The sequence below is a fragment of the Tachypleus tridentatus genome, chromosome 13, assembly GCF_004210375.1.
Source record: "Tachypleus tridentatus isolate NWPU-2018 chromosome 13, ASM421037v1, whole genome shotgun sequence".
Lineage (NCBI taxonomy): Eukaryota > Metazoa > Arthropoda > Merostomata > Xiphosura > Limulidae > Tachypleus > Tachypleus tridentatus.
Genome location: NC_134837.1, coordinates 260233720 through 260355615, shown reverse-complemented (window position 1 = coordinate 260355615; position 121896 = coordinate 260233720). Strand labels below are relative to the sequence as shown.

Genomic DNA, 121896 nt, shown 5'->3' with positions numbered 1-121896 from the left:
TTCTATTTGCTTGAAAATAAAGCTGTTTATTTAGATTCACGACTAGTTCAGTAATTAGGATATTCCTTTGGTTTTGCGCTAGGTGTGATGAAATTCGTATCTCAGAATTAACCATACTTTCTGGAAATGGAATACACTGTAGTTAACGATATTTTTCAGTTTAAAGTTCATTTCCTTGAAGAAACTGTCATCGTAAAAACTGGGTTTGAAATAAAATGTTTTCTTAAGTTTAAAGCTATTTACTTTTGGAATGGGTTGGCATCTAGATAAAACTGTTCCTATTAAAGTTAACGTGTGTTTTCCTATAGGAAAGCCACATCAGGTTACCTGGTAAGTCCACCGAGGGGAATCGAGTCCCCTGATTTTAACTTTGTAAATCCGCAAACTTACCGTTGTACATTAGAGTTAATAAGACGAATTCGAATTTGTGCATTACCACAAAATGAAATTCACACTAAGTAATGGACACGTTGCAAGATTGACAGTTAGTTCCTTAGCGTGAATGGTAGGTTATAGGGTGGTTACGAATATTTAGCCTTCTTTCCGATCAGTGTTTTAAAATTAGGAACATCAGATGATTCTCATATTAGCGCTGCTGTAAATACAAACATCACTCTTAAATTACCGTGTGTATCACGCTTAGGTTTATTCCGAAAATTCTGAAAATTTTGTTAAATACAAACATGGTTACTAGATGGCGCTTTAAAATACCTTTGCCGATAATAGTTTGACCTAATTTCAAGTTGAAATTATTTGTCGTTATTTCCATGAGCGAAAGAGAACTTGAAAGTGTTTTGGGGTATGTCAGATATTTGTTTTATTCGAATTCTTTAACACAGAACACTGATACCAAAAATTTATTATAGACCTAACGATAAAAGTTAGTTTCATGTATTTAGAACAACTAGTAGTAACTATTAACTACACAAGCAAATACCTCATGAAAATCTAACGTGTCACTCTCGGTATCAACGGGTGAGAATGTGGTTTTGAAAATGACATATTTATTTATTATAAGTGTATTTTTAGTAAACTGTCGGATAATATCAACCTATAAGTATTGTTGTGCTAAATGTTATATAATTATTTATAATAATGGCTTATTTTTTGTTGTGTTATGAAGTAATGTGACTGACAATAAATTTTCACTAGAACAGCTGTGATTGATGATGTATATGACTGAAGAAAACTACTCTGAAGATGTGACACCGATTTCGGTGGTATTTTCAAATGACAACGTAGTAGAGCATGTCAGCTACGAAAATTATTTGTATGAAAATGGTAAGTTTGTAAGGATTTCTCTTGTCAGTATCATTTTGGTTGTTATAGTTTTACCAGAATGTCGGTTTTCATTTAACAATGTTACCCTGGGGTCTGACCTAGTTGGAAAAACGTTATGTCGTAAATGTGAAAACTTTAATAAACTGCAAATGCCATTTGAGTACAAATGGGACGAAGTTTCGCCTTATCTTTAGAGGCTTTCGTTATATTAAGTATAGAAACCGACATTTCTTTCCCTTTTCATTCAATAGGAAGTTGCAGTCCTTTACAAGTTATGAAACTCACAATATCTACGCAAAGGTTCCACTAAAACGACAGTTTGTTACTGATAGTGATAAATGATGGTATACTTTGTGTATTTGAGTTGCTTTATGTAGGTGGAGTAAAGCGTTTTGTTTTTGGGGTATGTTCTGGAAGTCTTCTTTGTGAAAATTGCATACTTTAATAAAAGTTCACTAGGTGATAAGTGCTAGTAAATATAGTTTGAATTCTCCTTAAACTTTTACCAGTTAGTTTTGAAGAAGTGAATTGTTAATTTGGATTTTTTTTTTTAAGACCAAGTGACCACATTTTACTTTGGCAGCATATTATGTTAATGAATAAATATATTAAATTAAAGAATATAAAACATTGTATGGAGGTAAAATTAACTACTACTACTAGTTGATGAAGTAAACCTTTCTGGAAAAGTACAATATTAGAAACAAAAGTTAATTGGAAAATATGTCTGCATTTCTTAAAATAGCAGAATGCCTTGTCCTTTAATTATTGATAGCATGGATGACTTAATGAGATTCGTGCTGTTTCAGTTTAGTATCTAGTGAAATGATAGACACTGGAGTGGGTTTTGAGGAATTTCAAATCTTCTGTTGCAGTCTCACCAGTACAGATACTTGGTGCCTGCAGGTTCATTTTTCAAATAAGTCCAGACACAATTATTTTTCACTGCCAGTTATTTTGTCTGTAATATTAAATCAAAAGTGTTTTATTTCTTCAGATGAAGAACTATTTCAGTAGCTCTTATATCCAGTTGATGAATATTTACAAATATTAAACATAATGTTTGGAACAAGAGTTATCAATGTGTGTTTTTAAACTATATGTCAGATTTTGCATGTACTGGCAAACACATTATTTGAGTTATTTTATTTTACATTATTATTTGAAAATATATTTGTAACAAAGTCTTAACTATAATTTTGCTTTTTCTGTAAAAGCCAGTTTCTTACAAAAAGCTTACCATGTCAGTATGTTCAATTTTTATTAATTTCAAAGCACATTTTCTTCAGAATCAGAATGTTTACAGCTAGCATCATCTGCCAAGGATTTGTTTTTAATAAATGATGGTGATTAACTGTTATTAAAATGATAAAAAATGTAAAATACTTCCAGCCTGTTTTCATATTATGTTTCTATTAAATTATTTTTCTGATTACTGATGGTTAGGTTAATGATATCAAAAATTTGTTTCCATTTAAGATCAAACCTCTGTTAATTTTTTTATCAAAAGTTTACCATCAATCAGTATAAACTTTTATTTCAGTTTTCATTTTGTAATACATAAGTAAATCGAAGTCTACTCTACCAGTCAGTATGGTACTGACTGGTACCAAAAAACACAGTGTGTTTGGTATGAAAATGAAAGGAACAAGATATTGAAACAAACTTTAATTTTCGATGGTTGAGGAAAAGATTGAAATTTATTTCTATACAATACTTGCTAGAAGAAAAGTTATCTTGATTTGAACAAATGCCACAACAATGTCATGTGATAACGAAAGTTAAATAAATAAAATATGTTTCTGAAATAAAAAGGAAGAAGAAAAATATTAAAGTTTTGGTTTTGACAAAAAGAAAAGGAAGAAAACTTTGTGAAACCTTTTCAGATGTTTGATTACTAACTCCTTAGATTTTGATGTTATAGAAGGGACAGTGAGAGGGCCGGTGGATGTTGTGAATTTCCTGAAACATAATTATTATATTGATTCAAGGAATTTTACGGATAGAAACACTTAATTACATGAATATGAAAGATAGCATTTTATATTTCATCATTAAAAGTTAAGAAACTGGAAATGTGAATTTTTATAAAATCTTTGTAATAATGACATTAAATTATAATAATTTTTTCTTAAACTAAAAATGAGCTAGGAAGATACAAATGCTGTTCTCTCCTTACCAATAAAAGTGTTAATACCCATATCAGCTGCTCTGGGATGCAAAATTTTTGTAATGAACTGGGTTTATTTTAAATTAGTCTTCAGAGGATTTAAAATCTTTTTGAATTTGGTTAAAGTTATTAGATTTTAACATTCACAGAAGACAAAAATGGAATCATGTTTTAAATAATTTATTGTCTGAATGAAACAATGCAGGACGTGTAAATGTTTAGAATACATATATATATATATATATATATATAATATAAAGAATGCTAATAAACAACTTCAAAGCTTGTTTATTTGAATTAGCATCACTTCACATAGACTCTACTTAACTAAAGGGCTATCAAGGTACTTGTGTACATGTGTAGTGTGTAAAAGTAGTTAGTAGGTCTTTGTGGTTTTGTCTCAGGAAATATTTTGTGTATGAGATAATCATGTGTTTATTGGAGTAAAGTATAAGGTAATCCTACAAAAACAAATATTTCAAATTTCAATGGTGAATAAGGTATAAGAAAAACATGAACATTTACAAGTGTGTACTGAAGTTAACAAACACTGAGATCTATATACATGTACATGTGTAAGGGTAAATGTCTTTAAACTAAAAACACAGGACAAGAGCTGTAAAGATACAGAATTATCCACATCTATCAAGGAATGCTCTGCTTCGGTTATTTCTTTCTTGTTCTAACTGCATTTCTAACTAGGGCTTAGAAGCAAGAAATATTGATCAAAATCCAAACATGTTTGCCATCAGTTCACTTCTTGTGCTTAAATTCAGTTTTGTTTGTTTTTATCAGAACTTCTCTGTGGTTCTTGACAAACTTTATGGACTGAATTAGTTTATATACTGTTTTTTAAAAGTTATTATTATATATGACCAGAATATGATAATATTCTTGACTCTGCCCATGTATATGTTCAAACCTCCATTGTTTCCTACTTTCCAGTTCATTTGAATTATGCATCTTTTATACTTGTTTGTTAGCAGGTTTTTCCAGTAGATCAGCTTCCAATAAAATTAAAAAAAAATCATGATAATAAGATAACAGAACTTTTCCTCTTTTGTAAAATATCTTATAAGGGTATAGAAGTGAATACTAATTAAGTGATAAAACAGATAAGAAATGACCTCACATGATGCAACTCTCTATCAGTTGTTGTTGTTTATTTCTTGATGATTCATACATTATTACCAGAACCCTAGGTAAATAACAGTTTAAATTATTATTATTTATTTTTCTTTGTTTTTCAGTAGACTAAAATGGTATATTATTTTTAATCATAACCTTTTGAAAGAAAGTCCCATTTGGAGTCGTATGGTAGTGGCCCAGCATGGGCAGGTGATTAAGACACTTGACTCGTAATCCACGGGTCACAGGCTTGAATCCCTGTCATACCAAACATGCTCACCCTTTCAGCCATGGGAGCATTATAATGTGACGGTCAATCCCACTATTTGTTGGTAAAAGAGTAGCCCAAGAGTTGGCAGCAGGTGGTGATGACTAGCTGCCTTCCCTCTAGTCTTACACTGCTACATTAGGGATGGCTAGCGCAGATACAAACAAACAAAACTACATAATGGGTTATCAAAGCTGTGACGACCACAGGCATGGTATCAGGTTTTATGCGTTACAAACCATCAGGATTCAAAAAGGGGTGCAACATACAAAACAGTTTACAGAAAATTCCAACTGATTCTTTTACTAAATGAAATCTGTTTAAAATATATGCAAAATACGACGACTGAACAACGTTTTTATATTGAATCTACAGAGAAATGGCGAGTTAAAGACTAGAGAGAAGGCAGCTAGTCATCACCACCAACCGCTAATTCTTGGGCCACTCTTTAATTAACGAATAATGGGATTGACTGTGAAATTGTAACGCCCCCGCGGCTGAAAGGGCGAGCATGTTTGGTGTGACGGGGATTCGAACCCGCGACCCCTCGGATTACGAGGCGAGTGCCTTAACCACCTGGCCATGCCGGGCTAATGTAGCTTTGCTGCTTCACAACCAACTTTTAATATGTGACCAAGGTTACAGAAGGCCACAATAGTTTCTCATATTTCCCGGGCGTCCTCCTGTATTTAAACAAACACTTTTTCTCCTGTACACGCATTGTTTATCATAAACATTAATTTAATAGGTAATTATGATTATTTACATCCAGGTACTTTACTGCCTATTTTGCCCTGTTATATATTTTTTAATCTAGACCTTTCATGATTTTCGATAATTAAAAGAGTATACAGTATTTTAACCACACTATGCCCACCACATTCAGAGCTTATCAGGGCGACAAGGGTACAACAAACACAGTAGTGGTTGGAATACCATTTATGGAAGTATAATTCTTAATAACAAAAAAAAAAAGGGTAAAAGAGCACTAAATAGGAAAGCTATGTAGAGCTGACTACTGAACTTGTAAAATAGGAACCAATAAGGCAGAGATGGAAGTGGATACTTCACTTGATTGGCTAATGATCACATAGCAGACTGAGCCGTCTCGACTTTACATGGAAAATAAAATCCCTGTAATTCTGGCTCCCCCGCTTTTTGTATCCACAGTTTGAATAGAATCTAAGCTTTTATCATAATACCTTTCCTGTTGCTAATTTTAGGATCATATTTTTTGACTGTTTTACAGTTTGAAATTCTGGTTCTGTTTGTTTTGCCAGCGAGAAAACCAGTAATGTAGGGACTTTATTCTTCATGTAAAGTCTGCCATGTGATAATTAGCCGAATCAAGTGACATGTCCACTTACATCCATATTTTGTTTGTTCAAGTTCAGTAGCCAGCCTTACATAGCTTTTTTATTTATCGGTAATTGTTTTCCTTATACTTGCTTACTCCTTTTACTGGGTTTACTAGGCTATGGGATGTATTCTAAAGCTTTAAACGTTTTAATTAGAATAATTAAGTAATGAAATCGATAGTTAATGATTTTGAAAACCGTTGTTGTACCAAATGATGATAAAATTATAGTAACTGCTAAAACTAGGTAGGGTCTGCTGAAGAAAGATAATGGCGAACAAAAACAAATATAGGTTTAGGCTCTGGATAGCAGAAAAGCAGCAAATGTACGGGAGATAGAGCGTCTATCAGATAGTTTTTCATTTGTAGCTTTCTGTGTGGAAGAAAATTCGGATGTTTGTATTGCTTTAACAACAACAACAAAAATAGTATCCGTGCCATTCCTACATAGAGAGTACTAGTGCACTCCTTGGATAAACCGTTTGATACAATAAAATGTTTAGTGTGTACTTCTTTTACAAGCTGGTAACCACGATCAGAATATACGAGTATTTCTTCTCGCATTAGTCCATCTAAACAGTTATTAAAAGGTAGGCCTAGCTGTTAATATAAGTTATTTAAATTTCTACATTCGTGACTTCGTGTACAGCGATAAGTAGTTAATTTATTAATACAATACAGTTTTTGTTACATTTACTGCACTTTTAAATCGGGCGTCTGTTTCGTTTTTTACATGGAAGATACAATCAAACAAACGATAGACTTCTACTAGTGGAGATGGTGTGTCAGAGACCAAGAATCGCGCCACTAGAATGCGTTTTTTACTCATACTGGGTTTCGCAGTTATTCTGAACGATGAGTAAATTTAATTCAAGTGAAAAGTTAAATAAAAATAAATAATATTGTACTTTCTATTCTCACTATAATACATATTTGTAAATAATTAATATGGCATACTGAGTAGCTTATGACGTTGATAGAAATTACACTTGACCAGATTTATCTGTAACAGTTCTTTGTGCAATTTAAATAATATAAATAGTGTCTTATTGTATCTCACCCGACCAAATAAGATTCAGCGAAAGGCCTTATCGGCACTGGTTAACGTATTGGCATACGTTTTTCTTAAAATTATGACTTTAGTCAGTGTTTATGAAAAATGGCCTTTTCTTAATCTTTTATGATAGGTTTGGCTTTTCTGGCGCTTTTGAATTATGTCATTTACGTTAAAAACAATAAAAAGTAAACAAATAAGACATAGGTTATTAAAAAGAAGAGATGAATTATCAGCTGGACCTGACTTCAGTGACTAAAATGTTTATATAGTTAGATGTATTTTTTATTTTTGTAAAGGGCTGGTCAATGAAAAGCAGTGTAGACAAAATTACATTTAAGGACGTTGTATTTCAACACATACTAATTTATATCTTGAAAGCTTATAATCTAAACATTTAGTTTTTAATGTTAGATTTTTATGAGGACTATCGGCCCTCGATTTGAAAATTATCGATTTCACAAGGCCCCACTATCCTGGGCTATTTCTTACGTTCGTGATTCCAAGAGGAATGTGTAAAATGAGGTAATAATGTGTCATATTCTGATATTAGGGCAAAATTTTAGAGTATATGTTGTATCTTTTGGGTAAACTAGTTCACAAGTTTAAATCTTATCAAATTACGTAAGGATATACAACATAGAAAAATTGTTTCTGTATCTTTCGTGATTAGTGTAAGCTCGAGTTAGAAGGAGGTCGTGAGACAATACACCCATGCGTTAACTGTAACTAAAATAATTATTGAAAAAACTTGCATGTCTGCCTTCAGTCACTGATTGCTCGTAGGTGGTAGTAGTGTAATGGAATAATAACAACTTTATGAATGATAAAATTACAGTAGTTAAACAGAGATTTCAGTTTTCTTTTGTTGTTGTGGTTATTATGAAATGCTCAGGGTTTTGTTTTCTAATTTTATTCAACACGTAGTGTTAAAATCAATGTCATACACGTCTACTCATGTTCCGCAGTACAGACGTTTTCGTCTCACACACGGAACAGGAAGTGAGAACATTGTTGGTTGTGTAGTAAACAACAGTGTCATACGTGCCCCTGTGAAATAAATAGTACGTGTAAGCACGAAGTTCTAACCTACGCGTGGTACAAAGCATCCATTCACTCATAATTAGTACAACGCCGTCAGATGGCAAAGTGCGAAATAATGTGAACCTTTACAATTTAGGAGCCACTCGCGCTCATTCAGTTAAACCAAACAAAAACTGAAAAAGTTATAAATGATCCATTGAAACAAGTTTAATGTTATCTATTAAAATTAACAAAAACTTATGAATAATTGTGTAAACTTTAGATGAAAAACAACGATGAAAAGCTGTAGGTTACTGTAGATAAAATTAAATACATATTAACTTACAAGGGGTTACAAAGCTCTTGTAACGAACTGGCCGAAAGCTATGTTATTACTCCATTAGTCAAGACAGGTCGATAACATCTGGTACGTTCTTGTAAGATAGAGAGGTGCGTACGTCATGTTACAAGCCCTACTGCCTGAACAACTAACAGTAAAGGCGGTCTCGGGTTAAAATAATCTCAAAGTTAACGGGTGGTTAAAAATTACCGTAACATTGCACTTTATGAAACTTTAACTTGTACTAATAATATTTTAAGACATTGTATTCTCCACAAAAGGGATGTTTTATCACAATAAGTGTCAGTTTCTCCAACATAGCTAAAAGAAAACAGCTCTAAAGTCGCCACTAAAATATTCATTCTTTAATACCAATTTGTTGGAGACATTACTTTGTAACTCGTACATATTACAGCTTTCAAGACTGTCATGATGTACACGACCGTTTAGTGTATATTATTAATATATTTTGTGAGTGCATATTTTATTATTGTTTACATTTGTTCATAAAAAGAGAGTTAGAATAAATTATTTTAAAGTAGATGTTACAACAGATTTAGTTATGAAGTCGATAAGAGTCGTACGTTGTGTTAATAACTCACTGATGTCGAGATTATAGAACCTCGGTGAAATTTATTGATCTAGAGGATATATAGCGAGCAGACGATTTAGTGGTAAACAGAGAAATAGTGAAATATGAGCGGGAAACACCAAACTGGCTGACAAAACAGATGATATAAAAGAGACGTTCGGACAGGGAAGGCTCGACGATTAATGTAAGCCGAACGGTTACTTTATATTAGAGTGAGACTAGCAGTGTTGGAAGAGATAATAATAATAGTTTGTTTCATCAGAGAGTTTTAGAGTAATTGCACCTGCATGTGTGGACTTTGACAAAAAGTAGACGTTTATTTAAAGTAGGCCTAAATACGAAAAAGGAGCAGACGATATCAGAAGTGTAGGATGCAATCATGGTAACTCGACGAAATGTAAGCGAACTATGCTTGGATAGGTTGACGAAAGTAATAGAGAAAAATAGTTCGACTTGTCAACTGAAATTCTAAAGCAGTTCAATAGAATTATGTGGGCTTTTGACAAGAAGAATCCCTGATGACGAAAAACCCACTTGTCGAGAAAATTATATATTTAAAAACGGCTGGTATGGGTAAAGAAAGCACCATGTAGAGGAGCGAACAACGTAGACATTCCCAGCAACAAATCAGCAACCCTCATATAATTCGCCACCATGAAGACAAACTTCATGTTCAACAACCACAACTATATACAAACAAAAGGCCTAAGCATGGGCAACCCATTGTCACCAGTTCTAGTCAATATTTTTATGACACAAGTTGAAACAAGCAATTAACACAGCATTACATCCACCACTATATTGGTACAGATATGTAGATGACACGATTGCGGGTTTCACATATACAGAACACACACTTAATTTTTTCAATCACCTTAACGCTATACATCCCAACATTAACTTCACATATGAACAGAAGAAAGCAATCAAGTATCATTTCTTAACCTCAAAATTACAAGAACCGATAAATAATTTAAAACAGGAATCCACTGAAAAATAACCCATATTGGACTATACATTCCTTGGGACTCAGCACATGAAACAAAACAAAAACTCAACATACTAAGAAACCAAATAAACACAGCCATAAAACTATGGTCACCAGATAAAATTAACGATGAATTAGACAAAATAAAACAATACTTCATCAACATCAACAAGTTTCCTTCACAAACCGTAGAAAACATTATACGCACACACCTAGACAAAAAGCAAAATGAATTGAGAAAAGTAAATATATCTCACGAATTAAATAATCACAAAACCATATACTGCTGCATATCATATATTCCTGACATCAGCAGACAAATAACCAACATTTGGCAAAAACTAATAACAAAATATGATACTACAGTTAATACCAAATTTATTCAAAAACCAGGCACAAAACTGAGGTCTGTACTATGTAAAAACTACACTGACAAACACCACACCAACATTATTTATAAAATACAATGTGATAACTGCCACGACTTCTATATTGGAGAAACCAGTAGAAAAATGGAAACCAGATTCAAAGAACATAAAGTCACCTTCACACGTTTTCGAACACTGCACACACGTTTTCGAACACTGCAAGTCAAATAAACACAACATAACCATAGAAAACACTCAAATACTAAATAAAGAAACAAACATAAACAAACGCAAAATTAAAGAAGCCTTACTTATAAAACTTAAACCCAAAATAAACCAACACAAAGGAACGTCTTTATACCTATATTAATATAATAAAATAAATAAAATTATATATTCAAACATCTAACACCGCCCTCTACATTCCGACACTCAGTTATACAACTCCCTTCAAACATATGGTCAGTTACCTCTTTTTTTCTTTATGAACCTGACGATGACCGAAAAAGATCTAAACATTGTTCGCTCCTCTACATAGTGCTTTCTCTATCCATACCATCCGTTTTTTACATATATAAGAAGACTTTATATAGTGTTTATGATATGTTTATAATCTATAGTGTAAATAATTTGTTGTACTTGCATTTAACTAGCTCTAAATATAGTGTTTATACGCTTATAGTAATCTTTACAGTAAAGAATTAGTTGTATATACAGTTAACTAGCTCTGAATATATGTTCATATTTTATTTTGAAAACAAATGAAGTGAGTGTCGTTCGTTTATTTTTTTCGAATTTACCACCTACAAATCACAGACACCTACTGTAGAAGAATCTTCAGCCCAATAACACAAAGCATAAATTTTAACTTGCTACGTATAATATAAAAAAAAAGTTTCCTAACGAAAACTAACCCAAATGGAAGCCACTTTTTTTTTTTTTTTTTTTTTTTTTTTTTTATACAAGGAATGAGAGAAATAGCAGTTTTGGTCGGATATCCGCCTCTTGATAAGTTTAGATCCGGTAAAATTCATGATAAACATCAGCCACAGATGTTACCCGTGATGGGTAAACCACAGACAAACAGTTGTGTAGGTATGTGTTTAACAACGAACAATATAAGATTCAAAAACAGCATTGTTGGAAAGCACTTAATAAGGGGGGTCTGATAAATATATAGATCAACAGTGTGTGTTGTCTTGGTCTTTGTACAATAAGTGTTGATTTTATACAATACACACTAAGTAAGGACAAACACTGGCCATCTGAACATCTTAGTTTATATGGTGTGTTGTTATAATGAAGTCTTAAAGTGAAAACAACAGTGACAAAGAAGAATAACGTTAGTATTATGAGCCTCGTTTTAAGCTTTGTATAATTTAAAGTTGAGGTTTTCATTTTGTTGAAATTAACTTATTATTGGATTTCTCATTGCTCGAGGTCACCGTAAAATGGTGGACAACGATTTGTAATTACATGATATTTATGATACATACTTATCGTTTAGTTAATAATCAATTCCCATCTAGGTTTATATGGAATTATGAAACCAGGTTACAGGTAACTAACTAAACATATCTGTTATGTATCTTTTGTCGTGGGACGAACTTTGAATTTAGGGTTCAAAAAAGTTTTTGTGATGTCCATTAGACTTTGAAGCAGTTAGCTTACTCGTTTTTCTGAGGCTTGTTATTATGGGTGTGTGAATATGGTTATTTGAAAGATAGTGAATTCGTGATGCGCTTAAAAACACCGTTATTAGTAGTCACGTGGTACGAGTCTCGTAAAGAACTCGTCATATGATACGCATGATGAAAGTTGGTGTTAGTAGGGAATTATGTGATATTACGCCACAGTGTTGTACCTTGAATGTGCAAAAAGGGTGTGGACTGTCTGGTGCGAATGAGTTGGATAAGTAAGTGTTAACTTGTTTAGCACACTTGTGCATATTGGAGTGATAGGATCGCATTTATTAGAGTCGATCGTACCGGCTGAGATAAGACAAACATAACAGTGTTGGTTTTTAGGTTATTAAACTGTATTAATAACAAATGATATGGCTCGAACAGAGTACGTAAATGGAGTGTATATTTTACCAACTTTATGCGAGATCAGAATTAACGTAAGCATTAAACTTTAAGATTTAACTTCACTCGGAAGTTAAATTCAGAAGAACAGGCCAACCAGCAAGCGGGAATGTTCCTTACTATATCAATAATAAAACAAAAACTGAGGTCATGGCTTCCGTACAACATATTGTAGTGAAAGTGCAGAATGTTCTTTGTTGTAGTCATAATAAAATAAAAACTGGGGTCACGGCTTTCTTGGAACACACTGTTGTGAAAACACAGCACGCTCCTTGTCATAGTAATAATAAAAATTCGGGACATGGCTTCTTTAGAACACGTTGTTGTGAAATTGCAGCACGTTCTTTGTTATAATAATAATAAAACAAAAACTGGGGTCACGGCTTCCTTGGAATACACTGTTGTGAAAGTGTAGCATGCTCTTTATCATAGTAATAATAAAAATTGGGGGCATGGCTCTTTTAGAACACATTGTTGTAAAAGCACAGCATGCTCCTTATCATAGTAATAATAAAATTTCTGAGCATGGCTTCTTTAGAACACATTGTTGTGAAAGTGCAGCATGCTCCTTATCATAGTAATAATAAAATTTCTGAGCATGGCTTCTTTAGAACACATTGTTGTGAAAGTGCAGCATGCTCCTTATCATAGTAATAATAAAATTTCTGAGCATGGCTTCTTTAGAACACATTGTTGTGAAAGTGCAGCATGCTCCTTATCATAGTAATAATAAAATTTCTGAGCATGGCTTCTTTAGAACACATTGTTGTGAAAGTGCAGCATGCTCCTTATCATAGTAGTAATAAAATTTCTGAGCATGGCTTCTTTAGAACACATTGTTGTGAAAGTGCAGCATTTTCTTTGTTATAGTAATAATAAAACAAAAACTGAGGTCATGGCTTTCTTGGAACACACTGTTGTGAAAGTGCAGCATGCTCCTTATCCTAGTAACAATAAAAATTGGGGGCATGGCTTCTTTAGAACACGCTGTTGTGAAAGTGCAGCATGTTCTTTGTTATTGTAATAATAAAAACTGGGGGCATGGCTTCTTTAGAACACGTTGTTGTGAAAGTGCAGCATGTTCTTTGTTATAGTAATAATAAACCAAAAACTGAGGGTATGGCTTCCCCTCGGTGTGAATTTCTGTACGTGGTGAAGGGACCTCCCAGTGAAGGTTCTGTTCCTTTAATTTACCTCCTTTGGAATCTAAACATCCACCCACGCGTTTGCCGTGTGTTGCGACCCGTGAAGGGGAGAAGAGGATCCTAACACACCACTTTGGCCTTGAATTCCTGCAGATAGGCGGCCTTGTGGTTGTCTCCTTGGGTTAGGGTCAACCAAGTACCAGTGTTGGATGTTCTCAACAGGTATTGTGGACATTATATCTGATGCTGTGTTTGGGCTTAGTGCTCACGAAACCCTGACGTTGCTGCAGTGTCCTTGTTTGACATTCTAGTGCATCCTCTCGTAGGGTGGGTGGGTGGGTTAAGTGGACACCAAAATATTCATTTTTTATTGTGGATTCTCCAAATAAAACTTAAATAAAATAGTAAAAAACAGTCCATAGGTAAACGACCACGTCTTGAAGATTCTGAGCAGTAATCTTACACATATATATCTATAACACCTGTTGTACGTCATTTTCTTATCCTGTAATCTCTTTCAGGCAAACCTTTAGGGCAAATGTCTCTTTTTTCATTCAGAAGGGAGTAGAGGGACTTGCTGGCCCTCCATAGTCAGTAAAGAAGCTTTGATCTGATGACATATTACATATTGATGGAAACATCCACATCTCAACACAGTGAACTCTTCTTGCATTCAAAGGCATTTGAGGATATACCTGATGAGGTTACACCTCATGGTACTTTGAATTCATCACGAGTAGTTATTGTTGAGAAGGGTTTGAAGTACATCCCCGAGTCAGAGATTCTTGCTAATTTCTCCACTCAAGTAGTTTCTGCAATGAGGCGTATCTCCACTCGCAAAGATGAAATTACGATGCCGACCAGTATTGTCATTCTGGCATTTACATCACTACGCTCATTTGCCACCATGAAGGCAGGTTATCTTAATTGGAAGGTACAGACATACATTCCAAACCCTTTCTAATGTTTCCAGTGTCAGCAGTTCGGTCACTCAAAGACGTAATGTTGTGGTTCCTTGACGTGTGCTCGTCGTGGTGGCAAGGACCATGATGCCTATGAGTGTGAAACGGACCCCCATTGCGTTAATTGCAATGGCTCTCGCCCGTCTTACTTTCATTCTTACAGAAAAGGAGATGCAGCATTTGAAAACGATTCATAACATTACTTATCCTGAGGATCGAAAGTTGCTGTCAACCACTTCATCCCAGACGTATGCTGTTGAACATCGTTCTACTGCTACAGTAGGAGTGCAGATGGATCTCTCTGTGCCTCCAAAAGAATTTTTCTCCAAACAAATGAAAAGTATTTTGACCTCCATGGTTAAAAACGTTGATGAATCAACTTCAACACTCATCTCTGTCCCTTACATACATTTCAACAAATCCCAAGATTCACTTCTTTTAGTTCTGGGTACGGGCATTTCCTCAGATCCATCTTTTTCTTCCGCCCCAAGTTGCAAAACGATCGTTCGTTCACGTCCTCAGTCACAAAAATCCTCTTTCAACAGCAAAGACCTGCTCAATCAACCCGGGACAGGATCCAAGGAGGTCGATAGACCTCCCTCGAATAAATACAATAAAGAAAAAAGACGTGGTCGTAAACAGAAGGGTTCTGCACCCAGTTTGCTTACACGTAAATAAAAATGGCCACTTTGATACAATGAAACTGTCGAGGTTTACATTATAATCTGGATGACATCAAAACACTGATTGCTTCCTACCATCCTGTATGTCTTTTCTTACAGGAAACATTTCTGAAACCTGCCAATACAATCACCTTTCGGCAGTTTTCTTTGTTCAGAAATGACAGGCTGTGTGATGGACGAGTGCATGGAGGGGTGGCACTGTTGGTTGATCAGCATTTGCCCACCCTGTCTTTGCCACTCGACACACACTTGGAGGCCATAGCCGCCTGTGTTTCCTTGGGTCATACCATCACAATTTGTTCTGTCTACCTGTTGCAGTGAGAGACCTATGATCAATCAGACCTTGATGCTCTCGTTGAACAAATGCTGTCTCCCTTTCTAATCCTTGGGGACTTTAATGGACATAATCCCCTCTGGGGAAGTGCTATCATTGATAGGAGGGGTCGCTCTGTAGAGCGTATGCTCTCTGATCACAACCTTTCTCTTTTTAGCACTGCTTCTTCTACTTATTTTCATGCATATAGTCAGTTGTTTACTACTATTGATCTCTCAGTTTGCTCCCCTTAACTATTCTCCCATTTTTCATGGAGGGTTGACAGTAATCCACGAAACAGTGATCATTTTTCTGTAATTTTGAGAGAAACTGGCCGTGGTTAATGCCACCCGACCCGCTTGCTTCAGTGGAAGCTGGATCATGCAAACTGGCCCTCCTTCTCTGCTTTCAAAGAACTTGATCCTGCCATTTTCTGTAAGCCATCAATAGACGACTGTGTGGCAGCAGTAATTAACTGTATAATACAAGCAGCTGCTCAATGTATCCCTAAAACCTCGATACGTTTTCCACGATATCTTCTTTTGTGATGGAATTCTATCTGCCACATAGCACGGAAGGTTCAAAACGGGCCTAGGATACTTTCTGTAGACATTCCACACTCTCAAACTGTATTGCTTTCCAGCATGCCCATGCACATGCTCAGTGGGTAAGATGTCAAAACCAGAAGGAATCTTGGATTAAGTTCACAACCAGCATATCTTCTTTTACCAGTTCAAAAGTCATATGTGACAAGATTCGAAAGGTCAGTGGGCAAAATATTTCTGTTCCCCTCTCAATCTTGCTCTCTGATGGCCAGGAAGTACCTGATACCTAGAGCATCACTGATACTGTAGGTGAAAGCTTTTGCTAGGTATCTAGCACTTCTGCTTCTTCCTCCACCTTCTTAGCCATCAAGACTCGGGAAGAGTGATTGCCTCTTTCCTTTTGAGCTGATTGTCTCTATGACTATAATCGTCCCTTTACACTGATGGAACTCAAACTGGTCCCTCATCAGTCTGGCAGTTCATTGGTTGGACCTTTGATGCACACGATGAAATGCTACGCCATCTATTTCCTGCTTTTCTTGCTATTCTTCTGATTGTTTTTAACTGGATCTGGCAGGAGAATGTTTTTCCTGATTCCTGGTGCCTGGCTTTGTTGTACCTTTCTTTAAGCATGGGAAGGATCCCAAAATTCCTTAAAACTACCGTTCAGTTGCTTTGATAAGCTGCTCTGTCAGACCTTAGAGAGGATGGTTAATGCTCGTCTTGTAAGGTTCCACAAATCAAACAACCTCCTCTCGCCCACCCACTGTGGGCTCCAATGACAGCACTTCACCATGGACCACCTGATTAAACTTGAAACGCCAATCAGAGAAGCTTTGCTCAAACGACAACATCTTTTATCAATATTATTTGACATTGAAAAGGCTTATGACACAACATGGAGGTATGGCATTTTGCGAGACCTCCATATATATGGCTTATGTAGCCATTTGTCCATTTTTATTAAAGTTTTTAATGGACAGGAAATTGCAAGTTCATGTGGGTCCAACACTTTCCCGTTCTTTTCTACAGGAACTTGCTGTCCCGTTTTGAGTGTCACACGTTTTAGGATAAAGATTAATGCCATCACTGAACAACTCCCTCTTGCTTTTGCAAATTGGGTATATGTTGACGACTTTCACATCTCGTGTCAGTCGTCGAACATGAGGTATATTGAGCGGCAGCTACAAACTGCTCTCAGTTGTTTACTAAAGTAGAACACAGCAAACGGTTTTAACTTCTCTCTCTCTAAAACTGTTTGTGTGCACTTTTGCCCTGATCCTGAACTCCATATCAGTGAAGTTGTGTTACCTGTTATCCTTGAGACAAAGTGTTTGGGGCTTATCATTGACCATAAGCTGACCTGTATACCACAGAACAAGCAGCTGCAGGTCAAATGTACAAAGCACTGAACATCCTCCGTGTCCTGTCTTCCACCACTTGGGGAGCTGATCGATGTTCTGTGCTAAAGATATATCGTGCTCTTATTTGATCGAAACTAGACAGTAGATCACTGGTCTATGGCTCTGCCAGACTGTCAGCCTTAAAGATGCTGGACCCTATTCATCATCAAGGACTTTGACTCTGTACTGGGGCTTTCCACACTTTCCCAGTTCAGAGCTTATACGTAGTCTCATAAACCTTCTTTGCATCTCTGCTGTTTGCAACTGTCTTTACTATATGCTTCGAAACTTCGTTCCTTACCAAAGCACCCCACATGGGGTTGTGTTTTCCTTCCTCAGTGGGCCACACTTTTTCAGAACAGATGATCTGCCATTGCTCCTTTTGGCCTTCATATCCAGGTGCAGTTGGATGTACTGGGTCTGTCCTTGGATAACAACGCAGTATTTACTGATCAGTCCATCTCACCATGGTTTCTTACAGTCCCCAAATGTGACCTATCTTTAAATCATCTGATAAAAGCAGACACTCTGGATTGGAAATACTGTCTGTTATTTGCTGAACATCTTTTGAACCATCCGTCCATTCCTATTTATACAGATATTTCGAAATCAGATGACTGTGTGGGCTCTGCCATGGTTTGTTGTGGTTCGGTGGTTGTGTGCAGAATCTCTTCTACAGCTCCTGTGCTCACTGCTGAACTGTACACCATTTTTCTGTTCTTGGATCACGTAGAAGCTAAGCAGTACTCAAACTGCACTATTTATACTGACTCACATAGTTCTCTAGTGGCTCTGGAATTGCTTGACGTTAGTTCACACCCTGTTTTCGCCGATATTCAAAACCAACTGGCCCATTTCTCTTTAACATTTACTTCTATTCAGTTTTTCTGGATGCTGGACCACGTTGGTATTCGCGGGAACGAGATCGCCGACACCGCAGCTAAATCTATCTGCTCTGACATTATTACTGCTGTGCCTGTTCCATACATGGTCCTGTATTGAAGGCTTGGCTCCGTACCAGCTGGCAGTCGACGTAGAGTGAGCAACGTGAAAACAAGCTTTTCCAAATAAAACCTTCTATTGGACTTTGGCCGTCTTGCTTCCGTAAGGATCGGAAAGAAGTTGTTCTAACTAGACTACACATTGTTCACAATTTTTTGACTCATCGTTTTCTTTTATCTGGAACTGATGCACCAGTGTGTAGTCTTTGTAACGCTCAGATCACAATAAGCCACATTTTACTGTCTTGTCCACGTTACGACTCTCAACGACGGCACCATTTTGAACATGTTATGTCCCAATGTTTATGCATAACGTTAGACAGCGTTATTGGTGATGGTGACACTGTCCACCTTGGTAATGTTTTTAGTTTTTAAAGGCTATCAATGTTTTTAATGCCATTGAAGTTTTTTAATTTATACATTACACCTTTTTTAATGTGATTTTCTTTTAAGAATCAAAGTTCATCTAGTTCGATTTGAAATTAGAAACTGGCTCTAATTAAATACTGGAAACCAAGACTGGAAAGGCCAACTTCAGGTGACTAACGGTGGTTTTTATACTTACCTGTTAGTCTTCCTGTTGTGTTATGATAGTTACATTATGCTACAGAAAATCATTTACAACTTCTATTACTGTAGTTTTCTCTTAACGTTGTAGACTAGATGTAAACATTGGTTTTATGTTGTTTATGTTTTTAAACTTTGTTTTGTTTTATCTTAATTTCCTTTTATGAATTTTACTAAATTTACTTTAATATTAACTTTTAACTGGATGTTTGGGGCAGATAGCCTGGCTGCTTTGTGCCATAAAACACCAAATCAACCAATCATCCAACCGAGATGGCTTCTTTAGAACACATTGTTCTGAAAGTGTAGAATGTTCCTTGTTATAATAATAATGGAACAAAAACTGGGGGCACGTCTTCCTTATAACACATTGTTGCGAATGTTCCATATCGTATTAATAATAAAAGCTGGGGGTATAGTTTTTTTTTACAACACACTGACAAATTGAACATGTATTTTTTCAATTGAAGGATTTTCAGTTCGATTATATACATTAATGTTAAGCCCACTATACACTAAGCATATTTCCAAAACCTTGTTGTAGAAATATTTTATTGGTAACAGATTATGTTGTTATGTTCGTAGATTTTTAGTATTTTTTTATTTTAAGCACGATTCCAAAACTGGTCACACGGATCTGAACTTTTTACCTCTGACCAATCAGACAAGAACACCAGATCATGTGACCAAAGCATAGCTCTTGTCACATAATAGGTACTACAAATAGTGAGAAATTTTTTAGAATCATTTATAAGAATGTGCTAGAAATGTCTGAAACTTTTTATAACTTTATTTCTGATAAGTGTAATATATGTTGTAAAGAATATTCTTATTACATCGCAGATGTCGTAGTTACTACGTAATAACGCGACATCTGGTGGAAACAGTTAGTTTAACAACAATTGTAGGATTGAACAAACTTCCAATTAACTTTTAATTTTCAAGCACTTTCATTAGTGGAAACGGCTCGGCATTGTCAGGTGGTTACAGCACTTGACATCGCAATCTGAGGGTCGCGGCTGCGAATTCCAGTACCACCAAACATGCTTACTCTTTCAGCTGTGGGGGCGTTATAAGCCACAATCAATCCCATTATTCGTTAGTAAAAGAGTATCCTGTGAGTTGGCGGTGGGTGGTGATGATTAATTGCCTTTCTTTTAGTCTTACACTGCTAAATTAGGGACAGCTAGCGCAATCAGCCCTCGAGTAGCTTTGCGTGACATTCAAAAGAAACCAACCCATTAAAGAAAAAGTTATTTGCAGAGATAGTAAATTGGCAGGCATTATTATTTGGTTGCATTCGTGATATATAAATCCCACACGAGTACTTAAGGGTTAAGTTTAAAATACACACAGCATTTTGTAAACTAAACATAAAGGTTCTGGCGCGTGGTGCTGTTTTCACGTTAATCGATGTTTGCAGTAGGTTTTTAGATGAACGTGTGATTCTCCAACGTCCTTATTTGGTTTATTTATATATATTTTGTTATACACAAAATTAAACATTTAAGACAATTAGCTAATGCAATTAGTTGTTGCTTCACGTGCAAGCTGTATTATCGCGGGGCAAAATTCCTAACAGTCATTTCAAAACAATATTCTAATAGAGAAATTGTCAAACGGAGTATATATTACATTTTGAAAATAACAATGACAGCATTTGGAACAATAACGGGCTTCAAAACCACACTCCAAGTTAATAGTGGGTAATGTCTTCATCTGCAAATTGAACGTTATCGTAACTAAAGAGAACCCTCCAACCTGAAGACATTTGAATGAAGCCAGGCATATCTCTTGGTTTTGTTATTTTTTTTAAATTGATTAAGACTTATAAACTTTCGAACAAACTTCAAAATCAACTTGGTAGCAGATGTCTGTGGGAAGAGGGGGGTCTGCCACAATGTGACACTGAGATTGTTCTCACTGTTCTTCTCAGAACTTGTTTGGAAGGAAATCGCAGTGTCAAATAATAATAATAATGATTACCATCAGGATGAACACGTTTGACGGTGGAGGAGGCAGTTCCAAAGACAAACAGGACCTGATGCACACGTTGTTTTTATAAAGTAGAAATGACCACGTTATTTCAAGCTTGGGTTACAAGCTTAACTTACTTCACGTAGAGAAGGCGAGAAAGAAAAAAAATAAATTATTGATTACTTAAAGAAATAAGCCACCCTATTGGCACGGCGGTATGTCTGCGGACTCACTTTGTTGTTATTCTACCTGCTAAAAACCGGGTTTTAATACGCGTGGTGGACAGAACACAGATAGCCCATTGTGTCGTTTTGTCCTTAGTTTGAAAACAAGCAAACAAACAGAGAAATAAAGGGCAATACAAATTAAATATTTGTATATCCTCCAGTAAACTATAATTTTATTTTCAATTAGTCCACAAATTATTTGCCATATAAAAACAATTCTGTGGTAAATCCACTACATAAGAATACCATCGTGTCTTCACCGATAAGGAATCTTCCACAAGCATGTTATGATGTATCACTACGCCTGGCTAGTTGACAGAACTTACTAAACAGGTTTTTTTTTTTTTTTTGTGTATGTTTATCGTTTGTTGAACTAATTTCGATCGTTTGTTGATTTTGATTTGTTCTACCATTTGCTAATTTATAAATTTAACTTTTTAAATCTTCACATGACCTACTTTCTCGGGTAGCTTCACACAAAGCGTACATAGGTTTGTAGAAAACCTCTTAACTTTGGCCCCAATTTCAACAGCTGACGTTAATTATGCAAACAGAATGATTTAGAGTTCGTTGCTGTTCGAGGTGTAAACAGGTTTAAGACATACTGGGTTTTTAACAAGTATAATTCTTACTTTGGTGATAGAGTCAATTAATGTGTAGGGTTGACGTTAGCATAAATAATCAGATAAATAATCACTAGTGAAATAATTTTTTGTTATTTTTAAATTGAAAAGAAGGAACTTAGGTTTCTCTGCGTGTGGTTTTAAAGTGGTATCCACTGAACTTACGAGCCACATAAAACAGATATTAGAAACTAAACATTGTACAGAAATAAATCTGTTATCCCATAAGCAATGTTTGATGGTGTACAGCAGATTTAATTTAATTCTAGAAAATCCTCGTACGTTTAGGGACGTTAAGGGACGTTTTTCTAAACTTTAGACGAGTTAATTATCTGTTGGACTTTGTTATAGGGTCTTTAATACGATACGACTCGCATACTCGCGTACGTTTGCATACGAAGTGCAAACGCAAACACATCCAATATTGAAGTTAACCCTGGTTTATTATGAACTCCACACAGAACGACATACCTTTTATTTTCAATGTGGCATGTCCTGGCGGTCCAGGAGCTCGACTTGCAGGTTCGAATTCCTGTTGCTGAACACGCTCGTCCTTTGAGCTGTGGCGATATTGTAATGTTATTCTCAATTCTTTCCTTTATTGGTAAAATAAATGGTGGTGGTGACTAGCTGCCTTCCCTCTATCACAACTAAGTTAAGGACGACTAGTGCAGATAAGTCTCGTGTAGCTTTGCTCGAAACTTTAATAGGGAAAACCAATTTGCTAATCGGTATATTAAACCGAGTATTCTGAAAAGGAGGAAAAAAACATAGATACCCAAAATGATTCAGTGTATGGATTCCAGCAGTTTATCATGTAAGGGCAGTAAATATGAGAATATGTAGACATTAAGTAAATGTAGTATATACCTAAACAGTGCATATCATATTGTTTAATATGAAACCATATCTTAGGCGATGGCACCTCAGCTCAGATTTAATAATTAATTAAATTCTTTTAATTCTTTTAAAAGATATTACAGCACATTTAGCTTTATCGATTTTTAATTTATTTTTAAAAATTAAATCGGGAGGTTGGCACAGTGCAGATGGACCATTGTGCAGCTTTGTGCTTAACAACAAACCAACAATCAGTTGTTCGGGAGCGCGTTATAAGTTAACAATCAATTTCGTTAATCGGTTTAAAGCCAGAAAAAACAAACATTTGGAGCGGTGGCAACTGATTTGTGTGGATGTTTATGCTTGAACCCTGTAAGTCTTAAAACTGGCCATTTAACTTACATACCATAAGGTAGAGTTTAATTTAAGTATTCCAAGGTTATCTATCAAATAATTATTTTTTTATTCAACTAAGTATAGAAAAAAAATGTATGTTAAACCATAATCATAGAAAAATCAGTACCTTGCATTGACTTAATATCATTATAAAAGATTAGACCACTCGGTTCGAGTGAAATACTATTAATTAAGCCAGGAATTTGTTTAGAAAATGAAGTGTTCAAAAGATAACACGTTTATTTTCAGGGAAGATAAACAAACATGTAAGCAATTTAAATTAATTTTAGTTATAATTAAATAGGTTGCTTACAAGTTCACTTTCCTTGGATAACTTGTATAACTTTGTGAATATAACTGAATAACTAAGTTTTAAGCAAAAGGAATTCAAATATGGCACCAGATAGAAGTTTGCATTTTGAGCTGGAGGTCAAATGGTCCAAGGTTTGAATTGCATACCAAGTTGTGCTTTCTATCGAATAGATGCTAGTCAGTTGTTCTGAAGCAGGGTTTATATGATAGCTTTATAGTTCTTGTTTCGTGTATATTGTTTTCACATTTAAAATTATTTTACCAGTTGTCAGTTTGTGTGACAAAATACAGTAAATCACGTTTCATATAGTGGACAAGTTTATATCGTTAATACCGTTTCTAACATGAAAAGGTTTTCTGGAGTGGTCCTTGAACCAAGAACCGCTGGCTTACAGGTCTTCCAACTGGATGCCTTCTTTCTGGTCAATAGTTCAACAGTAGAAATGTCTGTCTATCCAAGGGAACGCTGGCCTGCGTAGCTCATGTGCACATAGTGAGCTGCTCAGATTGAAAATTCCAGTTCTGTGATTGTATATTCTGTGGGATTACTTTTCTTCAATTTCCACGGAACGAAAATAAGCCCGTATGGTTGTTTGAATTTGGTTCTAGAAAATAATCAAACAGAGAATAACTATAGATTCCGAAACAAGAAAAACAAATCATCAAATTTATTTAGTTTTCAATATACCACTTCCGTGTGGACAGTGTGTGATATTGTTTATTAGGCTTAGGTACACATTAACTCTGGTATTACACTGAAGCTCTCCCTGCAAAAAACTTGTATGTTAAAGCTGCAATAAGAACAACAACCGTATAGTAATGCAAGCAACAAGAAAAACTACCGTATAGTCATGCAATTCTATAATTATTACCGTATTAATCAGATAATAGTGTTTGTGTTTCCTTTGTTTTGTCTCAATTATCTGTTACCCATTCTTTGTTACACGTCTTTCCATTCTTTTGTCTGTTATCCATTTTCCATCTTTTTATCTGACTAATAGACTGTCTGTTACCCATATTTTCATCCTTTTATCTGACTAATTGTCTGTTACCAATTCTCTGTTAACCAACTTACCATCCTTTTGCATGACTATTGGTCTGTATGTTAACCATCTTTTCATTTCCTTAGTCTGACTAATGGTCTGTTACCCATTTCTCAATTCTTTCATCTGACTAACTTTTCAGCGTCTTTTCATTCACTCGCCTCAATAACAGTCTGTCTGTTACCCATCTTTTCATTCTTTAGTCTGACTGACAGTCTGTATATTACTCATCTTTCTATTTTTTGTTGTCAAACTAACAGTCTCTGTTACCCATCTGACCATTCTTTTATCTTACTAACAGCTTGTCTGTTACCCATTCTTTGTTACCCATCTTTCTAGCTGACAAACAAACTGTACCTTACCCATTTTCCGTTAACCATTTTTCCATTCTTTTGTCTCACTAACAGTTTGTCTCTTCACCATTTTTTCGATACCTGAAAAACAAAAGAATTAAAAGAAATTGTTGCATTAAAGTTTTATTCAGTGTAACCACAGGTATTTAAAAAATTTTTAAAGACAAGAAGGGCCCTCTTGGTCTATTTCGGCTATTCTAGCCTTTAAGCCAAACAAAAATTATTAAATAAAAAAAATTGTCAGCCCTTATTCATACATCTATCAAGTTTGTTTTTTTTAATTACTCAAATTTACTGCCTCCATGACATCAGCAGGCAACTCATTCAATATGCCAACCACCCTATTTAAAAGATAAAACTGTCTTAGGTAAAGACAGTTACTACCTTGCCTAAATCTAGATTTGTGGCTCCTAGTTCTATAATTCACGCTGTTAACTATGAAAAATGTTAATGCAACAATGTTATCAATTTCTTCAACAATCGTAAAAAATTCAATCAGATATCTTTTTTTTTTTAAGAGAAAACAATGAGGATTTTAACCTCTCCTCATATGACAACCCCTCCATCCCAAAAACCATTTGGGTAACTCTCCTCTGAATCCTTTCTAACAATTCAATGTCTTTCTCGAAGTGAGGAGCCAAAGACTGAACACGATACTCCAAATATATACAATGAAATTATAACATCTTTAGACTTGTATTTAATATTCCTTAAAATTGATACAACCTAAAATTCTATTTTTCCTATCACTGGCAACTTAGATGGCTCAAGTGACTGATCAACCATAACAACAAGATCCTTTTCTTTTGATGATGCTGTTAAAGTTATTCCCTTCCATATTATACTTATAATTTAAATTATAACCCACATACATTGTATTGCATTTATCATAATTAAAGCTTATCTATCATTTATTTGGCTAACTTACTAAATTATTTAAATCCTTCTATAAATCAGCAGCATTCTCTTCGCAGACAGCAACATCAAAGACCTTAATACCATCAGCAGTCCAAGTAATTTATTGACCATTTCTTTATCTATGTCACTGTTGTAAATCAAAACGAGCAGATGTTCCAGCATTGAACCCTAAGATACACCACTTGTGACATTAATTCAGTTTGACTGAACTCCATTTATAACAACCCACTTCATTCTTCCATTCTTCTCTTCAATTAGTTAACTTATCTCCCACACATGTAAAGATAATTGTTTGACAAACCTTTTGTGTAGCACTTTTACAGTGACTTAATGCAAATCCGTCGTCACCAGTGGCGACTAATGGTTGTGGATAGATGAAACCACAAGTTGAAACAAAGTTAATCGACTAGGCCTACTAAACCTCAGATACATAGGGTTGTACTGGGATAAGTGTAGCAGCTAAACAAGTCCAGTGTCACATGAAGATGGTGAGATGATAAATTTAACGTAGGATTGATGCATATAAGAAAATATTTGTATAACATGTTGAAGTCGACTCGAGTACTTGAAAACCCGAATATTAGTCGAATTTTGAATTATCCGACCCGAATTCCCTTTTACTTGTCGTGTATTAGTTGTTAGTTTTAGAATCCATAAAATCCCGGGTTTGATTCCCCGCGGTGGAGGGAAAGGAAGCAGCTCAAAGTGGCTTTACGCTGGAACAAATACTGAATTATAGAACCATGATTTCATCCTTTTGTGTTCTAATAGAGGATATATAAGTGTAGAGATCTGAGGAGACAAAACATAAATGTGCTCCGCTAATACCAGTAAATGTGACAAATTTAATGCAAGTTTCATGTGTTCCTGGATCACCATTACGACACCTAACAACGTGTCAAAGTAGTCGGAAACGAGTGTGAGATGAAAAAGATTAAACTTTGCGCTAAAAATAATATAAACATGTATTTTATAAAAGGTTTACGATTATAGTCAGGAAGATTCAGAAAAGCGAAACACGCATTGAAAATGAGAAAATAGAGTTTTACGAATAGGGGAAGCTAAATTCGAAAATTGTTCCAGATTCAGTTTGATAACAGCAGTTTCTCACCCTGTTTCTTTAAACTCTCCAGTCGTGTGAATGAATTTATATTGGGTCAATATGTTTTCCTGTCCCAACCAACCTTGGTTTTCCTGCTCGAGGGGCGGGCGACCTTGCTCTTTCGTCGACATTTTTTTTTTATTAATATATTTCTGATGTTCCGTGTTACCAGTTGTTGGGGTAGCATGTGTTTAGAATATGTGTAGAATTTCTCGCAATCTATCCGTCCATTTATCAACGCTACCAGCACATATTTTGTCTTCTCTGTCGTAAATCACGTCAACATACTATGAACAGTTGTGTATGAAAAACAGCTAGTTGACAATATTTTGACTTTAGGTCGTGAAAATATAAACTCGCATGAGACTCAAATTCAACCATTTTTAAACTCTAATTTAATTCTGTTTATCAAATTGTTTTTATACCATACACCACCTGTGGACTCGCATACTGCACCATGTTTAGTTATCTTTTGTTTCGGTTGTTTTTATACCATCCACCACCTGTGGACTCGCATACTGCATCATGTTTAGTTATCTTTTGTTTCGGTTGTTTTTATACCATCCACCACCTGTGTGACTCGCATACTGCATCATGTTTAGTTATATTTTTTTCGATTGTTTTCATACCATCCACTACTTATGTGACTCGCATACTGCACCATGTTTAGTTATCTTTTGTTTTGGTTGTTTTTATACCATTTACTACTCATGTGACTCGCATACTGCACCATGTTTAGTTATCTTTTGTTTTGGTTGTTTTTATACCATTTACTACTCATGTGACTCGCACACTGCACCATGTTTAGTTATCTTTTGTTTCGGTTGTTTTTATACCATCCACCACCTGTGTGACTCGCATACTGCATCATGTTTAGTTATATTTTGTTTCGGTTGTTTTTATACCATCCACTACTCATGTGACTCGCTTAGTGCACCATGTTTAGTTATCTTTTGTTTCGGCCTTCAGGGGTTAGTGTGGGGAGCCCCTATGTTATATATAGAATGGGACGCAACACCAGTAATTGTGAAGATAAACCCCAATGTTTTGTTTGTTTCACTCGTATATGGTTAGAGATCCTGTAGCCAAAAAGAAAATAAGACAATCGTTCCAGAAGCAGTTGGTGTATACTTCTAGGGTTGAGAATTTTGGAGGGAATATATTTGTTGTGAAGGGTGAAATAACATCTTCTAATTTACGTAAGTGAGCGATCATGGAAAGCTTTGAGAGATTTACGTGTGATTTTTATAGAAAAATCCGGTTATGGGACAGTGATAAAATGAATGAAAATACCTTGAAGACTGCAGATTGAGACAAGGACTCTTGCGCTAATATCACATTGTTTTATTCTCCAAGGAACAAAGTATATTCACCTTGACAGTTCAAAAACATGGTTTCTGCCGTACTCTGACAAAATTGCAATAGCTTTTGTGTTTGTCCCACTATTGGAATGGTGCAGGTATACATATGTTTCTGTGTAACCTTATCTTTCTTACGTTTCGTTCTGGCAGGGGAGTCTAGGGTAACGAACTCATTTCGGTATAGTTGGTGATACTACACTGAATGTGGAACATCATGCCTACAGTGTATCTGATCATTACTTTGCGGCATGATACTGGAAAACTTTTCTATTCGTTCGAGACATCTGTTTAAAAAAAAAAAGCTGGCACGGAAGAATGGTTACACAAGATGACAGAACAGATAGAACGTTAACAACAAGCAAAACTAGAGGGTGTTGGCACATAACGAGGGTGGGACTGACCTTCAAGAGTTTCTAATTAGCAAAATACCCTAGTCACCCTTTATTAAAACTTGCTAGCGACCTCTATTCGGTCCTTCGTAAGGAGCGAATTCAGGTCAGCTGTTCTTTGTCGTACCCCTTTGAGCACAGAGTTCAAATAGTGCTGTAAACAGAAAAATGGTTATAAGAAAGATTTATATGTGAAAGTATTCCTTCCAGAATTTGTGAAAGTTTCTTTAAAATATTGATTGTCATTATTATATTTTAGTATTTGACTAATGAGATCAAATAACCATATTTTCATCCAATGGGCCCTGGCATGGCCAAGTGGTTAGGGCTTTCGACACATAATCTGAGGGTCGCGGGTTCGAATTCCTGTCATACCAAATATGCTCGCCCTTTCAGCCATGGGGCTTTATAATCTGACGGTAATCCACTATTCGTTGGTGAAAGGTTAGCCCAAGATGTGGCGGTGGGTGGTGATGACTTGCTACCTTCTCTCTAGTCTTACACTGCTAAGTTAGGGACGGTTAGTGCAGGTAGCTCTCGTGTACCTTTGTGTGAAATAAAAACAAAGTGTTAACAATGTTTCCAACTTCTCACTGACCAACAAACAGTCTATCTGCTCCCTATACTTCGTTATGCACGTGTTTCCATTCTGAAAAGCATCTGTCTGCTTTACCCATAAGTTGATAATGTATTTAACTAATTGCTTGTTCCCTACATTTATTTTCCTTTTTGTGATTAACAACGTGTTTGTACCACACATCCCTATATCTTTACGTGGTCAATTAGTTGTATGTGTCCAAGTTTTTTGCTACCCTACCCCTTGTTTTCCTCATTTTATCTGATTAAATATCTGTCTTTCTCCAAGTTTTGTAATACTTACATTTCCATACTTTTATTGGACTAATCAGAGTGATTTTTACTATTTTTCTCTTATTCACGTTTACACCCTTTATGGGGAGAGGAATTTACCCACCATTCTGTATGGTCATCATCTTATCGAACCAATATTTTCAGTTTTAGTGACCCATTATTTCTTTAATCCTTTCAATTACCTCGTTATAGCTTTGGACATTTTAGTATTGCTCATGTCTAACATGGATCTCACAAACCCGCAAAATGAGAGACATTTTGGTGGTGGGGGATTTCGTAGTGCTTTCAGGGGAACGAATATATAGGTATGTGTGAGAGTTTTTGTTTTGTTTGTTTTGAATTTCGCGCAAAGCTACTCGAGGGCTATCTGCGCTAGCCATCCTTAATTTTGCAGTGTAAGACGAGATGGAAGGCAACTAGTCTTCACCACTCACCGCCACCTCTTGGGCTACTCTTTTACCAACGATATTACTTTTTCGAATGGTGTGTCTAAAAAAATGTTGTACATAAAGGTTTGAAAAATAACAGTCATGATGTTAAAGTAAACTTCAATGTGGTTAACATTAGAGGCTACGAACTTGTGTGTTTTTTAAAGAGTTGTCTAAAAGACTATTCTAACTTGAAATCAGGCTAGTGTGTAAACCTAACAATTCAGTGGTGAAAGTTTCAACAGAAACAGGTTAAAATGACTAAGAATTAAAGCAGCTGTTTATAATTCGATGTTAATATGGTCGAATTAATTAGAAAACAGACTGTGCTACGTACTGTGAATTTGTCCTTTTTCTAAAGGACCGATACTGTGAGTTTGTTATGAGATAAAGATATAAGGTGGAAAGGTTTAGTTTATTGTAAGGTTGAGTTAAGGATAAAAGATGGAAAGGTTCAGTTTATTGTAAGGTTGAGGTAAGGATATAAGGTGGAAAGGTTCAATTTATTGTAATGTTGAGGTAAGGATATAAGGTGGAAAGGTTCAGTTTATTGTAAGGTTGAGGTAAGGATATAAGGTGGAAAGGTTCAGTTTATTGTAAGGTTGAGGTAAGGATATATAAATATATATGGAAAAAGAGTGTTATGGGATGGATAGGTTTTTAAAAGGCGAGACTGGGGAAGGAATTCCATTTCACCATTTTCACCCCATCCTGTTCTCTGCCTTAAAATGATCAATGATCATTTTTTATTATTCATAAGACGCACAACTTTAGATACAATTTTTCTGGAGTCGCAGATATTTTGAAGTTAGTTAACACTTATTCAAACAAAATTTTTTTGTAATTTTAAAAATATGTTCTAATATATAAAAGTAATATGGTAAAGTTGTATAGCTTATAAATTATCAAAACGTTCGATCACTGTGTGTGCAGAATAACTAAAGTGTATGTGACGATAAATTATGTTACAATGATCGGTCATAACGTATACCATTCCACGTTCTGAATTTAATAAGGCAATAATTGGGAGATCAGCCTGCTTTCTAATTCGTAACTTGATATGCGATAAGACGTAGATGTAATCATCTCTCTCCATTATATCGCAGAGCACAGATAAACCATTATACGGGTTTAAGCTTAACCACAAACTCTTTGGTAACAAACACAGGGGTCTTCACCATCGATTCTTGCACGTGGACAGAACTGTCAAAAGAGAAGAACTGCTGACTAGAAATACAAATTTGAAAGGTCTGAAGATTGTCTTAAGGTTCTAAATGAAAGGTCTGAAGATTGTCTTAAGGTTCTAAATGAAAGGTCTGAAGAATGTCTTAAGGTTCTAAATGAAAGGTCTGAAGAATGTCTTAAGGTTCTAAATGAAAGGTCTGAAGGATGTCTTAAGGTTCTAAATGAAAGGTCTGAAGATTGTCTTAAGGTTCTAAATGAAAGGTCTGAAGATTGTCTTAAGGTTCTAAATGAAAGGTCTGAAGAATGTCTTAAGGTTCTAAATGAAAGGTCTGAAGAATGTCTTAAGGTTCTAAATGAAAGGTCTGAAGGATGTCTTAAGGTTCTAAATGAAAGGTCTGAAGATTGTCTTAAGGTTCTAAATGAAAGGTCTGAAGATTGTCTTGAGGTTCTAAATGAAAGGTCTGAAGAATGTCTTAAGGTTCTAAATGAAAGGTCTGAAGAATGTCTTAAGGTTCTAAATGCCAAAGCTGGTGGAGTATTAGAAACCAACGAGTCTAAAAAGTGGGATAAAAGCTACTCCAGACTGTAGGTGTTGCCTTCTGCACTCCTCGTAATTTATCCATTAAGATGTCAAATCACATGTGTGTGACTGCAGTATTAGTTATCAGTTTTATTTTTTCACAATGCCACAAGTCACTACGCAGAAGTTCTTTCGTTGGAATTAAAATCAGTGGCAATGGTTTTTGGTAAAAAAAGAAGGTAAAATTTAAGATTCGTAATGTAGATGTTAAAAAAATTCGAAACGCAATAAGGAAATATGATTTTTATCAGGAATGTTAGGCCTAAGGATTGAATTGTTCACTCAAGGTATTGTAGGAAGTAGTGGAAAACGCGCCCTCTTTGCCTACTGTTTCTGTGTTATCTGGTGCAAGTGATTAAGGCCCGATGGTAAAGGTTTTAGGTCCTTTGTGAGAACTTAGAACCTTGAAAATCGTAAAGTGGGCTGGACCTTCTAAACTCTTTTGGTAAACATATCGTAGTGTTTATTTGTTCTAGAAATTTTTTTCGAAGCTATTATTATCTTCGCATAGCCATCCATAAATTTAAATTGATAGATGGCCTGATGGCAGCTAATTAATAGCGCTCATCGCCAACTCTTAAGCCACTCACATCTGAAACAAATGATAAGATTTGAACGTCATTTATGGGACATTTACGGCCACAAGGCACGAAGTGCATTTATGGGACAACGGGCTACAAACTATAAACCCACAGTCTGAGTCAATTGAATATTGGGTTGCGAACCACAAATCGTTGAATTTGTTTTTGTTTTTAATTTTGCGCAAAGCAACTGGAGGCCTGTCTGCGCTTGCTGTCCTTAATTTAGCAGTATAAGACTAGAGGGAAGGCAGCAAGTCATCACCACCCACCGCCAACTCATGGGATACCCTTTTACTAACGAATAATGGGATTGGTTGTGACATTATAACGCCCCCACAGATTGCAATGTCGAACGCCCTAACCACCTGGCAATGCCGAACTCTAAATTGTTGATTGTTTGTTTTTTGAATTAAGCACAAAGCTACACAATGGATTAGCTGTGCTTCACTCACCATTGGCATCGAAACCCAGTTTCGAGCAGCGTGAGTCCGCAGACATACTGCCTCTCGGATTCACAGCTCGAGCACCATAGCTACTGGATCCTCTCTTTATACTGAAATGTGCTTTTATGAAAACGTAGTTTTTGTTTTTATTTGTGTGAAACTTAAACTCTCCCTATTTATTAATTAGATGCACTGGTGGGTTAGCAATAAGTTAACGAACTCACAATTTTAGACCTGACATAGACAGGTTATTAGTGCACTAGATTTGCAAGTACCGAATCTTGGGTTCTAATCCCGTTAGTCGAACATGTTTGTCCTTTCAGTCGCGATGGCGTTATAATGTGACGATTAAGCTAATTAATCGTTGTTAAAAAAAAATAGCCCGAAAGTTGACAGTGGGTAGTGTCGACCTGTAGTTTATCACTTCAAAAGTAGGGACGGCTAGTCTACCTAACCCTCTAATAGATTTGCGTGAAATTCAAATGAAAAAATAATCAAGTATGATAAAGTCTGGGGCTCGATTCATCGTGGTGGGTATAACGGGGATAGCCCATTTTGCAGCTTTGCACTAAAACGCCCAAAGCAACAACAAAAAAAGTTTTTAATCACAGTCTCGTGGCTCTGCATAGTCAGGTGGTTAAGACATTTGACTCGTAATCTGAGGGTCGTGGGCTCGAATCTCTGTCACACCAAACATGTTCGCTCTTTCAGCCATGGAGACGTTATAATGTTCGGTCAAGCTCACTGTTCGTTGGTAAAAGGGTGGGTGGTGATGACTAGCTGCCTTCTCTCTAGCTTTACACTACTAAATTAGGGACTGCTAGCGGAGATAGCCCTCGTGTAGCTTTACGCAAAATTCAAAAACCAAACAAACAAAGACTCGTAACTTTTATAAGAAAAAACAATTTGTGAGTTCTGACCTTTTCCCCTGTAAGTGGCCATTTTGATTACTAAAAACAACAAACTGAAATAAGGTCTTAAGTATCTTAACTTGAAGGGATTTTTTCATATTTCTTACTTGTTTATAATGTGACGGTCAATCCCACTATTCGTTAGTAAAAGAATATTCCATGAGTTGGCGGTGGGTGGTGATGACTTGCTGCCTTCCCTCTAGTCTTATACTGATAGCCCTCGTGTAGCTTTGTGCGAAATTCAAAAATAAACAAACCTTACTCGTTTATATTTTGATATTTATTTCTTATTTTTCTATTTTTATTTTCATATTTCTTGCTTGTTTATATCATAAACAAACAAAATTCGTTGTGTAGGATCGGACATTAAACTGCCCACAAACTGATTATTCTCTTATCTTAGCTCATCCATCTTAAACGAGTTAATTTGTATACATTTTGTAACTGATAAGTCGAGGCTATAATTTATCACGTCACATTTACCACCGAGCGATATTTTACCTCAACAAAATGTAACACAGTTTTAAGTCTTTGTTTCTTTTTGGCCAGCTTTGTATGGATGCTGGCTAGGGATGAATCTTTTAAAGAAGTTAGATCAACGTATAGAACAATGGTGAGAAATACCAAATTCACCTTTGTGGATTTTTTTTTTTTTTAATTTCACTTGAATACAAACAAGTGTTTTGATGTCAGAGGTTATTGTCCTCAACAGTCAACACTTGTAAGGATAGGCCAAAAGTGGACATTGTTTTCACGGCCTATTAGGTATTTAGAAAGAGACCTGACCTGAGTTTGGTGTTAGTAGGTTAAAAACAAGGCTTAGCACCATTACGGGAGTAGCGTCTGTATTTTCTATTGTTTCTGTCTCTCTCTGTATTTATCTGCCCTTTCCTTTAATGTACGTATTCACATGCGTATATACCTTCAGTCAGTCAGTCTGTCGTTTTTCATAGTATTTTTTTAGAAAATACCATGTGTCTCGTTTGATTATTGGTATTTGCACTCTCACGAGAAAGAAAATGCTTTATTAACTGAGATTTGTAATTTTATTATAATCTTAGGCAAAACCATCATTTGCATTTATTGGTGCGAGTCGCGCGCGCACACACACACATACAAAACATATTCCATAGTTTAAAATAATTGAAAATAGTGGTATGGAATTTGTTTAATAAATTAAAATCACGGATTGTATTGGAATACATGTGGACCAAATATAATGGTGAATTAGAATAATAAAAATCTAGATTACAGAATGTTCATAGTCTTATAGAAAAAAAAATACCATGAGAATTCCATATAAAGAATAATTATATATATATATCTTCTCATGTGAAGTTTTTTCTCTCTCTCTCTGTGTGTGTGTGTGTGTAAAAAGTCCCTCTCTGGTACAGCGGCAAGTCTACATATTTACAATGCTAAAATCAGGGGTTCGATTCCCTTCTGTGGACTCCGCAGATAACCCGATATGGCTTTGCTATGAAAACACACACACACACACACTATATATATATGTAATGATTATTAAGTCATATGTTTTATTATGTCTATTTTCAGTTTAGCTGATATTTTTAATTAGTTGCTTCTTGTATTAACCAGAAATACTACTTATATATATATCGAAGTTAAGTGTTTTACTACAAGATAAAAGATCACACAATTCTTAAGTGTTTGTTGGTATTTACAACCAGAACAGTTAGAGAGGAGACACGTGGGGTAAATCCGCCCGTAGGAGAAACCATTTAACCATACGGTGGATTGACTGGTAACATTAATAAATAACCCATCTACAGTTGAAAGAGTAAACCATGTTTAGCAATATATCACGCGTTTGAACTTTGGACCTTTCGCTTCGTAGCCCGGCACACCAACCACAATATTTTAAGAGTTATAATCTGTACATTTGTCACGTTTTTCCCACCAACTACACAGTCCTCAAGAGTGGTAGAAACAGTATCCAAGATTATTGGGGATAACGGAAGAATTCGAAGGACGACTGGTATAACATAAAGATACAGTACACTATAACTGGTACAAGTACACTATAACGCGAGTACTTTCGGTTCACCTCTGTGTTATAATGATTTCTTGAACCTACGCTTTGTTTTCATCATTATAACTGGTGTAGCATGATACATGACTTTTAACCTTTTGCACCTATGGTGTCTAATAGATCGTACCAGTGACCATGCTTGAGCAAAACCAAGTTCTGTTTTGAACTAACCAGAGAATTGTTAGTGTGAGTTTTCAGTCTATAGAGAAGTAACTAGGAACTATCAGTTCGACAGCCAACTGTTCAAAATACAGTGAAAAAGTCAGTGTATAACTTCTTTGTATTAACATTAACTTCTTGACGTTGGCCGTAATAAACGTTATGATTAGCTCCACGAAACTCAAAACCGTAACAGAAGTGATAAGTCAATATTCCGTTTATTCGATCTATATCTGACAATTTTATTACAAGTGAATATTAAATTGTGAAACAGTTTACCCGTCCAGCAGTCTTTTCTCTTAACTTGTAACTCAACTGTTTTTTCTGGGTTTATTGGATCTCGTTGATACTGTTCATAGGGTAGCTTGTAGTTGTTATTTCCTTGATGTTGCAGGAAATTCTAAGTTAAGCCTTACTAAAACGTGAAACGCGCTCGCTTTACATAAATCCTTTGCATAAATAAAAAGTATACAAACGCAAGTTGTTATTTAGTGCACCTGAGGACCAGTCCTTTCTGTGCCACTAACTGGAACGTTGACTGGGTTCATGTTATGCTTTGTCTTTTGAAGAAAACGGACTGCTGTACCCACACCACATTCTCGATCATTAGGTAAAGGTAATAGACTTGTAATTAGGTTAATAATATGGAAAAGGGAAATATACTGAATATTGCCCTGACTAAACCGAATGAAAAATTCAAGGTGATAGTATCACGAGCCTTTTCTTCGATTGGTTTCAGTTTCCTTTTTTGTGTGTGTATTCATCAACGACACCGTTTCAAGTGATTACTCTGGTGGCCAAGCGGTAAGTTTCAGGGCTTATCACTACAGAATTCCAGGTTCGATCGCCGTTGTTTACTAAATGTAGATATCCCGTTGTGAAACGTTTTGCTCAAACAGAAGAACAGTTTCACGTGGTCTCCGAATCAAATCAAAACTATTTCAGTCATGTTTATGAAATTTCTTCCTGCCGCTAAGGGGCGTTGTTATTATATCAAGATTTATGACTCGAATACAAGAACATGTGTACATGTGTTATAGGAACACTTTGTTTCTGTTTTTACGTTCTTCTGTAATTCTTCTGTTAGTCGTAAAATTATGATTCCAGGATTCTATGGGAACTCTAAGTGATTGTTAGTTAAAACAAGTTAAACATTTTTTCACAAGATGTATCAAGTGTAAATATTTGTTTTCCGAAACGAACGAACACTATCTAAAAATATACAGGAATTTAACTTTTCCTTTCTAATAGGGGTTAGTTAGGTATAACGCTTGTTTTTGTTTGTCACTGGAAAATAAATCATTCTTTCACGTAGTCCACCCTATATCATGCTTTAATTCACTTTATCTATCCTATATTATATCATGTCTTTATGTGATGTTATCATTCGTTAATTAATATCGTGTGTGTTTTCTCATAGCAAAGCCACATCGGGATATCTGCTGAGTCTACCGAGAAGAATCGAACTGCTGGTTTTAGCGTTGTAAATACGTCCACTTTCCGCTGTGTCAGCGGGCGAGAATTAATGTGATCCACCCTATATTGTAAAACGTCGTCACATGGTCCACTCTGTATTATACCGTACCTTCATGTTACCAACCATGTATTATATTATTATTTAATTCACATGGTCCACTCTGTATTATACCATACCTTCATGTTATCAACCATGGTCAACTCTGTATTATGTTAAGTTTGACACCACTAAGTCACTAAGCGTGAAAAAGGGCTGGTGGTAATATTTCATTTCCTGTATGATCGTAAACTTATTTTGTTCAGAAATTACCATTATTTTGGTATGACAAAAGAATGTCATAATTCAGCGTTATTGTAATAGATATTCTTGAAATTCGTTATTTCAGGACGTTTATGTCCCGCTTAATGGGACAGTAGTAAGACTATGGACTTGAAAGGCTAAGTTTCATGGTTCAATTCCACACAGTGAACACACCAAATAGCCCAACGTAGCTTTGCTCCAAAACAAAGATATCGAGCTATTATTTGAAAGTTGAGTTGAAAAAACTCGTTATTTTCATGTTTTTTTTTTATTTTCAATCGTTGTATATTCAGGTACAATGTTTTAGAACGGACGTAGTAACAACACACTCATCGTCGTCTTCAACACACACACACACACACCAAAAACTGAGGTGTCCTTTGGACACTTACACAAGTATTCTCGGGCTGTAATATGTAAAACCAAGAGGATAGAACGAGATACACAACAAGATTTAAAAACTGGCTTTCGTTCCCGGAGGCTGAGACTAAGTGAGCTGCCCTTCTTCTGAGAGGCCGTCTTGTCTTTCTGTAAGACGTAACGCAAGAACTAGGGCTACATATAGAGAGCAACACCATTCACGTAGTTAATGTTGTCACACTCGGCTTCCTGAGCACATGTGTGTTTCACTAACCTGTAATCTGAGCGGGTGTTCAACACTTTTCTCTTCCCAATGTTTTCTCACGATTCCATTTGCTTTTGGTCCATGAATGGCGAAGAAGATGGTGAGATATTTAAATGTTATTTCTACGTGTTAGTTAAAGTCACACAGTATACCTTCATGATGAAACATAACGTTTTAAAGTGTTTATTTCTAATTTTATTACCGCAATTTTCAGAGAACGGCTCAATCATTTAATCTCCTTGCAGGGAAATGTTACATCTGGCTTATCACGATGTTGGTTGGATGGGAAAAATAAGTTATTAATATTGTTTCGAAGAAAACAAGTCCAGTTTAGGTAACGTAATTTTAACCCCTGGTAGTCGTACTGTTTCCAATACTGTCCGCATCACGTGGTACCACTAATTTAAAGTAGAGTTCTTATATATTGTTAATGTGTTTAACAGATTAATTATTTCTTTATAGACTTACAGTTAGCAGCGGAACTAGGGAAAACTTTGTTGGACAGAAATCAGGAATTGGAGAATAGTTTACGTCATCAGAACTTGATAATTGAAGAGCAGTCTCGGGAGATAGAAGTAAGTTGAACCTGTAACTTATAAATACGTGCTGTGTAAACCGTGGGTAAGTGCTTCTAATTACTTTTTATCTATCTTGAAAAGTAGTGTTTGAAGATTTGGGTTCTGCTATTTTATCTCCACCTTGATAACTCCTTCACGGGCCATTTACAGTTTTTCGTAGAAGTCTAACCCTGAATATATACATATATAACAAGACGGGGTATTTATTTATGTGTATTTATAAATTTAACCTTGAACATAAATGTTCCATAATAATTTACTAAATACGGCGTTAGCAACCTCGAAGTGCTAACCAAATATTTCAAAACTGATTTGGTCCGGCGCGGCTAGGTGGTTAGAGGGCGCTCGACTCGTAATGTGAGGGTCGCGGGTTCGAATCCTCGTCACACTAACCATGCTCGTCCTTTCAGCCGTGGGGATAATAATGTAATGATCAATCCCACTGTTCATTGGCGAAAGAGTAACCCAAGAGTTGGCGGTGGGTGGTGAGTAGCTGCCTTCCCTCTAGTCTTAAACTTTTAAATTAGGGACGGCTAGCGCAAATAGCCCGCGTGTAGCTTTGCGCGAAATTCTGAAAAAACAAACAATTAACAAACTGATTTAAGAGTTGAAAATGAAGTTATGCTTGAAGTAAAATAATATTAACAGTAATATATGTATATATTAACATGTAAAATTTTAAGTTATTTGGAAGAAACTTTTTTAACTTTCCGAGAATTTTAGCTCGCAAGATAGATTAACGAGAGACGGACGTAATGCACTAGTTAACGTGCTGAATTATAAATATAATGATCCGTGGTTCATGTCCAGTTGCCACAAAATAGTATTCTGCGTTTTACGGTCATGCGTGCATTATAGAAATAACTGCCAAATTCCATTAATGTATTAGAGTAGCTTAGGAGTTAACGGTGGGTGTTTCTGATTAGCTGCCTTCGTTTAGTCTCAGTTAATATCATAAATCAACCAATAAAACTCACCAATGGTACTTTTAACTCCAAACCATAGTATGAAAACTTTATTAACAGCTGTCACTTGTATTATTCTCAATGTATGATAATGTTATACACCTAGTCTTTGTGAGAGTCCACGTTTTGTAATCGTGACTGCAAACAATTTGGTTCTTTATAAAGTAGGACAAGCCTTAAAACACACGCGAAGAAATAGTAATTTTCCAAAAGTTAGTTGTCTATTTGAAACAAATTTAAATGTATAATCTGTAAGTTAGTTTTCTAGAAGTGTAGTTTAGCAGTTAGTTTCGTAGAATTACAATCTGATAACCAAAGTTTAAGTGTATAGTGTATAGGGATATTCAAGTTTTTGTGATATATTGATACAAAATGCAGACCTCTAATTGCAAGAGATTTATTCCACAGTATAACACTATAAATTATTTAAAAAACAATTACAGGTATTTTTAAATAAACGATACAGTTTCAATCGGCTAGGATCACTTAATAAAAATATTGGTATTTACTATTCCACGTATAAGCCCAGCTAGTTTTTGTTTTGTTTTTTTACTACGTGTGCTGTCTTGCTCTTTCATTGGATACTATTTTGATTCCTAAAGCATTGTTCGAATGTAAAGTTCACATTGTCATTGTATCACGATATTTATTGCGTGGCACTAAGACTGTTACCAGTTGCTAGAAGCTAAACTCTTTCTTGAATCCCCAGCAGGGGGATTCCCTCTCTTAAATAAGACCTTTTAATATAAACTTCCGGTCGTCATGCTTTCTTAATAACAATTGGCTCAGATTAGTCAAAGAAATTACACTGTTTAACACTTTTTTATCCAGTAACTTACAACTCGCATGAGCGTATCCTCTCTGTTACTTATACTTACAGGCATGCCAAAAAAAAGTACCGACTCTTTAATCAGGAAATCATAATGTGTATATATCATGTTACGTACAAATTGTCGTATAGAGTTCACAAGGCCAAACTCCTGATGTTACTGTGAGTATGCTACGTGATTTCCAACATTGTCAATTTTATCAGCTGTTTAGAAGTGGAGAACAATTAATTTAAAGATAAGCCTCCTAGCGGATGAATGGAAGACTGTCTGGGAACAGTAAACTTTGTTATATAAACTTAACAACCCGGAAAAGTTAGCCAAGTGTTTTGTTTTGATCGTTATTGTGTGTAAGTTTTTCTTATTATTTATTGAATAGAAATATAAAAGTACACTATTGATGAGAAGGATCGATGGATGTATACGAGTCTTTTCACATCTCGACTTTTAGTCTAACAAGATAATACGTGTGTTTTAACCTACATCATAAAAAACAATCGTACTAATGTTATCATAGTTACCACGTACTAAGAGAAATGCGAGTTTCACATGTCCATTCAAAACACCGGAGACTAACGTGTTCGAACCATTCCTCTATTGATCCTGTACGTTTTTATTTTCTTTAAATGTGCACTGGTTCGTGAAAAACACATTATAAAGGCAGTATTCATCTGCTACGTCGGGTCATTTCCCGTCAGCATGAAACCGAGTTGAATATTGAAGAATAAAAGAAGAAACTAGTTTATTGAAGCAACATCAAATGATTCTCTAGTTGTATCGTAACCAGAAAAATAGCCACGAGCAGGTTGATGTCAACGTCACCTGCTACGTCGGATCATTTCCCGCCACGAAATTTATATATGTTATAGTGCAGATGACGTCACATTTAGCGACGTCGAGCGCCGTATTGGAAGAAAAACATTGGTTTATCATTTGTACAACTCTGTAACTTGTATAAGTCAGTTTTCGTTAAATTAATGAAATATTTTGTATCATTGGTATACATACTGGCCTTACACAGTTCAAAATCATTAATACAAACATCTTTACAGCTCTTTTAAAGGTAAATAAACCACATGGTGATTGCATGTTTCGTATTTATTAATGGCAGAATATCCAAGTAGACCTGGATCTAATACAGTGCTAGGTCTAATGGTGATCATGAAGCCTTAAACTACTAGTTAAATTCTAGTAGTTACTGCTACTAGTATATTAATATTTCGTCTGTTTTATCAATATGAAGTTAGACATTTATACTTTAGCAACATTAGGCTAGTATTAGTAGCGTTAGATAGAAGATTATGTTGCTGTTTCGTTTGATATAAAGTTGGACTAGTTACATAAATTAACAAGCACTGATAATACCACTAAGTTAATTATATCTATAACATATCCAATAGTATACTGTAAAGTACTAAATACTACAAAGCCTAAAGGACGCACATTTTATGTAGTCTAAGCTTACAAAACAAGGGGAAACCTAACAGGGTCCAAAAGTTATATAATTTTATTAAAATGTATTTTCAGGCGGGTTAAAAGCTACACTATGATATAATTTATAGGTCTATGAGGCAGATAAAGTAATAACTTATATATAACTAATTTCTAATATGTTATAACTATATAATCTTTCTGTAAGCTTTAAAGTCACACAACAAGCACAAAATATTTTGTATAGCTTAAATCCTAGTTGATGACAATTAGTGTATTAATGTTTTAACAATACTTAAAATCTGTATCACTAAAGCGTTGCAAGTAGGCCTAGTTAAGGTTACAGACTTTGAGCCTAAGAGATGGTTTACTGTAAGTTAAATCTAACATTACGCTTTTCTTGAATGCTCTGTTATATATCTGTTCTTATGACAATAATTACTAGATCCAACGCTAACTGAGAGTAAAGTATCTATTAGGCTTAAAGTCTGTAACCTTAACTAGGCCTACATGCAACGCTTTAGTGATACAGATTTCAAGTATTGTCAAAATATTAACACACCAATTGTCACCAACTGGAACTTTCAAGCTACACAATATTTTCTGCTTGTGTGACTTTAAAGCTTACAGAAAGATTATACATTTATAACATATTAAAAATTACCCGTCATCTTGGAAGAAAAGGCAGCTTGGCAAACGTTAGCAATTTTTTTTACTAGTGCTGAAAATTATTCATTAAGAAAAGATAAAATCAAATCAGCTTATTGTAATATGACGTCACACGCTTATCAAACTTGGTTACCCCTGCCAACTTGTTTGTTTGTTTTGGAATTTCGCACAAAGCAACTCGAGGGCTATCTGTGCTAGCCGTCCCTAATTTAGCAGTGTAAGACCAGAGGGAAGGCAGCTGGTCATCACCACCCACCGCCAACTCTTGGGCTACTCTTTTACCAACGAATAGTGGGATTGACCGTAACATTATAACGCCCCCACGGCTGGGAGGGCGAGCATGTTTGGCGCGACTCGGGCGCGAACCCGCGACCCTCAGATTACGAAGCGCACGCCTTAACGCGCTAGGCCATGCCAGGCCCCTGCCAACTTGAAACTGATAGATTAACACCGTTTTCATTCAGTTTTAGCCTAAATAAATAAATAAAAAATAGAAGTACCTCGCACGTTATACCATAAAGAAAGTTAAAACATTTAAAACCGTTAATAAATACAATGAAGAGGATTAATTTGTGTTCAATTTCCTGTAATGATGGGACTATCTCACCTCCCTTTTTATGTTAGTGAAGCGAAACCTAATGAAACTGTGACTTTTATACTCTTTCAGATATCCATTCACCTGTGTTTAGCCTTTTACAGTATAACTCAGTAATTAAAATCTTAATGGTATCTTCGGTCTATGATTGGATTATACGCAAATTAGCCTTTTTTTTACCTCACACAATGATGTAATTACTGACATAATTATATAGAAATACGTGTGTTTCGACCTATCAGTGAATGGGTATTGTTACAACTATCTCGTAATTGGCAGTTTTTCACTTTACTTTGGTTAAAACGTTTAACTTAAAAATGAATGAAAGAAACGATTTCTAGTTAAAAATTCAAACTAGGCTAACGCAGTAGGCTTCATATAAACAAACGTTTAGATAAAAATTAAAATTGTTTTTAAACGTCAAATGCATTTCAAAGTATATTTTTATTATAGCTCAGGAAAAGGGTATTTTTTGTATTTATAAAAGCATAGAAAATTTGAAACAGAATTTTTTGTTTTACTAAGAACACAAACGTGAGGATTTTTGTAACCAAAATGACACCAATGTTGGATTTTGTACATGAGTAGGCGTGTCTTGCAGAGTGATTGATATTTAATCTTTCCAATAACAGGATAGTTGGCTGAAATATATTTTCACGATCGCGTTTCTTAAATCAGATTAACTTTTCTTTTTAAATTTAAATGTTTGCCGAAATTGCTTGTAAAGCCACTAGTGAACTATTTACGTTAGCCGTCTCTAATTTGTAGTGATAACTATAACAGAGGGAAGATAGCTTCGGCTGCTCTTTTAACCGCGAATATTCACATTATAATGCCCCCACGATAAAAAAACAAACTAGTATATTCGGCGCAGGGTTTAGAACCTTAACATGCAGATTTCTATACGTAGTAGTTTCACCTAAAACTGTACAAGTAAACTTATTTGAAGCCCCGGGAGAAAGTGTCACTATCTGCTATTCTGTAAACATTAATAGGCAGAATGGAGCCTAACAGTTAGCATATCTAACTTCAAATACGAGGGTCCATGGTTCGTGTCTTGATGCCACCATGTTGCTTTGCGCAATTTGGGCCCGTGTATACATTAAGAATAACAGTCAACTTTCAGTGTTCGATTAGAACAGCCTTAGACTTGGCAATGGGTACTTTTGACTGGCTGCCTCTCTCTCTAGTCTATTAGTTTTAAAGTAGGGTTGTCTAGTTCTTGTTTGCACTGCACAAAATACTTAAACAAACATAGAAATCATATGTTAATATGTCATATATATATATATATATATATATATATATATATAATATTTGTTTATAAGTTTTGATTATATTTATGAAAACATTTTTATGATGTTTTATGTCTTGAATACTTTTGACCCACTTCCCTGGTGGTAAAAAAAAAAAAAAAAAAACTCTAACGTATACGCTCGTAAAACAAATAAACGGACCGGCCATTAATATGAAAAACGTGGAAGTAGAACTGTACGTATAATTGATATTTTTTTACGTTTTTATCTGTTTTGAAAAGCCACGTAACGTCTGTGTGTTTTGGTTTAATCTTACTGTCCCGTTCCGTGGTTGCTCCGCAGTAAGTCTGCGGGCTTGTAAAGCTAAATATCGAATTGTGATATTCGCGATGGGCTGAATCTGTATATATAGCCAGTGCTGTACACTTGCACCAGCAAAAAACTCACTGTTACCTGGTGGAACAACTCACGGGATTGTAACGGTAAAATCTGGAGTTCGATTCCCTGCGGCACACAAAGTATAGATAGCTCATTTTGTAGCTTTGCGCTAAAACAAACAAACCCATTTTTACTTTAGTTTATTATTTGTGTGAACTTGGTGTACAAACTAATAAGATGAATCATTACATATTAGATACGTTGGTAAAGTGATATAACCATACCGTAAAGAACACGAAAATACAGGGATTGTTTGGAAATATGACAAGACCTGTAATCGTGTGTATATTGTGCACATTACTTTGACAATAACTGTCAATAACATTGAAGAAAAGGATCCCAAGAACACGAATAAATAACGTGAATGGGAATTATTAGTAATGAAAATGTTAGCCTTAAATAGCGTGAGTAACATTAAAAAATGACCCTGAAGATACTGGGAATAGTACAGTGAAATAAAGTAACTGAAACTGACAAGAACAGATTGTAAGTATATAGAAATTTATTGTATTTGAAGTTCTCATCGAGTTAGCACATCTGAAGCTGTGAACCAGAGTATGTGTGGACATACAAAAATATTTTATTACCAGTACTTAATATGTTATTATTTCTCCGTAACATCGATAATGGTTGAGTCGTGTGGTATGCCCTTGTATCTTATACCTTTGAATAACAGCGATATCAGCCATGGTGCTTTTTACAGACCTAATGGTCGACGACTGTGGAGGTCGATAACGGCTCCTGGTTGACGTATTGTACTATTAATCTGAGTATTCTTGGTTCGATTCCTGTTATCCCAAACAATAAAACATCGTGCATCACATTTTGGGACCGTGGGTGCGAGATAATAGTAGCATTTAAACCCCACTATTTGAGTAGTCTGAGAGTCGGCGGTGGATAGTGTAGAGTAGCTGCCTTCATTCGTGTCTAAGGTTTCTCAGTCATCGGTCCGTCACAATAACCAAGGTGAGGTTTTACAAAAACGGAATATTAAATGTCAATTATAATGTTTTTTCGTTTTCATACTTTTTAGTGAACTGCGACAATTTCGGGAGACAATGAGTCGGCCCTTGGTGTTGAAGATAAGGTGCCGTCTATAATTGACAACAAGAGGAACAAACGTATGTGGCCAATTATTTTTTATATGGGGGGTCATATTTTGTTCCTCTTGTCGTCAATTCTTAAGTTTGTCCAGCCCTTCGAGTCCCCTACATTTATTTCCCTTGTCGGCGATTTTTAAGTTTATAAGGCCTACGAGCCTCTTTGCAGTTGCGGTGGTTGCGTGGGCATACCTGTGCTTCTGCTTAGTGCGAGAAAACAACAAACGAAAACTATGGTTCTTCAATGTTTTCTGTTCCTTGCTGTCCACACAAACGTTCATAATTCTAGCTTTTCGTTTCTTTTTCTATTTTCTAATGTTTTAGAGCAGATTGAGTCTCTGCCAGTCTCCAGTCTCTTTGTTTTAACCAGCACAGTCTCTGCCAATCTTCCTTCAGATCTAATTAACGCTTTTTTTTTTTGCATTTCCTTTAATTACGCTTTGTTTTTTCTCGTTTCTGTATTTCGTCATCAGTTTGTTTTTCTGTGCAGTTAACTTCTGTTATTTCGTCCAAACCACTACATTTCAGATTTTTTTAACTTTTGTTGTGTAGAGTGTGGCATGACCGTAAGAAACATTTGTCCACTTCTTGTTGGCCAGACTGTTAACTAACGTTATCCACTCACACATAAATAAATTATCAGTTCCCCAAATATGGTATTGCTACGTCAAATATTTTCATAATTTAGCAACATTCACACCATACATTCAAATATTGAAATAACTCATTTCAAAAGTTATTACAAACTATAAAAAAGAAACATGTTTTATGAACATCGTGTTTTATTCTATAACACTTACACATTTCTTCTACTTTTCGGTGGAGTCTTTAATACAGTGGTTTCAAAACCGCGTGATACGAGTTTAATCAAAAGAATAATAATTAAAAGCATAAAAACTCTCTTAAAAAAAAGCATGTGCCAGCAGGGGTCGCGCAAATCAAGGTAAGTGGGTTAGGGTGTCGTCAGTGAAAAAAACCAATGGATTAATATTAACCACTCCACACACGTACACATTATGTGTTTATTGATTTACGGCCTAGAAGTAATAACGTAGGTAATGCTAAATAAAAACCAATACGTGTACAAATAGTATAAAATATTATAAACAATACTGTACCTAAATATTTTAATGAACAATCATGTTAACCCGTGTGAGTTCCATGAGTAGTAGAAGACCACAGGATTATAGACACAGACTCTATGGAAATGTTCATTTCTTCTTTCAATATTGAAACCAATAGTAATCAATGTTATGGATTCCATTAACAGTGGTATGTGTAAGGAGGTGTAGCATAATGCAGCGTGCTTGAAAAATGTGCAGATCTATATAAATGTAATGAAAAATGTGCAGATCTATATAATGTAATGAAAAATGTGCAGATCTATATAAATGTAATGAAAAATGTGCAGGTCTATATAAATGTAATGAAAAATGTGCAGGTCTATATAAATGTAATAACAAAGTCTATTGTCTGTCAAACTAACTACCTTCGCTGGTTGTGAGTGAATTGTTACCAAAATTGGTGTCTAGGTTCATTAGGTCCATGCGGGGGTACATAAAAAAATTTGCAGTTTTGTAGTTTTATGGGCGTTTTTACCACTACTTCTTCCCCTGTTGATGTACCTTCACAAAATTTGCCTTAATAGTTTGTTGGGTCCCTGTAGAGATACATGCAAATATTCGGTTTCACATTTTTGTGTTTTGCAGTTTCAATGGGCGTTTTTTGTAAAAATACATATAAAGGAAGCAGCTTTTCATGTATTTTCAGTAATCATGAAATTACATAACTTTCGTCCAGGGGACAGGTACTCCAGCTATTAATTTGATAGTACAATTTACAGTTACTATATAAGTCAAATGCGTAAAAATCAGGGCGCTTATAGCACCCCGGCTCCCACGTCTCTGAGTAAAACTTTTTTGAATATTCTTTTTTTAGACAAAGTATTATTAATATGTGCATCGGGCAAATTCAAACGCCAGAACTAGCTTTAAAAATCATATTTCAAGTGAATAACAGAAACGTGTTTACGGTTCGAACCATTTAGCGATGTAACTTGTTTACGTGAATTGGGTTACAATGAGCCTAGCACTCAACTTAAGTTACAAAGCTTCTTATTACATAAATAACTATACTCTAGGAAAGGTTGAACGACTTCCGACTGTGTTGATTTTTTTACTACAGAGGTTGTGCTGTTTTTTTCGTCTTACAACGCAGTTTCTTCCCATGTTTCTAAACTTACAAAACATTAATTCAGAATATCGAACTTCAGTGATTTGTTTCTTTGAATATTCTTTAACCATAGCCCCGAGTTGTTCCGATGGATACTGTTATTAAGGTTAATGGACGTCAGTCGCCTCGTGAAATGTTATGATTTTTTAGTGCTGTTCATTTATTTTTTCAGATCTCGTACAAGTGAGAAACAGGTGTTGGAACTGAGATTGGGTAGAGATGTGCATAATCGTAAGATGTCGTACCTTGTCGGTAGATGGCCACAGGGTTTTCTTTATACTGAAGAACAGTTTAGAGAAAATGTTAGCGTATTAATTAATATTATATTTCGTCTGGTATTTAGAGTATTAAGGTTATTTCACCTCCTATGATAATATCACGTGACACAAATCTCTAACGATAAGACAGCAGCTGTGTATAATATATGTAATTAATATTTTAATTGTATTTCCGTAATGTTTCTTTTACTTTAAATTACCAGTCCCACAGAAGAATAACACAGATTTTCGTTGATCCAAGAGGTTATAAAACAGAAAACGAAGAGCCTACCTGTATTTACACCGTGTAAAACTTGCAAACCTTTTTTTAAAAATTAGACACGAGAGAGAAAATGTCAATATTTCGTTACCTTTGCCTCTAAACAAAATAGTTTGAAGAGATTTAACAGCTATAGAAACTCATGGTAACAACTACTTGGAATTATTATTTCCAAACAAGTTACCAACCTAAACTAACTTGTGACGTATCAAATACGATTCATCTTGGTTCACTTTTAAAAATTTTAGACCTTGTAGTAGAATAAGGCTTGTGGTTTCTTTATATTAACAGATAGGGTTTTTTTTTCTTTTACGAACGTCATCACACCCACCACAAAACTGTTAGTACAGAATAACAAGAACAAAAAGGGAAGTAATAAATATAACGAAAAAATCATCCAACGTTAAAAATAGCTTGACATCATATCTAACTGGACAATAACTCGACACCATACGGTAGTTTTAACACTGGACACTAACTTACAACTGGGTGATGTTTTTCACACTGGATGATGGCTGTGACAATGGACAAGAGTTTAAAATTAGTGAAAATTCTACAGTAACTTAAAATTAGATGGCATCTGTGACACTGAGTAACAGTTTTGATAATGGATAATTTATCTTCATGTAAAGGTTGTAGCTATATCACAGACTATTGGAAGTAAGCGTTTGTGCGAATTTTGGAAGTAATTATGAAAAGTGTTTATCATGAGAAATAAACATTTCTTCAAATAAATTACTGATTTTTACCGATAAAAGTCATGTCAAAACTAGTTTTGAATGTGTTAAGAATAGTGGATTAAGCTTCTATACTGATGAAATTCATTCAGCTGAACTGAGAAATAAAAGAACTAAAACTTGTTGGGTGCAATAGTGATGCTTCTTTAAGTTGAACCTTTTAACCTAATATCGCATTTAAAGTTTTCTATAATATGCGCAACATTACTAACAGTTTAGACAAAAGTTCTTATCAGATCTTATAAGCCTAGTCAAAAAATTAAAGCTTAACATTATATCGTGGAACATACAATAGCTCATATGATAATAATGGACCTTAAATTAACACAGAACTGGATAAAAGTTAAATAGTTTAGAAAAAGTTGTGAACGTTTAGTGTGATTAAATTTAATTTTATCTGTTTGTTCCATTTAGTGTTGTGATGTGTTTAAACTAAACAATTGTCGAATCGTTGGAGTGACTGACATGGTAAAAAGTAACCAATTTTATAGTAGTTTCTTGTAAGACAAGTGCATGTTACATGGCTCACATTACTAATAACTAAACAATTAAACTTTTCTACACTTAGTAAGAGGATTAACTCCATTCTTGTTTATATGATAAGCCTTGTTAGCATAGCACAGGAAAAACTGGCGTACAAATACTAAAACCTAGAACATCGAATTTGTTAGGCTCGGGGACATGTCTTGGTTTTGAAGGGGGAGGCTAATTTGAAAAGTTATAAAATGTCTTACTACCAATGTTTTAGCTCGTGTTTGGTTATCTCTTCAAGAGTCGGTATCGGCCGGGTGATTAGGGCGTTTGACTTGCATCTGCGGTACTTTCAACCTTGAAGGTGTCATAATGTGAGGGTCAGTTCCACTAATTGTTCGTAAAGAGGAGCTCAATTAAAGTATCTATGTAAGAATGTAAAAAAACAAACAAGATGGGAATCAACTATCAGAACATTAACTTTTTAACAATGTTAATAAAATTATTAAATGTTTAATTTCTAAATGTATGCTCTATTCTTACCATGAAACGTACAGATTGGTCAAAGAAACAATTTGAAACACGTTAGACTTTGAAAACCGCATCAGCTGTTTGAAATATGTAGCCAGATATATTTGGTACTAATAATTAAGAGATAAGAAAGCCAAGTAACGTAATTACAGTCATTCAGTGCTATAAAACTGACTTAGTTGTAAATTAGTTACATTAATATAAATAAAACTAAAGGCTGTAAAACGTGTGCTTCTGGATAAAATCGATGTTGTTTTTTTCTGCCTATTTGTATGCAGTTGCAGGTCTAAACCGGATTTATGGACGAAGGTAAACGTCAGACAAAACGCTAATTCAAATATATCTTGTGTAGTTATGTTTCGATGTTTAAATTTAACAGATGTTTTGAAGTGTTTATATTTAACACATTTTTCAACCAGTGGATCGATATTTTAAAATACGTCAAAACATTTCGAGAGGTTTAAACATTTTTTCATTGTTGCCGAAAGTAACATGGTTTCATAAGTGAATTTGTGATACCTGAGGTTATTTTTCAACACTACCCGTAACCTCTAAAACACCTTATATTTAAAGCACAGTCATTATGAAAACAAGCTGCTGAATCAACACTGACTTTTGATTAAAGCAAGGCTTTGAAGAAAGCCTTTCATTCTTGATGTTGTTCGATGTGTATTAGGTCTGAAAATAAAACTAGTTCTCCCATCGTAAAGTCGTTTGTATTTTCAGTAGTATTTTCTAGCAGGAATATTGTTTTTATCTTTAATACGTTTACTTGTTTCGGTCTTTCATTATTATAGTCCATGGACCATTGCAACCTTCACATGTGGCTAACTGGTGTCACCATCGCACTCTGTCAAACTACAGTGATGATAAAAACTTCTAAGGCTAAAAACAAACACTCTTCTAAGTATTTTTGCTCTAGGAAACTTAAATATATATTGCACTTTATACATGAATTCTTGTAGATAGTCAACCTTTTGGTCCGGAAACAAATCCATTACAATTAGTGTTGGTGGTGCATGCAGTTGAGAATACAGAAATACCACCGTTTCTACAGTTTCAAGAGAAACATGGCTTGGGAATTTAATCGTTCTCAGGTTCTATTAAAACTGCACATATCTGTTTGTGACCCGGAATAATGACCACACGTGCTCACGTATGTGGGTGACCTTGCAGGTTCATCCATCTGTAACCTTTTCGCCACGAAATGAGCTGACGACGCGATCAGTACAACCCAAGGGTGAGAACAATAGAGATTAAACCAAGGACGACTTGGCCAGAGTTCTTGTAGTTTCCGTTTTCATAGTAATCGTGTTTTTAATTTCAGGCCTTTTCTTCTTGTTTAGGTATGATACCGAAAGTAAGGGCCTAGCTGGTGTGTTTACACTGTAGTCATGTTTTTACAATATTTCACCACGTTTTTATATCAGTTTTGTTGTGACACTCGCGAATTTCAATTTTGGGTTAAAAGTACAGTGTGTAATATTTATTTTATTTTTTGAATACCAAAAAAACAAATTAATTCATAAAGGTCAAATTCGGATATGCTATAGCTTGTGAAAGTCAAATCTGTAGTCAGGACTTTTTAAGGAGTGTGGAGGATTGATTATTTGTGAAGAAAGACAATAAATTATATTACTTTTAAATGTCTTAATGTGGCACAATTTTCAACGTTTCTGTATTGGATTCCACAAAAATGGCCGCTACAAGTGAAGGTTAAAATTGTTTTTTTTTGTCTGCCTACTTAATGTAGGATGAACAAACAAACTATATGTTTAAGTAGAACAGAGAAACTTGAATAAACAAACTGCATGTTTCAATATTACAGAGAAACTTGAACAAACAAACTGCATGTTTCAATATTACAGAGAAACTTGAACAAATTGCGTATTTCAGTAGTACAGAGAAACTTGAACAACCAAACTACATTTTTCAGTAGAAACAGGAACTTGAACAAACTACATGTTTCAATAGTACAGAGAAAGCTAAAAATACAAAAACTATATATTCTAATATAACAAAGAAACTTGAACAAACAACGTTTCAATAGAACAGAGAAACCGAAAAAAAAAACTTGCATAACGGAGAAACTTGAACAAACTTAAGTTTTGATACAACAGTGAAAATTTTGATAAACAATATGTTTTGAAATAACTGAACCTTGAACAAACATGTTTTAATAAAGCAGTGTAAGTAACAGGTAATGTTATCATTTTACATTTTCTCTAGTCTTAATTAAAATTAGGGATAGTTATGTCTAAACTTTGGAGTTTCTAATCTGATCGTTTACCACATTCGTCGTGTAAAGTGAACATTGTTACTGTCATTATTGAATATTAAGTAACTTAGCAATAGTAAACTGACGAACAGCAGTTTAAACTTTGCTATTGTTATTTTAAATTTTCGTTGATCGATTTATAGTTGTATTAGCACAATGTACTTGTGCACACGTGCTTTTATCAAGTCTGAGTGACGTATGTTGGCCTCGTGGTTAGTGTTGTTCAACCAGTTGCGAATCGGTATGATATATATTCCCTGCACTTTAAACTATGGGGGCGTAAGATGCCGCAGGTTTAACTTCCCTCTGGTGGTCAGTTGTAGGGTCTCATTATAGTTAAGTGGGGCCTTAGGCTCAGGTAATATTTGGTATAATAACAACTCACTCTTGCTTCTATTCTGCTACGCTTACGAACCATATATTTATATAAATAAATATATATATTTTTACTTTGGCTGAGGGTGTAGATGGCCTATGTGTTAATTCGATATTAGTCAGCAATTCACAATTAGGGACAGCTGTATGTAATCTTTGCCCTGAATACAGCCTCTAAGCTTGTGCATATTTGTGTTTATTTAAATCAGTTTAAGTTGTAGGTAAATATATCATTTTTATCAAACACAAAGTGGAAATATAGTTGCATCCTAAAGATACGTGACATCGCCTAACCCTAACTTTGATTTGTGGTGACTTAACTAATTTGACGAAACTTATAATTAACAAACCTAATCCAGTTTATACCGTAGAAGGTGTTCAAGGAAGTTGACAACATAAATACCGTTCCAACCATTATGTCTGACGTATGTCACCTGACCTGAAGAACGCTGGTATTAGATGAAAGACCTCGATGGTTTTAGACATAACTATAGTGTTTAACATTTTTTTATTTTCATTTAGAAGTGTCGACTAATAATTCTAAATTCGAAGTTAATAGTGTCGAGTTAAAAATCACATTCTGCTATAATGGTAATAGTAGTGTGCTCAGATCAGTCCAGAACACATTCATCTAATGTGGAAATTTTGATAGGAGTAAGACCACTTGACTCGTAAACTGAGAGTCTCCTATTTCAATATCCGTCACACCTTTCAGCTATGGGCCCGTTATAATGTTACGATCATTCCCACTATTCGTTGGTAAAAGAGTAGTCCAAGAGTTGATCTTGGTCGTGATGACTAGATGCCTTCCCTCTAGTCTTACACTGCTAAATTAGGGATGCCTAGCACAGATAGCCCTCGTGTAGGTTTGCGCAAAATTAAAAATATATAAACAAAAATGATAGGAGTAATATTTTAACATGGAAATAATCCAGCGGAATTCGTGTGATATGGATTATCCTAATTATAAAGAGATATCATTCGTTATGCTCCCTAGTGGCACAGTGTCTTCGGAGCACATGGTGCAGCTTTGTGCTTAATTTCAAAAAAGAAACATTCGTTATTGTTACGAATTATTTGCCTACTATGTGAAATGATTAATCACTCGTCAAATTTCAAGAAAATTGAAATACTTTTTTTGCGTAAATAACAACAGCAATACAAAATGGATTATTACGTAACTAACAACAACTGGAACCACTAATGCTAGTGGAATTCAGCCTATCTAAATCTGTTTTATAATAGGTTACTACCTATTACGTATAAATAACATTCAGGAATTAGTAGCTTGCTCTATGTATCCGAGTAATATCTAACATGCTTAATTTGCGTAAAACTAGAGCGGTTAGACTTCCGAGATCTGATCAACTTGCGAACCATCAGTCATTTACATCTGCTGCAATGGTATTGGCTGAAATCAAGTACCACACCTTGTCACGTTTTAAAACTGATGCCACACCTATTATCTTTCGGATGCACCACTTACCCTCATTTAAAAAAAGAATGTTTACACAGTAGGTGGTTTTATTAATATCAGTAGATCAAACAGGTTTCTTCATGTTTATTTAATTCAGATTGTTTTCGATGTTTTTAATATTCATTTTGTGTCGTTTATTATCATCTTTTTTTTTTTTTTTGTCAGAAAAACACCCCCGTCCCCCAAACAAAAACCTGATTATTTTAAGCCACTCATTTATTGATTTTGTAAAAGTTTAACGACGTTGTGTAACAGGTCTTTGTGAATGAATTAATATTCATATATTTTTTGGTATAATGATTAACTATTTAGTGTTTTACTAATTATTAAACTACAAATTAAAAGTACAAACTGACAGATGAGAGATGCTATCAACCACACTTTGTTATTTTAATGATATACACTGCTGGCCAAAATCTTAAGGCTAACGAACATAAAGAAAAAAAATATGCATTTTGCGTTGTTAGACTCAACCACTTATTTGAGTAGAGCTTCGAGAGATGAAAATAAGAAAAGGAAAAATTAAAAATTAAAAGCTTTTTTGGCATTTAATAGGGAAAATGTGAACACTTTGAAATTAGCCTAAATACTAGGTGGTCAAAAGTTTAAGACCATACCAAAAAGAAGTCCTAAACAGGGTAGGAAATGTCCAACAAGAAGTCTCAGTAGTGAGTTGCACGGCCGTCATTGCGAATAACTTCAAACATTCGCTTGGCATGGTTGATATAAGCGTTTGCAGAATGCTGGCTGGAATGTTATTCCAAGTGGTGAAGTTGGCTTCACGAAGATCATGCACTGTTTGTAATTGACGTCAATTTCTATAAACTTCCCTTGCCATCCACCTCCAAACATTTTCAGTGGGGTTCAGTTCGGGCGAACACGCTGGATGGTCCAAAAAAAATAACGTTATTCGCCATAAAAGTCCTTTGTCCTGCAGGCATAGTAGATTGCAGCGTTGTCCTGCTCAAGGATCCAGTCATTTCCACACAAGCGAGGGCCTTCAATCAGTATGGATGCTCTCTCCAACATGCCAACGTAGCCACCTGCTGTTTGACGCCCCTGTATAACTTGAAGCTCCATTGTTCCATGGAAGGAGAAACACCCCAGATCATGATGTAACCACCTGCACGGTGGGAAATCCTTATCGTTCCAGTAACGTTGGAAGCCATCTGGACCATCCAGATTAAATTTTTTCTTATTAGAGAACAAAACATTCTTCTACATTTCTTCTTCCCATGTGTGGTGCTTCTCAGCAAAGTTTAACCGAGTTGTTTCGTGGTGTGGAAGGAGGCGTGGCTTTTGAATACGTTTACGGTTTTTAAAGCCTTTCTATCGTAGATGTCGTCTTATTGTTCTTGAGCTGCATTCTGCGTCCGTAATATCCTTAATCTGGTTCGACGATCGGTTGGTGTCTTGCCCGACAACCCGTCGAATCCTCCTGCTCAAAGCTGGCGAAATTTTCTTGGGCCGACCATTTGAAATTATCGTTCCGCATTCCTCAGGATCTTTTAAGAAATTTGCAACAGCAGTTGTACTACACCCAATCTCACCAGCGATGGTACGTTGAGAGAGACCTTGCTTTTGCAGCTCGACAATTCTGCCATGTTCAAACTCTGTCAACTTTCTAGCTATTGCCATGTTTTTACCTAATGTAACACAGGAGATGTCAGTGGGACTTGCTGACAACGCTAATGCTTGAACACACATGACAAAATTTCGTTACGTGTTTACCTATTAACACTCCGTTTAAGTATGGTCTTAAACTTTTGACCAGCTGGTATTTAGGCTAATTTCATCGTGTTCACATTTTCCCCATTAAATGCTAAAAAAGTTTTTATTTTTATTTTTATTTTCCCATTTCTTATTTTTATCTTTCGAAGCTCTACTCAAATAAGTGGTTGAGTCTAACAACGCAAAATGCATATTTTTTCTTTATGTTCGTTGGCCTTAAGATTTTAGCCAGCAGTGTATATACAGAAGTGTAAACTTATAATGGTTTACATACAGGAATGAGGCCCATAATGGTTGGCATACAGTACGTCTTATATTAAAACATTGTCATTTATGCTACATAAATCTGCTCCTAACAAAAACAGATAATAGATATAATAACAGACGAAAGGAAATACCCATGACTTGTATGTTCCAAACATTTGTTTACATTATTCACTGATAGAAGTGTTATAAACCGTGAAAATAACTTACACCACAACCACGATAAATTACACAGATTGTTAATCTCAAGTCTTTGTTCCCAAATTTGCGTATTCCATAAGCATTATGTATTTCCAGTCCTATGTATCCCATAAGCAGTATGTATTTCTAGTCTGGTGTATTCCTTGAACATTTATGAGACACAAAGAACAAAACCTAACCTGATGTTTTAGTTTTTTTTCTGTATTATTGAACAGAATGAGAGACAGTCACACAAAATGTACCGGATAGTTTCATAGAAACATCTCTGCATCAGGTTTCAGTACGAATGTTCTCGAAAGCCAGATGGTACCACAAACAGTCTAAACTGCAACACCAAATCACGAAAACTAACAGAAAAACAAGAAACATTTTGTGCAAAAGAATGAAGAAGTTCTGGTGGTCATTTGGGACGATATGTGTGAACTTGTCTCCCACGCTTTAGACATTATGTTTTTGATCTGCACGCACGCGCTTTTGTAAAATATCACTCGGAGTTGAGTCACGTGTTTTTGTGGCGGTAGAAGCTTACGTGTGTTCTCATGGTGAAACAAACATCAGAATAATGGACTGCCTGATGCGTCACCTGGATCTAGCAATTACAGGAGATCAGCATAAGTTCATGAAGACACGATGTTATGTGTAAGTGAAGTAGTGGGCTAGTCTCTACTGTAAGTCGCCAGAGAATGAGCAAAACAGATGCAGTTCTCGTGCATGTTTCAAAAATTTGTGGAGAAAAAAACGTCATATCTTTTTTTATATATCAACGTAGATAACCACAATACTATAGTCGTCCCTAGGAGTAATAACTACAATAATGTTATATCAGACGACGACTGTCCGGTGCAGTTAACAATTGCTAATAATGCTCTGGAACAGTCGCGAATTTTCGAAACCATACCTGGGCCCGGTACTCCAAATGAAAGAATCTTATTCGAAAAAAACCCAAAAAAGTATGGTGCTTTGTGTAATTTCGCGCAAAACTACTTGAGGGCTACCTACACTTACTGTACCCAATTTTTTTTTTTTATGATAGCCAACCACTGCTAGCTCCTTGGCGACTGTAATTGAATACTGGTATTTGGCCATCATGCTCGTAACGCATTTTAACTTCTCTAAATCTCAGGAAACGATTGTTTCTTTTACTGTAATGAGACTCGAACCACGGATAAGCAGTTTTCACGTTAACCGCTGGGCTGCACTGGACTATAACAATGGATCAAGTGAGATTTAGAATTAGTGCAATCTCACTGTAATTGTCCATACATTATTTAATTATTATCTAATTGAATTTGATGTTTTTTGTGTTTTTTACTCAACTTTTTGAGTTTTCAGCATTGTAGAATAAAAGGTCTAAGCTGGCAAAGCATGGAAGCACAAAATAGCCTAAGAAATATAAATTAATTAGGCCTAACAAACATGATAGGGATTATTTGAGTTTATATTAGCCTAACAAATATACAAAATATTTAGACGTATAGTAGCTTAATAAATATGACAAGAATTATTTAGGCCTGAAAATGTGATATAATTAGTTGGGCCTGACAAATATGATAGAAATTAGTTACGCCTATATTAGCTTCACAGATATAATAGAAATTAGTTAGGCGTATCTAAGCCTAAGGTATGATGTAAAGTAGTTAGGCGTATCTAAGCCTAAGGTATGATGTAAAGTAGTTAGGCCTATATTAGCTTCACAGATATAATAGAAATTATTTAGGCGTATCTAAGCCTAAGGTATGATGTAAAGTAGTTAGGCCTATATTATTCCGACAAAAAATATGGAAATTATTTAGCTTTTAATGAGTAGCGCACTTTTCGGCTGCATAAATGATCTGCACTTCCTTGTATATAACCTTTTAAGTAGTCCTTTTGGTTACCACAAGAATAAAAAAAAACAGCTACAGTCGGACGTGAATGTGAGACAGTTTGTGCAACTTTGTGCCAGTTCGGTGGTATAAAAACTTAAACACAATATTATATCCACGTTTGTGTGTCAGGAATGCTTACGGTGTAATGAATAGTTACGTTTATAAATCTTATTTTCTTCATCTCTTTATCGTACGTGCATGACAATAGTTATGTTTATCAGTCCATTGTACGTGCAAAAAACTAGTTAGTGTATTAGAGTATAACATAGGCAATATGCCATAAGTTTGGTCCCGTTGTGTGTGTTTATTGTTAATTGGAAAACTATGCTCACTGCGGGTTTAGAACCTTAATTTTTAACGTTATAATTCAGCAAGTTTATCGCTTAGCCGCCAGGACGAGGACGTAAATGAAACATTTCGAAGTTCTTGTTCCTTCTCTGTCTGAAGTTGCAAGTCGTTTCTAATAATGTATTTAATTTATTAACATTTTGCACGGTATAAAATGTTATTAGTTAGTGACTAAGTAAATGTAATTATAGAATCAATAACACATTTTTGAGCACATTTGTGTTGTAAGATAAGACCCATTTCAAAATACGTGTTCACCTTACCCCTAATTATTGCTTTACATGGGTAAGTTGAATAATTTTTCGTGCATGGAGAAAGATTATCATCTTTCTTTTTTATTAACCTTGTTTTTATCCAGTGGCTGCACTTCATTATTCACGTGCTTTGTGCGAGTTTAACTCCCAGTTTTCAAATATACTTTGGTATTTTAATTACAAGTTTATCTAGTTTTTCGCCCGAAAGAGTAAGGATGCCTACGTTCGAGTCTTAATCTTATGGAATGTTTTTAAATCCATGGACATAGGAGATTTATTTTAAACCCTCACCAGTCATGCACCAGACAATACCAAGTTAAATTGAAAACCAATTAGAGTTTGAACACTGGCTTTCAAATTGAGAAATTGTGATAAAGAGATTCTCTAATTTGATGGTTTACTGGACAAGAACAAACGTTTTTAAAGTGGTTTTATGTTAATGGTTATTGATTGAAGGTTAGATACGTGTACATCGAGGCCGAGTGGTCTTTATAAATTTAGCTGTAATTATGACTGACCACTTCAGAACAAGCTATGTACTTAGAACGGAACTGAAAATTAACTTGGTAATCGAACACTTGAATACCAGTAGTATCAAATTGATATATGTGTTTTAGATGAACAGTACAAAGTGTATCAAATATCCGTGTTTTATATGAACTGTAGAGCAGTATAGAGTGTATCAAATATCCATGTTTTACATGAACTGTAGAACAGTAGAAAGTGTATCAAATATCCATGTTTTACATGAACAGTGGAAAGTGTATCAAATATTCGTGTTTTAGATGGACTGTAGACCAGTAGAAAGTGTATCAAATATTCGTGTTTTACATGAACTGTAGAAAGTGTATCAAATAACCATGTTTTACATGAACAGTAGAAAGTGTATCAAATATTTGTGTTTTAGATGGACTGTAGACCAGTAGAAAGTGTATCAAATATTCGTGTTTTAGATGGACTGTAGAACAGTAGAGAGTGTATCAAATATCCGTGTTTTACATGAACTGTAGAACAGTAGAAAGTGTATCAAATATCCATGTTTTACATGAACTGTAGAACAGTAGAAAGTGTATCAAATATTTGTGTTTTAGATGGACTGTGGACCAGTAGAAAGGGTATCAAATATTCGTGTTTTACATGAACTGTAGAACAGTAGAAAGTGTATCAAATATCCATGTTTTACATGAACAGTAGAAAGTGTATCAAATATTCGTGTTTTAGATAGACTGTAGACCAGTAGAAAGTGTATCAAATATTCATATTTTACATGAACTGTAGAACAGTAGAAAGTGTATCAAATATTCGTGTTTCAGATTAACTGTAGAACAGTAGAAAGTGTATCAAATATCCGTGTTTCAGATTAACTGTAGGACAGTTGAAAGTGTATCAAATATTCGTGTTTCAGATTAACTGTAGGACAGTTGAAAGTGTATCAAATATACGTGTTTCAGTTTAACTGTAGGACAGTTGAAAGTGTATCAAATATACGTGTTTCAGATTAACTGTAGGACAGTTGAAAGTGTATCAAATATTCGTGTTTCAGGTTAACTGTAGGACAGTTGAAAGTGTATCAAATATACGTGTTTCAGATTAACTGTAGGACAGTTGAAAGTGTATCAAATATACGTGTTTCAGATTAACTGTAGGACAGTTGAAAGTGTATCAAATATTCGTGTTTCAGGTTAACTGTAGGACAGTTGAAAGTGTATCAAATATTCGTGTTTCAGGTTAACTGTAGGACAGTTGAAAGTGTATCAAATATACGTGTTTCAGATTAACTGTAGGACAGTAGAATGTGTATCAAATATACGTGTTTCAGATTAACTGTAGGACAGTAGAATGTGTATCAAATATACGTGTTTCAGATTAACTGTAGGACAGTTGAAAGTGTATCAAATATACGTGTTTCAGATTAACTGTAGGACAGTTGAAAGTGTATCAAATATACGTGTTTCAGATTAACTGTAGGACAGTTGAAAGTGTATCAAATATACGTGTTTCAGATTAACTGTAGGACAGTTGAAAGTGTATCAAATATACGTGTTTCAGATTAACTGTAGGACAGTAGAATGTGTATCAAATATACGTGTTTCAGATTAACTGTAGGACAGTAGAATGTGTATCAAATATTCGTGTTTCAGGTTAACTGTAGGACAGTTGAAAGTGTATCAAATATTCGTGTTTCAGGTTAACTGTAGGACAGTTGAAAGTGTATCAAATATTCGTGTTTCAGGTTAACTGTAGGACAGTTGAAAGTGTATCAAATATTCGTGTTTCAGGTTAACTGTAGGACAGTTGAAAGTGTATCAAATATTCGTGTTTCAGGTTAACTCTAGGACAGTTGAAAGTGTATCAAATATCTGTTTCAGGTTAACTGTAGGACAGTAGAAAGTGTATCAAGTGGTTTGTTTTTGTAATAAAATGTGACACACAATGTGATGTTTTAATTTGTAATAAGCAGAAAATGTATTTTGGTACAGTTTTAAGTTATTGTTTACTTCTTACGTATCGGAAAGCCGTTTTAATGGAAAACAAAACGAAGCAAATAATCAGAAAATGTTTTTGTTACAACCAGTTTTTCGTTAAGTTCTGGTATTTGTGTAGTTTTCATTGTTAGCGACTTTGTAGGAATAGTAACTCTGTAGGTAGAGTTGGATGACAGCTTTCAGAATTGTTATTGTCTTAGATCGGTTTGTGCGTGTTTGTTAATAAGTGATACTTCGTTACTTATCTTTGTCAGTGAAAGTCTATGAAGCAAAAAATCCCTGTACTCTAGTATAGTTTATTTCTTTAAATATATTAAACTTATTGAGGTTGATGTCCTAAAATTCTCATAATGGTATATGAAATTAAAACGGGTCGTTGACTCTTTATTTCTATTTTGACATTGTTGTTACACTGAACAGTTGGAAAGAATATTTGTAATCTTAATGTAATCTCATTGTTAGAAATACTTTCACGTGGACAAAAATGCAATTTAACTGAAAAAAATGTGTGGTTTCTTTCTTATCTAACGTCCTGTTTTGATGAACAATGCAGTTCTTGAACTGATATCTTATTGGGTTAAGAAGGAAACAATAACATTTATAAATAAAGATGGCTGAGCGGTAAACTTAAAAGACTTTTATAACAGCAAAATTCAAGGCTTTATCCTTGCTTTAAGTTAAACACGTAGTCTATTCATTCACTGTTGAGCTGTTGTAAACTATTGTAAAGATGTTCTCCTCCTGACATCTAGTGAGTAAATATGAAAACGTGCTAAGGGAATAGTTTTGCACAAAATTTAAATTTAGTTTATAATACGATAAATTATGAATACAAACATTAAATAATTTTTCAGTTCACAACAATAAAAACAAGTTAAAAGTTGCATATTTTACTGCAACTAAATTAATTAAATATAAAAAAAAACATGTTAAAACAGGTGGATAATAAAAGAAAATATTTATTTTCTGGGGAATACATTATATATTTCCAAAGAGAATTTGATTGTCTCCTTCGGATATGAACGAAACAGACTAGTAATATGTCAAAACATATAGTATGTTCCGAAAAACAAAGTTCCTCAATATGCTTGTGAATTGTTGTTTATTCATTTTATAATGTGCTTTCTTACGAAAGTAAAGGAAATTGTATTACATATACATAAAACTAATACTATATGAGTAAACAATGTGAAATGTAAAATTATTGGATATGTGCCAAAACAACAATTTTGTATGTTTAACCGATGCAGTTTAGAATCGGCTGAAATTCTTACGTATAAACCATATTATGTGTATGTGACTGTATATATTACTTTAATAAACTATTTAGGTAAAGTATTCACGATGAAACTAAGTAGGATGTATGGGAAATGCCTGTTGTAGAAACAAGTATGGAGTACGTTGTTCAATGTGTTACTTTTATGGACACTGTGTGCGAAAGAATGTTACGAGACACAATAAGTTGTCTGGATATTTTTGTTTTTAGGCCTGGCATGGCCATGTGATTAGAGCGCTTGACTCGTAATATGAGAGTCGCGGGTTCGAATACTCGTCACATCAAACATACTTTCCCTTTCAGCCTTGGAGGCGTTATAGTATGACGGTCAATTCTACTATGAAGAGTAGCCCAAGAGTTGGTGGCGGATGGTGATGACTAGCTGCCTTCCCTTTAGTTTTACGCGGCTAAAATTAGGTACGGCTATTGCAGATAGCCCTCGTGTAGCTTTGTGTGAAATTCAAAACAAACTAAATCAATTTCTGTTTTTCTGCATTTTCTTTTCCATTTACTGTTTCATTCAAGTTTGTAGGATGAAAGTTCAAATTGAAATAATTTAAAATCGTTATAAAATAAAAAAAAAATATCTGACTGGTAGGATATATAAAAATTATATTAATTCAGTTTTTGGTCCTGTAAATACTATGCAACACAAATTATGTTTTTGGATAGTATGTGTTATTTCTTAATTGCTTATGTTGTGAAAGTACAGAAAATAGTCATTATTCCCATCAAACTTTGCTTTTGTGACTTGGATAATGAAATTTAGAAATTAACCTATTTTCTATGTAAAAACTGACAAATTTGAACATTTTCATTTACATAAGGTTTGAATAAAACAACATATGAATCAAGATTTACATTTATACTAAGTTATACAAAAATAAAAATGTTTAGAAGTGAGCAGTTTTCAGAGATTTGCGACTGTAAGATAAATCACTTTCATGTATCAGCCTCCAAATATAGTCTTGGCATTCGACTTTATTAGACCAGGATCTCTGATCAAGTCATTGAAGCCTCTTTGGTTGGGGTAGTATGGGTTTCTCTCATCAGTTGCACGTCTGAAATTGTAATCTGGATCTTCAATGTCTACCTCCTCTTCTGATTTGCTGCTTCTTTCTGAGGATGGCTGTTTACACTCTAGCAGAATGGGTATAAATGGAGCTCAAGGCAGTGTATCACTGGAGTGATGGATGATGGAAGGTTCAGATACATAATAGCAGATGCATTCTTGCCTGTCCAATGTTTGGAAGGGTCCACCATGCAGAAGTAGCAATTGCTTGAGTTGTCAGTGGGTTCACACCATATTCTTGGAATAGCAAACTTCATGGCTCTCTTTTTCCCCCCTGTACCATCTTGCAAAAGAGCAAAATAAAATTTTTATTATGAAGAATAAATGTTTCATCCACAACTAATGGGTAAGAGGTTCATGCAAAATAGTTTGTGATATTTTTTCTATAGTATTGGAAATTTAAAAAAAAATTAATTAAAAGATATTTAAATTTTAAAAAGTCTAAAATTTGTATAATATAAAATCTTACTATTCAAGCAAGCAGGAATTGTCTGCCTTACCTTCTAGAGTTTTTTTGCAGTGCTCACAGGTAAAATGAGGTGCCCAGGGTTTGTCTTGATCCCCAACAGGCATGCCAAAATATGCCTTGTAGGCTTCACACATTTTAACAAATGCTGTCACAGAGTACTTTTTCACTCTTGTCTTGATAAATTGGCCACATACATAGCGGAATGTGTCTCAAGAATGCTTGCAGCTTCTTTATGCTATCTCTGATAAAATCAGATAGGTCTATGTGTTCATTTAGGCAGCTAGAACTAAACTGAAGTAGTGAGTGGTGAGCCTTTGTATATGTTCCTCTGGAAAGTTCTAGAAAATTTTAAAAGGTTCTTGAAAATTCCTGTAAGTTCTACAACATTTTAGAAAGTTCTTGAAAATTCTCTATCAGCTACTCAGCACTGAATCTACGTGTAATGTTCTGGAAAATTCTAAAAAGGTCTTGAAAATTCTCATAAGTTCTACGACATTCTAGAAAGTTCTTGTAAATTTTCTATCAGCTACTCAGCACTGAATCTACGTGTAATGTTCTGGAAAATGGGTAAATTTGAAAATTGCATTACCCAGGTCACAGAAACAAAGTTTGAAGAGAAAAATAGGTCTTTTCCATTTACTTCAGGCATAAGCAATTGGGAAATAACACTTTCTGCCCAGGAACAAGGAAAAGTAAAAATTTTGTTACATTGTGTAATCGTTTTTAGTTTCTTTATTAAACCATGTAATTGTTGATCTCACTGATCACACAGGCCTGTAAACTTACTTCATGTTGTTTTAACAATTAGGAAATAATCTATTTTTCACTTAGCTCAAATTATTATTTCATTTACCACAATGAACATTTTTATTATTACGTTTGTTATGTGTGGGTTCTAGAACAATAGATAAGACTTGCGTAGCAATTGGTCTTGAGAAATCTATAACCAATGGTTGTCAACATTTTAAACATAATAAAATGCCACCCGATTTCAGTGAAAGTGATACTCACTTAAAAGTACATATGACGTTTTTAAAAGAAAATGTAATGGAGAAAATGTATATCATTTTTGTATCTGGCAAACAGGAAATACCGTAGAACATCTGAACGTTTTAAGACAATAAAACAATAACAGGCCTTTGTTATTTATATATTTTGATTATCTTTCCACTCCATTTATTGGACATTAATATTTATACTTGTGATTTCATACAGGAAAATAAACTTCATTGTAACATGACTGTTTAAAAATTTACCATAATTAATTTTGACCTGTTTTTAATATTTAATGCTATTACTATTTTAGCTTTTGACAAAGCAAGTGGGTGCTCTTCGTGAAGTTAACGATTCTCGATTGAAGATCTATGAGCAGCTAGAAAGTAGTATCACGGACCTAGAAAGGACCAATCAGCGATTGCGAAAAGAATCACTGGAAGACAAGAAACGAATTAAAAGGTAAATAGTGAGTTGAATGTTTCAAATTAATAAAAACTGGGCATGTGCAAGATATTTTTGAAATGAAGTTAAAAGTGCAGTCAATATTTTGAACTATAGTTAAGAGAATTAATAATTATTTTATTTGAACATGTTTTTGCCTTATTTCAAATATTTTAGACATGTTAATCATTCTGATAAGAACAAGTTTTTTGACCTGAAATGTACAAATGTCAAGATTCTGTTTTTCATTTTCAGTTTATAAATGAACTGCATACCTTCATTGATTGTGGGATAGTTTATATTGAGTGTATCTGTAGTTACATTTTACCACTTCATGATTTGGGCTTGTGAATAAATATACTTATACTTCAAGTTTTTGAAATCAGTATAAGTGTTGCTGGAGTTAGAAAAATTATTCTTCCAGGAAGGTATAATTTTATTTTAAAAACTGGAATATTCCATTCTGATAGATGTAAATTTTTTCTTTAAGCCTTAGTAACAATGTTGAGGCCTTAGAAATGAAATGTGAAGAGCTTCAACAGCTCGGAGATGACTGGAAGAAGGCATCAGAACGTCAGTCGAAACGAGCAAGAGCTGAAACTTTGACGGTGATTCCTGAAACAGGTTTGAAAGAAAACCTGAGGCGAGTGCTGAGCTTAGACAGTGGCTTCCATGATGATGAATTTTCCAGAAACCAGGTCCAGTCTTATCAGAGTATTAGATAGAAAATGAACCCTTTAATTGTTTGCTATTCAATCTGTTTTGTAGGTAGATAATATCACTTTGAAAATAAAATCACAGCTATTTTAGAAACAGTGGTCTTTCATTTTTTCTATATTTAATTTGTTGTTAGTTGATGTTGCAAGAGGGTACTGGTCGATATTTAATATTCAAAATGTTATTAATCCTGCTTTGAAGTTGTATCATAAAGGGTTTGAAATTTTTATCATGACGTCTCATTTATATTTAAAGCTCAGTTCTTAAAAGTGCTTTTGTTGAGCTGTGAAGAGATGGATGAATTGAGTAGATCAATTTACTCTACCAGCTCTCATTTTAGGGAAGTTAATTATTTTAAATAAACTGTTGAGATTTATTTTATAAGATATCTCTCTAAGCTGACCTTTAATATAGAAATATTAAGGTCATATATTCTAACTTTAAATGAAAACAAGTTTCATCTGATCTTGGCAGAAAATACGTAAGTAAAATGGTTAGTTTAGCTCTAACTATGCTGAACACAACATTATTATGATCTTGGCAGAAAATATACAAGTAAAATGGTTAGTCTAGTTTGTTATGTTGAACACAACATTAAGTAAGAAATGTTCATATGAGAAAAATAACTCATCTCAAAAATTTGTGAGATTAATTCTCACAAATTTTATTACTACTGTACATAACAAATGTGTGTTCTTAATATACAAGTCTATCATTGAGTGTACTATAAGCTGTGTGAACAACATTGACTGTACCATAAGCTGTGTGAACAACAAACATTGACTCTACCATAAGCTGTATGAACAACAAACATTGACTCTACCATAAGCTGTATGAACAACAAATTTTAAATCTGTCACAACCTTTTCTATACATATGTAATGTGTTTGCCATAAACCTGTACATAATTTTCATAATCTTTCTAATCACAGGACATTTATACTGACCAGGAAGTTATCAGTCTAAGAGCCTCATTGTCCAAACTCAAATGCCAGTTGGCCAAAGAACAAGAAGAAAAGTTTGATTTAGAGGCTGAGATTTCAGTATTAATACAAGTATGTCTTTATATGTTCCATTGTACATTTAGCATATTCTGATGATTAAACTGAATTCTTTTGCATTATGTTGTAAGAATCCTACTACCAAAGTATATCTCTCACTGTTGGATCAGCTTACTGTTAAAATTATGTGCCTATATTTTAAGAATATTCTGTATGTTTAGTCATTATTATTCCAACGTATGTTAATAAAGACAAGGATAAGGAAGAAGTTGACCCTGATTTATTACCAATTGTTAAAAGTATTGATATGTAGTTAGTTGAAAGAAAGTATTACAAGTCATTAAAGTAATTTCACTTTAACAATTGTATTTAATAAAATAAAACTGAGTGTGTATCATGACAGTACATTTTGTAATTGAAGGTTTTAGATATGGAAACACCTGAAATTGGTATCAATATGTACAGTAGTTAATTTGTAAAGAGTATAGACAGTAATTTTCTTTGACCAGTTATTGCTCATTGGTTGATACTTCTGTAGGAGAATGCCCACCTGCAATACGAACTACAGGTTGTTCAAGAAGAAAAACAATCCAGTTTAGATGTTGAACTTCAGACAGGAATTAACAAAAGGTTGGTTATTCTTATTCATTTCTTTCTTCCATAGTGGAGACAAAAGTGGACTTGCCATACTATAATTTGGGGTTTAATTCCAGCAGATAGCCCAGTGTGGTTTTACTTTAAAACCAACCAAAACAGTTTTTTTTTCTGTGAAAGAATAAAGATAAAACTGGAGTAGATACACAGATATACTTATTTCCTGATGACTCTCCTTTTATGGAAATTTTAAAAAACATATCTGCATTATTTTATGTTGTTTTTTTATGATTGGATCACAGCATAGACAATTGTAGAACACTAAGTATTCATGTCAGTCTAAATTCATGTCCAGGTTAAATGAGTCTGATATGAAAAACAAATTATACATTTGTATGTGTGAAAAATAGACAACATTAATAATATGTATATGAAACACTGTATTTCTTAATTCTTGTGAACAAAATCAATCTTCAATGAATTTGGCATATTTCGTTTATTAATTATCCATTCATTTTCAAGTGCATTCTATCAACATTGTTCTATATTTTATACAATATCAGTGTAAATTGAATCTTTTAACACGTTTTATTTTTAATGGTCATTGTTAGGAAAAGATGAACAAATCATTTTTGTAACTTGGCTTTGAATTATTAGTCCTAAAATTATTGTTTACACGTTTGGCATAGCCAAGTGATTAGGGGGCTTGAGTCATGACCTGAGGGTCACAGGTTTAAATATCCATCCCACCAAACATGCTCGTCCTTTCAGCCATGGAAACATTATAATGTGAGGGTCAATCCCAATATTCATTGGTAAAAGAGTAGCCCAAGAGTTGGTGGTGGGTTTTGATGACTACCTGCCTTCCTTTTAGTCATTCACTGGTAAATTAGGGATGGTCAGTAAAGATAGCCCTCAGAAGCTTTGCACGAAATTCAAAACAAACCTTTTTTTACAATATTCATGTTATTTTTTATTTATCAATTATGTATGGGAATTGTTTCATAGATTTTGAAGAAACTCTATGTAAAAATAATAAGTGTAGTTTAGGACGTACAACTGCTGCATGATAATTGAGAAGAAAAAAAAACTTACTTTGTCATTAAGTTGCTTTCTAATACATTTTATGTTTTGTATGCATTCACATTCAGCAGATATCGTGAAGATATTGCTGTGAGCTAGAATGTTAAAGTAATTGAATAGAAGAGCTCAGGATGGAAATTTAAGACTCAGCTAGCAGTTGGTAACATACACTATTTTATTAACAAGAAATCCTTCAAGTCTTCTTCCAGTACCTTATCTTACTTCATCATGCTTCCCTACATTTATTTTCTAGTTGTGTCATATCTTGCATCTTCATGTCTCCCTCAACTTTCCTTCCAGTAGTATCACATCTTATGTCTTCAAGTATCCCTTAACTTTTCTTCTATTAGTATTGTACCTTATGTCTTCATGTCTCCCTCAACGTTTCTTTCAGTAGTATCATATCTTACATCTTCATGTCTCCCTTAACGTTTCTTTCAGTAGTATCATATCTTACATCTTCATGTCTCCCTTAACGTTTCTTTCAGTAGTATCATATCTTACATCTTCATGTCTCCCTTAACTTTTCTTCTATTAGTATCATATCTTACATCTTCATGTCTCCCTTAACTTTTCTTCTATTAGTATTATACCTTATGTCTTCGTGCCTCCTTCAACGTTACTTTCGGTAGTATCATATCTTACATCTTCATGTCTCCCTTAACTTTTCTTCTATTAGTATCATATCTTACATCTTCATGTCTCCCTTATCTTTTCATCTTTGTATTGTGTGTCTTCGTGCCTCCTTCAACATTACTTTCGGTATCATATCTTACATCTTCATGTCTCCCTTAACTTTTCTTCTATTAGTATCATATCTTACATCTTCATGTCTCCCTTAACTTTTCTTCTATTAGTATTATACCTTATGTCTTCGTGCCTCCTTCAACGTTACTTTCGGTAGTATCATATCTTACATCTTCATGTCTCCCTTAACTTTTCTTCTATTAGTATCATATCTTACATCTTCATGTCTCCCTTAACTTTTCTTCTATTAGTATTGTACCTTATGTCTTCGTGCCTCTTCAGCGTTACTTTCAGTGGTATCATATCTTACATCTTCATGTCTCCCTTAACTTTTCTTCTATTAGTATTATACCTTATGTCTTCGTGCCTCCTTCAGCGTTACTTTCAGTAGTATCATATCTTACATCTTCATGTCTCCTTAACTTTTCTTCTATTAGTATTGTACCTTATGTCTTCGTGCCTCCTTCAACGTTACTTTCAGTAGTATCATATCTTACATCTTCATGTCTCCCTTAACTTTTCTTCTATTAGTATTGTACCTTATGTCTTCGTGCCTCCTTCAACGTTACTTTCAGTAGTATCATATCTTACATCTTCATGTCTCCCTTAACTTTTCTTCTATTAGTATTGTACCTTACATCTTCGTGTCTCGTTCAACTCTTTAGCTAGTACTGTATGTCACTGGAAAACATTCATTTTGAATTATGCTAAACTTTTGACTTGAATCAGTACTTTTGCACATCTATATTAGAGTATATTAAAATGCGTGTATATATATTATTGTTTCATTGTTTAAAAGTTAGCCATGCTTCCAAGGTGGTTACATGGGTTTTCTTTAGTTTTTACGTCTTTATGACATATAACTGGTTATGTATCACATTACCTTGTCTGGAAAAGAGAAAGAAAGAAAACTAATTTGTTTATTGAAACAGTTAAATAAATAACATCAGTAAATTAGTTTATGGCTGTTTTACTTATACTGTTCTTGTAACAAACCTTTAGTTCACTTGAAACTTGCCCCCGCTAGTACAGCGGTAAGTCTACGGATTTGCAACACTAAAATCAGGGGTTCGATTCCCCTCGGTGGGCTCAGCAGATAGCTTAATGTGGCTTTGCTATAAGAAAAAACACTTGAAACTTCAAAATAACAGTCTGAAATAGAGAATTAATGTTTTAAAGAAAAGAGATTCAAATACAGAAATTATTTGTTCTTGTTTAAGTGCACAGAAGGCTATCTGCATTGATGATATCCAGAAATCTAACATTATATGTTGTCAAGCTTAGTCTCTGGAGGATCACAGGCAGGAGAATAATAATATTTAAAGAAACTTGGTGTAAACCAATCACTTAATCAGGAATATTTAATAACTGATTATCTGCCTTCAGACGCTGTCACATGCTCTACCACTGATGGTGAGTAGAGCACAGGTAGTACATGCTATAGCTTTAACTACTAACAAACAAGATATTAAAAAAAAAAACATGTCTTAAATCTGAAGTTAGTAAGTTGATTAGATTTTATAAACTTGTCTTATAATGACTTGTGAACTGTTGTTGAAGATATATTTATGAGTGTTCTAGTTTAAGTGTTTTGATAAATATTGAAGCTTCAAAGGATAATAGAAAACTGTAATATATCCAAACAAAAGTGTGTGAGCTAGGAGGAGTTACAGTAATAAAAGGGGAAGATTTGATCACTGATATTTGCATCTCTTTCTTCGTAGGAAAGACTCTTGTCCAGATTGTGAGTTTGCCATGTCATCCACCAGTAATTGTGACAATGAAGAGGTCTTGGACTGTGATGTTGAAGCTGAGGAAGTTACTGAGATTGGAGAATGTAGTTTGGTTCAGTTAAGAAATGGTGTTTTGGCCTATGGTAGCCAAGAATCCCTACTGTCAATTACTAATGCATTAGAATCTAAACTTCACAGCAGTAACATACACAAAGGTGTATCTCTTTTGAGTGAATTGGATGATCAGTACAGAGAACTGATTGAAAAGTATGAAGACATGTTGAGTTCTCGTAGGCTTCATCATGGGAAACAAAAATCCCAGAGCTCAGGTGTTGAAGATTGCAAGGGTGCCAAAAGAAACAACAATGAATTTAATGAAGATGTAGACAAAGGATGTGATAGTACAAATAATGAAACTGATGTCAAGCAAACAAGAAATCACTTAACTGCTACATTACAGTGGTCATCTACACTGCCAGAACTCTCTAGATCCAAGTTGGCCACTGAAGAGCTATCAGATTCTTCTCTTTCCTCTGGGTTTTCTGAAATCTCGGATCGTATTATGGTTGATCAGGAAATTCAGACTGAATCTTTTTCTGAAGCCAAAACAGAACAAATGTCTTCCACAAAAACGTTGGATGTATCATCATCATCACCAGATTCTCTAAATGATCAATTTAGTTGTAGTCCTCCTGAGTACAAGCGGTTGTTTAAAGAAATATTTGAAGTTCTAAAACAATCACTTTCTGTTGACCATGAAGAAAACATACAGCTACCTCAAAACTTTTCACCACAGAAGAGTGTTATATCACTAGGAGAACAGACATCAAAGAGCTCTCTCTCTCCAAACAACATGCCCATCATTTCTGGAGCCAGTCGTGGTTCTAGGTCAAACTCTGCTGGTTGTAAAAGTCCTAACATTTCTGAAAACAAAAATATGAAGAAAAACAGTTCTCTTAATGGCAGACTTTCTGGACAGACACATACTTCTTTCACAAAGTCCCCTAATTGTAAAGGCTCCAAACGATCAGCTTGGATATCTTTTCAAGACTTTACTCTTCCAAGACCATTCTCACATCATACTTTCCAGGTTAGGCTTGCTGGAAATTTATCCTATGCAGATGTGCTGAAGAAAGGGATACATGTAGAAAGGGATACGGGCTTGCAAAACGGTGGTCTGTTCTAACAGAGGCAACCTGAGTTACAGTTGTTGTAACTGATGAGACGACCAGTTGGGCCAGATTCAAGACTATCTTGACTAGAGCTTTGGATTTAGAATGTTATTGTTTTACACTAACAAAGTACCAGAAACCTTTATTATGCCCAAAAAGATTCAAGATGTTTGATATACAAAGTATTTATAGGGTTTTTGGTTTGAGGTCTTTCTTTCCTTTTATTTGTTAACAACAACAGTATAAATCTTGTTGACAGCTGTATTCCTAAGGGCAACAGACTTGGTGCTTTGTTCATTTATTGTTATTGTTAAAGTGATATAGAAAAGGTTGTGATTTGGCATTTGTGAGTAAATATATATACCACTGTTTCCCTGATGGTTCAAAGCATTTCACAAGAAACTGCTGTCTTTGTTACTTATGTTATGCAGGGTTCTTATATATTTTCACCATATTTAAACTGTGTGGAATAACTGTTAGCCATAAGAATTTTAATATTGACATATTTGTGTGTGACATAACCCAGTCATTTTGTTTATCTTACCACTCCTGGGAGACAGGCTTGCATTTCCTCATTTCAGGTATATTAATGAGTATTAACATTTGTGTAGTTTTACATAAGGTTTAAATTGAATTAACTAGAAATTGTTGAAAATGTTTTTGTTACAGAAGAGGAATTTATAGAATAAAGATATATATAAACAGTAACAAAACATAAACATGGTTTGTATTTTATGGTAAAAATTGTACTTTGACACCTAAGGTTTCTGTTAGAAAGCCATCCATCATGTGTTTTGAAGAGTTGTAAACAAATGTTTTGGTCTATATAACAAAACTTTTGGTACACTTCTGTTTTACATTCTTCATATGTAAATTCCAGTATGTTCTTATAGTCTAATAAGGACTCATAAAACCTATACTGCCCTTTAAAAAAATCCAAATTCAGCTGGACGTTGCATAGCTATAACACATGAAATTTTTATATCTGTTAACATATGAATGCATATATGTATATACAGATATGTCTTGTGAATTTCTATAACGCTATATATCTATATAAACATGTATAAACACACATATAATAAAAGCTATATATATATAAATTATTTTCTTAACATGAATATACCTGGATTTATTTCTCAGTTAACTAACATAAGTACCTAAGTCTGTGTGACTTGGAAATAATCATTGGTTTCCAGATGAATTGTTTACTAAGATTAGTTTCAAAGAAGTAAAACTATAATAAAACAATAACAAATGGTACATATCATGTCCAGTAAGTAGTACTGATGTTGTTCTTTATATCAAGTGGTAGCATGTGGTAAGTAGTACATATTTGGTACTGATGTTGTTACTTTATACTTACTGGTAAGTAGTACATATTTGGTACTGATGTTGTTACTTTATACTTACTGGTAAGTAGTACATATTTGGTACTGATGTTGTTACTTTATACTTACTGGTAGGTAGTACATATTTGGTACTGATGTTGTTACTTTATACTTACTGGTAAGTAGTACATATTTGGTACTGATGTTGTTACTTTATACTTACTGGTAAGTAGTACATATTTGGTACTAATGTTGTTACTTTATACTTACTGGTAAGTAGTTCATATTTGGTACTAATGTTGTTACTTTATACTTACTGGTAAGTAGTTCATATTTGGTACTGATGTTGTTACTTTATACTTGCTGGTAAGTAGTACATATTTGGTACTGATGTTGTTACTCTATACTTACTGGTAAGTAGTACATATTTGGTACTGATGTTGTTACTTTATACTTACTGGTAAGTAGTACATATTTGGTACTGATGTTGTTACTTTATACTTACTGGTAAGTAGTACATATTTGGTACTGATGTTGTTACTTTATACTTACTGGTAAGTAGTTCATATTTGGTACTAATGTTGTTACTTTATACTTACTGGTAAGTAGTTCATATTTGGTACTGATGTTGTTACTTTATACTTACTGGTAAGTAGTTCATATTTGGTACTAATGTTGTTACTTTATACTTACTGGTAAGTAGTACATATTTGGTACTGATGTTGTTACTTTATACTTACTGGTAAGTAGTACATATTTGGTACTGATGTTGTTACTTTATACTCACTGGTAAGTAGTACATATTTGGTACTGATGTTGTTACTTTATACTTACTGGTAAGTAGTACATATTTGGTACTGATGTTGTTACTTTATACTTACTGGTAAGTGGTACATATTTGGTACTGATGTTGTTACTTTATACTTACTGGTAAGTAGTACATATTTGGTACTAATGTTGTTACTTTATACTTACTGGTAAGTAGTTCATATTTGGTACTGATGTTGTTACTTTATACTTACTGGTAAGTAGTACATATTTGGTACTGATGTTGTTACTTTATACTTACTGGTAAGTAGTACATATTTGGTACTAATGTTGTTACTTTATACTTACTGGTAAGTAGTACATATTTGGTACTAATGTTGTTACTTTATACTTGCTGGTAAGTAGTACATATTTGGTACTGATGTTGTTACTCTATACTTACTGGTAAGTAGTTCATATTTGGTACTGATGTTGTTACTTTATACTTACTGGTAGGTAGTACATATTTGGTACTGATGTTGTTACTTTATACTTACTGGTAAGTAGTACATATTTGGTACTGATGTTGTTACTTTATACTTACTGGTAAGTAGTACATATTTGGTACTGATGTTGTTACTCTATACTTACTGGTAAGTAGTTCATATTTGGTACTGATGTTGTTACTTTATACTTACTGGTAGGTAGTACATATTTGGTACTGATGTTGTTACTCTATACTTACTGGTAAGTAGTACATATTTGGTACTGATGTTGTTACTTTATACTTACTGGTAAGTAGTACATATTTGGTACTGATGTTGTTACTTTATACTTACTGGTAAGTAGTACATATTTGGTACTGATGTTGTTACTCTATACTTACTGGTAAGTAGTTCATATTTGGTACTGATGTTGTTACTTTATACTTACTGGTAGGTGGTACATATTTGGTACTGATGTTGTTACTTTATACTTACTGGTAAGTAGTACATATTTGGTACTGATGTTGTTACTTTATACTTACTGGTAAGTAGTACATATTTGGTACTGATGTTGTTACTTTATACTTACTGGTAAGTAGTACATATTTGGTACTGATGTTGTTACTTTATACTTACTGGTAAGTAGTACATATTTGGTACTGATGTTGTTACTTTATACTTACTGGTAAGTAGTTCATATTTGGTACTGATGTTGTTACTTTATACTTACTGGTAAGTAGTACATATTTGGTACTGATGTTGTTACTTTATACTTACTGGTAAGTAGTACATATTTGGTACTGATGTTGTTACTTTATACTTACTGGTAAGTAGTTCATATTTGGTACTGATGTTGTTACTTTATACTTACTGGTAAGTAGTACATATTTGGTACTGATGTTGTTACTTTATACTTACTGGTAAGTAGTACATATTTGGTACTAATGTTGTTACTTTATACTTACTGGTAAGTAGTACATATTTGGTACTAATGTTGTTACTTTATACTTACTGGTAAGTAGTTCATATTTGGTACTGATGTTGTTACTTTATACTTGCTGGTAAGTAGTACATATTTGGTACTGATGTTGTTACTCTATACTTACTGGTAAGTAGTTCATATTTGGTACTGATGTTGTTACTTTATACTTACTGGTAGGTAGTACATATTTGGTACTGATGTTGTTACTTTATACTTACTGGTAAGTAGTACATATTTGGTACTGATGTTGTTACTTTATACTTACTGGTAAGTAGTACATATTTGGTACTGATGTTGTTACTTTATACTTACTGGTAAGTAGTACATATTTGGTACTGATGTTGTTACTTTATACTTACTGGTAAGTAGTTCATATTTGGTACTGATGTTGTTACTTTATACTTGCTGGTAAGTAGTACATATTTGGTACTGATGTTGTTACTCTATACTTACTGGTAAGTAGTTCATATTTGGTACTGATGTTGTTACTTTATACTTACTGGTAAGTAGTACATATTTGGTACTGATGTTGTTACTTTATACTTGCTGGTAAGTAATTACATATTTGGTACTGATGTTGTTACTCTATACTTACTGGTAAGTAGTACATATTTGGTACTGATGTTGTTACTTTATACTTACTGGTAAGTAGTACATATTTGGTACTGATGTTGTTACTTTATACTTACTGGTAAGTAGTACATATTTGGTACTGATGTTGTTACTTTATACTTACTGGTAAGTAGTTCATATTTGGTACTGATGTTGTTACTTTATACTTGCTGGTAAGTAGTACATATTTGGTACTGATGTTGTTACTCTATACTTACTGGTAAGTAGTTCATATTTGGTACTGATGTTGTTACTTTATACTTACTGGTAAGTAGTACATATTTGGTACTGATGTTGTTACTTTATACTTGCTGGTAAGTAGTACATATTTGGTACTGATGTTGTTACTCTATACTTACTGGTAAGTAGTACATATTTGGTACTGATGTTGTTACTTTATACTTACTGGTAAGTAGTACATATTTGGTACTGATGTTGTTACTTTATACTTACTGGTAAGTAGTACATATTTGGTACTGATGTTGTTACTTTATACTTACTGGTAAGTAGTACATATTTGGTACTAATGTTGTTACTTTATACTTACTGGTAAGTAGTTCATATTTGGTACTAATGTTGTTACTTTATACTTACTGGTAAGTAGTTCATATTTGGTACTGATGTTGTTACTTTATACTTACTGGTAAGTAGTACATATTTGGTACTGATGTTGTTACTCTATACTTACTGGTAAGTAGTACATATTTGGTACTGATGTTGTTACTTTATACTTACTGGTAAGTAGTACATATTTGGTACTAATGTTGTTACTTTATACTTACTGGTAAGTAGTACATATTTGGTATTGATGTTGTTACTCTATACTTACTGGTAAGTAGTACATATTTGGTACTGATGTTGTTACTCTATACTTACTGGTAAGTAGTACATATTTGGTACTGATGTTGTTACTCTATACTTACTGGTAAGTAGTACATATTTGGTACTGATGTTGTTACTTTATACTTACTGGTAAGTAGTTCATATTTGGTACTGATGTTGTTACTTTATACTTACTGGTAAGTAGTTCATATTTGGTACTGATGTTGTTACTTTATACTTACTGGTAAGTAGTTCATATTTGGTACTGATGTTGTTACTTTATACTTACTGGTAAGTAGTACATATTTGGTACTGATGTTGTTACTTTATACTTGCTGGTAAGTAGTACATATTTGGTACTGATGTTGTTACTCTATACTTACTGGTAAGTAGTACATATTTGGTACTGATGTTGTTACTTTATACTTACTGGTAAGTAGTACATATTTGGTACTGATGTTGTTACTTTATACTTACTGGTAAGTAGTACATATTTGGTACTGATGTTGTTACTTTATACTTACTGGTAAGTAGTACATATTTGGTACTGATGTTGTTACTTTATACTTACTGGTAAGTAGTACATATTTGGTACTGATGTTGTTACTTTATACTTACTGGTAAGTAGTTCATATTTGGTGGCCCTTTCTTCTTTTTGTTCTTGTCTTCTCTGATGTAGTTTCTCATACTTTGTTAGAATTAAAACAAAGACTATGTTTACAGACAGATGCTACAGAATAATATGTAGACATTTTTGTCACGTGTATTTCATAAGACAAAGCACATGGTGTTATTCAAGTTAAATGTATTTGTATTTAGCTTCTACCAGTTTTTATGTTTCTGGGAACATGCACCAATACAGGAAACATGTCTGTATTAAGGTCATATGTTGATGATTTATCAGTTTTATTGCTCAGAGATTTAAGTTTTGTGTATCAATCATTAAGTATGGCTTACTTCAGAAGAGACAATTGTGTAGTTTACATCTTTGTACAAGTTGTAGAACCTTGTTACTAGTGTTTTTCTGTTTGTTAAATCATTTGCACTCGAGACTTGGGCTTTTCAGTTTGTTGTTAGCAGGTGATTTTGAAATATATGCAAATATGTTAATTAGTGTATAGAAGATAATCTTATTTTTATATACATGTTTTAAGATCGGTTAAGAAAGAAGCCATTATGAACCATTTTACTGGGAAACAGTATCGCTTGTCTTTTACTCAAGTTTGATATCTGTGACAGATGCCTCACCTGACATCACTAGTAACTTGTAACAGATAAAGATACCAGCAGTAATGTATTTCACTTGTTTGAAATGTTTGATTTTTGTTTTGCTCGCAACCTAAAACACTGATCGGTGTTGTACACACCAACAAAGCTTGTAGTACCCACAGAAACATGTCCCTTATCAATGACATGGCATTTTACATTAAAATAATCTAAACTGTAGTTTATTTTTTTTTTTACCTTTCCAAATTATACAGAAGTTATCTTAATTTATCTATTTCAAATTTCACATTAGAAATGAATACAAATAACTTTTTAGACCTATCTGTAGTCTCTCAGGTCACTATCCAGCAGGCCTTTTGTTCAGTAACAAAACTTCTTAGACTGGACAATCAGAGACGGAAGTTCATATGTAGGAGAACAATTTCGAAGTTACGGTTTAAACGAAAACCAACAGCTCTGACTTTAGTGCTTAGAATCATGTCACCTCTCCCATTTCCCCCGCATCCTTCATAATGTGTTTGTATCACAAATGTTAGGCCTAATGGTGTCCACTGCTTTGCCAATATTTAGGGTTTAAACCATATTTCTTTTCAATTTAGGGAAGTTACATGCTAGCTTGAATATAAAACTAATGTATAAAAATTTACATTTATGTAATTCTGTCAGTTAACTTTTTATGCAATATTTGTTCTTAAAACTACTGATAATAATCTTAAATGGTCTCAGATTTTCTTTCGCGCCATAAAAAATGCAAACTTCTCAAGTATCTCATTACAGAAAATTTATTAAAATAGTATCACCACATCTGCTGCTTTCAGCTAAAATATATAAATTATTTTTAATCGTTTATAGATATGAAAAAAAATCGAAAACGTAATTTTCTGAAGGCAGAAATTCATATTAACATTGTAAACTGTTTGTTTGTTTTGTGTTTTGGAATTTCGCGCAAAGCTATACGAGGGCTATCTGCGCTAGCCGTCCCTAATTTAGCAGTGTAAGACTAGAGGGAAGGCAGCTAGTCATCACCATACATCGCCAACTCTTGGGCTACTCTTTTTACCAACGAATAATGGGATTGACCGTCACATTATAACGCCCTTACGACTGGCGGGCTAGCATGTTTGGTGCGACGGGGATTAACCCGCGATCCTCAGATTACGAGTCGAACGCCTTAACCATCTGGCCACGACGAGCCTCATTGTACACTCAGAGATTTTAAAGTTGTGAAGTTACAATGATATTTCGAATTAGAGAGGCTTCCAAAATTAAGGTTTGTTGGTGTTGAATAGTGTTTTATTTTCAAGCTGAAATATTGAAAAGTACACTTAAAACCTGAATTTAGTTAACTTGTTATTAGTTCTAATGAAATACGACACGTTCATGAACGAAAGAACAAAATAAACAGGAAAGAATTAGTTACATAAATCAATAATTTTATATAATTTCTTATCTTATACTCGAAGTTTTTTGTTAAATGATTGGTTGGAACTATGTTGGGGAATTAATTAATAAACCGAGATGTTCAGAAAGTACCAGAATATTTCGCCGCGGCCGACGAAGAATCGTGAATTTTGTTCTGTTTGTTGAAGATATGAACACGCAAAAGACAATGCCTAGCTCTACCAAGCCTAACACTGTCGACCTAAACCTGTGACGTCCATTGTTGCGTACTGTCCTCTGAAAGATGGATAATTCTTCAATACAGTATCACTCCTAAAGCAGTTGTACGCAATTGCATTTGTAACAACTAACCAGAATTTATCGAACAGAACACTAAACGAAGTGCAAGGTATTAAAGTGTATTGCTGTCGAAAAGATATTCTTGGTATGTCCAACTGCTCTGATGATGTACTTTTGTCGGTTTTAACACGATATCATTGGTCAGAGTTAATGTTGAGCAATGGAATGTTAAATGTAAATCCCTTTGCTTCCTTATATCGGCGTCATTAACTAAGAAAGTGTAATTTTGCGAGACACGGTTTGTATATAAGTTATCAATGTGACTTACGGACATCAGTTTTGTACGAAAGTAATTGTGAAGTAGAGTAACTATCCGCATCTGACTTACTGACTTAACAGAATTTGTTCTGGTGTTCCTGTTGGTTAGGAGATGTCAGTGAGGTCCAATCATGATTTTGTTTTCAATGGCTGTAGTATATTACGGTGACTCGTAGGTCAGATAATGGTTTTATCAAGAGAAAGTTTAAAGACATTGTATTTTCGAAACCATTAAACATTTATTTTTACTTGTATAATATCATGAAATAAATCTTAAGACTGTTCGTCATCCAATCTTTGTTGTTCCTGCACATTTGAAAACCACCAATACATATTTTGTGATAACTTAGTGTTTTTGTGTGTGTGTTTTTTTTTTTTGAGACACGTGAGAAAATCTCTCGTCCAATACCATGACTTGTCTATCAGGTTGGTTGGGATACGACAGACACAGTAATGTAAGGCCTAATTATATCATGAACAATAAGTGTAATGGGATGTATTACTTTTATCGTTACAAGCATTCAGACTTACCACCGAGTCACTAGAGAGCGCTACGTAAGTTTTTTCCCTGTTAAGTGCATAACTACACAATGTGCTATTTATACTGTACCCATAGTAAGTATCTAAAGATGATTTTTAGTGTTATAAGTCTCTAATTTATCTTTCAACCACGTATGTATTGCCATGTGTCGTACTGCAATATTTGTGTTGCATCCTTGGACAAATAATTCGTGATAATATGTAACCCACTTAAAGTTAATATGTATCTCAGGATGGCCGGTATGGGTGTTAACACTTTTACCAAAATAAAGCAGAGAACAACGTTTTGACTTGGAGATGACTTAAGAAAGTCGAAACATTGTTCTCTGAGTTATTTTAGTAAAAGTGCTAACACCCATACCGGCCGTCCTGAGACACACATCCTCGGACAGTTTTACTTATAACTATATCATTAACTGAAAGTTATTTGTTTTATAAATCTTTAAATACAGTGGCTTTTGGACTAAAATTTCAAAACATAATTAGAATAAAACACTTGAAAGTGGAGATCGAACATTAAAATTATCTTATTATAAACATTTGAATTTAAAATAGATAACTGAGAATTTTAATTTTTATTAGACTTCATGTTTATGTTTATTTCGCCATTGGTTATTTGTACTATAGCCTTCACAAGGATGTAATGCCGCATTTTGGTATTATTGTATATTTTTAGGGGCTTTAATTGCACCTTCGCACCTTAATACACACTCACACATATACAAGTAGTATGTTTCTGAGTTAAAAAAAAAAAGAAGACAAGATTGATTACAAAAATCGCCACTAGATTGCAGCAATTTATGTTTATGTATCTTGCTTCGCTATGTTACAATTTTTGTATATCAATTTTTTTCAAATTATCTTTTAATAAAAATTAAAAGTATTAACAAATGTACTTTTAATAAATGATTTTATATTATATTTTTTTAAATTATCTTTTTGTTCTTTTAAACGAAATATTTGGAGACTGATCGTGAGTTTTAACTCTTTTTGTTTTATTACCAACATAATTGTAAGGCTTGTTTAAAAGAACTACATTTTAATAGTCGAAGTAAATAGCAACACAGAGATTCTCGAGTTTTAATTCTAAGTTCGTCCTTTAAATAATCTCCTTAATGGTATGGTGGTAAACTTTAATACTTATAAAATTATAATTTTTGGGACTATGTCTGCGATGAGCACATTACAGGTAACCTATTGTGCATCTTTAGTCTTAATAACACAAATAAACCTTCAATTCACCGCTCCAATAATGGTCATACTTGAGATTTTAAATTGACATTTGAAAACAAGACAAAACAACATATAACAGATTCTGGATACGGCTTCTGACTGTCAGGAAGCTTTGCAAAAGCAAACAAGAAATAATAACACCACCAACAAGAAATATCTTGCAACTATTCTCAAAACAGGAACATACATAAGCAGGGGCCCAAGATTCCAATAACTATGGAAACAGACTCGGTCATTTTGTATGTGTAATGCTGTTTATATTTATGCATGTTATATACGTATGTGTGTTAATATTGTCGATAAATATACACACACGCATATATATAACCATATATAATATAACTCGCCTATCTCCCAAGTAACAGGATGTAACTGTTTATAGGACCACAGCTTTCCAACTAACGAAGTAGAAAAAAAACTGTAACCTAATTTTTAAATTTTGACCAGTTTATTTTCTTTGTGCTCAACAGCTTAGGTGGATATGATTTTTTTATACATGGTTCTTTTATTATTACACGGTTATTTGGTTCAAATATATATTATTTAAAGCTTCTTCAGAGACGGTTATACCACGATGCACGATGCGTGAATATCAGCATTACCGAAACTAATAGATGTAATTTAGTTTTAGGCTATAGACAGAACATATAGTTTATCAAGATGGGTTAAGCCATTTAGACCATTCCACATTTGTTTATTTTTTACCGTAACTTCAGACCCTCCTCTTACCCCCAGAGATTCAAAGATAAGTCTTCAGGCTTACGACATTAAACATCTCGTTTCGATACCCGTGTTGACTAAAGCACATTTAGTCCATTGTGTAGCTTTTGCGCTTAGCAACAGTCAAACCAAGTGTAAATTTATTATAAATGACGTAACTTTCAATCGAAGGAAACTAAATATAGAAAACAAGTGTAGAGACAAAACGATATTGATTATTAAAATTCGATTTACTGTTGGTAAGTTGTTAAAATTTCCATGACCGAAACAAATAAAAATATCATAACTTTTATTATTCTTAACTTAAAAGCAGTGTCATGACCAATAAAACTGAACTCAGTAATATAGAAATATGCGTTACTGTAAAAACAATAAGATAGCAAGAACAAACCATTTCCAGATTTTCAAGCGAAAGTATTACACGTCACGAAGTGAAACAAACATTCTTAACTGCAGTATTACACGTCACGAAGTGAAACAAACATTCTTGAACTGATGTATTACACGTCACAAAGTGAAACAAACATTCTTAAACTGAAGTATTACACGTCACGAGGTGAAACAAACATTCTTAAACTGAAGTATTACACGTCACGAAGTGAAACAAACATTCTTAAACTGAAGTATTACACGTCACGAGGTAAAACAAACATTCTTAAACTGAAGTATTACACGTCACGAGGTAAAACAAACATTCTTAAACTGAAGTATTACACGTCACGAGGTAAAACAAACATTCTTAAACTGAATTATTACACGTCACGAGGTAAAACAAACATTCTTAAACTGCATGTATTCTTACACGTCACGAAGGTAAAACAAACATTCTTAAACTGCAGTGAAACAAACATTCTTAAACTGATGTATTACACGTCACAAGTCCTTTTAAACTATACCTTCTTAAACTGAAGTATTACTCGAATATCTCACAAGTTTAAGTAAAATCATGGCACTTGACATGTATAGAATCAGTTTAAGTAAATGTCGTTAAAAATCCAAATTACAATAGAACTTAGACAAATGAAGAATGATTTGGATGTCTCAAGAAGTTTTTTGAAAAGCTGAAATAAACCTTTCAAGTTATTTCCTGTTCGTAAAAACTGGCTGCAATAATTATTGTATTGCTTTGAATGTAGAAGTCACAATTATAAAGTAAACTGTAAACACTATTAATTACTTTAATTGTATTCGGTTCATACACCTGTGAAAGAGATAGGTTACAACTTAATAACAAGCGTGAGTTACGTTTGTTTAAGAGCAAACCTACGCAACGCTATGCGGACATGAAATTCTGACTTTTAGCGTTAGGAGCCTACAAGCTTATTTCTGACTCACTGGAATCGGGGGTCGGGGGCTTTTCATTAAAAAATCTCGCGTGACCAATATGAATATTCTTCTGACACAAGGTAATCTAGCGTTTTTTCCTTTGACCATCAAAGTTTAAGGTTTGTGATATTTTTACTTGCTAAAACGGAGAAGGAAATTACCTCTGCTTTATTAAGTTTAAAACGATATACATTGTTTGTTATCTTAAAAAGGAAAGATAAAGATGTAGAAAACTACTGGGAAAACAAAGCTATCGATCATTTGCTAACTTTACATCTTTTGTACTCATAATCTCGGCTTACAGTCTTAAGACAAACACTGAGCAGATTTATCGCATATCGGAGAAGGAAGTTTTAAAATCTTTGTTACTCGGGGTAAACGAACGCAAGAAATCATTTCTAAATTAATACTGACTTATCACAGCAAGCTGTCTACACAAATCAGAACCATGGCTATATTTATTGTAAAGACGGCTGGTATGGGTGTTAAAACTTTAATTAAAATAAACTATAGAACAGTTTCTCGACCTTCTTAGGTCATCTTCAGGCTAACAAAGGTTAAAATAACTACTATAAAAGTTAAAATATATCATCAGTTGAGTACCATCGCTGTTTATTATACTTTCGATTACAATACCAATAATATCTCATGAGATTCGGCCAGATTAGGAGATTTGTAACGGTTTTCGTAGCAGTGGAGAAGACCACATAAAACAAGTGTGCTGCTAATCTCAAGAGGAGTTACTGACAATGAGCACCATCGATATCGACCAGAGATTCCAGTGTTCTTAATTAATTAGATTGGCTGTAAGAGGTTGACCTCATAGCGCGGTCTTCTTCGCTAGCTCAGTAACTTAATTATGTTCTTGATCAGCGATGAAACAGACTTGCTATAAAGAAAAACAAACAAACATAAAGATAAAATGGAATGTTGTGACACAACAATTAAATGTATATTAAATCTTACAATTTCCACAAAAAATAGTCATAGTTCCCATATACTTACTTTTGTTTGACCAATATACTGGAAGTTACATTTTCGGCATTGGATTAAGTACATAATATTTTAACTAGATTGTGGACTTAGTGATTTTGAACTGCTTTTGGTTGTCTTTTATTGGAACGTTTATTTGTTTCCTGTATGAACTTATAGGTTTGGTATTGCTGGCTGTTGCAAGGTTGACTTCCACCTGGTGTCGAATTAAATATTACTTTAGAGTGAGCTAAGTGTTAATGCAAAGTTATAATTTTTCTGAAAGAAACGACAGGAACTTCTGTAAAAATAAATTCTAGTTGATAATTAAGCTGAAGGAGGTAAAAGTGTTTCTTTAGTATCTGGGACAAGTTTTTTTTTTTTAGGTGTGGGTGAGAGGTAATAACTTGTGGAACTCTTCTTGACGAGTTTATTTTAGGTAATTGTTTCAAGGCAGATTTACGTGGTATGTAAAGAATTGTTAACTTTGTCAAGTTGTTGGGTGATGTTGTTCTGTTTATAATATATTTCAGTCATAGTCTGTTCAAAATAATTAATGTGACGGCCATAGTTCTTACTGTTAGAGCATATCTTCCTTAATCTAAGTGCTTGATTGAGTGTCATATTGCGTGTGGTGTGTGAAGGGTAAAAGCTTTGATTATGTCAGTAATGTGGTTTATCCGTTGACTTTCGGTGCAAATCAATGTGAAGAACTCATCTTTTAATGTTAGGGTTACATCCAAGAAACTTATTTAGGTAGTGTATTAATATAGAATAAAGTTAATAGAACTGTGGAAGGTTTTAGCATGTCTATGCAACGTCAGTAATGAATGTTTGTCTCCTACCGAATTAAAAACAATTCATCAATGTAGCGTTTTCAAAATATCGGTTTATCTGTTCAACTATCGAAGATTCTCGTCTCTAAGTCTCCTATGGATATAGAACTCAATACTAAAGTCAAAACCACTAAGTGTAAGAACTAATTCAGCTAAGTCTTTAATAAGTTTAATGTTGGGTTTGTCAAGTTTTATCGTAAAACATTCTAGGACTTTTGGACATTCGTCGGGGGTAATGTTTGTGTTGAGAGAAGAAACATCCATAGTACAGAGAACATCTTCCATATAATCGAATTATCATGAACTTACCTTTTGTTTTGAATTATCTTCTATATCGTTACCAAGCAAATCAATAGATTCTTCGTATAAATTCTTCTAACACTTAGACACATGATACAGCTAGGAGATTTCTTCGAGGAAGAACAAACAGGGGAACACGTTTACTTGTAATTGCAGCGATTAATCACCGCCTCACGTGGGGACTCGGTCCGAATCTCACTGCTCTAGAAGAACTCATGTTTCGCCTGGTTGAAGATAAAACAGCTTAAAATAAAGACATAATATTAAAAGTCAGAACGAAGTCTCATAAATCCTTAAAATGGCTTTAAACGAAATCGTCCAACTACAGCGTTCCCTCCTATAAACAATGACTGTAGACTGTGATTTAACAAAAACATTAAAAATGTTATTTCATACGCGTGGAATTTTCGCACGAAGCTGTGTAAGAGTTATTTGCGCATACGCATCAACTGATGTTCTAAATGGAGTGGATGCAGTTAACAGCACTTACGCCAACTCTTGATTATACTCTTGACTTACCGAGTAACAAGGTTTGACTGTCACCATTATAACGCATCCATGGCCCCAAATTTCACAACACGTTGTTTCAATGAACTATGAACTTTAAGATTCAAAATCTGACCACGCTAATCACAAGGCTGCTCTCTTCCTGTCCTTTTAATTACATATATATGTGCATTTTACTGAAAGTATTTCTACAGAGTACTTGGGAAAAAAAGCAATTTCGAAAACAAAAAACGTTTCTGATTTCACCCCTGTAATTCCAGAAGTCATACCTAACCATGTTAGTCGTTAATTTGTTGGGCCTCTAGTATTTTAATTGAGAAATATATTAACACGTTATTTGTTGTACATTTACCCGATCGTTAAACATTTCAAATGAAGAACTTTAGTAAGAATAATTATTACTTTATTATTTTAATTAACTAAACATCAAATTTTTCCTAATATTTTAAAGAAGTGTTAAAGAAAAAAAACTTAATTTTTATTTTCGTAATTAGGCTTAACTACGTAGACTGGATCACAGTGTATTTTGGCTCCTTTGTCATCACGCGAACTATTAGTCACGTCACAGTCTTAGTGTTAAGTGTTTGAATACTCTCAATCCCATTGTGTTTTAAAACATTTTCTACAGACGAACCTGAAAGAATATTAAGCATACTCACACTTCTTTTTCTCTGTCTCTTTCTTTATAGCCCGCCCCTCAGTGGTTCGACAGTATGTTTGTGGAGTTCCAACACTAAAAATCGGTTTGTAATATCTGTGGTGGGCACAACAAGGATAGCCCATTGCGTAGGTCTATGCTTAACTATAAAACAAACATAGATACAAACATAAACTTTCTTTATAAATGTACTGGACCGAGGGCATTTAGTAGACAGCTTGTTAGGCTGTGGGTTAAAGACTCCAAGGTTCAAGACTCCATATGCTATATAACACACTCCGCAATTCAGATGGGAAAACGTTGTGACACTCAGTATGGCTAGTAGCTTAGAAACATCCGCGTGTGTGTGTGTTTTCTTATAGCAAAGCCACATCGGGCTATTTGCTGAGCCTACCGAGGGAAATCGAGCCCCTGATTTTAGCTTTGTAAATCCGTAGACTTACCACTGTACCAGCAGGGGGCAGAAACATCTACATTCATAGCAGAAACTGTTGACTTGGCAGTGGTTACAATGAAGGATATCTGTGCTAGAACCCCAGTGGTTTCTGGTCTGGCCGTTTAGTTCTTGCGAAATGTAAGGATGGGTCAGGTTGAAACTATCAAATAAAGAAGCATGAGATTAGGATGAAAAGAGAAAGAATAGTATTTTGACAAACATTATTTTACAGGACCACATTTTAGGAGAGAAAGAAAAAAACACACACACACACAAACTAGCACACACGACAGACTTCATTCTTCTTATCGTAAGGTTGGAATTAGAGCTAATTAATTAAGAGCTAATCCCCCAAACTGGCTTGAAATAGTCATCGGTCTTAACCACGCGCAAAATTCTGTAAAGACATCGGTTTAAACCACGGGCAGGTATCTGAAATAGACATCGTTTTTAATCACGTGCAGAATTCAAATAATTTGATTATCCTCTCATCCTACTTAGCAGTGGTTCTTAAGTGGCGCGGCGGTATGTCTGCGGATCTACAATACTAGAAACCGGGTTTCGATACCCGTGGTGGGTAGAGCACAGTTAGTTCTTTGTGTAGCTTTGTGCTTAACATAAACGGTATCAGTACATGAAAGTCTTTAGATAGATTACCACCACCATTATTTTACGTGGTGGTAAATACATACTTCTGGATTGGCACCTGCTATAGATACTACAATGTGTACGAAAAGTCTGGAACCATGGACGATTTACAGCTTTTTTAAATTCCAAATACGTCACTGGTTATAGCACTGCCAAATCATGAGAAGATAGAAGTAAAAATGATGTTAATCGAAATTTTGCTCATAAAACAAGGAAATAAATTAAACGCTACACCACTAAGGGCGTGCCTATAAGAAAGCGTAGCCAGTTTTATGTTTTTTTTTGGTATTTTTTAGCTTAAAGTTAAGATTTGAAGCTACTCATGACTTGTTTCCAAAATCTTCAAGTTGGTCAAACTCGATCGTTCCAAGCAGCTATTAAAACCTCTAAGATATTTATTGTTCATGTCACAAATTTACAGCATTATTTGACAGAAATGATATTACACGTTCGCTTGATTATGGCATTAATTAAAATTAATTAATATGAACTTTCATATTTAACCATTCAACGAGAGCATTATATCACAGATTGTTCCCTTGATCGCGTAGAATTAAATAATTTCGGCAAGTTGTTGGTTGAAAAGAAATAACAGTATATTAAATAAGTTGGAAACGTAAGTTGTCAATTTTTGTTTTGTCACGTTGAAAGTTAAGTTGAAAAACAACATCACTCGTTCAATGTGTTATAACTTTAACGATGGACTGGGGCATGGCCTGGAGATTAACTCCGCACTTTGGGTCTGTGGATACACTTTATTAGTGACTGTCAACTACCACTAATCTTTCAGGCAAAAGTAACCCAAAGTTGGCGGTGGTTGCTCTTGATTGTTTTCCTTCCCTCTAGACCAACATTTGAAAATTAGGGTCAGCTATGCGTACCTATTCTTTATGTATCATTACGCGAAATTTTGAAACAAACAAACGAAAATTAACAGAAATATGAATGATTGAAGCTAAAAATAACCAGAAAAATATTAATATTTATTATTTTTATCTTAGTTTAATATTCGATGAGAAATAATGTTTGAACTTACACATATATAATATACTCTGCTACACGAGTTTCTCCTTTAAATATTTTTTTTCATTAAAATATTGTGTCACGTGGTTCTAATCGTTCAACAAACTAGCTGTACAAAACGCTTTAGCTTAAGGAAGGCTGTGACGAAACCACCTAGTCATAAGCCTTCTGTGCAGTATTGCACTGTCGATTGTTTGAGAATTCACCTTGACGACGCATGCTTGCATTAACTCTGGTTTTCAATACCCATGGTGGGCACAGCACAGGTAGCCCGATGCGTAGATTTGTACTTTCAACAACAAACAGACTTATAAATATTTATTTTTTATGATGATCTATTTCACCAAACCAGATCTCAATGTTGCTATTTTTAAACTTTTTTTTTTTGTTACCGAGCTACTCTCAAAATTCAATTAAAATCACTTTAAATACTAATTTTTTATGAGGTTACTATTATCAAGTTAGTTATAACTTAAAGGTTTATCTAAGACTTATTCCTTTATTTTAAAATGAAAAATTTAAAACAACAATTGGAATTGCGGGTTTTGCTGTCACGTGGTCCCATGACGGCTTTACAAGTCTAAACTTTACGAGCTATTACACATGATACACTGAGAACTGTTGGCATACAAGGTCAAATTGAAGTTCCATCTGTCTCTCATTCGCGTCTGGATAATTCCCAATAATGTTTTAATAGGGTTTTTTCTAATATTTCTAAGCTTAAGGTCAGTGTCAAAACTATGTTGTTTGATGAGAGTTTGAAGTTGAGTGACATGCATACTACCAATGAAAGAGGTAATTTTCCATTATTCAAGTAAAGCCTAAAGAAAGTTCTTCCAACGAACAGATTTGTACCATGAGATAGTCCACTGTTTTCTTGAAGTGTTGTGTTTGGCAAGTGTTTCTCACCTTATATGGATTAGTTTGTTCAACAGTGAAACTGCATTCACGTTTTACGTTTATATTTTAATTAGTTATGTATTGTTTCTGTTTATAAATGCATATTTGAAAATTTTATGATTGTATAAATTTATCGCGATGTTGTTTGATTTGTGGAAACGTCTAAGCAAGATGGCGTCATTAGCATGTGCAAGAGTTAGTGGATGATCCTTGCCCTGCAATAACTTGTTTGTTTTTTAATTTCACGCGAGGCTACTCGAGGGCTATCTGTACTAGCCGTCCCGAATATAGCAGTGTAAGACTAGAGGGAAGGCAGCTAGTCATCACCACCCACCGCCAATTCTTGGGCTACTCTTTTACCAACGAATAATAGGATTGACCGTCACATTATAACGCCCCCACGGCTGAAAGGGCGAGCATGTTTGGCGCGACGGGGATGCAAACCCGCGACCCTCAGATTACGAGTCGCACGCCTTAACACGCTTGGCCATGCCGGGCCCAATTCTATTAAGACACAAATTATTACTAAAACACAGGTTAAAGTCTTAGTTTGCACAGTAATCATAGTTGTTTAAATTATTATAAAAATAAACTAGAGCTTCAGGTTACACAATAATCACCATTTAAAACGACTAAATATTAACTACACGTGATCTTTCTGAAAATTATTCACGTTTCGGTTCTTTCAACGCTCGTGCTCATCGATTCCTTAATGTAGTTTCTGAACTGCCCCGTTGTTCTAAATACGGTGTGACAGCTTTCCTCTCAATTTATCTCGTGAGAAAAGCAGCAAATAACGAGACAGATGTTTTGTCTTTAAACTTCCTTAAACGTTATTATCGGTGACAGTGTGCTACTAATGGCACGAACAATTTTCGCCGTTTTTTAACTACTAATAACAAACACATGCGTGATGCTATGTGCTGCCACCTATAATGCTTGAACAGAGACAATGGCGCTGAACTTTACATCTCATAAAATGTTTACATTCTACTTTTCTTCTTTACGACGAAATGAATTAAGTTCCTTTGTTTTTACGTTTTTGTGAAATATTACAACTAAATCTCTCCTAAGATGAGTATTGTCCCCCTGGTGGGACAGCGGTAAATCCTTGGATTTACAACCTTGAAATAGTGGATTTCATAGTTATTTTTATAACGAGCTTATAGTTGAGAATGTAAAATGTGTTTAGCGGTATATTGTAGGATCGAACCGTATCCAGTAACACTAATCACGAGGCCAGTCTCGGCCCTATGATATAAATTTATAAATCGATATAACTTAGACGTAAGTAAGGATCATTCGTCCAAGGCCAACCATTACGTGTATTATAATAATATATATATTTTGGTACTTATAGAATAACAGGATTGTTTGTAAACAGTTTGATACTGTAATATGAGACGTTTGTGTTAGTTGGCTGGTTAGTTTGTTGTTAAGCGTGAAGCTACATAATGGGCTATCTGTGTTCTACCTGATTGTTAGCACTGAGACTTATGGGTGAGCCCTGGGGTGGCACGTGAGTTAAAATTTTTAGTTACAAAACCTTTGTATGTTGATAATATAGATACAGGTTAAATGTTAGACATAAGACCTTGTGAGGATATAAGTTTGTTTTTGAATTTCGCACTAAGCTACACGAGAGCTATCTGAGCTAGTCGCTCCTAATTTACTGTTATAAACCTCCAGATTTACTGCTCAGTAACCGGACTGATTGGGGGGTGGGCATGTACCAACCGTACAAGTCATAGATTATTTAAATACTTTTGTCCTACTCTGTTTAATCTTCGAACTCCCCTACAGTTGCTAAATCTCCAAACCTGTGTCGTAACACACACTTCAACGAGCTGTTTTACTTTGTATTTTTCATAGCATATTTATTCACGACCCAAATCTGTATCTATATGATGTATTTTCGTTGTGTTTTATAGGTTGATACCAAACACACTTACTTAGGTTTTGTTTTAAATTGTGAAGTCCTTCCCTTTAAAAAAATAAAAAGAGGGGGTAGGATAGATTCCAGAGGCATCTTTTCATTACCGAATTGCTCCACCATTAACCACTTGTGTATTACGTACACGTACTGTACGTCAGACGTTTTAAGCGTACGGGAACTGACGCGTAGCCAACGTTTTAAACCAGCCAATCGTCTTCCGTCGTGGAGAGAAGGACTGTGGCTTAGACAATCTCTGCCCTTATCCTTTCGGATCGATTGTACTCTCCCAAAATCTCTGAGGCGAATCAGAGATTACGTTTGGCACCAGATCAGAATTGCTGATCAAGCTGGACAGTCTCATGTTTTTCGCTCCATAGGCTCAAAGAAAAAAACCATCTTCTATCACTTTATCACCCCACGTGTTCCAGTTCTGTCTAACAGACACAAAAACGAATAAAAACCCCATCAATTCAGTCGAAACTATGGGAAGTAGACTAGTTTATATAAGCTATAAACACAGCGGTATGGTTGAATATAGTTTCCTATGTAGTAAACCAATAACTCCATCTCTTCTCCCACATCAGTTGTCCTAGACGCTCGAGCCATTCTTTTCTGCATTGTTGAAGTTTCTACGTATTTGTTTTTTTTTAACAGAGTTTACTAGTCTGTCTGTCTGTCTGTATAATATATGTTTTGTTACTTCCCTCTTTTTTATTTCTTTTTGTTGTTAGAATGGGCTATAATGGGCTGTCTGTGCTCTGCCCACTACGGGTATCGAAATCCGATTCTTAGAGGTGTGCGTCCGCAGATATACCGCTGTGCCACTGGGGGGCGTTAGGATGTGAATAACAGGCTGTAAGTCCTAGTTTATAATTATATAATCTTGTTAACATACTACCAACCACACAGAATCGAAGTGTAAAAGGTGCTTTAACAGAGGTTAGACTAAAGTACCGTATTTAGAAAACGTTAAATAAATCCCATGATATTTTCTAATCTTCTCTAAGCTCGAAATAAATGAGAGCGGCTAAAGCTAATTAAGACAGACTGAATATTTCCAGTAACGATTAAAGGAATGAAAGTCACAGATATTTCTCCAAACGATTTTAATCTCGGACGAAATCTGCCGGAAGTGAAACCGTGATATAGAACTGACGTTGTTTTAAGTAAGTTGATGTCAGTTACCTCCTTTAAAAAAAAAAAAAAAAAAAAAAAAAAGACGTAAACCTGACTTTGTTTCAAGTACAGAAAGAATTGTTGATAGTAAAGTCAAGCAAAAGCACTACATTATTGAATAACTGCGTCAAGTTCAATTCATATAATGACAAAATAGAATTAATAATTCCACTGAATAGTAATTAAAAAAACACTGATAAGACATAAAGTTAAATGATCCGTCAAAGAAACGTATAAAGTTAAATCCCATTACGAAAACGCGAAAAGAAGTTGGACGTTAAAGCATAAAAGGTTTGAATTTCGCGCAAAGCTACAATAGGGCTGTCTAGGCTAGCCGTCCCTAATTTAGCAGTGTAAGACTAGAGGGGAGGCAGCTATTCATCACCACCCACCGCCAACTCTTGAGCTACTCTTTTACTGACGAATAGTACGATTGACCGTCACATTATAACGCACCCATGGCTGAAAGGGTGAGCATGTTTAGTGCGACGGGGATTCGAACCCGCGACCCTAGGATTACGAATCGAGTGCCTTAACCACCTGACACCACCTGCCGGGACGGCAGAAAAGGAATTTTAAGACATTCTATGCTACACTTTTAGTTGAGAAAATTAAATTAGAAAAATAATTTCTTTTTATTCTAATAAGTTGTATCTTTTAAATTCACTAGTGATGATCATGAGGTTAAATGTTTATTTGATGAGAGTGCAGATGTGTTAGAACACGTTTGGTTACGCAGCACTATTATTTTTAAATAACGTGTAATGCTGATTAAGGAATGATTTTTTCTTCAGGTTTGGGGTGTGGAAAGATGATAAATGGCGCTTGTTAATACTGATCTGTTGGTTTTTTTTTTAATTTGACTAATGGGTGATGCCAATAAAGAAAGATTACATATGCTAAGACATATGTGGATTTGTGGTTAATTGAAATGTTCTTAGCTGACTGAACCTAGTGTTATATTATTGGGATTATGGCCGAAAATCCTGTTAACAGTGAGAGTACCCAACTAATAATAAATAAGTCATAATATTTATAACTCTAAACGTAATAACAGATTATTTAATTAAAGAGACCAAAATCTGCAAGCGAATGTAACATGTCCCTGACATGGACAACTTTACCCCAGAAAAATCGTGAAAAACAGAGTGAAAAACCTAAAACTGTCTGTATCACTGGTTGGGACCCATAAGAAAGTATCTTTGTATCAAATCCCTTATAAGTTTGTTGACATACACGAAAACCCTAAATTTTACTTTCCTCGTTTAAAAATTGAAGAAAAAAATAAAACGTCCAAAATTATTTACATTTCTGTTTGTGTAAAAAACCAAACCAAAACTTTTATACCAAATCACATGTAAATTGACCGAAGTACGGTGGAATTATTGTAAAAAAGTCCAAATTATGTTTTTTGGGGCATCTTGACTCCATACTTATTCTCATGCTCTATGTTGTTTACTGTTTCCATGTTCCCGTAACATGATTTTTAATATTCATGAATATTTATACAAGTGTACTCGGTAAATAATCATTGTACAGAGTACCCCAATACAAAGAAAACCGTATTTATCTATCACTTTAAAACTATTTGTAAGCAACACTCATGAGCTAAACATTACGACATCAGAGGAAGACTATATGAAGCATGTTTATGCACGTGTAATGCTTTTGTATCTAAACTGTAGCTTCCAGAAACCCCGTATTTATTAAGAACATTCTGCACAGGTGGAACTTTCCCACATGTGACCGTACAGGATACATTGAAATGAAATTGGATATTCTACAGCAAGACTTTTGGTTGACTTGGTGTTGTGAAAACATCATACTGACCTGGTACTTTATAAACGTCAGGTTGATTTTCTGCTCTATAAACAAGTTTGTCATAACTTGATTGGTAAACTTAGTGTGAACTAGTAAGTTTCTTAAAACTTAAATTAACACGAAACTCATTTGTTTTTTTTTATTTTTCCTCAATGGCACAGCGCTAAGTCTGCGGACTTGATACCAGTGGTGGGCAGAGCACATATAGCTATTCTTAGTTACAATCAAACAGGCTTTCTTCATGTAAGAATTTCTACACATCGAAATCATTGTAATATCTATTTTTTCAGATTCACACAGCTCAAAACATTTAGCTTCTAGGACAAATTTTGACTTTTTTGAACTTTTATATGTGATATGAATTTTTACAGTTTTTTTTAAACATACGCATGCCTGGTTTATATCACTCGTATAAAGAAATGTGCTTTTTTCTGCTAGAACACAGCATCCTAGTTTGCTAGGATTTCTGCACTATTACTGACAAGGAGTAATGGATATTTTTGACCAGTTTTTAGGGACACAGTGTATTTGTTGTTTTTTTTATTAGAATTGAAACTGTTCCAAAAGACGGATAGGTTGCTTTTAAGAACATTAACATTGGATATAAACAATATGTTAAACATTTAAACAACGTGTCAAACATTTAAACATGTTAAACGTTTCCTAAAGTTTCACGACATTTGACGTCCCTACCACTTGAAACATTTTCTTAAAGTTTCCACGACATTTGATGTCCCTACCACTTGAAACATTTTCTTCAAGTTTCCACAACATTCGATGTCCCTACCACTTGAAACATTTTCTTCAAGTTTCCACGACATTTGATGTCCCTACCACTTGAAACATTTTCTTCAAGTTTCCACGACATTTGATGTCCCTACCACTTGAAACATTTTTTTAAAGTTTCCACGACATTTGATGTCCCTACCACTTGAAACATTTTTTTAAAGTTTCCACGACATTTGATGTCTTGACAATTTCACACACTTCCTAAAGTTTCCATGGTATTTGATATTATGATAACTTGCAGACAAATCAAGTGATAAGAGTGATAGGCAACTGCTACTAGTCACTTAGAACCATCGACGAGTTGGCGTTAAATGGTATTGACTATTTTTTTTTCCATCTAGTTATTCACCTTACAATTTGGTATTGTTAGCGCAGATATATCTCGAATGGTACACAAAAACAAACAAATCCAAGTTAAACAACCTACACTAACCTGGATTTTATGAACTGGTGCTGTTTGGATGTATTTCCGCACTTTGTTTGTTTGTTTGAATTTCTCGCAAAGCTTCTCGAGGGCTATCTGCGCTAGCTGTTCCTAATTTTGCAGTGTAAGACTAGAGGGAAGGCAGCTAGTCATCACCACTCACCGCTTACTCTAGGCTTACTGTTTTACCAAAAAATAGTGCGATTGACCGTCACATTATGATGCCCCATGGCTGAAAAGGCGAGAATGTTTTGTGTGTATTTCGGGGTGAACATTGAATAGTTGGTTATTTTGGGATCTATTTGCGCGAACTGTGCCTGAACCTTGGAACATTTCGTGAAACAATTGACCTGTCTGCAGCCCTACACATTCCATAACAGCTTTTCATCTCCAATTGACAAATGCATTTACAATTAACAGAAAATATTAGTTTGTTACGTTTCAGTTGAGATGTGTCGTTACATTCTTTGTTTAGCCGCATACTATGTTTTCAATTTCTTGATTTAAATAAGTTTGTTTTATTTTTCAGCAAAGGTACAATTTTTGCAATATCTGTGATATATGGTATGATGAAGTGACTGAACAAACGTGTCATTTGTACATCAACGACAGGACATTTCCAGAATTAGGGGACATCCATCATTTCTTCCCCACTTCCAACCAACGGCTTGCGATCTCACCCTTGGCCATTGGAAGATAAGATGGGGTTGATGAAGTACATCCCAGCCCTGAGGTAAAAAATAAAAAACTGCCTACCTCACATCTATAAACGAAAAAAAAACAAACTTACCAGACGTCGCTTGGCGTTTACTGCTTGGTAGCTGATGAGAAAATTTTGGCAGTTGTATAATATTTTATGTGCGTAATCCTGAGTCGTTTTTCATGCTTAAAGTCGATACACTCGTTCCGCTAAGCCTATTGAAATCAGGAAGTCTACGTACGACAAAAAAAATTAAAAAATGGAGTGATTTATGGGTTGAGTACATTGTCAATATCCTTGTTCTTGAACCTTTTTTACAGTAATGTTCTATTAATTCTTTACTTCGTTCCATATTTGACATCTTTATTGGGAGGCAAATTTCTAACAGATGCAAAGGCTGCATTAAACTTGTCAACAAAACACTTAAGTAATATATTTTTTGCAGCATCAAAATCTGATAAGGTGAATTTATTTGTTAGTTCAAACACGAAATATCCAATCAGAAACTTTCAAGATGCTCGTTTATCATGCTAAATTTGATAAATAAAACTCGGTGTAAACACTGAGCATGTGACATGTTTCTTAACGTTCGTTCAACACAAAAGTAATGGAGAAGGTGTTAGGAAGATAGAACAGAGTTAGAAACAACACAAACTGATGATCAGTATTAAAGGGAAAATTAATATCTTTAAAAATTTAAAATATACAGCTATTATATGAAGTTAAAGTGAGTTTAATATAATATTCATAATTCAGATATCTTGGGTTATACTGCAAATGATGGAAAATTTGTTGAAGTTAGAATTAAAGCAATAAGGTTTTAGATCAAATAAAATAAAAACAATGGTTTTAAAGGAAGTTGTGTTTTATCAAGGAGGTTTTAGTTTGTTAATTTGAATTATAAGGATCATGGGTTGTTTAGTTTCATTATGAAGAAGGTTTTGGTTTTCCAGGTTGGTTCATAAGGAAGTCATGGCTTGTTTAGTTTCATTATGAAGAAGGTTTTGATTTTTCAGGTTCGTTTATGAGGAAGTCTTGGCTTGTTTAGGTGCATTATGAAGAAGGTTTTGGTTTTCCAGGTTGGTTCATAAGGAAGTCGTAGCTTGGTTAGGTTTATTATGAAGAAGGTTTTGGTTTTCCAGGTTGGATCATAAGGAAGTCGTAGCTTGGTTAGGTTTATTATGAAGAAGGTTTTGGTTTTCCAGGTTGGTTCATAAGGAAGTCGTAGCTTGGTTAGGTTTATTATGAAGAAGGTTTTGGTTTTCCAGGTTGGATCATAAGGAAGTCGTAGCTTGGTTAGGTTTATTATGAAGAAGGTTTTGGTTTTCCAGGTTGGTTCATAAGGAAGTCGTAGCTTGGTTAGGTTTATTATGAAGAAGGTTTTATTATGAAGTTTTCAGGTTGGATCATAAGGAAGTCGTAGCTTGGTTAGGTTTATTATGAAGAAGGTTTTGGTTTTCCAGGTTGGTTCATAAGGAAGTCGTAGCTTGGTTAGGTTTATTATGAAGAAGGTTTTGGTTTTCCAGGTAGGATCATAAGGAAGTCGTAGCTTGGTTAGGTTTATTATGAAGAAGGTTTTGGTTTTCCAGGTTGGTTCATAAGGAAGTCGTAGCTTGGTTAGGTTTATTATGAAGAAGGTTTTGGTTTTCCAGGTTGGTTCATAAGGAAGTCGTAGCTTGGTTAGGTTTATTATGAAGAAGGTTTTGGTTTTCCAGGTTGGATCATAAGGAAGTCGTAGCTTGGTTAGGTTTATTATGAAGAAGGTTTTGATTTTCCAGGTTGGATCATAAGGAAGTCGTAGCTTGGTTAGGTTTATTATGAAGAAGGTTTTGATTTTCCAGGTTGGATCATAAGGAAGTCGTAGCTTGGTTAGGTTTATTATGAAGAAGGTTTTGATTTTCCAGGTTGGTTCATAAGGAAGTCGTAGCTTGGTTAGGTTTATTATGAAGAAGGTTTTGGTTTTCCAGGTTGGTTCATAAGGAAGTCGTAGCTTGGTTAGGTTTATTATGAAGAAGGTTTTGGTTTGAGTACGAAGCAAATTGTGAGCTATATTCCTATAAAGGCCCAGCATGGGCAGGAAGTTTAAGGCGTTCGACTCGTAATCTGAGGGTCGCGGGTTCGATTCCCCGTCGCACCAAACATGCTCGCCCTTTTAGTCGTGGGGGCGTTATAATTTTACGGTCAATCCCACTATTCGTTGATAAAAGAGTAGCCCAAGAGCTGGAGGTAGGTGGTGATGATTAGCTGCCTTCCCTCAAAACTCACACTGTTAAATTAGGGACGGCTAGCGGAGATAGCCCTCGTGTAGCTTTGCGCGAAATTCAAAATACAAACAAACATTCTTGTATGGAATATATTTGGTATGCTGAAAACAATGCTGAAAATGGTGATAATTTATATGAACAAGATAAGTGTAAAGGAAAAATAATAGAAAAAAAAATGTTTACGAAATGTACGAACTGGTTCATGGTTCAATAGAAAAGGAATGGTACATGGCTAATGCCCAGCTGAGATAATGTATTTTGATAAGTTCCTGCAATTTTAAGTAAAACTAATTGGAAATCTGATATCATAGCTTTAACTGAAATGTAGAGTCATGAACATTAAAGGTTACTACATTGAAGTATATAATACATATTTTAAATGTGTAAAAGTAAAGCTAGGACTAACGGTATAATATTTATGTGGATAATGATTCTGAGGTGAATAAAAATCTGTCAAATCTTAAAACAGTGCATTTGTTGGAATTTTATTTTAAAATATTAACGTTTGAGCGTTTCTCAGTACTGATTTGTAGATGTCTTGAAATTGTTTTTTTTTTTTAATTTCGCGCAAAGCTACACTATGGCTATCTGCGCTAGTCGTCCTTAATTTGGCAGTATAAGACTAGAATGAAGGCAGCTAGTCATTACCACCCACCGTCAATTATTGGGCTACTCTTTTACCAAAGAATACTGGGATTGACCGTAACATTCAAACGGATGAAACGGCGAACACGTGACGGGGATTTGAGCCCTTGACTCTCGAATTGCTAGTCGGAATTTTGTAAACATGTTTAGTTTAACGGTTCTTAAAATCAATGTACCCCGCTAGTACAGCGGTATGTCTACGGAGTTACAACGCTAAAATCAGGGGTTCGATTCCCCTCGGTGGGCTCAGCAGATAGCCTGTGTGGCTTTGCTATAAGAAAAACACACACACGCTCTTAAAATCAAATATATTGATTAATATAGTAAGACTGATAACATTCTTCTGTGTTTTGATTTAGAATCTCATATACAACACATCAAAGTAATTATTATTAGGATGAGTCAGTATTGGATTTAGATAAATTTATAACATACAGGGTGTTTTGAAAAAGAATGTGTGATAATGTGAAACAATAAGAGGGACGTCAGTATAGCATTTAACAATGTGTGATAATGTAAAACAATAAGAGGGACGTCTGTATAGCATTTAACAATGTGTGATAATGTAAAACAATAAGAGGGACGTCTGTATAACATTTAACAATGTGTGATAATGTAAAACAATAAGAGGGACGTCTGTATAACATTTAACAATGTGTGATAATGTAAAGCAATAACAGAGACGTCTTTATAACATTTAACAATGTGTGATAATGTGGAACAATAACAGGGACGTCAATATAGCATTTAACAATGCGTGATAATGTAAAACAATAATAGAGACATCAGTATAACATTTAACAACGTGTGATAATCTGGAACAATAATAAAGGCATCAGTATAACATTTTACATTGTGTGATAATGTGAAACAATAATACAGACGTCAGTATAATATTTAACAATGTGTGATAATGTAAAACAATAATAAAGACGTCAGTATAACATTTAACTATGTGTGATAGTGTAAAACAATAAGAGGGACGTTAATATAGGATTTAAAAGTTTGTGATAATGTGGAATAATAAGAGAGTCGTATGGTATTTGAATGTGTCATAAATAGTTAAAATAACTATTAGATAAATTAAAAATTAACTGGAAATGAAATGTAAACTTTGGATCATAGATGTATTTTTAGAATACTAAGGATTTTGTTTGTTTGTTTGTTCTTCAGCAAAATTCTACCCAATGGGCTATTTGTACTCTGCGCACTTGAGATGTCAATACCAGATTTTTAGTGTTACAAGTCCTAACTGAGCCACTAAGGGGCCGTATAAAATAAAATAAACTAAAAGTCTAATAAAATAAATTTGAAAGAGAAGCTTATAGAAACATGTTTATAAAACTGATAATAGAAAGAAAGCTAAATTATTTAAGATCCAGTAGGACTAATAAGTGACTTGAGATTCAACAAGACAAGTAATTAATTTTAGGTCCAGTAAGACCAGTAAATAATTTTAGGTCAAGTAGGACAAGTAAATAATTTTAGATCCAGTAGGACATTTAAATAAATTCATATCCAATAAGACTAGTAATTTACTTTAGATCTAGTAGAACTAGTAATTAATTTTAAGTCCAGTAGGATCATTATATGGAAGCATAGAAAGAGTTGTCTGTTGAATACTTTTATAAATATAGTTTCCCTAATGAAAATGATCCTGTTAAAATAATGTCTAATTAATTAATTTTTTTCTGAATATAATCTCAAACTCAAGTTTGAGAAGTGATAGAACAACTGGGACTCTGGGAACTGGGACAGATAAGACAGTATAGTAAAAAATGTAGGGAAATAAAGATAACGTTGCGTTTTTAGTAAAAATTTCATTCCAGGAAAGTGTATTTTAGGAAATTGTAAATGTTATCTGAATGGGGTGGTATGAAAATGCTGTAGAATTACTGACTCATTTGATTTGTAGAGAGTATCTCACAAATTGTGGACAAATTTGTTTAAAAACGTTTTAATTTCTTTTGATAAGTTCACAAGCTTCTTTGCTAATCAGGCTAGGCTTAGGAAAATATAAAACATAAACTACAATATTAGAGTAGACTTGTATAATTTATAAACATTTGAATAGTAACTTCAAATCAGTGTAGGCCCGGCATGGCCAGGTGGTTAAGGCACTCGACTTGTAATCTGAGGATCTCCTGTTCGAATCCCCCTCACACCAAACACGCCCGGCTTTTCAATCATGAGGATATTATAATGTTACGGCCAATCCCACTATTCGTTGGTAAAAGAGTAGCCCAAGAGTTGGCGGTGGGTGGTGATGACTAGTTGTCTTCCCTCTAGTCTTACACTGCCAAATCAGGGATGGCTAGAGCAGATAGCCCTATTGTAGCTTTGCGAGAAATTCAAAAACAAACAAACAAACCAACGATTCGTTATTTAAAATAAAAATCTGTTGTTTACTTCAAAGCCAGCTATCAGTTTCATTACTTAAAGTTTAGCTAAACCTAAGGGAAAGATTCAAAATACGTATAACAAAATTGCAGAAATGAAACTTTTATTACAAACAGAACTGTTCTGCAGTATTATTATGAGCCAGTTTACCGGTCTTCACCCATTCCGTTTAAGGAAGAAACAAAAGGAACAGAACTTAGGAAAGTATGACATAAATATGTTTTCCGATGGAAAGAAAAAGTTATACGATGAAACAGCTGAAATGTAGTTGAGCTGACAAAGCTTTCTGTCGAACACATAGAGACACATAATCTAATATGACAGTTCACGCTCATTCTGTGAGGTCGTAACTAGACCACTTACCAATGAACACCAGTGTCTTAGAACGAAACTACACAATAAGATTTTGAAACTCTCTGTTCATCTCGAGGAATAGAGCGCCGAACTCATTAACCCCCAAATTTACCGCAGACCCCTGGGCGAAATAAAATCGTTACCTAATATCGGTACTTATATCACAATGTTTCCTTCTTTGGTTATAGAAAAAGTAAGCATGTGTTAATTCTTTATGAGCCACACTTTCCTTCTCTTGATTTGAAAGAAGAAAAACAAGGCGATCAGCAGTTTGTTTGTTTTTGAATATTCGCGCAAAGGTACTCGAGGACTATCTGTGCTAGCCGGCCCTAATTTAACAGTGTAAGACTAGAGGGAAGACAACTAGTCATCACCACCCACCGCTAACTCTTGGCCTACTCTTTTAACAACGAATAGTGGGATTGACCGAAACATTATAACGCCCCCACGGCTGGGAGGGCGAGCATGTTTGGCGCGACGGGGATGCGAACCCGTGACCCTCAGATTACGAGTCGCACGCCTTAACACGCTTGGCCATGCCGGGCCGATCAGCAGTATCCTTGGATTGAGGTTCGAAGTAATTCAATAAATTAAGATGTAAACTAATTCTATAAATTGAGGTGTAACTAATTATATAGATTGAGGTGTAAACTAATTTCATGGATTGAGGTGTAACTAATTATATAGATTGAGGTGTAAACTAATTCCATGGATTGAAGTGTAAACTAATTCTACAGATTAAGGTGTAAAATAATACTATAGATTGAAGTGTAAACTAATTTCATGGATTGAGGTATAAACTAATTCTATAGATTGAAGTGTAAACTAATTCCATAGGTTATGGGGTAAACTAATTCTACAGATTGAGGCCCAAAATACTTCTATATGTTTTACTAACGGTTTTTGTATACGTCACAAAATCTCAAGTAAAAAAAAACATTAATACAACAGTTTCTCCGCATGGGGGCAGTGACTCCAAGGTGAAGTTAAAGAGAGCCCATGATTTGTCTGGACGCAGTGTCCTTCTTTTCTTCCAACCTCGTAGATCGACTATCGATCGCAGAAGTTTCGCGGTTTGAGCAACTTCTTAGCTCTTGGAAGCAGTAGATTCGATTGGACTAAAAACAATCAGCGACTTGTAGGTCTGAGTTTTCAGCTTTTACTGAAATCGCCGGTGGCCATTACTTTAAAGGGTTTTAAGAAATAAATATGGCAATAACCCGCATTTACTGGATGTATAAGTAGACGAATGACAAGGGAGAATTAATGATGTTACTCATTAGATCTCAGAAGCATCAGTCTGAAAATATTCTCCAATGAGATGATAATATTGAATACTGAGATAACACCTCGAAACTCATGAAGACCACAAGATGCCTAGAAATATACTACAGTAAAATGTATTTTCAGGTCGCTTAGAAACAAGGCTTTAGTTACGTATTTCACTCATCTTCGAGAAAATTTTGACTTTCAGAATGGCTGTGTGGGCATTTTGGCACAACACATTTTCAGGTCGCTTAGTGACATGGCTTTAGTTAAATCTTTCGGTCAATGACGTATTGAGTTTAAGAATACCAGTTTCGAACGCTGTTTATACACTCCCTTAAAGAACAAAGTTACTTATACAGAACTTTCACGTTAAAAACTATGCGGAAGTTTCAGTCGCTATGGTATAGAAAACGGTCTCTTTTCCAACAATTAATATTCATTTGTGCTCTGTTTTCGTTCATTTGCTGTTACGTTTACTTCAAAGTACTGCAGTGTTCTAACAGACACCATGTGATCACTGGTCAGTCAGTTATATCTGCTTCTCTTTTAAGCAGCGTTCACCGACACAAGGAAGACAACGAATTAGAAACAGTAAATGGAGTGAGAAATTCCGGTGTCTACAAAGATTATGTGGTCAGAGCATGGTTGCCGAGAAAAATTCAACAGCGATATAAACATTTTGTTGGGGGATTCGGTAAGAAACTCCTGAGGAAGAATCATCTTACGGAAATCCCCTCGAAAGATATATCGAGCGGGAAGAGACTTCTCTACAGCAAAACGTCCTTTAATTCTAGTGTAGCGTTTCGAAAGAAAAGGAGCTACAAGAAACGGTCCCTTCTGAAACGGGAAGAAACGCAGAACTTTCCAAAATCGAGGCTTCCTCAAGCGTTGATAATCGGAGTAAAGAAATGCGGAACGCGAGCACTATTAGAGTTTCTCCGACTTCACCCGAACGTCCGTGCTCCTGGTCCGGAGGTCCACTTCTTCGACAAGTTTTATCACCTGGGGCTGGAATGGTACAGGTAGGTTAAGATTTGTTTTTTAATACCTTATTTCGGTCCTTCACAATTCGCTACATTGCATTTCGCGAGAACAAATTCTAACGTTCGACTTCTATGAATTAAAAACACACAGCCTCAAGGGTGGTTTCAAGGTCCAAATACTATTAATCAAAACACATCCCCAAGGGTGGTTTCAATTTCCAACTTTTATCTATCAAAACACAGCCCCAAGGATGGTCGCAATGTCCAAATGTTATTAATCAAAATACAGCCTCAAGGATAATTCCAATGTCAAACTTTTATCCATCAAATTACAGCCATAAGAGTGGTTATAATGTCAAACTTTTATCAGTTTAAACATAGAATTTTAGACGTTTCAATATGATCGTAGTTTTATATCCTCAACTTTCGAGACATCAACTGGGTATTCGGGGTAATTTTAAATAGAACCGGGGCACGACCACCGCGTGCCAGCGCTTAGCGACACCACTGATACTCTGCAGGCCTAACGAAGAACCACTTTCGAAGATACAGTACAAAAACAAGAAATGATTTATCATTTCATAATACTGAAACGTGGTTGAAATGGAAAAAAAACCAAAAAACATCATGAAATGTTATCAACATATATGTAGATAATGTTAATAAATAAAGTTAGATTTGAGATTTATTGGTGTGTTTCACATGGGGAATCACCTGTCGAATATTGTTTCTCTTTTAGTTATTGTTGTAACAATGCTTCACTTCACTTACGTCACAGCGTACTTTAATTAGGATCATTCTGAAGTGTGTGTGAATTTGAAGATTTATAAATTTTGTTTGTTTGTTTTTGAATTTCGCGCAAAGTTACTCGAGGGCTATCTGTGCTGGCAGTGTAAGACTAGAGGGAAAGCAGCTAGTCATCACCACTCACCGCCAACTCTCGGGCTACTCTTTTACTAACGAATAGTGGGATTGACCGTCACATTATAACGCTCCCACGGCTGAAAGGGCGAGCATGTTTGATGCGACTGGGATTCGAACCCGCGACCCTCAGATTACGAGTCGAACGTTTTAACCCACCTGGCCATGCCGGGCCTGTTCTAAAATAAATAAATAACAAAAGAAAACAATTAGCTGACACTCTCTTTTCACTTCCGGTTTCACAGTTGTTTTGGTTTAGAATTAAATAGCACCCACTTGAATTTCACAATAATATTTTTTCTTTCCTCAGTGGGTTTTGCGTAAAACATAATTCTTCAAGTCTAAAGTAATTGGTTTATTTTTTCTTCAGAACAGGACTGTCCAACAGTGCTGATAACACTATATAACAAAATTTTTACTTTTCTTGTTCCTGGGCAGGAAGTGTCATTTCCCAACTGCTTATGCCTAAAGTAAATGGAAAATGCCTATTTTTATCTTCAGACTTTGCTTTTGTGGCCTGGGAGCGTATAACAAAAACATGATGTGAGACTATATTTGGGGGCTAATACATGAAAGTGGTTTACATTACAGTCGCGAATCTCGAAAAACTACTCAATTTTAAACATTTTTGTATAACTTTAGTATAAATACATGTAAATCTTGATTCATATGTTGTTTTATTCAGAAATGATTATGCTAATAATATTGTTATGTAAACGAAAATGTGCACATCTGCCTGTTTTTACATAGAAATTTCTAAATTTCATTATCCAGGTCACAAAAGCAAAATTTGAAGGGAATAATGGCCATTTTCTGTACTTTTACAACACAAGCAATTAAAAAATAACACATACTATCCAGAAACAAAATATGTGTTGCATAGTGCAATCCAATATTCAACCAGGGTTGTTCGCTTGATTCCTTTGTGATTATGAAAAATGAGTGCTCAGTTTCCCTGATACTCGTGTATAACTCATACAAATATATTCACGGATCTTTAATACAGCATATCGATTAGTTGAGTAATAAAAAAATTCAATTTTTTTCACACAGTGAGTTCTAATTTCAGTGTGTTTTGTGAACGATGTAATTAATTATTTTTACCTAACGAAACATTTCTGACACTGTTTAATATTCTAGGCAACAGATGCCACGGACGTTGATAGATCAGCTGACCATTGAGAAAACACCGAGCTATTTTATTGGTAAGCAAGTACCGGCCAGAGTTCACAACATGTCACGTGATATGAAGTTGCTACTAGTGGTGCGTGACCCTGTGACTCGCGCAATTTCTGATTATACGCAAACGGTGACTAAATGGCCTCAAACTCCTTCCTTCAAGAATATGGCGTTTTTGAACGCTTCGACCGGACTGATAGACACTTCGTGGCCAGCTATCGGTATAGGAGTCTACGTCCGTTACCTCCTACTGTGGAACCGTTTCTTTCCCCGCCGACAGATCCACGTGGTTAGTGGGGAGAACTTGATAAAAAACCCGGGCAAAGAGATGATGATGGTACAAGATTTTCTAGGTCTGCCTCGCATCGTGAGCGACCACCATTTTTACTTCAACCAAACCAAAGGCTTCCCTTGCGTTAAAAAGTCAGAGAACAAAGGAGTCCCTCATTGTTTGGGGAAAACGAAAGGTCGAACTCATCCGGACATTGCCTCAGAAACCATTGACAGACTCCGAGACTTTTATCGACCTTTCAACCAAAAGTTCTTCCAAATAGTTGGAAGGGAATTCACGTGGCCATGAACTGTGCACTGTGCAGTCTACAATTGTCTCTACATACATGCTTAAAGAATTCATTCATAAATCAGTTCTGGATTTCTAAAACTCATTTTGAAAAAGTCTTCAAGTAATTCCGAATATTTGAAATCCCTAACGATCAATACCATGTGACTGATGTAAATCAAAGGTCATGTCCAAAATATTATTATGTGACATTAAAGGCTTCGAATCTCGGGATCCGACCGGAAATGAAAATATTCCGTTTCTTTCGGTTCTATTTGTTCTTAATAATTACGTTATCTCTCTTCCTTCTCTAACGTAAAAGGTACATTTTTGTATCAGCTTTCAACCTGCTTTTTTTACGATTTATATCTTAATTTGTTTATCTGTTTTGAAGTTAAGCACAAAGCTACACAATGAGTTATCTGTGCTCTGCAAACTATGAGTATCGAAATCCAATTTCTAGCTTTGTTACGTTCACATGCATATCGCTTGGGAGGGGGACTAATACCTGAGAAGCTGTGAATATTATAATTATCACGAGAAATTACCGAATTATCGATATTTTGATAAAGTCCATAATCTTGCTGAAACTGAATATATTTATAAAATGGAATATTTCTCAACGACAAAAAAGTGAAATTTTAAGATGAAAGTAACCATTTTAATGCTTTTATAAAACAGTGCTTCACGACAAAATATTGGACAATTCACACTTTAAAATGATAAAGATACTAATTCAAATTATAGACTTTTTTAAAGCCGAAAACTGAGTGCTGTTTACTAAAGGGTATTTATTAACACAATCCCGAAAATCTAGGAATTTATGTGGTGAATTTATATTAGCATTCAGGATCTCGGAATTTTTATCCCAAGCAGCCATTCTAGATCAAAAGTCGTGTCAAAAATCATTGTGACCGTTGTGAATCAAAGGTCGCTGAATTTTTTTAGTATAAACTGTTTGCTACCAGAAATCAACGTCTAGTAAAATAGTATTAAAAACAAACAAATAAACTTGTAGAAGATTTGGTATAAGTCCCGAGAACATGAAAGTAATAGGTTACACTGCTTGTTACTGTTCATGTGTTATCTGAAGATTTCCTGGAGTAAGTATGGTAAAATAAAGATATCGTCACATGAAACCGATTGAAACTAAACAGGAGTGAAATCTAGAGTTTAATTCCTGCCGGATACACGTTTTGTACTCTAATTAACACTAAGACTGTTTCTACTGTTTAAATCTATCTAGCACTATCACAAATAACGTTGAGATTGTTATATTTTCAAAACACTTTTCAATGCAAAATACTGTAAATGTCAACTACATGACATAGTTGTAGAATATCAACTCTGTAACATAGTCATAAAATATTAAATCCATAACATAACTGTTGAATATCAAATCCATAACATAGCTGTAGAATACCAACTCCCTGACATAACTCACATTAACTTTGAAATATTGCAAAATGAAGTTTCTGAGAGACTGGTTATTTTATTTAACTAAAGAACCTTATGAAACACCTATGAGTGAATAGTGAGCTTAAGGAAAAGTCCCCCCATATGTCAGCAGTAAGCTTACTGACTTACAACCCTAAAATCCGGGGTTCGATTCTTTGTGGTGACAAAAGGTGGATCGCCTATTTCGTAGCTTTGTGTAAAAAATAATATTAGGAACAAGTAAACCTTTTTTCAAAGCATTTTTTAAAATTTTTCCATGCAGTAACAAAATTAGAACTTGTATATATTACATTACCGTTAACCTATTCGTTTCTGTCTACCCATGTGCATGATGGGTATTATCTGTTAGCTGAAGGCCTAACCTGCGATGGACTACAATTAAGCTGGAAGTGAGTACCGGAATCTATGTGTCATCTCTGGATGGAAAGTATTTGACCTGCCCTTTGGATAAAACATGTTTTATGTCGTACATAATACCAGGATCTGTGTTTAACATAGATGTGAAATTACAGCAATAGATGCACGTAGCGGTAATCATTGGTTATTATTCACATTCTAGAAGTTAAACTATTAGATACATTATGCTTTAATTCAGTTTGTTTACTTTAGAGGAAAGCCACATTGGACTATCTACTGTGTCCACCGGGGGGAACAGAACCCCACAGTTTTGCGTTGTAAATCCGTAAACATGCAGCTGTCCCCCAGGGTACATTGTTTAAGTTTAACTAGCGTTATAACCTACAGTTGTCTTACCGGGGAACACTGTTTAATTTAACCAGAGTCGTAACTTACCGCTTTCTCACAGGAGACACTGGTTAATTTAAATAGAGTCGTAACTTACCGCTGTCCTTCTTGAGGACACTAGTTAACTTAACTGTAGTCTTTATAAGATATAAAAGATAGAGCAATAAGTGCGGTAAAGAAGTATTTTGTTCTGACTGGTTTATTGCCGAAAAACCATTTGAAATAAAATTGCCGTGCATGAAATTAAAAAACAAATATTATTTTCAGTTGCTAAAACAAAATGAATCGTTGAAAAATTGATGGCCCTTTAGCATTAATTATAAATAAAAGAAGTTCGATGGAAGATAAAGTAATTTACATACAAATAATACCCTAATTAACAATTCTAATACAAAAGACCAAAAATTATACTAATCAACTGGCGCGAGTTAGCTGGTTCTAATGCACATGTGCAGGGTTCACAAACGGCGTTTGATATCTACAGCAGAAAGCATTATTTAGCAGCTGGTGATAGACAGACGCACAAGCGAGCAGGTGACAAACAAATGTTATAACAAAGAGCACCACCTTCCAGATCCTAATTCGTTAACCATTATCATGAGACTGTGATCTTGTTGTATTTAGATCCAGCTGAAAAAAATAGTGAAAAAAATATTTATTAACTGTTCATACAGTTTGATCAACTTGAGCAGTGGAATATAAAATGTGAATGTGTACGTTGAATAAATTTTCGATATTTGAAACTGGACGCTACTAGATGCAAACTTAAGATTACTAGATGCAAACTTAAGAATTAAATCGTCCTGATGCCGAAACTAATTTATACGTTCAAAACTTTCTGATGTATCCACCGAGGTAAATCGAACCCTGAAACTGTCTGCTGTATTTTTTATAAAATTACTATTGTCCTACCCGGGTCATCAAAAGGACAGAACAAAAAAGCAACAGATGTGTAGATGAATATCATATGTGGTTGATAAAATTAGGTAAAAATCAGATAATTACTTGTATTTTGATATTGCCAGCTCTATATCAGATAATTACTTGTATTTTGATATTGCCAGCTCTATATCAGCTAATTACTTGTGTGCTACTTTTGAACCATGTGAAATATGTTTACGTTTTAGTTTTTGATGGGAAACGGAGAGTCTAGCAAACTTATACTAGTTTGTTTGTTTTGAATTTCGCGCAAAGCTACACCAGGGCTATCTGCGCTAGCCTTCCCTTATTTAGTAGTGTAAGACTAGAGAAAAAAGCAGCTAGTCATCAACACTCACCGCAAACTCCTGGACTACTCTTTTGTCAATGAATAGTGGGATTGAACGTTACATTATAACACCACGGTGTGATGGAGATTCGAACTCGTGACCCTGAGAGTCGAGTGCCCTAACCACATGGCAATGTCGGGCCTGCTTCTTTCAGAAGAGCAAGTGATGAAATATTCCTAACATGGTAAACTATATTTTATTTGTTTACTTATTTCTCTAAAATAATGCATCATTTGACATAATAAACTCACCTTAAACCTCTTAAAAACGTTCTCATTTGGTTAGTAACTCTGCCATTGTAATCGGAAAACATGACTGAATGTGTTTAGTAGGAGTCTTCAGTGATACATTATTGTTTTCAAATTTTATTTCAAGCAAACGACTAACATAATATTTTTACAGTATCAGATCAGTATAAAGGCCACGATTCTTTACAGTAGGGGCCTGAGAGCTGTTGGCGATAAATTTAAAAAATAAACAAACAGCACAGAATCCACTTATTTTAAATATATTAAAACAAGTCAAACGTATATGCAATTGTTCGTTATACTGTTGACTATCACATAACTTTAAATAATTGTCCCCTTTTCGTCAATGTCCATACAGGCTGGTTTAGTTACTTCAGAAGACCCTTACAAGACGAATTACTTGTTCTATATCTTTGTTATTACGATACAAACTGTGATGTTACAACGCTAAAATCAGGGGTTCGATTCCTCTCGGTGGTCTGAGCAGATAGCCCGATGTGGCTTTGCTATAAGGAAAACACACACAAACTCTGAAACTCACTTCAGACATCGCCCATTACGGCTGGACTAAAAAACACAAGTCTATTTTGTTCTTCTGTTGCTCTTGTTTGAATCCAAGACACACACCTCATTTTTCCACTCATAGCTATACAGTGTGAATCTCATCTTTACACAATTTTCGCCATCACTGACTGCTGTTGTGTGTATACAGGCCTACCTATTTACGCTTTCGGTCACGTCTTCTTCCACTGCCGTTTACTACTCCATAATTCTGGCTCACTTTAGCGGGTAGTTTTAATATCTTAGACAAACAAACAGCAACTGGAAAACATTATGTACATAATATTTTCTGCTGTAATCATTAGTTTTAATAGTGTGGACAAACTAACAAACAACAACTTAGAGTCTGAAAGATCATAAATTCGAATTAAAAACCTTTTGGAAATACTTGGCAATCAGAGCAAACTGATAACAAGCAGAAGAAAAGAAATGTATTTTAATAAGTCACGATTTTTAATCTCAATCAGAATTTTTTTATCGGTTTACAAAATTTTAACTTAATATTCTTGAGACAAACGTCTATTTGTTACAAGAAATAAAATAAAATGTATCAAAAAACTATGGTATCGGTAAAAAAATGTGGTAACTAATAGTGACCAGTTTCATAACATCGATTTCTTTCAATGAAGTTGTGTATGGTTCCATCTGGTGAGAAGGCTATAAACGTTAGCATTTATGAATAAATTTTACATATCCTTTCTTCTAAACATTTGTTTTTTCTGGCGTGAAAAATAACAACAACTACTAAACAGTTAGTTTATGTTGAACTTACGAAAGGGTTAATCTAATTTTTGCAGCTTATTAGGCCAAAATATACTAATTTGAGAACTAATACTTAAATAAAAGCAGCGTGTTTTATAGTAGCTTTAATAAGTAATTTTGTTTTAGGAAAACAACAACACAATTACTCATCTTTTCCGGATCTACTGTAGATATTAAACCTTGAATTTTAGCCTTTAAGGTTATTACTATTTTGATAACAAGAGAGTGTCAGAAAATTGGCAACGCTTGAACTATTTCTAACAAAAATATTTGTAACATATACAGTTTGCTGAATGTTACTATGTGTATACAAGCGACGTGTTAAAAGATAGCATTTAGTGCGACCATATATTAAAAAACCCACCCTGAAGATAACAGCTACTGCCTGGAGAGAGCGAGTCAAAAAATCTCAACTAGTATGTGAGTTTGGTTTGTTTTGGATTCCGCTCAAAGTTACACGGGGGATATCTGAGCCTAGCCGTCCCTAATTTAGCAGTGTAAGACTAGAGGGAAGGCAGCTAGTTATCACCACCCACCGCTAACTTTTGGGCTACTCTTTTACCGACGAATGGTGGGATTGACCGTCACATTATACAAAACCTCACGGCTGAAAGGGCGAGCATGTTTGATGGTGTAGCTTTATCCACCTGGCTATGCCATGAGCGTGTGTGGTTTTTAAAAGGTATTTGAATATTGGTCACTTACTTGCTAGATGGAACGTAAAACTATTCATTAAAGAGGCGTGCCCTCTGCTAGGAGGAAATACGTCATAAACTATTACGACTATGAAGATAAATGACAGTTACATAAGAAATAGTCTGCATGTAAAATTTAACTTTTCATTTTATAATGATCATCTATAATTCAACAAACTGTCCGTATTTACAACTGCCTTCTTTTCTCTTTTCATAACCCTTTTTAATCTTCCTTCTAACTATATATATTAACAATTTAGTGAAGATACTTTATATGTATAAAGCTCCCCAGCACCTCAACAATAAAGAGGTTTGTTTGTAATTAAGTGCAAAGTTATTGATAGAAGGTGTGTCTCCACCGCAATGTGGGTCCTATTTTTCAGTCACTTCCGAGATTAGGATTGTTTATTGTTGAGCACAAGTTTACACAATGGATTAAATGTGCTTCTCAAAACACAGGTATCAAAATTAATAACTTAACAAAGTGTGAACATGGTATCACTAGGACTACTGAAGCTATCATATCTTCAAGTTAGTAAAATGTGAACATCATATTACCAGAACAAATGAAGTTATTGTATTGTGAAACTAGTAAGGTGTGAACATGGTATCACTAGGACTACTGAAGGTATCATATCTTCAAGTTAGTAAAATGTGAACATCATATTACTAGAACAAATGAAGTTATTGTATTATGAAACTAGTAAGGTGTGAACATGGTATCACTAGGACTACTGAAGGTATCATATCTTCAAGTTAGTAAAATGTGAACATCATATTACTAGAACAAATGAAGTTATTGTATTATGAAACTAGTAAGGTGTGAACATGGTATCACTAGGACTACTGAAGGTATTAGATCTTTAGCTTAACAAATGGTAGACATGATGTTACCAGAAAGACTGAAGTCATTATCTCTTCAAGAAACAAAGTGTGAACATAATATCACCAGAACTATTGAAGCTATTATATCTTTAATTTAACAAAGGGGTTAAATTACACGAACAAATGAAGTTACTATACCATGAAGCTGATAAGGTGTGGACATGACATCATCGGAAGTACTGAATGTACTCAATGTAATGAAAGTACATCTGTCTGTAAACATTAATGTTCAGTTAATGACTTCTGTCTTCTTGTGTTTTAGAGATGAGTAACTGTTAATAGTTGAATTAATGATCGTTGTGGAGTCCGGTAAGGTTATCTATACCCTACTGACTTTGGGATTGTGACTTCATTAATTAGATTCTTTAGTACAAAACATTACAATGGTATATTTATTTTGAATGTGTGTGTTGTCTTCGCGAGTAATCGAACCGTGGATTATAGGATTAAAAGTTCGGAAAATTACTTTTGACCAACCGGGGGACGAATTTATTAGATTCGATTTCTTCAATAACTTAAGACTCAATCGCAAACATACAAACACACGGACATACATTAAAGGAATGAATTCAGACAAAAAATGTAATCAGAATTTCGATTACTCCTACCAACTAGTGCTGATGGTTTTGTACCTCACATGAACATGAATAAATTCATGTAGTCTGTATGGCCAGTTCGCTACTCCAAATGTTGCATCAGGAATAATAAACGTAAAACTATTGAGTATTGTGAAACTAACCAGTGGCGATCAGAATAAAACAAGTCATTAAGGTCAGAGTTGACCGGGCCCCGGCATGGCCAAGTGTGTTAAGGCGTTCGACTCGTAATCCGAGGATCGCGGGTTCAAATCCCCGTCGCACCAAACATGCACGCCCTTTCAGCCGTGGAGGTGTTATAATGTGACGGTCAATCCCACTTTTATTTGGTAAAAGAGTAGCCCAAGAGTTGGCGGTGGGTGGTGATGACTAGCTGCCTTCATTCTAGTCTGACACTACTAACTTAGCTTTCGTGAAGCTTTGCGCGAAAATCAAAAACAAACAAACCAAGTTAATATTTAATCAGCATTTCCTAGGATTGCAGTGCTGTTTCACAATGACGTGGCATGCTTTCATTTAGTTTGTACACAGATATTCCTGAGTGATTGACTGCCATCCTTCTTTGAGTACTCCAAAAAGTTTATCTTCCGTGTTTGGTTTGCCATCTTTCGTTAAAAGCTTTAACTTAGCACTTAAATTTCCAATCAGATTAACACCAGGTGACTGGCTTAGCCATTTCATAACATCAATTCTCTTATTTCTAAGATATCTCTACAATTGTAGAGAGCTTGTTTGATCATTTTGTAGGCTAAGTGGTGTACAACAGTACAACAGTGTTTGTTTTGACAATATGTAACTAAAATTATGAAAAGTTAAGGTATTTATTTGTTAAAATTAAAATAGAGTGCTTTCTAAAGACAACATATTTTTGGTATCTAACAGAATATGTAACAAATCAGCATTTTTAAGAGAGGCCACATTATTTCCACCCCACCTGTATATATTTTTATTTGCCGAGAGATGTTAATCTCAATTTAAAGATTAGACAAACAATAACCTTTATTCATACGCCACCTACTGTCACCTTTTTAAAATTATTTATACTTATCCGGCGTCACCATTGAAACAGTGCACACAAGAACCTTTTTTTTTATTTGCGAGTGCCAAAAAACGAAAGAAAAAAACTATTACACCTTGTTACTTTGTGCTATTATTGTGCTTCTGTGCGCACTATTGTTAGAAGAGACAACTCAGTAAGAAACCTGACAAGATGATTTTTTGTGAAACTAAGAGGAAATAGCCTTTGAATTTAAACTTAAGTAGTCAGCTCGCTAAAAACACGTGAAAAAAGCGCCTATTTTATTAAAACGTATTAAAAAGAAGCCTAAGTCGAATATTGTTTTTTCTAGGTAATTGATTTTTTTTTATTTCTGAAAAAACTATGGCTAGTTGACTCAAAGGTAATAAAATAGCTAACCCTCGTGAAACAGGGAAAACACATTACGATAACGAAGTGTTAACTTTCAGAATGTCCTATTAAAGTTTCTAGTTTTGTGTAAATTCCAGATAGAATTATCTAACAAAGGCTAAACTTTTAATGCTCTCGTATTCGATTTAAAATCCTTCTAAAACGTGACTTATGAAAGTCACTTCCATTATAACTGTCACGAGGAAAGTTTTCGGGGTGAGAATATGGACAGTTTGTTTTGTTTGCTTCTGAATTTAACGCAAACCTACACTAGGGCTATTTGTGAGAAGACAGCTAGTCATCACTACCCACCGCCAACTCTTGGGCTACTCTTTTATCAATAAATAATGGGATTGACCATAACATTATGACGCTCCCACAGCTGAAAGGGCGAGCATGTTTGGTTATATAGGCATATAGTTATCACCACTAACCGCTAATTTTTGGGCTACTCTTTTACCAACGAATAATGGGATTGATCGTAACATTATAACGCCCCCACGGCTGAAAGGGCGAGCATGTTTGGTGCGATGGGGACTCGATCCTGCGACCCTCGGATTACGAGTCAAGTGCCTAAACCACCTGGCAATGCCGGGCCATCCTGCTAAGGAATGGTCGTGTTTCATATTCAACATTCACACTACCAGACTGACATCTTCAAAGATTCTTAAAATAATAGATTTTATTGCCTTTAACATGGATTAGTGTAATTTCCTTAGAAATAAACTGAGTAAATTGTTTCCTTTTTTGAGTGTTGTAAAACGTTTATATAGTTATAGGCCTTATGTTCCAGACCAACATACTTTAATCGGGTTTGGCCTGTAGGCTAGCGTGCCTGTAATGTAAATCCTTGTACCCTGGCTCGTGTCCCGTTGCCACACTGAAATGTTTTTGTCACTTTGGGGCTGTGGGTGTATTATAAGAGTAACAGGCAAGTCCCACTATTCGTTCAGATAACAGTAGTCCGATAATTTGTGGTCCGATCAGCTGCTCTCTTTCAAATCTATCGCTTAAGACTTGGGGCTGGTTATGTGCAGTTAACCCTCGAGCAGCTTTTTGCGAAATTCTGAAACAAACAAAGCACAACTACATAATTTGCACATTCGAAACTATTAAACACGATTTATCATTTTTGTTAACTTTGTTTATTTGAATTCAAATCGTATGTCTATTTGCTGTAGAGTTAACTTGAGCTGTATTAGAAATAATATTTATAGATGTTTAATAAACGCTAAACGTGTCTTAAGCGGAACGGCAAGGAATTTCACCTTTTTAAACTGGTTTAGAATATGCCCTTATTCAGGTATAATTACTTAGCATTTTTCAAATTTTTTACGCAGTTCTTGCACATAGTTAATTATTGTGTCAGTATTAACCAGATATCTCATGACTGTAAACGTGTGATAATCCTTTTACCTGGTAAAGGTTGTATGCCATAATCTTTACTTTGAAATAGGTTATACGCACACTTTTCTATATGGGAATTAGAATATTCGTATAAGCATTTCAGCTTATTGTAAACCTGTTGTTGAAGTATGTTGCTTGAGATCTGGTGGGGTACATCACTAAGCTTCGGGCCTAGTTTTAAAAGTTGGATATTCACATAAGTTTTTTTTTTTATCTTTCGTCTCTTGATTCTGGTTTTCTTTGTCTTGAAAGGACTATTTTATACTTCAACATTTATCGAAAATCAACAGAAAATGTGCTGAGTTAAGTCACAAATGTTTAATCATGAGTAAATATTTGATTTCATTTATTCATTCGTGTTCTGTTTTGTTTTTTTTCTGTTAGAGTTCGATTTATTCTCTGCAGAACGTCAGTACTGGATGCCTGTGAATTACGAACTACATACGTAAATACACAAATTACAAAATCGCAGTTCGTATATCAATCGATTTTGCCGTAACCTCGCTACCACATAGATGATTCCATCAGAATATATGGCAGTGTCCTATGCAAGCTTGTAGAGTTTCCAATTACAGAACAACCATAGTAGATTTTAATTAATGTAACGGAAATCTGTTTTCCGAAACTTTTTCCGTTTACTTCTTTGATATTCTGTCATGTAGAAGATGAAACGGTAATTGAACCACGTGACCAAAATAAGACTGAGTGACATATAGTATAAACAGACATATGTTACGTGTTCTAACGAACCAATAAAAATTGTTTCGTTTCTCTACGACATCATGAGTTTGGGTTCACTGATTATATTATTAGAAACAGTACAACAAGTACGGAGGACGACATTACGTCTTCTGATTGTATTTCTTTGGAATGCGTAAAATCACAGAGTTACCAGTCGATGGTCATGAGGGAATACAATTAATGTGAAACAATTAACTGAACTGTCTCAATTAGAAGTTTGAGCACTAATATTTAATTATTAGAATTGTGGAAAAAAGTTTAACATCCAATTGGATTCTTTTTTTTAAAAAAAACCTATACCGTAAGCTGGAATGACAATAACCAGATATTACATAAAGAATGGCAACAAATGATAAACAAAAAATACAAGAACAACAATAAGGTACCAGTTATATGAACAACAATAAGGTACCAGTTATATGAACAACAATAAGGTACCAGACATATGAACAACAATAAGGTACCAGTTATATGAACAACAATAAGGTAATCAGATATATGAACAACATCAAGGTACCAGATATATGAACAATAATAAGGTACTAAAGAAACGAACAACAATAAGGCACTAGATATAAGAACAACAATAAGGTACCAGATATATGAACAACATCAAGGTACCAGATATATGAACAATAATAAGGTACTAAATATACGAACAACAATAAGGCACTAGATATAAGAACAACAATAAGGTACCAGATATATGAACAACATCAAGGTACCAGATATATGAACAATAATAAGGTACTAAATATACGAACAACAATAAGGCACTAGATATAAGAACAATAATAAGGTACTAAATATACGAACAACAATAAGGCACTAGATATATGAACAATAATAAGGTACTAAATATACGAACAACAATAAGGCACTAGATATATGAACAATAATAAGGTACTAAATATACGAACAACAATAAGGCACTAGATATATGAACAATAATAAGGTACTAAATATACGAACAACAATAAGGCACTAGATATATGAACAATAATAAGGTACTAAATATACGAACAACAATAAGTTACTAGATATAAGAACAACAATAAGTTACTAGATATAAGAACAACAATAAGTTACTAGATATAAGAACGACAATTAGTTACTAGATATAAGAACAACAATAAGTTACTAGATATAAGAACGACAATTAGTTACTAGATATAAGAACGACAATTAGTTACTAGATATAAGAACAACAAAAGGTGAAATACAGAAACAACAGTAAGGTACTAAAATATATTTTCAAGCAATTAAAACCACTATATATATTTAAAAACGGCTGGTATGGATAAAGAAATCTCTATGTAGAGGAGCGAGCAACGTTTCGACCTTCTTCGGTCATCATCAGGTTCACAAAGCAAGAAAGGGGTAACTGACCGGTAGCTGACAATATGTTTGAAGGCGGTTGTGTAATTGAGTGTAGGAATGTAGAGGGCGTGCTTATATGTTTGATTATATTTATTAATGTAGGTATAAAGGTGTTCCTTTGTATTGGTTTATATTAGGCTTGAGTTGTTGTATAAGTAAGGCTTTTTTAATTTAATTTAAATATTAATAAATATAATGAAACATCTAAGCACGCTCTCTACATTCCTACACTCAATTACACAACCGCCTTCAAACATGTGGTCAGCTATTGGTCAGTTACCTCTTTCTCTACAAGTGGGTTTTCTCATCATGACGAATTAAAACCATTATGTTCATCATTCGTTTTATATAATATTTGAAAGAGTACGTTATAATTTTTTTTAATGATGTGGATTAGTCTTCGACATTGTATCTGATCTCCGTTCTTGAAAAATTTGAGTTTTCTTTTCAAAATACTTGATTTTCGACAACATTTAGACAATGATTATGTATATCAGTTCAGCATTTTATTGGACACACGTGGTTTTGAACAACATTTTAGACACGTCTTGACAAATTAGATTCTCGTGAATTTGAGCATCTATTAAGATCCATTCCTCCTCAGTGTGAATAGGCCTAAACTATTGCAGAATTGTTTCGTGA

General features: G+C 34.5%; 2 protein-coding genes across 6 annotated transcripts; both read left to right on the top strand.

Moving 5' to 3' along the window:
• The first annotated feature begins 699 nt into the window (after window positions 1-699).
• On the top strand, window positions 700-74484 carry LOC143238480 (cerebellar degeneration-related protein 2-like). Of its 4 annotated transcripts, none has more exons than XM_076478750.1 (8): window positions 700-799; window positions 1158-1281; window positions 38891-39003; window positions 66201-66349; window positions 66822-67029; window positions 67981-68103; window positions 68588-68679; window positions 72198-74484. In XM_076478750.1, the coding sequence occupies exons 2-8, from the start codon at window positions 1167-1169 to the stop codon at window positions 73390-73392; spliced, it is 1995 nt and encodes a 664-aa protein (XP_076334865.1). In that variant the 5' UTR covers window positions 700-799; window positions 1158-1166; the 3' UTR covers window positions 73393-74484. The 4 variants fall into 4 exon arrangements, with proteins under 4 accessions (XP_076334865.1, XP_076334866.1, XP_076334867.1 ...); XM_076478751.1 differs by having other exon boundaries at window positions 701-799; window positions 1153-1281; XM_076478752.1 differs by lacking the exon at window positions 700-799 and adding an exon at window positions 867-975.
• A 23915-nt stretch (window positions 74485-98399) lies between these two features.
• On the top strand, window positions 98400-111765 carry LOC143238481 (heparan sulfate glucosamine 3-O-sulfotransferase 3B1-like). 2 transcript variants are annotated; one of them, XM_076478755.1, is made up of 3 exons: window positions 98400-98560; window positions 106014-106481; window positions 108504-111765. In XM_076478755.1, exons 1-3 carry the CDS (start codon window positions 98529-98531, stop codon window positions 109120-109122), a joined length of 1119 nt encoding a protein of 372 aa, XP_076334870.1. In that variant the 5' UTR covers window positions 98400-98528; the 3' UTR covers window positions 109123-111765. The 2 variants fall into 2 exon arrangements, with proteins under 2 accessions (XP_076334870.1, XP_076334869.1); XM_076478754.1 differs by lacking the exon at window positions 98400-98560 and having other exon boundaries at window positions 105202-106481; window positions 108504-110367.
• Window positions 111766-121896: the final 10131 nt, after the last annotated feature.

Coding starts and splice junctions, on each gene's coding strand:
- LOC143238480 (XM_076478750.1), top strand. CDS start 1,167: ATGATGTATATGACTGAAGAAAACTACTCTGAAGATGTGACACCGATT. Junction 39,004..66,200: donor AGCAGTCTCGGGAGATAGAA/GTAAGTTGAACC, acceptor TTACTATTTTAG/CTTTTGACAAAGCAAGTGGG. Junction 68,104..68,587: donor AGATTTCAGTATTAATACAA/GTATGTCTTTAT, acceptor ATACTTCTGTAG/GAGAATGCCCACCTGCAATA.
- LOC143238481 (XM_076478754.1), top strand. CDS start 105,838: ATGCGGAAGTTTCAGTCGCTATGGTATAGAAAACGGTCTCTTTTCCAA. Junction 106,482..108,503: donor CTGGGGCTGGAATGGTACAG/GTAGGTTAAGAT, acceptor TTAATATTCTAG/GCAACAGATGCCACGGACGT.